The 144179-nt window shown below is 32.3% G+C and overlaps 8 protein-coding genes and 1 long non-coding RNA gene across 14 annotated transcripts; 5 read left to right on the top strand and 4 right to left on the bottom strand.

The window, feature by feature from the left end:
• Positions 1–30255: 30255 nt before the first annotated feature.
• LOC124932057 (probable histone-arginine methyltransferase 1.3) lies at positions 30256–35524 on the top strand. 2 transcript variants are annotated; one of them, XM_047472660.1, is made up of 16 exons: positions 30256–30633; positions 30723–30785; positions 30874–30976; positions 31046–31189; positions 31274–31377; positions 31633–31731; positions 31831–31900; positions 32015–32111; positions 32419–32473; positions 32917–33000; positions 33651–33728; positions 33802–33905; positions 33987–34159; positions 34350–34504; positions 34960–35034; positions 35225–35524. In XM_047472660.1, the coding sequence occupies exons 1-15, from the start codon at positions 30445–30447 to the stop codon at positions 35023–35025; spliced, it is 1584 nt and encodes a 527-aa protein (XP_047328616.1). In that variant the 5' UTR covers positions 30256–30444; the 3' UTR covers positions 35026–35034; positions 35225–35524. The 2 variants fall into 2 exon arrangements, with proteins under 2 accessions (XP_047328616.1, XP_047328615.1); XM_047472659.1 differs by having other exon boundaries at positions 35208–35524.
• Positions 35525–44546: 9022 nt separating this feature from the next.
• On the top strand, positions 44547–52575 carry LOC124929520 (condensin-2 complex subunit D3). Of its 5 annotated transcripts, none has more exons than XM_047469904.1 (11): positions 44547–44772; positions 44888–45018; positions 46588–48098; positions 48543–49256; positions 49917–50402; positions 50489–50580; positions 50652–50739; positions 50804–50918; positions 50989–51115; positions 51188–51362; positions 51828–52575. In XM_047469904.1, the coding sequence occupies exons 3-11, from the start codon at positions 46623–46625 to the stop codon at positions 52500–52502; spliced, it is 3948 nt and encodes a 1315-aa protein (XP_047325860.1). In that variant the 5' UTR covers positions 44547–44772; positions 44888–45018; positions 46588–46622; the 3' UTR covers positions 52503–52575. The 5 variants fall into 5 exon arrangements, with proteins under 5 accessions (XP_047325860.1, XP_047325862.1, XP_047325861.1 ...); XM_047469906.1 differs by having other exon boundaries at positions 44876–45018; XM_047469905.1 differs by having other exon boundaries at positions 44870–45018.
• A 4793-nt stretch (positions 52576–57368) lies between these two features.
• Positions 57369–61353, top strand: LOC124932234 (glutamate receptor 2.8-like). Its single transcript, XM_047472852.1, has 5 exons — positions 57369–57636; positions 57710–58968; positions 59351–59663; positions 59747–60153; positions 60811–61353. Exons 1-5 carry the CDS (start codon positions 57369–57371, stop codon positions 61351–61353), a joined length of 2790 nt encoding a protein of 929 aa, XP_047328808.1.
• Positions 59251–61980, bottom strand: LOC124932235. Its single transcript, XR_007098735.1, has 3 exons — positions 61914–61980; positions 60945–61327; positions 59251–59862 (listed from the first exon to the last, which is right to left on the bottom strand). It is a non-coding gene; the product is annotated as an uncharacterized LOC124932235 (long non-coding RNA).
• A 2466-nt stretch (positions 61981–64446) lies between these two features.
• Positions 64447–68856, bottom strand: LOC124932393 (cryptochrome DASH, chloroplastic/mitochondrial). The gene is made up of 13 exons (XM_047473011.1): positions 68396–68856; positions 67351–67490; positions 67055–67267; positions 66854–66979; positions 66621–66695; positions 66375–66491; positions 65969–66015; positions 65729–65805; positions 65569–65644; positions 65350–65419; positions 65128–65251; positions 64963–65012; positions 64447–64818 (listed from the first exon to the last, which is right to left on the bottom strand). Exons 1-13 carry the CDS (start codon positions 68829–68831, stop codon positions 64618–64620), a joined length of 1752 nt encoding a protein of 583 aa, XP_047328967.1. The 5' UTR covers positions 68832–68856; the 3' UTR covers positions 64447–64617.
• A 955-nt stretch (positions 68857–69811) lies between these two features.
• Positions 69812–77506, bottom strand: LOC124931239 (ubiquitin carboxyl-terminal hydrolase 18). Its single transcript, XM_047471664.1, has 11 exons — positions 76901–77506; positions 75335–75512; positions 75171–75259; positions 74502–74587; positions 74243–74405; positions 73753–73876; positions 72886–73043; positions 72681–72765; positions 72032–72244; positions 71485–71546; positions 69812–70883 (listed from the first exon to the last, which is right to left on the bottom strand). Exons 1-11 carry the CDS (start codon positions 77170–77172, stop codon positions 70268–70270), a joined length of 2046 nt encoding a protein of 681 aa, XP_047327620.1. The 5' UTR covers positions 77173–77506; the 3' UTR covers positions 69812–70267.
• Positions 77507–83119: 5613 nt separating this feature from the next.
• On the bottom strand, positions 83120–87896 carry LOC124929555 (probable cyclic nucleotide-gated ion channel 14). The gene is made up of 7 exons (XM_047469949.1): positions 87740–87896; positions 87115–87634; positions 85814–86026; positions 85432–85736; positions 85033–85144; positions 84708–84944; positions 83120–83966 (listed from the first exon to the last, which is right to left on the bottom strand). Exons 1-7 carry the CDS (start codon positions 87766–87768, stop codon positions 83235–83237), a joined length of 2148 nt encoding a protein of 715 aa, XP_047325905.1. The 5' UTR covers positions 87769–87896; the 3' UTR covers positions 83120–83234.
• A 44127-nt stretch (positions 87897–132023) lies between these two features.
• Positions 132024–134619, top strand: LOC124928608 (probable sarcosine oxidase). The gene is made up of 2 exons (XM_047468848.1): positions 132024–132617; positions 133720–134619. The coding sequence occupies exons 1-2, from the start codon at positions 132093–132095 to the stop codon at positions 134443–134445; spliced, it is 1251 nt and encodes a 416-aa protein (XP_047324804.1). The 5' UTR covers positions 132024–132092; the 3' UTR covers positions 134446–134619.
• A 960-nt stretch (positions 134620–135579) lies between these two features.
• On the top strand, positions 135580–136584 carry LOC124930552. Its single transcript, XM_047470885.1, has 2 exons — positions 135580–135993; positions 136096–136584. The coding sequence occupies exons 1-2, from the start codon at positions 135580–135582 to the stop codon at positions 136582–136584; spliced, it is 903 nt and encodes a 300-aa protein (XP_047326841.1).
• Positions 136585–144179: the final 7595 nt, after the last annotated feature.

The following is a 144179-nucleotide window of genomic DNA, read 5'->3' as shown; positions in this document are numbered from 1 at the left end:
AGAAAATACTCATCTTATTCCAATTTTCACCCCAATTTTGATGATTCGCAATATCATTTCAAGTGGGATCTTGAGTGAGAACTTTACCTTTCAAATCGCGTACTTGTCTAAGAATTTCACGTACCAATAACAATTGAGGCGCACTTCTCAATTCGATAGTTCCATCGAACAATTCTTTTGTCTACAAAATTTATGATTTGGTGGGAGAAATCGTCGATGACACGTGTAACAATCTTTCTTACCATTTTTCAATCTCATGGAGCAAGTGTTCTTATGGCAAGATGGGCATGCCAATTTTTTTTTGTACTCCATCCAGACAAGTTTGCATAAGCAGGAAAGTCGTTTATTGTCTATATTAAACTAGCACGCAAAATTAAGTTACGAGGAGTTGAGACGTCATAAGTTTCTATGTCGGTACTCCATAACTCACTTAATTCGTTAATTAACCGCCGTAAAAATACATCAATTGCATCTCCTGAATTCTCTACACCCGGAATTAACATGGAAAGTATAAAATTAAAAGAGTTCATGAAAAGTATCAGAGGAACGTTATAAGTAATGAGGATCATAGACCAAATTCTATACGATGTGTTTTCATTTGTAAACGGTTGAAATCCATCACTTGCGAGACTAAGTCTTACATTACGAGGCTCAATTGCAAAATAAGATAATTTTAATTGAATGATTTCCATGCCAAAGAAACAGTGGGATGTCGTAAAACTTCATCATCAACCTTGGTAGCTTTTTGCCACGTCATTAAATGAGCAGTTTTAGAACACATATGTAATCTTTGTAATCTCGGTATTAGTGGGAAGTAATGTAGCACCTTGTTGGGGACAATTTTTTCATTCACTTTCTTCTTAGATTCTACACTCGATTCTTCAGTTTTCCACCGAGAAACTCCATATAGTTTATAAGAATTCAAAATCTTGTCATTTTTCAATACAACATACCACTATTTTTACAAGTATCTATCTTTTCATAAAAAGACTAACATCTGTAAGAAACTTCGGACAATGAAAATATGAAGCGGGAAGATTGGAATTCATCAGCAATATTTCTTCCTTTAACAATTTTAACATCATAAATGAAGAATTTGTCCATTGCCCAACATTCTTGAGGTGGAGTAATTTTAATAATGTTGATGCCTTTGAAATTCAGGAGCCTTCATACAATGCTTCATTTGATTCGTTTAAGAGTCTATAGAATTTTTTAGCATCTTCATTTTCCCCATTCTCATTTGCCCCATCCTCATTTTATGCATCAACACCACGTGGATAAAAATTGTTATGATATTTCTCATACAAACATCCCCATCAAAATAATTGCGCTCCAAGTTTACATCCACTGTAGCATCAGTATGAAGTTGTCCCAAATTATCCTTTTCAGTTTGTACATTAGAACTACTATCAATCTGTGCAGCAATCCTATCATTGTGTCGTCGTTTTTCCCCATGACAATTCCAAAATGTATAACTCTTCCTTATTACATATAAAATCAAATGTTTCCTTACGCCTTGTTTGTCAAAATATTCTCTATTATCATATTTAACGCATGGACATGCAATGTTGGTAATTCGGCTAGAACTCACAACAAAACTAAGAAAAGAATCGACTCCTTGATTGTATTCCGGAAGATGTTGATCTTTTTATATATACATCATCCATTTTTATCAGGCATATCCATATCAAGAAAAAACTTCGGTCTCAAATGAAGAATAAGAACATAGGTCGCGCAAGGAAGAAGACGTCTTCAACAACTCCTCGATTTATCGCTCAACCAAAGAGACATATAATGAAAAAACCAAATCATCTACTAATAAAATTGAAGCTCAATTTGACTAGGTTTTTTACAATTAAATTAACATCGTCATTTTGAACACAATAAGTAATTAAATTGGCAAAATTGAAGCTCATTTCCTGAAGAGAAAAGAAGTTTGCACACAACCTAATCATAGTCTAGTTTAATTAAAGTGATTTCATATCAAAACCTAATTTCTATCCAAGCCTAATTTCTATTAAAACCTAAAAGCATATCATAGCACGGTGTTCGAAATCATCTAGATTTACAAAGTCAATATCATAACCTAAATCATTAACAAATCAACTTCATTTTTCAAGGTGAGGCTCTTAATCATTTCAACTACCCCAAATCATGAAACTACTTCAATTCAACTAAAAAATCATCATGCCTAAATCATTAAAGCACACAATAAAATCATATTTAAAGTTATAGACATTCATCAAATGCATTTAACCCACACCTTGTGAGTATCATTTAATTCAAAGTAATGCATTTAACCAAACACCTTGTGAGCATGCTTTCAAATGAAAATAATACACTAAATTCAATCATTGCGGCGAATAAGACTTACATGGAGACTTGAGGCGAAGATGTGCAGGAGATCGGAGGGCAGCGTTCTGCAGAAAAAACCTAAACTAAAAATGATGTGAAAAAGATGAATATTGGACGAATCTAAACGAAGAAGAAGGAAAATGATATAGGAAGGAGGAAGATCTTACTGATCGGATCTTGGATCTAGGAGGCAGATCTTGGATTGGATGAATCTCTCACGGGGGACGTCGGCACGTAGGCGAAGGAAGAAAGGAATAAAGGGATAGATCAGGAGTAGGGGAAGCTCTCGGGTTGTTTTTGCGTTTTTTTATAGGAATATAACTAATAGAATCACTGATTAGTACCCCCAACCAATCAGCATTAAGGGGTCTTTCACCGATTGTGTTTCAAACTAATCGGTACTGCCGCTTCTAAAACGCGACAAAACTTGGCATCTTTTTTCGCGATATTTTAGTGGGGTGTAACGATTGGTTTTGTAACCAATCAGCATTATATATGGTATAATAACGATTGGTTTAGTTTTCAAACCAATCGCTAATAATTTGATAATATCGGTTGGTCATTAAACCAATCGGTGGTAATGGTCGTTTTACCCTTTTTTACTGAATGATGTTTATTTTTTTATGTCACACAAATATTATATATAAGCATGTTTGGTTAGAATATATAGAATCATTTATTATTTTTAAATAAACATATTAATAATATTTTACACTTCTAAAATTAATTAATCTAAGATTATTGTAGAGTTAATTAATCTAAGATCATTAATCTAAGATCATTTATTGTTTGGTTAAATTATTGTACCCATAATAAATAATTTATGACAAAACAAACTTTGACAATGTAGTTTTAAAAAATTAAATATCATTTAAAGTTAATCTAAGATAATCTTAGAGCCGTATCGTATCAGGAAATGTTGTTTTAATTTAAATCATTTTCATTACAAAAAAAATATTTAAAATTTGTGTTTATTGACCAAAATACCCTTAAATTAATTTATTTTCTCTTAGATCAATTAATTTAAAATAATTAAATAAAAGATAATTTTAATATTTTATTAGATAAAAAGAGTGATTAAATAGATGAAACAATTGCTAAATTTTAAGTAATATTTAAAAAAAAAAACAAAAATCAAAAGCATTTAGTGGGATTATAACCAGCTAAACTAATATGGAAATATGAAAGAAAAAACGAGTTAAAGAAACATAATAATTTAATTTTGTTAAAAATATTAATTAACAATTTACTCACATGTGTTATTCGTAAACGGAACGCATCATGTTCATGCATTCAACATTTCTAAAAAGAAAAAAATTCTTGAAAATTTTAAAGTAACAAATTATAGATATTAATTTATTTTAATTGGGAAAAAATATGAAAAAAAGGACCATAGTTGGAGTAGAGCACTATTATTTGTTTCTGTTCAAACTGCAATTATTGTTACTTCTAGTTCTACTCTCTTATCAGTGCTTTATATTTAGAAGAGCTAAATGTAAATAAAATATGAATTCAAATTAAGGGGTGAATGTAATAATGGTGAAATTAAGTTGGTAAAAATATAAAAGATGGTAAGGGCTTGTTTTGAGAATAAAAATTTGATGACTAAATTATTTTATTTTTTGAAAGAGTACAAAATTGTGATATAAATATTATAATAAAAACATAAATTATATAAACGAAAATAAAAATAAATCAAGAATAAACTATTTAATTACAACAAGGTATCAAATGTGATTAGAGTGTTTCTCTTGCCATTTCCGACACACCTATTTAATAAGCATATTACATATAATGTCCAACTTTGATTATAGACTTTTACATAAAAAAAAAATGAGACATGCATATATCGTTAACATATCTTCTTTTCGAATATCGAGTAAGATGGGTAATAAAATATGACGGTTCGATCGTATGTCCTTTTGAGAAGTTTTGACTCTTAGAATCGTTTGACGATTTGTTAAAATAGAAATCGAGAAAGATAAAATAATATTTTTTAGAAAACGCAAATGAAAAAGCTTATTTATTTGGTTCGGTGATTGATGCCACTTAAAAATGGTATAATCGTTATAACTCTCGTGCCCGTATTTCGATGGTATCTACTCAAATTTTTTTTTATCATTTTTGTAAGAATAATACATTTACATTTTATTTGAATCCAAATCTAACATGTTTCTGGAGATTATTTTAGAACTATCATGCGTGATAGTTATAAAAAAAATCATATTCCTAGTCATACATTTGAGTTATAGTCTTGATGAATTAAATTAAATATAAAAAAAATGAAGTAACTAACTTCATATCAAAACAATCCCAAAATAATTAATTTAAATTTCAAAGACATAGAATTAGGAAAACAAACAAACTTAAAGAAAATCTTTTATATTTTAAGTTTTTTAAACTTCAATTTTAAACAATTTTATAGGACTTATTTGAACGTGATTTTGTATAATTTAAAAGTCGAACTGAAAAAAAAATGATCACATTACAAAACTTATGATCACATTACAAAACTTGTAAATAAATCATTACGAATTCTATACAAGAATCAAATCCAGTTACGAATTCTGTACAAGAATCAAGTCATTTGGAGCAAATTGTTATTGACTTTTACAAGAATATATATCACAAAATATTTATAGGTTTCTAGAATTTCAAATTACTTTATGAGCACCATAAATCCTACGTATATAGAATAATTAGAATATCCAATTCATTGTCGATGATTTTATTATTCAATGCATTATCGATGATCTATCGTCCGGTTGAATTAAGAAATTTGAATTCTTGAAACCTTATTTTTTGCCTCCATATGACATATTTAGGATTTAAAAAATTGTAAAAAATAAATAAAGACTAATCCAAAAACTCGAAATATAGAAACGACGATATGATGTAAAGATAATGAACACAATATAACGAGATTCTACCAATAAATGTCTACATCCTGGAAGAGTCATAAATTCTATAAATTTTTTATTAAATAATGGTTCAAGTAACTATATGTCACAATGTTTCTATTTATAAGAGGACATCAAAAGCCATCAAAATAAACTTTACACTTAAACCTATTTAAAGTTAAATAAACTTTACACTTAAACCTATTTAAAGCTTAAAGTCCATTATAATATATAAATTCAAATAAATATTAGTTCAAAATCCAATGAAATTGATAAAACATTTAGAACAATTGTATAACTCAAAATTACAGAGATATGAGTCATTTAAGTGATCATATAAAACATTTAGAGCAATTGGTATTGATACCAGTTCACAATTGAATACCCAAGCATGTATACTAAAAGACCAAAATTAGTTTTTACCAATGATATATTCTTGTAGCAACAATGATGATTGAAACAAAATTGTATAAAAGAGAATGGTCTAACACATATAAAAAAAAAATCAGAACAATTGGAGTTAGAGTTAGATTACAATTATTCATAAGAGTGCCAAATTTAATCAAAATCCATTTTTTTTAAAATGACTAAAACCAATTGCAAATACATTAAGGTTTTAAATAATGCCCTTAAAATACTTATGCTAGTGCTTCCTTATTTGCATCATTAGAACCAACCAACTGAAGTCCAACTTTAAACTTATTTGAAAATCAATTTAAGCAAAAGTTTTAGGACTATAAATTTTAAATTGATACATAGGATTGAACAAGATTCACCCTTTATTTTATTTTTTTAATAATATATTAATCAATTATTTATAATATATTAATCAATTATGAACATTCAATTCAAACCAATAATGTTTCAACAACATAAAATCTGAAATCAAATATTTTTTTGAAATTCAAATTTAATTTGGGATTTTTTTTGTTGGAACAATTTTCATTAATTTGAAAGAGGGGAGTTGATTAATAATATACATGCATGGTTTTGATCATCAATGGAAGTATGACAATGCAATACACAAATAAGATTAATAATCAAATCAATTTTTTATTAAATTAAAATATATTACATGAATAGAGATTAAAAGAAATTCTGAATAATTTTACATATAACTAAAACATCATATAATCATATAACTAACTTTGAAGGTTGAACTCATTCAAAATTTAAAATCCCCAATTTGATGTTTATTGAACTCCACAATGGAGAAGACTTTCTCTCTTCATTTCATGGTCTTAAACTCTACATATATACTCTATGAACTTAAAGGGATCTATAATCCAATAATATATATTGATAATTTTGATTTATCTCCTTTGTTCTTGAACTTCAAATGAAAATTTGTCTTATTAGCTTGATTAACTTAAATATTTTAAAAAAAAAATTATCTTTGTTGTTAAATTTGCAATCAACTCCAAACGGTTTTGAATTTTTTGGTGCAGATAAAAAGAACTTTTAATTAAATCTCTTGCCTCGCACCACTGCGTTCTACTAAGAAGAGATGACTTGATTCAAGCTTGGTTTAGGCCTATTTTAGTTGGATTTTGTTTTAACTTACAAAACCAATACAAAATAATATTTTTAATATTTTGTCCCAAATTATTTTATTTATTTATAATTATATCTAAATTAAAGTTTGTTCGACATTTAATAATTAATTTAAAATACGATTAATATTTAATTTAAATTAATTATTATTAATCACGTGCAAGTGCAATTATTCCTTATAAGAATATTTCTAGATAGTTTTGAGGCTTATTTTTATTTTTTAAAATATTATAAATTGGAAGTAACAAATAAATGTTTATATATATGTTAGATAAATTCATACCGGTTTGAATAAACCTAACTTAAACAAACTTCCCATGCAGGGACAATGAACCGGACCGGATAAACAGAAGAGAACCAACTGAAGAAACCGAACCGGTCAAGCTACCAAACCAATCAAGAGTATTCGGTACGTGGACCGCACAGAGGAAGGATCGGCCCAAAGCTCAAAACCGGAATCATCATACAGCCGATCAATCCACAAGGCAATCATAACCGGAAGAAGTCCGGTTACTTTACTATCAAAAGACATTCGGCCAAGTCAAGTGGCCAACCTAGGCCAAGTCAAGAGGCCGACTAGTACAAGAAGACACTTTGGGTATCTGTTGAGAATGATACCAAAGGAACAGACTGAATACTTCCATATCCATGCAAGTCTGAGGAAAGACTGTAGGCTGCAGAAAACAGTACTACCGGATCCTTCTACTTCGGGATAAGCCAGAAAGGAAATCTTCAAAGTACAGACAACTGTCCAAGCAGACAGTGCCTACATTGAGTAAAAGACAAACCCAACAGGTTTGTCGTACAGACCGGCAGGTCTGAAACAGGATGCCAGGTCTGAGATTGACCGTCAGGTCTGAGGAGAAGACCGCAGGTCTGAGACACTGAATCACTGCATCTCTGATCAGCCAATCAGATTCAAGGCTTCGAAATATGACCGTTGCATATTTCACCTATAAAAGGAGGCAGTTGCAGAAGAGTAAATGCGGGACAAACTTTGGGATAACAAGAGCTAAGTGCATTTACTACAAGTGATAACAGTGTGGTATTCTAAGAAAGCCTAAGTGCTAAATTCTAAGTGTGTGTGCTACAATTTCGGTGTGAATTGTAAGAGTGTTATCGAGCAGGAAATAAGTCTCGATCGGATTGTATTTGTATTCCTTAGTGAATATCCTTCTCGCGGTTTCGAGAGGAAGGGGTGACGTAGGAGTTTTATCTCCGAACATCCATAAAATCTGTTGTGTTATTTACTTTCTGTTGGCTTCATTACATAACCGACTAACTTAACCATACCGCTCGAAACCAACTCCCTACTGACCATACCGAATATCCAGATAACCGAAACCGACCCACCATTCTTCAAATCTCCATCATCCGAAACCGACTCCGCCTATCATACACGTGTACCGCTTCAACTTGAAAGCAAACCTCTTCCGCGCTTGAACCTAGTTCAAGGGTTTGTGACAGGTTGTGCAGTATTGAAACCCCGGTGTTAATCTCTAACCGGATTAACCACCACCCTACGAGTAAGAACCGCTAACCGGTCCAACCCCCGGTCCACCAGCGGCAACCTAGATCCTAACAATTGGTATCAGAGCAGTTAGTTTCAATACTCAAGCAAACATGTATCAGGATAGGCCTCCAATGCTAGAAGGTGAAGACTTCGCCAACTGGAAGGCACGGATGTATCTACATCTAATCACCTTGGACGATGAGATGGAGTCCATTCTGACCGAAGGACCGATAGTTATCAACAAGGAAAGAAAGGAATGGACGGCTGACGATAGAAGAAGAAACAATCTGGACAACCATGCAAGAAACCGGATCTCTAACAGCGTGGACAGAAACACATATTGCAAGATTAGAGACTGCAAAACCGGAAAGGAGACATGGGACACCGTTATCCAGATCTTTGAAGGGAATGAAAGAACAAAAGAAAACAAGATAATGGTGGCCACCCAGAAGTTTGAAAGTCTGAAAATGAAACCAGGAGAGACAATGAAGGAATACAGTGACCGGTTCACTGGTGTGTTAGATGAGCTTGCAACACTTGGAAAGAAGTACGACAACAAAGAGGTTATCATGAAAGCACTGAGATCTCTTCCAAGTGCGTGGGATATAAAGACAATGGTAATGAGGGAATCAAACTGCCTAAATAAGATGAAGCTGCACGATGTCTTCGAAGATCTAAAGGCATATGAGTTTGAAATGAGGTCCAGAACTGAAGAAGAAGTCTCGGCCTCAACCTCAACCAGAGCATTGATCACACCTATGGAACCGGTTGCTCCTGCTCCTGCACCCATCAGAACAGCCGAACAGTTTACTGAAGATGCCATGGCCATGCTCGCACAAAAGTTTGGAAGGTTCATGAAAAGGAACCAACCAACGAACTACAACTACGGCGACAAATCCAATGTAAGATGCTATAACTGTAACTGTATGGGACATTTTAAATGGGAATGCAGGAAACCAAAGAGGGACACTCGGAGACCGGATAACCAAGACAGCCGGAACAACTACCAACAAACCAGTGAAGGAAGTGAGGTACCGAAAGCATTAATAGCCGACGATGGAGGAAGTCTGTGGGCTCGCAGTGACAGCGACGATGAGCTCATGTGCCTCATGGCCAATGAGGAACAGGTATTCGACTCTCCCTATGATGAGTTTACTAAAGATGAGCTATATGAAGCGTTAAATGATATGGTCGAAGAATATAAGAACCTATTAACCATGTTACCTAAACACCTCAACATCAAGACCGATCCCATAGTACCGATCCCAATAGAACCAGAGGTATCTGTCATAACCGAACCAGAAGTCATACAACCTGATGATACTCACACCCTAGAAACCGAGTTAGATCCCAAGATCGAACAACCTAGTGAACCGACTAGAGAGCTAACCGAGGAAGAGAATGCCCGATTCCAATATACGATGGCCGCCTATAAGAGATCCAGTGATATAGTAAAGGATATGAATAAACACTATAGGCATCCTCGTTGTAAGCGTGGTCTAGGATACACAGGGAATAGCTCTAAAGACCGAAAATCTATAGAGAAATCGAGACTTACAAAAAGAAACCTCCCATTTATTAAATTCCTTAAGAGCACCTGGACAGCCGAAGAAGAGGAGACCGCATATTATAGGGAAGAAAAGACAAAGTATGATTATGTTGGCCCAACCGACTCATGGCTTGACCTTGAGAAAAGAAAAGCCGAAATCCTCAAATATAAGAAAGACTTTCCTGAACCACGTAGGTCAAACTACAGATCACCGAACCAAAGACGACCACCATTTAGGACATCTGATGGAAAACCGAAATACACCAGACCGAGTGCCAAAAGGACAGTTAAGACCCTAGCAAAGAAAACTGTCCGGTTCATCAAGATTTGGGTACCTAAGGGACTAATCGCATGTGGACCCAAGTAAATGTGGGTACCAAACACTTGTAAATATGTACATTTTGCAGGATCCAAAGAAACGGCTAGGAAACTCCGAATGGTTCTTGGACAGCGGTTGCTCCAGGCACATGACCGGGAATAACAATTTGCTAACCGACATCAGACCTGTAACCGGTGCTCTAATTACCTTCGGTGACAACTCGAAAGGTAAAACCGTGGGCAAGGGTAAGATTGTTCATGGTAACCTAACCATTGATAATGTACTTTTAGTTGAAAACCTAAAGTTCAATCTGCTTAGCATTAGTCAGATGTGTGATGCTGGATATACTGTAGAATTCCTTAAACATGCATGCTTAGTCAAGAACTCTCAAGGCATCACACTACTAACCGGAAATAGGATAGGTAACATATATAAGGTAGACTGGAAAACCAAAGTAGAACATCCTATATGCATGATAGCCAAGACCGATCAAACCTGGTTGTGGCACAAGAGACTAAATCATCTAAACATGAAAACCTTAAACTACATTCGCGGTAAAAAGCTAGTTGAAGGTATTCCTGATATGGTATTTAACCAGGATAAGGTTTGCTCGGCATGTCAAATGGGTAAACAGACTAGATCATCTTTTAAGAGTAAAGGAAATATTCAATCTAGTCGGTGTTTAGATCTTCTTCATATGGACCTATTTGGACCGATTCAGGTCGTCAGCCTAGGAGGCATGTTATATACCATGGTAGTTATAGATGATTATTCCAGATTTACATGGGTAATATTTCTACCATCTAAACGTGAAACCGCATCTAATTTGATCACACTTCTCAAACGTTTGCAAAATGAAAAATCTGTACGCATTAATAGTATTCGTAGTGATAGAGGTACCGAATTTACTAATAGTACCTTAACTGCTTATCTTGATGAATCCGGCATTAGACACGAGTTGTCTAGTGCTAGGACTCCTCAACAGAATGGCCTGGCCGAGAGAATAAACCGGACTCTCAAGGAAGCCGCACGGTCCATGATAGCCGACTCCGGCATTGCTCAGAAATTCTGGGCTGAGGCTATCAACACTGCATGCTATACGCAAAACCGCTCTTTGATAAACAAATTTCACAACAAAACACCATATGAGGTTTATTTCAACAGAGTTCCTAAACTTAAATACCTCAGGATTTTCGGTTGTAAATGCTACATTCATATAAACGGTAAAACCCAACTCACCGCTTTTGATGCAAAAACCGATACCGGCATCATGTTAGGTTACTCGGCAGTGAGTAAAGCGTATAGAGTGTATAATGACAGAACTGCAACCATGGAGGAAACACTTCACGTTGTTTTCGATGAATCGGTTGAAAGCAATTCTGCCTCGTGCTTTGATCTACACAACAGATTGGAAAATAATAATATCCATTCTGACAGTGAAGATGAGACTCCGGTCTTCAGGCGGTTTGTCCATGACCTAATGGGTAACATTGATACCCAGCCGGATCAAGCTGTTCCACAACAGGAAGCTGACACTTCGGTTCAATCCGAAGAAGTCGGTCGGTCTGACAATCTCGTTCAGCCTACCGACAAGTCTAGCCTTGATCAATCAAACGGCAACCTGGTAGACATCCCTGAGCTGAATCTCAGAAGAAACAGTAAACATCCTCCTGAGCAAATTATAGGTGACCCTTCAGAACCTGTTCGAACTAGGCGTCAACATCTGGAGGAATACTTTAATTCCGCCTTCATATCCCAGATTGAGCCGAAAAGAATAGATGAAGCATTGTCAGATCCGGACTGGATCTTGGGAATGCAAGAAGAGCTAAACCAGTTCGAGAGTAGTAAAGTCTGGTACCTAGTTCCCAGACCGAAAGATAAATCGGTCATAGGAACAAGATGGGTATTTAGAAATAAACTCAATGAGGACGGTCTGGTCACGAGGAACAAAGCCAGATTAGTGGCTCAAGGCTACAAACAGGAAGAAGGCATTGACTTTGAAGAGTCATTTGCTCCTGTAGCCAGAATAGAAGCTATTAGGATTTTTCTAGCTTTTGCGGCTTTCAAAAACTTCAAAGTTTTTCAAATGGATGTTAAAAGTGCATTTCTGAACGGTGATCTACGTGAAGAAGTGTACGTTGAACAACCACCCGGTTTCAAAAATGCTGCATTTCCAAATCATGTATACCGGCTAAACAAAGCTTTATACGGTGTGAAGCAAGCACTTAGAGCCTGGTATGATACATTAACCGCATTCTTATTAGAGCATGACTTTACCATTGGTTCGGTGGACAAAACCTTGTTTAAATTTGAAAAGAAGGAACATATCCTGCTTGTTCAAATTTATGTAGATGATATTATTTTCGGTTCCACCGACCCCAATCTTTGTGACAAATTTTCGAAAATGATGACTGACAAATTTGCAATGAGTATGATGGGAGAATTGAGTTTCTTCCTAGGTCTTCAGGTTAAACAATTCAAGGAAGGAACCTTCATCAGCCAACCGAAATATACCAAGGAGCTGCTAAAGAAATTCGGTATGGACACATGCTCCTCGGCGGCTACTCCAATGAGCTCTTCCATTAAACTAGACAGGGACGATGAAGGTCAATCTGTAGATTAGATTGCGTACCGAGGCATGATCGGTTCCCTACTATACCTGACAGCGAGTAGACCGGATATTCTATTTGCAGTTGGTGTGTGTGGGAGATTCCAGGCAAATCCAAAGCAATCCCACTACACGGCCGCAAAGAGGATACTGAAGTATCTGAAGGGCACTCCTGATGTCGGTCTGTGGTACCCAAAGGACTCGTCCTTTAATCTAACTAGTTATTCAGACGCAGATTATGCAGGGTGCAAGATTGATAGGAAAAGCACAAGCGGAACATGTCAGTTCCTAGGTGACCGAGTGGTGTCATGGCACAGCAAGAAACAGACATCGGTGGCTACATCAACCGCGGAAGCTGAATACTTGGCGGCCGGAAGCTGCTGCTCTCAACTCCTCTGGATCCAACAGCAGCTGAAGGACTTCGGTATTATAGCCGAAGAATCCCCGATATTCTGTGACAACACAAGTGCCATTGCAATCACCTACAACCCGGTTCTCCACTCCAGAACCAAGCACATCGACATCAGACATCACTTCATTCGAGAGCATGTCACACTGAAGCATATCCGGCTGGAATACGTATCGACCGATCAGCAAGTAGCCGATATCTTTACGAAGCCGCTGCAGGAAGCTAAGTTTTCTCAATTTAGACTTACTCTCGGATTAACCGATATTAGCCAAATCCTTCCAAAGGATACTTAAAGGAAAGTCGGTTCAGACAGACAAACCGGTAACTCTTCCTAAGATGTTGAACTTTGAATCTTCGGGGTGTCTGTGGAAGAACCACCCAGTTTATCAGATAGAGTAAACCGACCGGTTACTTGGTGCATGCACCACGTAACCGCATCGGGATGAACAACTGATAGCCGACCGGTTCGGAAGAAGGCTATCCCAGATTATTTGAAATTCAAACAAAAGAGGAATAATTATCAGAGGTTAAAGGTCTCTGTTCTGCATCATTACCTTTTAGAATAAACCTGGTCGTGCCTAAAAAGACGTGAAGATCTTTTGATATCTTTCACAGTCCAGGCCTATGACCGACACCTAGACCTGCAAAGTTACCTATTTTATGCAAAGACTCTTACCCTGCAGTTAATATACATCACCTCAATTAATGCCCGGACAATAGGCTAGCCCCAAACCAGTATTTAAAGAGAGCACTCTCTCACTCAAACACTCACAAAACAAAAACACCCTCTCTATCACTAAGGCAAAACACCCTTCTTCCTCTAAGGCAAAATGTCTATCTTCACAAACATCCTACAAGTGAACTTCGAATCATGCTCCAGTACAGATCACTATGATCTATACCGAATGATCAAGCAACTGGAGGATACCGGCCTCCAGTACTTTCTGGATGATAATCAACTCATCTATCCTCAGTCCGTCATTGAGTTCTTCAACAATGCCAGGGTGTACCGGGGGACACCCTACTTCAACACCCACATTCAATCAAAAGTTGGGGGTGCCATCTTTGACTTCACCGAGCAAGACTTTGCTCGGTGCTTCAATCTGCCCAAACAAGGGCTCACGGACCTCCATCCTCCAGCCGAGACCAAGGCTGAGGTCTCTCTCTCCCTCTCTCGGTCAGATGAGCCCGTCGATGATCATGGCTCCAAATATCCCTTAAGGGCTGAATACCAGCTCCTCAATGACATAATCGGGAGGAGCATCCTCGGAAAAGATGTAACCCACACATATTGCACGGTAACGTTCAATATGATGGCGGCAATCATAACAAGGACGCCGGTCAACTGGTCCAGGGTGCTGTTCGATGCCCTGATCTGGATAATCGGCACCAGGTCGGTGGCGTTCATCCCCCAGATCAGCCGGCTGTTTGAAGAGCTCGGGGTCCCAACCTGTCCAGGCGAAGGTTTGGACCGCAGCCAAGTGTTCACCAAGGAAATCATCGACTCGTTCTACGATCGGGTTGAAGAGAGGAGGAACCGTTAAGTCACTCCTTCTTGCATCCGGTCATTTTGCTTCACGCACCGGATGCATTATTGCTCAACTCGAATTCGATCATATCGGCTTTATCTATTTCGGTTCTATCTATGTTTTTCATGTTTCGGTCTTATCTCCACAACTTTCAGTCTCTATCATTTATGTATAACATGTTTCGGCTTTATCTAATCAATATCAATATCATTATATGTTAAACGCAATTAATGAAGATCATTCCAAATTAAATAAGAAAAACTCCCAACCACCTGAATATTTAATATCCAACCAAATCAGTTACTTTACAACCAACACTTACCTTGGGTTCTGCGATTTGCTCCTTCCCCATGTATCATTAAAAGTGAAAAGATTCTCTTTCTTAATAAGACAAAACTGAAAATCAATGCACAGATTTTCCCTCCAAAACCAATTCTATATAAAGAGCTAATCTCTCCTCATCTTATCACATCCAAAAGTGAAAAACACTTGTATTCATCTTGAACATCTCTTGAATCCCTCTCTCTCTATAACACAATCATGCCGAGTCGCACTCTGGGAAATTTTCTAAGCGTGGATTTCGGTTCATGTCTGGCCGAATGGGACTATGACCATCCAAAGAAACACATGTTTGAAAGTCTCATTGTTACCGGTCTTCAAGCCTTCCTTGACGAATCCGGTCCCATACTGACTGAGGATGTCAAGGAATTTTTCAGAAATGCCATCAACTGGGGAGATCGCATTGTAACCACTGTAAGGAATCATACCTTCCGGCTTGATGAAGCCGAATTTGCCTCCCTCTTCAGTCTGCCCAAAGAAGGGTTCTCTGATTTTCCGGCCATGGAGGGCGCTGATGAATACTACTATGGGCTCCGCTGCTTAGGAACCTTAGATACGGTGGAAACCCATGGGTTGAAAACCCGCCTCGGTCGTAGTACTCAGTTACTTCTTGAGATTGTCACTCGATCCATTCTGTGCCAATCTCCAAGTCAGCGGTATTCAAAGAATACCTACCACATGATGACCCACATCTACAACCACACGCCCATAAATTGGGCAGCGGTCCTTTTTCAAATCTTGAGAAAGATGGTGCGGACCAAGAAGGGTCTCGGCTTTGCACCCCACATCAGCAGGTTGATTCTCAAGCACCGGCCAGATTTTGGACCGGGCACACCGGCATCCCCCTCAAATATCCTCGATAGAGATGCCGTGGTGGAAAAGTATTCCAAAATGGTGCTTACCGCTTAAACATCTTTACTTAAATGTCTTTCTTTCGTCCTATCGGTTTCCATTCTAATAAAACATCGTTTCAGTTTTGATGATCGCTTCTCTTTACTCTTTGTATCTATCTAACATAACCGGCTTAATATCGTTCGTATCCGGTTTCATAAAATCTGCTTAAAACTGTTAAACACCGATCAATCAAAATATCTGAAACACTATTAGAAACCGATCTGCCATTCGGTCTCAAAGAAATGAAAGCGTCATCCATGACATAGGCTAAGTGTTTTGGAGGGAAAATTCCCGCCCAAAACAGCCGCCCACAGTTTTCGGTTTCCCGCCCACAGTCTGGCGTCTTTTCGTTTTGGAGGGAAAATTCCCGCCCATTCATGATGGGACGGTTGGATCCCCAAACCGTGACTATAAAAGGGGGTCTTCGGTCATTTATTTCATTCTCACGCGAATTCACTTTATCTCTCTAACTTCTCTAAATTCTTCGAAGCCGATTTCTATCATTTTCAAATTCCTCAAACATGGGTCGTGATTCGGCGTTGTTCAAACTATACTCTCAAGTGGACTTCGAGGAGATTCGGCAGAACGGAACGGCCGAAGCAAAAGAAGTAATTGACAGACTGATTAAAACCGGTTTGGAATATCTACTAGACGGTCCCCACGTAATATACAAGGACGCGGTCGAAGAGTTCTTCAAAACCGCAACCATCTCCTACGATAGAATCCTCGCAACGGTTTGCGGCTCCCAAATAGAGATCACCGAAGCGGTAGTGGCCGAGAGTCTACGTCTCCCAACTACCGGCATGGACGCAACAGCAGAGATGGACGATGACGTTTTTAAGATGGCTTGCCGCCGTTTATCAGCAACAAACAAGCCAGTTCCCACATCCGGAAAGAAACAACTGCTGAAACCGGAGCTCATCCCGGCGTGTGACGTTTTTGCCAGGGCGATACTGGCAAGGGGAGGAAATTTCAGCAATCTGACCAAAGACAAAATCAGAATGATTTTTCGTCTAATGGAAGGCACAGAGATCAACTGGGCAAGATCGGTCTTCAACAACCTTATGGAAATGGTGAGACCGGACTCAGACAGGTCTTGGGGGTATGTCGTACAACTCGGCAAGATCTTCTTACATCTGAAGATCAAAGTCGGTCCCGGTGTTGGAACACTAAAACGCAGCATCATCCGATCAAGGCATTTTCTTCCAAGAAAGCAATCGGCCTCAAGTTCCACAGGTGGCCGAAAGAAGAAAGCCGCAAAGAAAAATACCCCGGCAAAAGAAAACACCGGAGGGAAGAGAAAAGAAAAGGTAATTTTCGAAGACCCACCTCAACAAACAGAGGATGAGGAGTGGGCCGATGAGGAAGCCGACACAGAAGGAACCGAGTATAGAACGGACCATGAAGACGATCTTTCGGCTCGGAGTCCGACCGATGCCGAACAAAGCTTCAATCCTGAGACCACCGAGGGTGAGGATGGGGTTGATGAAGGAGACAATGATGAAAGAGCCGATGATGGGAACTTCAACAGAGAGGAGGCCGACGAAGCGGAGGCCGAAAGACTAGCCCAGAATATCTTTCAGGGCATTATCAGAAGAGACGAGGATGTCATAGACTTATATCTGGAGTGGCATGAGTACCGGTTTAATACAAAGTATAAAGACATCCTATCGGACTACTCGCAAGAACACTGCATCGCCAGATTGGAGGAAGTGGAGGACAATATCCTACGTCTCACCAAATCCAATACCATTCAGGAAATACAATGCCGAACTTGCCTACTGATACCGAGAAGCCATCTTCGACAGATAAGAAGGCGTATCAGAAAGATTAAGGAAGAATATGCCGAAGGGGGATCGGTGTCTACAGTAGCACCGCTAGTATTAGAAAAGCTTGAAAAGGGCAAATTGGAAATACGCCAAGAGATAGCGCGGTTAGAAGCTATATGCAATCAGAAACAAGTTCCGGTGTATACCGCTCCGGTCATCGAAGATTTTCAAACAGACTGGACAACAGAGGACACTGTGACACCAAGGGACATTGAGACACCACTGCCAGAAAATGATGAGGTACCGACTTCGAAGTCTGTTGAGGTCCAAACTTTGGAGGATGCGGTTCCAAACCCAGAAGATGCGGTTCAAGACTTGGAAGCTGAGATACCGACATTGGGAGTTGAGGCTCGGAAGTTAGATATTGAGGTAATAAACTTAGAGGATTCGGCTCAATTAGAACCTCCAAATGAAGAGGAGGCACCGATAAATCTTGACGAAAGAGCCGATCCAGATCCTACCGAGCTATCAACGCCTCCACCACCACCGGTAGTCACCGCTCCAGCGCCTCCTCAGGAATGGATTGATGACCTATTTCAAAAATTTGAAGTAGTTGTTTCGAAGCGGATTGAGGACCGACTCCGGCAGTTTGACACTTCAATATCAGAGAAGATTGATGACCGCATACTTGAACACAACGTCTCTAAACTTCAACCGCTCAAGGATAGATGCGAGAACATTTTCGATACGGCTATGAAGTTCGCCGATGTGACAAAACAGGTTGTGGATCATCATCAAACACGCCTGGAGCAACTCAGCACCGGACTATGGGAAGAGGCCGGTGAGCGAGAAAACTGTGCTCAGCATATTGTAGCTCTGGAGGGTCTCACTTCGGAATTAAAGAAGGATTTCGAACGGGTCGACCCAACAATTGAACGGGTCTCGGTGCTGGAAAAGACAAATGAGACTCTCGTGGCCGAGGTAAAGGCACTCACCGAGCAGATGGCCGAAATTCTGAAAGCTAAGGAAAACGCGGATGCCGCGGCTATAGAGGCCGATGCTCTGGTTGCTAAGAGAGTCCAGGAAAGGCTGGACGCCGAAGTCAGCAAAGACAAAGAGGCGCCGCGATCGTCTCAGCTGACCGAAGCCGAAGTAGAGGCCGAAAGAATAAGAAGGGCTGAGATCATGTATCCGGGATATGCTGAGAAATTGGCAAGACAGGTTGCAGCGGATGCCGAACGATTAGAAACGGAGCAACGAAGGCTGACGGGTTATGCAACCGAAAATGAGAAAAAGAAGAAGGCGGTCGCTTCCGCCTCAGCACCAAAGAAAAGAAAGAAGCCGGCTCCTAAGAAAGTTCGGATTGCGGAGATGCTCAATATAATTTCTGACCCGGTCGAGACGGGTACTTCGCAGCAAGACGACCAAGTCGAGGATGAACTCGAAGAACAGCTGCGGTACCGATCTAAAAGACCACGACACTCCACGCAACCGCAACCGCAACCGCCACCGCAATCAAAGAGAAAGAAGAGTGCCTACGAATTCACGGACTCAGAATAGGGACTATCCTTCTTTTTCTTACTTACCTTAGTATTTTTGCTTAAGTCTTTTCCGGTTATCTATGAATATATAAAGTTATTTTTGAATACCGGCCTTATTTTGCATTTCTACATGATTTTGATAATTTTAAATAAAATAATCAAAAAGGGAGAAATTGTTAGATAAAAGATAGAGATTCTTCCAAAACCCCTCCCCCAAAATTTTTCGAAAAATTCTCTAAGTCTTTTTCAAAATCGGCCAAACAAAACAACCGGCCTACGGTTGCAAACTTACATAATTTTGATAATTTTAAATAAAATAATCAAAAAGGGAGAAATTGTTAGATAAATTCATACCGGTTCGAATAAACCTAACTTAAACAAACTTCCCATGCAGGGACAATGAACCGGACCGGATAAACAGAAGAGAACCAACTGAAGAAACCGAACCGGTCAAGCTACCAAACCAATCAAGAGTATTCGGTACGTGACCGCACAGAGGAAGGATCGGCCAAAGCTCAAAACCGGAATCATCATACAGCCGATCAATCCACAAGGCAATCATAACCGGAAGAAGTCCGGTTACTTTACTATCAAAAGACATTCGGCCAAGTCAAGTGGCCAACCTAGGCCAAGTCAAGAGGCCGACTAGTACAAGAAGACACTTTGGGTATCTGTTGAGAATGATACCAAAGGAACAGACTGAATACTTCCATATCCATGCAAGTCTGAGGAAAGACTGTAGGCTGCAGAAAACAGTACTACCGGATCCTTCTACTTCGGGATAAGCCAGAAAGGAAATCTTCAAAGTACAGACAACTGTCCAAGCAGACAGTGCCTACATTGAGTAAAAGACAAACCCAGCAGGTTTGTCGTACAGACCGGCAGGTCTGAAACAGGATGCCAGGTCTGAGATTGACCGTCAGGTCTGAGGAGAAGACCGCAGGTCTGAGACACTGAATCACTGCATCTCTGATCAGCCAATCAGATTCAAGGCTTCGAAATATGACCGTTGGCATATTTCACCTATAAAAGGAGGCAGTTGCAGAAGAGTAAATGCGGGACAAACTTTGGGATAACAAGAGCTAAGTGCATTTACTACAAGTGATAACAGTGTGGTATTCTAAGAAAGCCTAAGTGCTAAATTCTAAGTGTGTGTGCTACAATTTCGGTGTGAATTGTAAGAGTGTTATCGAGCAGGAAATAAGTCTCGATCGGATTGTATTTGTATTCCTTAGTGAATATCCTTCTCGCGGTTTCGAGAGGAAGGGGTGACGTAGGAGTTTTATCTCCGAACATCCATAAAATTGTTGTGTTATTTACTTTCTGTTGGCTTCATTACATAACCGACTAACTTAACCATACCGCTCGAAACCAACTCCCTACTGACCATACCGAATATCCAGATAACCGAAACCGACCCACCATTCTTCAAATCTCCATCATCCGAAACCGACTCCGCCTATCATACACGTGTACCGCTTCAACTTGAAAGCAAACCTCTTCCGCGCTTGAACCTAGTTCAAGGGTTTGTGACAGGTTGTGCAGTATTGAAACCCCGGTGTTAATCTCTAACCGGATTAACCACCACCCTACGAGTAAGAACCGCTAACCGGTCCAACCCCCGGTCCACCAGCGGCAACCTAAATCCTAACAATATATATATATATATATATATATATATATATATATATATATATATATATATATATATATATATATCAGCTTGAAATTAGTCAACAATTTTTTTTTAAATTTTCTTTTTTAAAAAAAAAAATTAATTTTTTTTTTAAATTCGAATTTTTTTTTATTATTAAATTTGAATCTGAAAAAAATAATAAAAATAATAATAATACTAAAAAAATTAAAAATAAATATTGTTGTCAATTAATGATAAGTAAAATATATATTAAATTGAGATGAAATTTAATTTAAAGAAAATTAATTAAAAAATATTTTTTTATTTAAATAGTTTGAATAATTTGGATAATCCTAATCCAATCCGAACTCAATCCGATCCGATCTCAGTCCAATCCGAAATATCCAATCCGAATTAGTATTTAGAATTCGGATTGGATTGGATTTCGGATTAAACCACCCAATGCTCACCTCTAAAACCTCCTAAAAAATTATATATATGATATTTTATTTTAATATTTAATTTTATATTTCCTCTCCCCTCTGAAAAATGACAGCAAGTAGGATAGTCTCTTTGGACATTAAATCCTCACTCGTTCTTTCAAATACACGTTTAAAGATATAAATAAAATATTATATATATATATATAATAAAAATAATATTATTCAAATCTTTAATTTAAATTAAATTTATAAAATTAAATTTAATTCAAATTTAATGTTTATTTATTTTTTAAAATTCATCAAGTATATAAAATTTGAAAATATCTTTAAAAAATAGAGTGCATTAACAACATACATTAAGTTAGAAGAAAAATAATTTAGAAAAAATAACATTAAATATTAAATTTTGGATCAAATTATCAATTAAATTATATAAAGTTTTACTTGGAAAATATTAAAAAATTATTTAACTAATTCATTTAAGTTTTATTTTTATATTTATAATAATTTTAATTATTTAATAACCAAATTTAGTAAAAATTGACCAATTAAATTATATAAAATTTTACTTGGAAAATATTAAAAAATTATTTAACTAATTCATCTAAGTTTTTTTTATATTTTATATTTATAATAATTTTAATTATTTAATAAAAAAAATTAGTAAAAATTGAAATTTATAAAAAAAAAGTTAAAAAATTAAATATAATAAATTTTTAAAAATAAATAAATAAATATAATATATAATTGATCAAATAAAATATAAAAATATTTAAAATATTTAAAATTAATATATATATATATATATATATATATTTATATATAAATAACTAAATTGTTGTATATAGTGTCTTAATTTGTTTTAATAAAAATATGTGATAATAAAACTATTGTATATATTATAATAGATAATTAGATAAATATTAAAAAATAATTAAATTAATATAATAATTAAATTAAAAAATATGTATTCATAAAAGAATGGTTCAATGTATTATTTTTAATTTTTTTAATTTAAATATTTTTATTAATTTTTTTTACACATTTTATTTTTAACCAACATTTTTTTATTTCTTTTATTTTAGTCTATTTAATTAATAATATATTAAATATATAATGATATTTTTCTTTTAAAATTTTTAGTCAATTCTAAAATATTATATTAAGTATATATAATATCTTATTTTTTTAAAACACTCAAAATCTACTTATCAAATTAATAAAATTAAAATAATTATTTTGATTTATTATCAAATTAATAAAATCAAAAAAATTAGCTCAATACCAAAACCTAATTAAAACAATAAATTAGATTAATTATTACGATGATTAAAATCTAATTAATTAAGGAAATGGCAAAAATAAAAATAAAATTATTTGAAATAAATTGTGTACTCATTTTATCTTAAAATAATTTTAGAAAAATTAAAAGATTATAATAAATAATTTATGATGAAATGAGGTAAAAAAATGACAAAATAATTGTCATATTTATTTTAATATTTTGTGTATTAAAAATATCAAAATTAAAGTCAAAAGGGTGAAAGAAAAATCAATTTCAAACAAACCTTTAAGGTTTTAAAATAAAAATAAAATTGTAATCGGGTGTAGCCGAAATCCTAGAGAAAAGCTATAGTCGAGACCGCGCCCATTGAATCAATGCTGGATTTTCATCCAACGCTTCATACGCGCTCGCGTACCCGGTTGTAACCAAAGAAGTGTGCACATGTGCTTCACCAGATCGACTAACGCCCGTTAGCCGAGACGTAGACAGAACGCCCAAATGCCAACGACGCTTGACGGACCGTTGACGGAACGCCCTACGATCGCCAAACACGCTCGAAACGACATCGTTTTGGCCACTACGTCTTCTTCGTCGCGACGCCGGAGGGATAATGATGAAGTCACATCCTTGGATTTTACAAAAGTAGAACTTAGTCGTTAGTCCACTATTTAGGCTAATTTGAAAGCTGAAATGATCATCCTACCACGGTGATCATTTTTCCTACATCAATAGGGATGATTCATCCTTATTTCGACAAGTAGGATGAAGAACAACCAAAATACCATAATTGAATATTGGCTTATTCAATCCACTTGAGTCATCCAACCAACTTAGGAAAGCTATAAATAGATCAAGTCGCTAACCTCAAATTGCGAATTATAGAAAATTTGTCAATGAAGCTCCAAGCTTCTGGATTTTTCGAAAATCCTTGTAAGACCTTAAAGCTTTGATTTGAGCATCTCTAAAATTTCTTTAAGGTTTAAGAAGTGTTCTCAAGTACTTGGAATATTTTTGATCACTCTTTAATTCATACTTCAAGTTTTAATTTGAAATTTTTATATTTCAGTTTTCTTAAGCTTGTATGTTGTCTAATTATTGGATTTTTTTATTAAAAATTGATCTAATGATCATTTATAAGATTGTTGTGAAAGTTAAAATTGATGAATCAATCTTAAAAAGAAAAATCAAATTTGAATTTGGAAAATCAAAAAATTGGGTTTTCTATTGTTTAATTAATCCTCAAGAACAGCTGCCCAGAAAGTTTTCTAACATGATTGTAATGATATTGTGAAATTGTTTGAATCATGTTTGATCAAAATAAAAAAAAAATAAAAATAATTGAAAATTTTGAGTTCTTGAATTAGTCCAAATGAATAGCCAGTGTTGTTTTGATACCAATCAAATATATGGAGTATAAGGAAACTATTGACTGGCTTCTTACACTTCAAAACAGTTTTAAAACCAAAAATCATTTTTGGCTACAAAATGTATTGAACAAATTGATCATTGCCCAGGTCAATTGATACCATGGGGTGATATTCTAAATGTTCCTTGGAATTTTGTGAAGTTACCTAGGCCCTTGGATCGAATAATCCAAGTCTCCATCAAAATTACAAAACCTACAATTTTGATGTTCTTGAGGACCGAGATATTCGACCTAGGACCGAGAGGTCCGACCGAGGTTTTAGCCAGGACCGAGAGGTCCAACAGATGTTCTTCAGCTATGACCAAGAGGTCAGACATATGACCAATGAATCTCGACCCCGACCGAGAATTCTCAAACCTATGACCAATAGAGTTAGCCAAAGGCTAACCTAGGATCAGTGGTTTTTACACCCCGACCGATAATCCCAGCCAATGACCGAGAGTCCTTAGCACCTCGACTTAGGCTTTTTAGCTCGGATCGATGGTTCCGACAGAGGGTCTTGAACCCTGACCGATGAAAACGAACCAAAGGCTTAGGACCCCGGTCCTAAAGCTTCTTTGGTTCCCATTTTCAAAATCAAAAATTAATTTTGGAATTTTGGAATCTCAAATCATTTTTTTAAAAGTTCCTAAAAAAAAAAAAATTCAAAATATTTTTGATATTTCCAAAATAAAAAATTTGATCAGTAACAAGTATTAGTATTTAAATAATTGTTTTTACAGTTTTTAAAAAACGCACAAACCTTATGCATATTAAGACCGGAAGAATAATTTGTTAAAATAAAATTTTATATAACCAATTCTCAAAAGCCAAATTTATAATTAGAGATCATTTTCAAAACGGATACGGAGGATGAAGCGCAAAAGCCCTTTTCCGAGTATCATCAAACTAAGAACTAAAAGAAACTCTAGCAATACATTTGTACACGTACACAACTTTTATTGATTTTCAAAAATCAATTGGCGACTCTGTTTTAAATAAATAATCTTCTTTAAATTAATTTAAACAACGAATTTCTAAAAAATCAAATTGTCATTTGATTAAACGCAAATCCTTGGATTATTCAAATTTGAACAAAAATTAATTATTTTCATAATTAATTAAAAAAGATGTCAGAATTATCAAAATCTTTTAAAATAATATTATATTTTAAAAACATTAATGACACGTAAACCGAGGTTGAAGTTTTCGAATATCAAGCTTTTCTTCGGAAACAAAACTTAAGGATTTTTTCGGGGTTACAATTTAGTTTTTTTTATAATAATAAATAAATCAAAATAATAATTTGATCTTAACATATTTAGTTAAATATATTTTTAAATTTTTTTTTCTAATTTATATATATATATATGAACATTATAAATTAAAATAACAAATATTTATTATATTTTATGGATTTTTATAAATATATATAAATAATTAATAATTTTAATACTAAAAAAATGAATTATAAATTTATTTTGCACCCATATATATATCATCTAAATTATTTTTCAACGATGAATTATTAATCCTAACCATTTTCAATTACCATCATACTTATGCATTTGACTATCTCTTTTGGCTTTGGCTCACAATCTCTGAAAGAACTTTGCGGTCTTTAAGGGTGCATTCTTAAACATTCGATTACACATTTCGGCATAATCTTAGGACCTAAATTACCCTCCTTTGACAAATCCTTAAGTTTTCTCCCCAATGTTTCTTTTACTCAAGGCCAACATTTTCAACATTCGATTACACTTTTCGGCATTAACTTAGGCTCTTATGGATGAACCTTTATTTTTTCTCACTTATGTTTGCTTTACTCATCCCTCTGTGGACTGACTCTTATGTTTTCTCTTCAATATTTGCATTTCTCAAGCCGACATTATCGCTACCGCTTCATCTACCAATATTCGCGCACCCACATATAATAATTACTTTTAGAGGGATTCGAACACTTGTCTTAAGTATGAAATGTTAACCCTTCAACTGCTTGACCACTAATGATTGTTAAAATAATTTTATAATTTTGTGTATGTATATATATATTTTTGTAAGTTACATTTTGAATAACTATATATATATATATATGATATTAATTTTGTATACTCGTACAAAATAATATAATACTAAATAATTTTTTGTGTTTTATATTTTTTATATTTTTAGTTTATACATATATAATATTCTGATTAGGTTAAGATTTTATTTTTATATATATATATAATAAAAGAATAAAATATTTATATAAAATTAATGATGATAGAGATTATTATAAATATAGATTATATATATATATATATATATTGTTATAAATATTGTGCGTATTCATCATATTTTATGTCGAATTTAAAATATAAAATTTTATTAGTTTAGTTGATTGAAGAATTTTACTTGTTTTTGTTAGGTTCTAAGTTCGAAATATACTTATAGCATTTTTTATTTTATTTTTAACCGTTTCAAATTTATGGGCGGGTCAACTCACGATCCGATCCCAAGTATCCATTTACTCTCACATATATTCAAATTAACCACAGTTCTTGCCCAACAAACCAAGCAAATTCAAATTAAACATTATTATATATATATAGATATATTATATTATTATGAAAGTCGCGCGTTTATCAAATTTTGTGTAGAATTTAAAATATAAAGTTTATTAGCTTAGTTAGTTAAAGAGTTACTTGTTTTATTATGTTGCAAGTTCGAAACATACGTATAATATTTTTAACTGTTTCAAGTTAATAGACAGGTCAACCCACGATCCGACTCAATTATTCATTTACTCTCATATATATTTATATTCAAATTAACCACAACTCTCGATCCCGCACATCAAACAAATTTAAATTAAACATTATTATTATTATTATTATTATATATAAATTGGGTGAATTTCTTATATTTCATAAATTAAATCTTATAATTTATTTTTTAATTTTTAAATATTTTTTAAAGTAAAAATATATAAATATTCATAACTTAAAGATAATCTTTTAATTATTTTTTAGCTTCAATTCCTATTATATAAAGAGAAACATACATAACTGAAATTAGTTGTTTATATTAAATTTTTAACCTTCCGAATAAATATACAGGTTTATTTCACGACGTTATATTAAAATAAATAATTAATTTGAAAATAACGTCGTATCAACTTATTCCAAATTAAATAAATTCTGAATTATTTTAAAATAAACTAAATTGGCATAAATAAAATATATATATATATATCTGTATATATATGGGAGCGTCAGTTGACCGAAGATGATTTAACACCATTTTAGAGTGTAAAAATCGATTAAAGCCTATTGTTTTTTAGTAATCGAACGAACTTAAAGAAAATTTAAAAAATGTTCAACTCTTGAATTTTTTGAGAATCACGATAAATGACTAGCTTGAGGTCGATTTAATGATTCGAATATGTTGTTAGGGAAGGATTTAGAACATGTTGCAATCAGTTGTGAGTTCTGATTCACCGAAACACGTTTTGACGATTATCCTCTTCATTACATCGACAAACTCCGGCCAACTGCTAGAGGTTGAATGATGAATGTAGAAAAGTGTCAACTTATTCTAAATCTCCAAGGAAACTATTTTAACAAATTGTTCGCATTTTAACTTTTGACGTGCTAACTTGAATTTTTGAAATACTTTTAAGTTTGGTCCATTTTGCCCTACCATCTTACATGTATGTTGTCTATTTGAATGTCATTTTTTTACATATTCAAATGACATAACTTAAAAAGAATGCATATGAATAGAGTGAGAATTGATTCCCTAAATTCTAGATTAGACAAGGAACACATGTTGATATGTTGATGTTATTAGGATGGATGAAAAAGTTTTTATGAAAAAAAGTGTAAACATCACATTTTAAAAAATATCCAAGTAGACAATTCATTTTAGAAAAGACATTTGAGACATTAGCACTGACACATCTTTTGACAGGTAACTAATCACCTAACCAAAAATAACAAAATCTCAATTTTCTTTACTAGTTTTTTAGGGCGGCTCATAAAAGAAAAAACAAAACAGGTATTGGACGATAGTCTAAGAGATGAGTTCAATTTGAGTCTATCTCTTGACTTATTAATCCATTTGACATTCTTAAAAATGAAATTCGAATTTCACGATTATAACGCATTTTTTGGTATTACCAAAAGAACCAAACGCTTTAAAAAAGGTGTCACGAGTAGTTTCTTATTTACCATCTTAAATATTATTATTAAACTTCTACAAGTTGAAGTAATAATAATAATAATAATAATAATGAATTGAACTAAAAGCTTAAAATATATTTGACTTTTTACTACAAATACTTTGATTAAAGTGATGCATATGTTAGCTTTTACTCAAAATAAAATCTGATTTTGAAAAAGAAAAGTATCAATTTAAACTTTGTAAAAGTTATGGGAGCATCAAAATGCTTTCCATACTTCTATTTGTAAGTAATCACTTTACTTCCTCCATACTAACAATGAAAATTTTGAGAGTAAGATGTAATTTTTTTTATATTTAAACTCGATCGATCTATTCTTGTAAGCTTTATGTTCTCTAAATAAAATTGTGCTTGAATTTCTAATAGTGACATGATTGTAAAAGAAGTGAAATAAAAGTATATAAAATAGCAAGTGTTTTTATTATAGATAGAATGAAAATGTAAACATCTTTTATCTTCTACTTTGATATCTCATTAATTTTTCTGTTTCTTATCTAAGAATCCCATTTAAATCTTAAATGACATAAATATATATGTGAGTAAAAGTAAAATTATTCTATATATTCTATATTTGATAATGGACACAAACAAAGGGTTAACATGTGATCAAGTCTTCTTGTAGCAATGAAGATAATATATGTATTGATTTTGATAGGAAAAAGTTATTATTTAATAGGTTTTTGTTATAAAGTAGGTCAATTCCAAATTAAAGCCAACTTCTTTATTGAAAGCTAGCTAAATTGGTCCCCCAAAATTCATTGGTAGTGGTGGGAGAAAGTACAAAGTGCCATATACTATATTAATAGTGACAAAGAACTTTTTTTTATTTTTTATTTTCTTTTATAGAGCCTCACCTAATGTGTTTGTTATACTTAATATTCAAATTCTCATTTAAATCATTATAATTAAACAAGGGTTCTTTTAGAATGAATAAAAAGCTAACACAATATCTCATCGTTCATTTAAATAATAATAAAAAATTGGATGAGTAACTTTTAATTTTTTATACATAATTTTTAACACATGAACTATCCTAATTTACTAAAAACGAATTATTTATTCAAAGAGAATCACAAAAATAAATAACAAATTAAGTTATAGAGTTATTACAAATTCAATAGAAATATAATATTATTGAGCATTAAAACATTCAAACAAACGTGAAAATGATAACATAAATATGATCAAGTAAGAAGAGGACAATAACTACATGAACTAGGTTAAAAAATAAAATTAACTCAACATTAATTTGAATTACCCTTATTGCTCATATTTTGAAATTTTAGCTCTCCAATCATTTGTTTTCAACTTGATCATTGTCAACATTCTCTTCTACAACCTTATTAACTTAAACATCTTCATTGAACAACATCAATAATTTTTCATTATGTCTTGTTTCTCGCATCCAAAATCTCTTATGTTTCATGGTTCATCTCAAAATTAAAGTCAAAAGTGACCCGTTAATTGGAAATTTTGGTAGACAAGGGAAAATGTACTTATCAAATTAATTTTTATTTTTTAATATAAAAAACAATTATATAAACAACTTTCAAATATATATATATATATATATATATATATATATATATATATATATATATAAAGCCAAATTTAATATAGCATAGCAAACAAAAACATCAAATCTAAAAAAACAATTGTCATAAAAAAAAAACAAAATAAAAGACAACAAATAAAAATCAATGTCAAATCCGAGATTGGCCCAGCTGAAATAATGGAAATTGAACTGACATTTGTGAATGATCTATTATATAACAATATAATATATGTACATTTTTAAAATATTATAAAATTTTGAATATTCTTTTAGAAAAATATGAACTATAAATTATTTGATTAAACTTCTTGAAATGAAAAATTATTATTATTATTATTATTATTATTATTATTATTTTTTATTAGAGTATTTGAGGCAAAGAAGGAAGCCCTAACCTACTAACTAGTTTCAAGTTTCACCAAAAAAAAAAAAAGGTCGAAGCTTTAAATGGAGAGAAGACGAAACCAATCTCCAGTCGGTGGTCACTCTTCTTGAAACAGAAACCCTAATTTCACTCTCTTTCTCTCTCCTGTTTCTAATTCAGAAACCCTATTGAGGTCTGCTGGTATATGTTGATTGGTCATTCAGTGATTCTCTGTTCTTCAAGTGACCAATAATGGAGTACCCAGAAGGACAGAAGCAAGAAGAATTCGTTATAGCTTCTATCTCGTCTCTATCATCTTCTTCAGAGGTTTCTTCCTCTCCTGTAGCTCGTTTTAGTTCCGATTCTGGAGCTGCGCAGCTTCGGTTTCATCAGCTGTCGGAGTCCAGTGATTGTGTCCAAGTTGATCTTCAAACTTCTCAGGTATTTCTTTTGTTTTTGTTAACCCTTTAGTGAATCAGAATAGTGTAGATGAATTAACATGTGTTTTACTGATCATTTTGTATTTCTAGATTTTGAAGTTAAGCCCCATTCGATCCCTATGTTTATCTGAAGGTTCTGAAGAGGGGAAAAAGGTAAGTATATAATTTATCTTACTTCTTGCTCTAGTTATTTATATGGAAGTTGAATATACTTGATAACATTTCAATTTTCTTGAACAAGAATGCATATTCGACTGGTTTGCTTATTCAATTTGAGAAGGAAGAAGAGAGTGATGCTTTCCATTCTGCATTTGATCGATGGAAGAAGATGGCGGTTTCTCTAGGTACCATTTAGTTCAATTTCATTGGAAATTTCCTTCAGCTCAATTAACATGTGAACACTTTCCTTACAGAAACACATATACCAAATGGTCCTTTACAAGATGCTAAAAACAAGTTTGACTCCAAAATAGAAACATCTTCTTCTAAAATGTATTTCCATTACTATGGACAGCTGCTACATCAGCAGAACATGTTACAAGACTATGTGAGAACAGGTTTGTAGCTTCATCTTGTAATCGATATTCATAAGGAGCTATGAGTAACATACTAAATAATTGAATGATTTGTTGTCTGTACAGGGACATATTATGCTGCAGTCATTGAAAACCGTGAAGATTTTGTAGGCCGTGTTGTTGTGGATGTGGGTGCAGGAAGTGGTATACTATCTCTATTCGCTGCTCAGGTCTTTTACTCTCTTCTTAGTGCTATATCTTGATTATATTTTGTTTGATAAGAGTTATTCATTTATACATTAAGAAATGAAATGCTCAGACAATGTAACAAACACTATGGTATTACAAAATCTTATCACTTGTGCAGAATAGCAACAACCTGATAAGACTTAAGTTAAATAAATGGATATACCAAGTAATTTGAATATTATATCCTTAACTCTAAATCTCCTTGTCCAATTCTCTTTTTTCATTCTATTGGTTAGGCGGGTGCAAAGCATGTTTATGCTGTGGAAGCATCTGAGATGGCAGAATATGCACAAAAGCTTATTGCGGGGAACCCATCCTTGGCTGAACGAATTACGGTGAAAATCTGATTTATAATATATTCGAAAGTATAGATGTGGATATTCAAACAAGTTTGTCTAATTGTATTTAGTATGGGCTCGTCTATATTGATATAGGTAGTGAAGGGTAAAGTTGAAGAAGTAACATTGCCAGAAAAGGCAGATATTTTGATCTCCGAACCAATGGGTGAGCTTATTGAATATATTCTGTTATAGTGTCAAAGAACATAAGAGTGCTTAGGCATTGTTAATTGTTAGAATCCTAGTATCACTTATTGGTTGTTTGAGTTATTTAATGCAGGCACTTTATTGGTCAATGAAAGAATGCTAGAGACTTATGTCATTGCAAGGGATCGGTTTCTTAATCCCAATGGGAAAATGTTCCCTTCAATTGGAAGGTGATTATTTTAGGATATACCTTTGTTTTCTTTGACACCTTGTTTATTTTTTCATTTTTTTAAAAAATATATATATTTACTACATTAGCTCATGTTTGTTAATTATTATCTTGCATTTTGTTTCCTACGAAGCTTGTGATTCCTTTTCTGGAGATATTAACTTTTTATAATGCAATTCTTTGCCTTGGGCCTTTGTGATTCTTTACTAATTTTTTTGGGACTCCTCTTTGTGGGCTGTTTCTTGAGATACTATATTTATCTTTTATTTGCTACTATTCTGAAGATTTATATTTACTTGGTATTGTAGAATTCATATGGCACCCTTCAGCGATGAGTATTTGTTTATTGAAGTTGCAAATAAGGTACGCTGATTTATGATTGTGAAAAACTTTGTCAATTATGAATAGTAAGTCTTATGTAGCTGATTCTTTTGTTCTAATTTTTACAAACATAAAAACATGAGCTTTTATGTGTTATATAGTTCGCTTCTGAAATGAAAAAGCACATTGTTGCATACCATTGCACTAATCTACATGTTGTCATGTCTTTGATTCTGAGTTTTGAAAATATTCATTCATATTTTGACCAGTGATCTTAACGGCATGAAGTATGACCTTTATTGCACAATATGGACCCATTTGAAAACACCCTTGTTTTAGAATCCGGATTCCACCAATGAATTTTTAAATTTGTCAGACTTGCATCATATTTCTAAATATGATCCACACCAAGATGAGAAATATGACCCAAATAATGTGTTTCCAAATAAAATATTTGTCAATAAGCTTTTGCCTTTTTTATGCAGGCCCTTTTTTGGCAGCAACAAAATTATTATGGAGTTGATCTGACACCCTTGTATGGATCTGCATTTGAAGGATACTTCTCACAGGTTCATCTCGATCTGATATGCATGTGAAAATTGCATTATGCTATTCATAATGTTAACACAAGGAAATGTGATCTGTTAAAGTAGTACTATTAGATTGTATAATTCCTTAGTTAACTTTCCATTACGATCAATGAAAACCCAAAAATTTCAATATCTCAGACTGTTTGAACGATAATTGAATCAAATTGTAAATTGGGATGTGCAAAAGTGATTATTTCCTATAGAAGGAATGCCACTTGAAGATCCTAAGTTTATTAGTGTTTCAAAGTGGATGCTTTTAAGATTACATTCACATCTCTTTAGGAGGAATTTCTTAATTTATTAGTGAAGTTCTATAGTTTGAGTTTAGATAAATTTCCACCTGATGTTAATTTTAATGGTCTCTATAGTCAATTATTCTTGTTCCTTTTTCTATTGATTTCATATTCTTTTTGAAAAAATAAAACAAGTACATTAATCCATATTCATCCCAAGCCACCTACGGTGAACCATCCAAACAAAAAACATTCAATACAAGTCATGCCACGAAATAACTCAATATATTGCTTTCATTTTCGACTTGTAAATAATTGCGTTACTAACGCTTCCTTTTCTTGAGTGTTACCTTTTTTTTCCTCTTAAATTTGAATGGTTTATTATATATGCTGCAGCCTGTAGTTGATGCTTTTGATCCAAGACTTTTGGTTGCTCCTTCCATGACCCATGTTATTGATTTCGCTTCAATAAAGGTAAACGTAAATCGATCAAGTTAATCTAACTTTACTCAATGTCTTGTCTAAGTCTCTAGTTTCATGATTCCAGGAAGAATCGTTATACGAAATCGACGTCCCATTGAAATTCATAGCCTCCGTGGGAGCTAGAATTCACGGGTTGGCTTGTTGGTTCGATGTTCTATTTAACGGAAGGTGATTGACGCAGTCAATTCTCTTTCCTTTTCCACATTTGTTATTTACCACAAATCATTCTGAGCTTCTTTTACTACACAGTACTGTTCCAAGATGGCTGACCACAGCTCCTGGTGCACCAACTACCCATTGGTATCAACTACGATGTGTCCTCTCTCAGCCATTTTATGTAATGCCCGGTCAAGAAATTACTGGTCGGCTTCATTTGATTGCCCACAATGCTCAAAGTTATACTATCAATCTAACAATGTCAGGTTGGCCCTTTTCCACATTTGTTTTGAGAAAATATCAACTTTTTTATAAATTTGTAAAAGGATGGGTTACACAAGTAAGAACACAAAAACAGGAAAGTAAAAAAAGCAGAAATTTATTGGCCCTTTTTCAATTGTGTTTATATATAAAAGCTTGTTCATTCTTTTGATGGTGTCTATTTTAATTTTGTAGCCAAAATGTGGGGTCCTGGTGCAAGTAAAGGAGGAATTCTGCAAACCTCATCTTGTAAATTTGATCTGAAAGAGCCTTATTATCGCATGTCTCAGCCTCAAGCCTATCCTTTGTCTCAGGACAACCAATCATATCCTCTAATGAATAATATGCAGGTATTTTTTTCGTCCTGTTGTGAAAACGTCGCATAACTATAATGCCCCATTTGAAAACACTTGTTTTCTTCTACTTTGTTAGATGTCTCGCATGGTTGTTTTTGGTCACGTTTGGAAACAAAACTTAGGCCTTGTTCAGTTGAGGTTATAGAAAAGTGGGTTATTTGAGTAAAAAATGAAAAACAATTTTTTACAAAAAGAATTAGAAGGGTATTTTGGTATTTCCGGTTGATGATTTGAATGATGTGATTGATGAGAGGATGGATGAAAAGATGGCGGGTTATTCAAATAATCCAATCCGAACAAGACCTTTGTTGGACAAAGATATAGAAATTTGTTAGCGGTTTCTCCTCTAGATATGGATTTAGTTTAGATCCTGAAACAAAAAGTGTTCCAAATAGGCTTTGAGATGTTTATTTCTTACTTGGCTTGTAATTTCTTCTTCTACTGGGCAGGATATTCAAATACAATCTGAGGATGATGATGCTTCTAATTTGATGCAGCAACTAACACCAAATTGATCCAAGCTGGTAAGCTTTGGGAAAATGTATTGACTGTTTCTTTTGCGAAAACGAATTCAAACAGAGGATTTATCATCTGGCAGCAGTATTTACAGTAGTTTGAGTCTCTCCTTTGGCCTATTGATGGGTTTTGTGATTCACTAGTATAAGTTAATTCTCAAACTGCTGATGGCATAATGCAGAACTACAATTTTGCTAGGCTCACAAGCTAAAACTTGGAAGGTAATTCCATTGGAGAAGGAATAACACGACTACTTGAAGAGACGTGCACGATTGATGATTTTGGTATTTGAGTATCGGGTTTTAAAGAAAAAAAAATCAATTCTTTTCTCTCGTTTTATTCAATTTTGTTGTTCTTCCTGGAATTGCTAGTATTGATTGACAACTATTCTCTTGCTGCATGTAGTTTGAATTGTGGTGGTTACCATATTGAAATTCATGAATGATTTGATTCAAGGTAGTTTCAATTTTATCTTAAATGAAAGCCATTTGGTTTGAATTTGTTTACTTTTTAATTCTTAAAATGTTGAAAGTTAGCATCATTTATGTGGGGGAATCTAATATCCTTATAATCTGCCATATTTATCAAATTTGAATAGAACTTGAGTTCGACTTCACTTTCAATCTCAAGTCAAATTTGATTGAATTTTCAAGTTTTGAATTTGAATACTTCTTGAATATCAAATTTTTTATATTATTTGGTTTTGGGGTAAAATTAGATTTTTAAATTTTAAAAAAAAAATCTTGATTAAAAATCAATTTAAGAAGAATATGAAAATAATTAAATTTGTTGATAGAACTAATTCTTTAATGTAAATGTAACACCCTTTTTTTTTTAGTAAAATGATTTTATATCACAAAATTGGTCACAATATTAACTTCAAATAAATTGAATCTTTCATCATATAGATAATTATTAACAACTTCAAATAAATGGATCTTTCATCACAATTGTATTAGTAATGTTTTTCTTTACTGAAATCTTGAAAAAGTGGTGTAAATTAAAGAAAACTCTAGTTTTAAATAGGTATAGAGAGAATTTCTGTTTTTGTGATCTATATTTGTTTAACTAAATCACAGTATGATTATTTATTTGTATTTTAAGTGAAATGATCTGAAGACATAATAATATACTAATAACATCGAGAATAATGATATAAAAAATAAAGAAATTGATATGATGTCAAATTTTGAATTAAAGATATTGGCAATGCCAAATTCTTAAGGTCTTAAAATGTTCAAATGTTGTCAATCAAATAAAATATGTTCTAGATTTATTTAATTTATAACTTTATTATCAAGATTCTTCAAAGTGTATAGCTATTTTAATCAACAAGTTCGGTAAAACTCTCAAATCATATTGATTTTAGTTTTTACTATTATACTAGTTCAACTTTTGACTTAGACTTCAATTTTATGTAATTCTGATTAACTAAACTAGACAACTTAAGGTCATTTGTGGGGAGTGAAGTATTTATTCTTATTTTCGAATTCGATTTTAATTTTATTATTCGATTTCGAATCCAACTCCGACGAGTATCTCTATATCTATCATCATTTTCGTTTTCTCAGATACCCGATCTTATCTTTGAAGGATACCTCATTACCCCCGATTAAATATTTATAAGATTATAGATATGAAAGAATAAGATAAATAATTTTATTAAATAATAAATAATTTTAAAACTACTATAAAACTTCTATAAATTAATAATGTGAGGACCGAAATATTTTATTAATTTAGCGAGATATTATTATATCGATAAATTAATAGTTTTTAATTTAAAGATGTTTTACGCATAACCTTTAAATTTTCAAGTTCAATGTAAACTTAGAAACACATTATTGAGGGTAGTATGTGATAGTTTATTAAATGATGTTTCACCTAAACATCAATTATGTAAGCTGATGTTTGTACCTAATACAATGTGAATATTGAATTCTTTAATGTTAGCAGCGACCCTAAAATCTGGATCATCATCCCATATATGGGGTCTAACATTGTCTTGTTGGATTATGATATCCTTAGAGACACTTGGTCACTTAGCCCTTATAGTTGGTAAAACCTGTAATTATGTCACCAATAAGATATAAAATTTTAGTTTTATTTAGAAGATTCATTAGAGTACAAGTTAAGAAAAACTTGTAGAGTGTAATTTATGTTAGCTAATTAATCATGCAATCTTTTGTGACATGTCTTGTAATTGAATCCAAAGCTTTTTACCTATAAAATACATACTGCCCTTTGACTTTCTTTTTTCTGGAATGGAACTGTATGTGTAAAAAGGAAAATCCCAATTTTTCAATCAAAATAAACACTCACCATTTGATACATATATGGGCCTTACCAATGCACAAAGGAATATAACCTTAGTTATGAACATTTTGCTCAAACAACTCCTATATGGATCAGGCTCATTTGAACACAAATAATATCTCTGATTTGTTTTTGTAAGATTGAACCATTTTTTATTGATATGAATGGTATTCTCCATGCTTTTGAATTTGATTACATTTTGTGAGTAGTCAATTGATAATGATCAAGGCTAAACTTAATTATATTTATCATGTTTGCATATGTTAATGATGGTTTTATTGCATTTGAATGAGCCTTGATCGGTTTCTTTTTAAACCATCTCCCAACTGAAGATTTACTAACCTTCATTTCCTTAACAATGCTTCTATATGTTCCTCTTTTGACTAAATCAATGTGTTGTAGTTTACAAGCTTGCATGGTGCAAATCATCAAAACAAATGGTCATAACTACTGCAAGCTCCCACAAATAAAAAACATTCACAACTTAGGGAAGGAATGCTTCCACATGTCCTAGAAGTGGATCTACACTTAGTAATGAATGAATGAACTATTTGATGGAAGCAAATGAGATACACAACTATTGATTAGATAGAGGGTGCACCCTAGAGAGGGTAAATGTCAGTTTTTGTGAAGCTAAGTTAGTTTTTGTAAATGAAGGACATTAATAATGAAGGTAATTTAATTTTTATGAATGTAGGACAATTTTTGTATGTTTACAAGTACAAAAAATTTCCAAATAATTAAGTATGTTTTAGTTGTAAACATAACGATAATATAAATATTTTTATCACATATTTCAGTCATAAACTCATCAACCCAACATGTATAATTCATCCAAAAAATCTCACATATTTCATTATTAAATATGTCTAAGTCATCACAAATTTTACAATAAATAATTTCAATTAGATATCACCTGCGCATATTCTGGTATCAACAAAATGGTAGGGCAATAAATAGCCAAAATTTCCATAGTTGACCTACGTATCTACATTGCATCGATCAGTGTCTAGTACCCAAAAAGTTTAATTCAACCACCATCGACGAAGGAGTGTCCGGTTTAACGAATATCAGAGTCAAAATCTCTGATTCAACCACCATCGATGAAATACTTTCTATATCCGACGAATAAAGCGAGTTGAACCCATTAGGCGTCGAATCCGGCTAAGTAACCAAGACTCTGACATACTCTAAAGGACCCATGAATTGAGCAAGAAATCGACTGATTTTGACTCAATCTTAACATGCGAGCACGAGTCAATGTCGTTTATAGTGAGAATAATAGATAACCGGACTCCCCTCGATGATATATTTAAAGAAGATGTTGAGCACGAATAATATTTAGAGAAGAGAGACTTTTGATTGAGTAGAGAAAGAGGGGGAGTGGGGACGAGTAAGTTGGTGGGTTAAGTTTTTAATTGTGTATTAATTGTTATTTGAATACAATTGTTGTAATAAAAAGAAAAAGTATGGATAGTGTTAGGATCTAGATCGCCGATGGCGGACCGGAGTCCGACTAAAGTAGAATCTCTGACAACACTCAACGGTTGGTACTAATCCGGTTAGAAATTAACATCGGTTTCAATACTGCACAAACTGTTACAAACCCTTGAACCGAGTTCAAGTGCGGAAGTGGTTTGTTTCAGGTTAAATCAACACACACAAGATGAATAGAGATGCGGTTTGGAGAATATCGGTTGAGAATTAGAGAGGCGGTTAAAATAGTAGGAGTCAGTTAGAATATAGAACCGGTTAAAATATGGAGAGTCGGTTAGAATATGGAACCGTAAGAAGGTAAAGCACGAGACAAGTTTTTATGGATGTTCGGAGATAAAAACTCCTACGTCACCCCTTCTTCTCAAACCACGGGAAGGATATTCACTAAAGAATACACAAACACAATACACGATCGAGTCTTATTGACTGCTCGATAATCACTCTTACAATTCTCACAGAAATTGTAGCACACTCAAGCTTTGAATCTTAGAGAGATAAACACTTTGTAACTTGTTCTTGCTCTTTCTTTGCGTTTGTTCACTTGTTGTTCCGTATGTTTTTCAGCTTCCTCAACTTCTCCTTTTATAGGTGAAAATGTGCCAATGGTCACATTTCTTCAACGGATAACTTCAGAGGTTCAACATAGCATTAAATGCGGTTTAGGTTTCCAAGTCATGGACCAGACCGGCTCTGATTTGTCTTTGCTTGATTATGGCAACTGTCGGTTGGACAGTTGCATGCACCTGGGAGATTGCTCATTTGACTTGTACTAAAATGATAACTGTTTCTTCAGGCAATCTTCTGCAGCCTGTAACATATCATAAGACTTGTATAAATATGGCAATGTCACAGTCTGATCCTTTGATGTCATCTTCTGCATATACCCAAAGTGTCTGTTTGCACCAATTTGTAAATTGTTCTTTATTTAATGTCCTTGACTTCTTTCTATAAATGGTCTTCTCGTTGGATTTGTTTTTTGAATTTGAATTGAATACTTCATTCCAACTTATCAGGTTAGCCGGTTGTTCGGTTCAACCGGATATTTTCTGGTTTTGGATTTTGCTTCTTCTATCTGGCTTGACTCTTGACCGGTTGAGATTCTTGACCGGTTGAGATTCCTGACTGTTCCTGCACAATAAGTTTATTAAGTTAAGCTTTTTATTTAACCGGTCAATTTTATCTAACAATTTCTCCCTTTTTTATTATTTAATTTAAAATATTCAAAACCATGCGTCCGGTGGTCGTTTAAAGAGTTTGTTGTTGTGAAAAATATTTTGGAAAAGACTTTGAAAATTTTTTTATAAAATTTTATCAAAAATTTTATCTATCAATATCTCCCTTTTTGATTATTTAGAATAAATATTCAAAACTTGTAATGTTTGGCCGGTTTAAAAAGCTTATGTTTGATTGGTTGGTTTAAAAATCTTATGTTTGTTTGGCCGGTTTAAAAAGCTTATGTTTGTTTGGCCGGTTTAAAAATCTTATGTTTGTTTGGCCGGTTTAAAAAGCTTATGTTTGTTTGGCCGGTTTAAAAATCTTATGTTTGTTTGGCCGGTTTAAAAATCTCAGGGCTTTGTTTGGCCGATTTAAAAATCTTATGTTTGTTTGGCCGATTTTTAGAAAAACGGTTTGGTTTAAGGAGAACATTATTTGAAGAAGAATTTTGTATGAAAATTTTTGTAATCTAACAATTCTAAAATATTTCTTAAGGAAGAAAACTTAGACTCGAGAAGTGGCTTTGTGAGGATGTTAGCCACTTCATGCTTGTTCCCTTCATGTGATGTGTCTGTCAGCAGCCGGCTGTCCGGATGCAATGTTGTCTCTTCCAAGCTTTTGTCTTGATTTACCTACATTCATAGACAATAGAAAATTTGGTCCCCATTCTTCTTTGGATCCGTGGCTTATTAATCCCTTAGGAATCCATACTTTGATTATTTTGATGGACTTCCAGTTGTGTGTATGTATAGTATATCTATCTACTGATGATTTAACTTTAAAGGATGATTTTCGGTCAAGTTTTTCTTTGTCATACAAACTGGTTGTCCTTCTTTCAGGTTTCAGCCAGCTTGAAGTTGGCTTTACATAAATCATCTCATCCTTTGAAGTTATATCATTACAGCTTGTAATTTCTTCCTTGAACTTCTCATTCTTAGATGAGATCTCACTTATTGAAACATCAACCTCTTTGATTTGAGATGAACAACTTGAACTATTAGACTTGCTTTTTGAAATAGTTTGATTAAGAGATTTTGACAGTTTTATGTATTTAATGACCATGTCATTGAGTGCAGCAATTAGATCATATCGGGTAAAATCATCAAAGGAGAGATCAAATACCTCAGATTCTTTCTTAGCCGTGAAGCAGGTTTCAACTTTATCATCACTGTCGCTGGATGATGAGTCGTCCGAATCACTATCAGCCCATTTTCCCTTGCTTTCAGCAGCCATTAGAGTCTTCTGCTCTTTCTAGTTCTCCTTTATTTGGTCACTACCTTCAAACAATTCGATCAACTTTTCCCACACTTTTTTTGCAGTTTTGCATTCTCTGACTTTACTGAAAGTGTTTCTGTCTAGAGATTTGAAGATGTGACTTTTGCAGTGATTATCCAGATTGTTTCTCCTTTTATCATCAGCTGTCCATTCCTTTCTATCTTTCTCAATCTTTATTGGTTCATCAGACAGAATGAATGTCATCTCATCATCCATAGTCACTAGGTGCAGATGCATGCATATTTTCCAGTTAGCGAAATCGTCTTCTTCTAGCATTGGAGGTTTCTCCCCGAAAGTCATGCTTGCTTGCTTTGTGTTGCTTGAGTATTGAAACTGACCACTCTGATACCAATTGTTAGGATCTAGATCGCCGATGGCGGACCGGGGTCCGGCTAAAGTAGAATCTCTTACAACACTCAACGGTTGGCACTAATCCGGTTAGAAATTAACACCGGTTTCAATACTACATAAACTGTCACAAACCCTTGAACCGAGTTCAAGTGCGGAAGTGGTTTGTTTCAGGTTAAATCAACACACACAAGATGAATAGATATGCGGTTTGGAGAATATCGGTTGAGAATTAGAGAGGCGATTAAAATAGTAGGAGTCAGTTAGAATATATAACCGATTAAAATATGGAGAGTCGGTTAGAATATGGAACCGGAAGAAGGTAAAGCACAAGTCAAGTTTTTATGGATGTTCGGAGATAAAAACTTCTACGTCACCCCTTCTTCTCAAACCACGGGAAGGATATTTACTAAGGAATACACAAACACAATACACGATCAAGTCTTATTGACTGCTCGATAATCACTCTTACAATTCTCACAGAAATTGTAACACACTTTACAAGCACACTCAAGCTTTGAATTTTAGAGAGATAAACACTTTGTAACTTGTTCTTGCTCTTTCTTAGCGTTTGTTCACTTGTTGTTCCGTATGTTTTTCAGCTTCCTCAGCTTCTCCTTTTATAGGTGAAAATGTGCCAACGGTCACATTTCTTCAACGGATAACTTCAGAGGTTCAGCATAGCATTAAATGCGGTTTAGGTTTCCAAGGCATGAACCAGACCGGCTCTAATTTGTCTTTGCTTGATTATGGTAACTGTCGGTTGGACAGTTGCCTGCACCTGGGAGATTGCTCATTTGACTTGTACCAAAATGATAACTGTTTCTTCAGGCAATCTTCTGCAGCCTGCAGCATATCATCAGAATTGTATAAATATGGCAATGTCACAGTCTGATCCTTTGATGTCATCTTCTGCATATATACCCAAAGTGTCTGTTTACACCAATTTGTAAATTGTTCTTTATTTAATGTCCTTGACTTCTTTCTCTAAATGGTCTTCTCGTTTGATTTGTTCTTTGAATTTGAATTGAATACTTCATTCCAACTTATCAGGTTAGCCGGTTGTTCGGTTCAACCGGATATCTTCAGGTTTTGGATTTTGCTTCTTCTATCTGGCTTGACTCTTGACCGGTTGAGATTCTTGACCGGTTGAGATTCCTGACCGTTCCTGCACAATAAGTTTATTAAGTTAAGCTTTTTATTTAACCGGTCAATTTTATTTAATAGATAGTTATGTAGGGTATATATTGACAAAATTTACTAATAAAGCAAATGTAAAGTTATGGTGAGACAAAAAAAAAATGTAAACTTATGAAGGGACGGAGGGAGTATTAGTTAGAGATGAAAAATAAATTATAAAAACAAGTTTCAAGACACATTCTATAATGTACATTCACAAATTAATTCATGAATTTGTCAAGTTAATTATTTTTGAATAAATAAAAAATTAGTTTATGTTACCAAAAAGTTGGTACATGATACCAACGTAGTACATTAAATACAGTTAGAAATTGATCACTATAAAATGTCCATTGATTTTTTTTTTTTAAATCACACAACTATGATTTCTAAACTAAAAGGTTAAAAGGTGTTCAAAAATCAACTATGACCAATCAACAACGAAAAATATTATGCAAATATAAGAGAGATCACCAATGATGCACTCAACAAGATTTGGTGTAGTGGTTGACAAAACTTTCAATTTGAAAGCTAGTCAAAAACAATATCAAACACTCTAAAGCGATCATCAGAGTTCTATCAGCTGACTTTGACAAAGGTGGATGTTTTAAGCGTCACAAACCAGCCAAGTATCCGACATGAAGAAAGTTGTTTATGAATGTTTTCTCCAAATCAAGAGCGTGTGAATATAACATAAGAATTAATCATAGAGAAGGAGGTTGAGACGCTAAAATTTTTGCTTACATAAGATTCTTAGAGCATAAACTTTCACAAGGCTGACTTAAGAAATTCAAGTTAAAGCATAGTATCAAATTATATCACCGTTTCAGAGAAAGTGTCGATAGAGAAGAAATTTGAGTCTATAAGGAAAAAATTGATCAATTTCCTACGAAGTTGAGGATGATTCAATAGTTTTGGAACTAGTTACTTAGAGAGAAGCATTGCAAGCAACAACAACTCTTCAAAACTTTTTATTGCAATACAATAAGAGAATGTTCAAACTCTTAAATGTAATGAGGAGATTTAAAGATGAATTCAAAATATATTTAAAGTTAAAAAAAAAGGTGGCTATAGATTCATTTTTTACTAGATAATTTTACAACTTAGAATAGTAATTATTAATTTATAGTTTTGTTGAAATCAATATATACTGAGATTTCAAAAAAATTATTATCTTATTATTTTATTGGTTGGGTCAAATATTTTACTGCTTTTAAATTGAGACTGAACAAATTATTAATTTTATAGAGTATTAATTTATAAAAAATTTATTGTAGTAATATCAAATACTTAAAAAGAAAATGTAAACATTATTTACCTACATAATGTTGAAAAAATAATAATAAAGTTGTTTACTAATTGAAGTAAAAAAATAAATAAAATAAAGTTTGAAAAAAAATTGAAATAATAAAAGTTAAAATAATATATATTATTTTTCTTAAAAATAAAATGGTTTTATATATTTGGATAGATGGAGTGACCTAGAAGAAAATTCTTACACAAATATGAAATTGTGTTGTCTCCTTAGTTAAAAATAAAAACTTGTAATTATTTTTTATACATTTTTCATCCTAACTTTATTTTTTAAAATTATATATATGATATTCTTTAATTTTGATTCGATTAAAAATAGAATAAAATAAATAAATAAATGGACAAATTTTGAAATTTGCAATCCCGCTACCGCTCATTCTGATTCATTTCTCTTTCTCTCACACACACTCACACACACAAGTCTTCTCTTTGGTTCTATAGCTTTGCAGTAGACATCTCTATCCAGATCAATCACGATCTTAGAGCCTTTATCGATCTATCAATCTCTCGTATTATCGATCGATAGGCGACTCCGCTTCAGTTCTCTAATCGATATGCCTCAAGATCTTAGCTATCGGTTCGTCGCCTTTCTCTTCCATTAGGTATGTCCACTCATTCTTCAACTTCTTCATCGTCTTTTGGGAGAATTGTAAGGGATTCATACATTCCTCGAGTTTTCAGATGTATAAATAACTTCAGCTCCAGTTCGCCACACAGAACACGCAGGTAGCACCACCAGCAGCAGCTAAGGGTTTCTATTTTACTTTCCCCAAACCCTACCTCTCCAGACTGCTTTCCCTCGACTCTCCCGTGAACGAATCCCGACGACGCCTGCTTCTGGTACCTTGGTTAGTACACCTTTATTTTCATCATTTTAGTTAATATGTTTGATTAATTGCTCTAGAGATACATGAGAAATGATGATACGAGAGAAGATTTGGTTACAGTTTCAATATATATAAAAAAGGAAAAATTAGAAATCTAATGGAAACCAAATTTTATGCCAAATATGCATGTTTGGGAGTTGTGTTGAAAATAAGCATTGCGTTCTCTTAATTTGTTGTGTAACTTATAGAAATTAGTTTAAGATTACCTTAGGTTTTAATTGAATGTTTGCAGATTGAGTCTTGACATTATCTTGAGTCTCATCTCAATACAATTCACTGATGTAACTTGTATTTGTATTAGAATTATGTATAAACTTTGAAATTACAGGAATGAGAGGACTATATTTTGAGAACGAATAGAAGATAAGAACTCTTATCAAGCTAAAAGCAATTGAGGATGAATGGAAGATGATAGAACCCTAAATGTTAGGGAGAATTTAATGGAAAATAGAGAAATTCTAACCAGAGTACTCAACTATTTCATTTCATTACTACACATAACAACTACTATTCTATTTATACTAATTTATATAATTGCCACTTATTCTAACTGGTAGGCTTACCAACCACATACTTCTGTCATACCGTTAGGCTTCCCAATCGTACACTTCCACCATAGGGCATTAGTTACTTTAGTTTCTATGTTTTTCTTTAGCGAGAAAAATAAAAATTTCGCTTAGGGTAGCCCAATGCTTCCTTCCTTCTGCAGTTAGGAAGATTTAGGTATAATTCCAGAGAATAATTTGTAATTTAGATTCCTATAGAAATTTTGATCCTTCATCAAACATTCTGTAATTGTTTCTTTGAACTGATTAGTACTTGGAAGCTCCAGTAGCTAAATTGATTGATTGAAATATTGTCTGAGATGATGATATCCGTTAAGTTTTGGAAATGACCATGCAATTTTGAAGAAGATACTTATGTTCTGTTGGAAGAAGCCTTTGAAACTGTTGTAAACTCTCTTTTATTCCTGAACTACTTATGTTTTGAAGAAGATATTTATGTTTTGATGAATGAACATGGCCTGGTTTGGTTTTGATGAGAATGGCATTACTTCATTTGGCTAGAAACTGTTGGACTAAAGATTACATGGGACTTATTCTGATCGAGTTAATGAAGCATTGTTCCGAGCAGTCTCTAAAAATAAAAATTATTTTCTTACTTTAGGAAGAAACTAGGCGGGGCCTCTCGATAAATCATCAAGCTGTTTTAATAGGATGCCTTAATAAGAAATTTCACTCTCATGATAATTGATAAGTTTGCAGGCCTAAATTTTATAAATTGGCCTTTTCAATGAAACTATTGTATAATGTTAGTCATCAGAACTGATCAATAATCTTGGTTCATCTATCATTTGCAGATAAACTGTAACTATTGTTTAATTTGTATTTCCTTTCTTGAACAATTTATTCATATTATAAATTATTATTATACATGGTGAATTTGCTTACTTACTGTTGAGTTTCTGTTTATGCATCTTCTTCCTTCAAGAGTTAGGACCTTCCTGACTGCTCTTGGTTTTCATGGCAGAAAAGCACTTCAAATCTCAAGACAATTCAGCAGCCATGGATGATGCCATATACCGGATTGTCTCAGAGTTCGAAGCTCATAATGCACAAACACCCATCTCAGAATCGGCTTTACTGGACCTCCAAACCCTACTTGACAATGCCCTCAATACTGATGACCATCTGGACGTTGAGCGCCTCTACGATGAACTCTCATCAAAGAACATCTCTGCAAGCTCTCTCGTACCACCATTCATGACATCTATGGATTCCGGACCAATTCATATTTCTCTTCTGGCTACAAATGTGTATCTCTCTTTAATTCTTTCGCAGAATGCCCCTGTCTTTACATTGTTCACGCCCATGGCGTTTCTATCTCTTCTTCGTTCAATTCGTCGGTTTTTTAAAAACCCAAATCTTGGAAACGCGCCTCCTGCTTCGAGCTCTAGCCAAACCCGGAATAAAAGGGGTGGTGGACGTCGTGGTCCTTCCCGCAATAGGTCGCAGAATGTTGAAGACGATAGCGAGAGGAATGAAGAGAGACGAATTGACATTAGAACAATGTTTACCTTACTAGAAAAGTTAGAACTCGTTCTACGTTTGGTCCATCTAGATCGGTTTCCCGACAGCATGAAGTCTTTGATCCAAACTATTGCAGAAATACCACTGACTGCAATGGAAGTCAGTGGAGCTTCAGGAAACTACAATAAATTGTGTCAGTTTTGTTCAAAGATCTTGATTGAGCTGTTGAAGCCGGAGCATGGGGATCAATCGGTTTCTTCAGCCGAGGTGTTGAAGTCAATGTCGAACTCGATTCTGTTAGTCAAATCACCAGCTCGAACATTTGCACTTGGATTTGTTGTGAATCAGATGATGAGCTTATCAAAAGATTCAAATGAAATCAGGAAGGCAGTTGTGAATGTTCCAAAGTATTTGGTTCAAAAAGTGCATGAGAAGGCGGATGCTCGATCATTAGCAGTTGAATCAATCGTGGAGATCGTCAAGTCTATGGAATTCGATGATCAAGTTGGATTTACAGATTATGTTGTCAGATTGACCCAAAGCAAAACCAGGTTCAGGCTCTTGGCAGTAGATCTTATTCCAGCTCTAACAATGTCGCTGACAGATCCACTGGGATTGAATTCTGAAACAACCGATGAGAAATCTTGGGGAATTAGATGTGTCGAGGCTCTAATTGAGCGGTGTGTGGATTCAGCCGCGACAATTCGAGCACGGGCATTGTCAAATTTGGGACAATTGGTTGGATTCTTAACAAAGGATGATAGAAGTAAGGCCTTGTTGAAGGTTGCAATGGGTTGTTGCAATGAAGATGAAAACAGGATGAATAGTCTTCTAAGAAGAATGTGTGCAGATGAGAAGGCAGCGGTTAGAAAAGCTGCACTTACATTAATATCCAAATTGACATCTTCTTTAGGCGGCTCCCTCGATGAAACTATGGTTAAAACTATGGGGATGGCTTGTTCAGATTCACTTGTTAGTATCCGCAAAGCAGCTGTTTCTGCTCTCTCAGAGGTGAAAAATAGTCCATCTATTTGAATTGTCATTTAGTTTTTGTTTGTTTGTTTGATTATGCATAAAGTGGAGCCACTAATTTTTCTTAAAAAGCATAGACTTCACAATTTTTTGCCAATATGGTGTCTCCTGTAAGAACCAAAGTAGGAAGCCAATTAAGATGGGATTTGAGCTCATGCTTTATTTGGAAACTTTATTTTATTCAGTTTTCTCATTTAGGTGAGATGAGATTCCGTTTGGAAATGAAATGTGAAGTGTATCTAAAAATTATTTTTTTGGTTTAATATTCCTTAAGGTATCAATCATCAAACAACATGAGATGTTTAATATGCACTTGTTAAGAACAATATCTTGTTATACATGATCACTTTTCAAAAACAAAATATTGTTATTCATGACCTGCTTTCCTTAAGAACATTAACTTATGCATTTCTATGTTTGCAGACGTTTAGAAGATTCTCAGATGGCTTTGTAACTAGAGAATGGTTACATTCTGTTCCAAGGCTAATAACTGATAATGAAACCAGCATTCAAGAAGAATGTGAGAATTTGTTCTTAGAACTTGTATTGGATAAAATATCCGAATCCCACTCTAATAAGCTACAAAACAAGAGAACCATTTCGTTTGATCCTAACATCGAGTGCAAAGATGTTTTGAATATCTTGAGAGAGGTATGTGATGGGGAAGTGATGCCATGGGTGAGAAAGATATGCACAAATTTAGGAAAGAAGAAACGGTTGAAATCCAAATTAGTTATTGCACTTCAAGATATTGTCAAGGCATCTGAATCAGCATGGTTGAGCCAATCCATGTCAATAAAGAAATGGACAGCACCTCCAGGTGCTTGGTTTCTTTTATCTGAAACATCACTTTTCTTGCCTAAAGCTGTCGAGTGGGAATTCCTTCGCCATCATTGGGAGCTCTTTGATAAGCATGGTTTGGGCGGTGAGACGAATAATGATCCATTTCCCGATCCAATGGCTAATAATGAAAATAACGGCGGGGTTGAATCGAATAGTGTCGCGTGGGCGGGTGATAGAGTGTTTCTTCTTCAAACAATATCTAACGTCTCAGTTGAACTACCACCCGAACCTGCAGCAGATTTAGCTCATAGTTTCCTTCGACGAATTGAAGAATTTAGTATGCATCCAACTGAGGTATATATAATTTCGCCCATTTGTAAACACTTTCTTGATCTGAATCCTGATCTAGATGGTAACCGTTACTTAAGTTTTGTTTCTAAATGTGATTTTATCTGAATCCACATCGAAATGAGATACCCACAGAAAAGTGTTTCCAATTACATTATTCACGGGTTCTTATCTAGATCTGGATTCAGACGCATAAAGTGTTTCTATATAGGCTTTTGGATTCAGGCATAAAGTGTTTCAATATAGGCTTTTCTCAATTTTAGATGGAAACCAATAAAAATTCCTAAATCTGTATGATTCAATAGCCTTTTTGGAGCATCATTTTTAACTGCGCCAAAAAATCAAAATAAAATAAAATCCATTTGTCAAATAAAATGTCATCAATTTGATTTTTCTTTAGCATGATTTAAAATTTGTCAAAAATCTTTCATCAACTTTTCACTTCAATCACACTTTTCATACAAAATGCAAATAAAATCACAATTTTTACTTTGACAATTTTCAAAAGTGATTGAGACCTTGTCTGAATCCATATCGAAATGAGAATATGTATTTCCAAAGGCATTTATTCACGGTTTCTAATCTAGATTCAAATGCAGGCTTTTAGGTTCCATTTTCTGAATTTTAGTATGATGATCTTGACAAGTTTGTTTTCTATCTGTGCAGATTAATGCACATGTGAAAGCATTGAGAACCGTGTGTAAGCAGAAAGCTTTAAGTGTTGAAGAAGCAGACAGTCTAGTTATGAAATGGGTTAGCCAGCTTCTTACTAAAGCTTCTCAGATCCTGGACAAGTTTTTATCAAACGAATCCGAAACGAACAAAGAGAACAACTTTTTCACGCCAACCAAAACTGGCGGTAAGAAAGGAAAGAGAGCCGAAGCAGCAGAGTCAAGATCGATAACAGCGATTTATACTATCGGTTCCTTGATTACTATCTGCCCGTCAGCTGATTTGAAATCCATTGTTCCATTACTGCATAAAGTTATCACTTCAGGAAATTCTAATTCTAAAATTGCCAAACTTCCTGGCATCAATCTTTCAATTAAGAATACTGCCCCTTCCCTTTACATTCAAGCATGGCTAACAATGGGGAAGATCTGTTTGGCTGATGGGAAACTTGCTAAAAGCTACATTCCTTTGTTTATGCAGGTCAGTCAATCTTCGACTTTGTAACTTTTTTTTTCTTTTGATTTTCTAAAATTCCTCGGACTTGTCTTATATGAGTTTTGTTGCAGGAGCTTGAGAAGAGCGATCTTGCAGCACTACGAAACAATATTGTCGTAATGATGGCAGATTTTTGCGTTCGTTACACTGCTTTGGTCGACTGGTAAAACCATCATCTTTTGTTTGTTTTTGTTTTTGTGATGATACTTATTCGTGGGTTATAATTTTCAATAGTTACATGTCGAAGATCACAAAGTGTCTTCGCGATCCATGTGAACTTGTGCGAAGGCAGACATTTGTACTACTCTCTAGATTGTTGCAGGTAAAATAGAAAAGATTTGTTTATTAAATTTCAGATTATGAATTAATAATTGATCTTCATTTAGAGGGACTATGTGAAGTGGAGAGGAGTGCTCTTTCTCGGGTTTTTGTTATCTTTAGTCGACGAATCAGAAAAAATCAGACAACTTGCTGATTATCTTTTCAACAATATCTTGAAAGGTGGGAATTTCTTTCTCTTAAAACTCTGGCTTTCCTACCATGGTTTTAACAATCTGTTAAACATTTGCAGCCAAGGCGCCACTTTTAGCGTATAATGGTTTCGTGGAAGCAATCTATGTACTAAATGATTGCAATGCTCATACCGGGCAAGCTAATTCCAAGACTTCAAATGCTGAGACTCGAATTTTCGCCATTAAGTAAGCAAAACCGCAATCAAAATTATGGAAAGATTTCTGCTTTAATGCGTTTTTTTTTTTTTCATTTGACAGGGGTAACTATGAGAACCCGAGATCTAAGCGAATGCACATATATGTTTCTTTGCTGAAACAAATGGCTCCAGAACATCTTTTAGCTACTTTTGCTAAAGTTTGTGCTGAAGTATTAGTTTCTGCATCTGATGGAAAGCTGAATATCGAAGATTCTACAGGTCAATCGGTTCTTCAGGTCAGTTCCTTTTGCGTTTGTTTTCGATTCGGGTCATGTTATTTCAAACATGAACAACCAAACACAACTTTAGAAACTAACATTCATTTGAATACAAGCTATACATCATAAGATGATTGAAATAACGAAGGAAGGAGATTTCAAACAATTCAATCAAAATCTCCATGATCATGGAGTTATTTTCAAATTCTTGGCTAATAACATGTAACGCTCCAAATCCAAACACGGGTAACGATAAAATAGACTACAAATACTCCCGAGCACAAAGCCTAAGCTCAAAAGGTACCCTTACGAGTATTTATAGTCTGTTAGACTCACATTTACAAAGGGTACATATTTACTCTGATTCCCGACGTGAGACATTACAATCTCCCCCAACATAGTCACGCGATGTCCTTGTCGCGATCCCATTCTTAGTCCTAACTCCTCATTAGGACTCTAAATTCTGTTTTTATGATGATGCAGGATTGTTTCCAAATTCTTGCTTGTAAGGAGATAAAAATCATACCAAGCCGTGGATCGGCGGCGTTAGATTCAGGAGATATTGAAGAAGAAGTTGGCGGCGATAACGGAGCAGTTGCGGCGGCGGCAGCGAGAGGAAAGGCGATAACTCAGGCAGTGAAGAAAGGTCTGATTCAGAACGCAATACCGATCTTTATCGAATTGAAGAAGTTATTGGAGAGTAAAAACAGTCCCTTAATCGGATCGCTAATGGAATGTCTCCGGATAATTCTAAAAGATTACAAGAACGAAATCGACGAGATATTGATTGCCGATAAGCAACTTCAGAAAGAACTTATCTACGATATGCAGAAATACGAAACAACGAAAGTCAAATCAACAAGAGATGGCTGCGGCGGCGGTGGCGGTAATCAGTCTCCTACAGGGGAACCGGATTCGGCGGCTGCGGTGGCTGAGTCGGTTTTGAAGGAGGTGAACGGAGGAAAAGCGACGCCGCCGTTGAGTTCGATGAAGATGCCGAAATTGAAGACGGCAATGAGGGAGGGAGAGGCGGCGGCGGAGGCGGCGGCGGAGGCGGCGGCGGAGGCGGCGGGGGATTCTGGTGGAGGAAGGAAGTCTATGGTGTTGGAATCATTGAGGAAAAGACATTGTTTTGATTCTGATGATGAAGACAACTGAAAAAAATATTAAATGAATAAATCATCTGTTGTGATGTTTGTATTATTATGTGTGTTTTAATTTTAGATCATATAATGTTTATCTATAATTAATCAAATAATCAAAAGATTTACTTTAACGAGACCGTTTGATGCCATACAAATATAAATAAAATAAATTGAATAAAAATAATATTAATAATATATATTTAATATTTACAATTCTTAATAAATGACGAATAATATATTAAAATAAAACATTCTCATTTTATATTTTATTTATTTCGGTAAAATAATTTATTTATTATATATTTTTTTTGAATTAATCTTTAATCTCGTAATTTTACACTTTCACTCTTACATTTTCACTCGGGTAATTAAATATTTGATTCATATTTTTTAACATTTAGTTTAACTTGATCAATTAATTTATATTTTTTTTTAACAATTTTCAATTGATAGACCCGCCTATTATTCCTCGCAAACCACATCCTAATAACATTTGATTAAAATGATATATTTGTTTAATTAGATTGCAAGTTTAAAAACATACATATAATATTTTTTATTTTATTTTTAACAGTTTTAATTTTTATGAGCGGGTTAACTCACAATGCAACTCAAATATCCATTTACTTTCACATATATTTTCAAATTAACCACAGCTCTTTACTCGATAATCTAGACATTTTGAAATTAAGCATCATTATATATATATATATATATATTAGTTAGTTAAAAAAATTAAGCTTATATTGTTAAAATGTCACGTGTTTATCAAATTTTGTATTAAATTTAAAATATAAAATCTTATTATCCTAGTTGATTAAAAGATTGTATTTATTTTGTTATGTGGCAAGTTTGGAACATACCTATAATATTTTTAATTTTATAATTAACCGTTTTAAGTTTATTGGCGGATCACAAAATCCCACCCAAGTATCCATTATTTTCACATATATATCCAAATTAATCACAATTCTCTACTCGATAATCCGGACACTTTGAAATTAAGCATCATTTTATATATATATATATATAGATTCTAACCTAACCTAGCGACCAGGTCCTCAGAAAAGAGGTCTTGGGTTCGAGCAACAAATGAGTCAAGCTGCTCGTGAGTCGCTCGGTCAAAGTTTGATTTTGACCGAGTTTGAGTTGGCTCGTTTAATATTCGAGTCGAGCTCATATAATATTTGCTCGATAATTTATCGAGCTTTTTCGAGCCCGATAATAAATAATATATTTATTTTAATAATAAAATTTAAAATAAATATTTTTTCTTCACAAATTTTTGAAAATTTAATTTTAGTACAAGTTTTACGAATCGAGCCGAACTTGTAGGTAAATAGTTGAGTCGAGCCGAGCTCAAATTTGTAAACCTTTTCTAGTTCGAATTAATAAATAGTTAATCGAATCGAGTTCGAGCTGACTTGAGCTCGGTTTGACTAATTTGCAGCCCTAGTTCGGATCTGTCTGACGAAAAGTTTCGTTTGTTTGGCTAAATTTGTTAAGTAGATTTGCGAGTTATTTGACTAGTCGCATTCTAAAATAAAAGCGGAACCTAACATTCTAAAAAAATGTTATAATTAATAAAAAAAATATATAATTATTTAATTTAAGAAATAATAAATAAATGTTATATTTACAAAATCAATTAAATATGCTGATTTATTTAAATGACTAATAATACATTTTTCTTAATTTGTAAAAATAGATTTATTTTATTTTTATAAATTGTTACATCAAATCAATTTATAAAACTTCTAAATTATAAAATTTTACTTTAATCATAGTAGTTAGTATGCCAGAATATTTAATTAACTCTATATAATAAAGATAAAATAACATAGTAATGATTCTTAACAATATTGAGAGATTCCTCCCTTATATTTGTTGAATTATCACATTAAAAAAATAAATAAAATTACTATTGCTGGTTTTTTAAAACATGTTCATAATGATGTCTCTTGTTTAATAACTTTTGTTTAATCTATTGTAACAGCAATATAACTAGCAATTCCAAAATCTTAAATTTTTAATAAGTAAATTTTACCAATGATTGAATACTTTCCTTTGCACACTTTAGTACAATATTAGACTATAATAAAGTAACAACAAATATTTTTAAAATTGTAAAAAAAGGAAAATATCTTAAATAGAAAATTACAAGTTCAGTAAATTCGAGTTCTCCATAACCAACATTGTATTCTTCACCTCATTCAGAGTCATATGCTATGAGACATTACACATAATTTTGAATTTAATATCAGATGTATAGCAACAATTGAAAAATAAAAAACTATTAACCATCCTCTCAAATATATTTCAATCCAGTAAAACCTCTATAAAATAATTCTCGATAAATTAATAACTCGATAAAATTAATAATTTGACCATTCCCAATTTGGGATTATTACTAAAATAATAAGATAATAACTTTTTTGAAATCCAAATGTATATATATTAGTTTCAACGAAACTATAAATTAATAATTACTATAAAATTTCAAATTCTAAGATATTTATTAAAAAATTAATCTATACTCACTTTTTTTTTTTTGGTTAAACTTCATATCTATATTTAATTCATCTTTAAATCTCCTCATTGCATTGCACTCAAGAGTTGAGACATTGTCTTCTTGTATTGCAATAAAAGGTTGTGAAAATTTGTTGTCGTTTGCCATGCTTCTTTCCGAGTGACCGGTTTCAAAGCTATTGAATCATCCTCAACTTCGTCATCGATTAAATTTTGAATGGTATCTGCCACAATTTCTTCAATGCTTTGAATGTCGTAACATTCATTATTTTCACCAATATAATCTAGCAAGTGATTCATATTCATTTTGTATCAATAATGCATATCTGTAAACAAGTTCTCAAGCCCACAAATTACTCCTCTAGAATTTACATCATTTAAATCACTTAAGCCGATTGGATTCGCCGAACAAATTTTGCAGTGTCGAAAGCAATTTGCTTTGGCCTCTTGTTGAGAGGGCCATATTGATAACATATAAAATATTAATTTTTTCGAATAAAACTGTCCAACTCATATCTTTTCAAATTCTTACTGTAAAAACTTTTACACGATAGTACATTTTTAAAAGCTCTAATTATCACAGCATCACATGATTGAATTTTTTAAGTCATTTTTAACGGTAAAAAAAACAACTCAATGTTTTGCAACCCTTGTATATTATTTGAATGGCTGGACAATTATCCACTACCAAGAGAATTTTTTTACCGTGCATTTGTTTATCCTACTTCGAAAAGCAACCCAATCATCCATGCTTTTTACTGGCATGATATTCACAATTTAGGCTATTCATGTTGATATTCTTCAAACAACGAGACTTTACATACTTAACAATAATTCATAGAGGAATTTTTTTCTGAGTCATCCTCATTGCAACAAATAACAATTGTAAGTCTTTCTTTGTCATGTTTCCTATCTTCAAGTTGTTTTGTTGTAAGGGAATGGTCAACTTGTAAACCGTAAAATAAACCAATTTCATTCATATTGAAAATATATTTCATAGGAAATTGATCACTTTTTTCCCTTATAGACTCCAATTTTTTATCCATGTCATGTGTGTCGACTGAGGCATTTTCTCTTAAAAGACGATATGATTTGATACGATGCCTTAAAATCTTAACCATATTGGTACCATGTACCAACTTTTTGATATCATAAAGTAACTTTTTATTTATTCAAAAATAATGAACTTCACAACTTCAATTAATTTGTGAATGCACATTATGTGCCTTTAAACTTGTTTTTATAATTTATTTTTCATCTCTAATATACATTGTAACTAGTACATTATACTTGAAAATTTATATTTCTTATATCCTTTATATCTTTCATGAAATATTAATACTTTTAAAAAGTTTTTTCATATATCCAAACTAAATAAAGTTATGCAATTAGACCAAGATGTTGTTAGATTATGAATGTTATTATTTTAAATAATAATCAATTCAACAAGAAAATAAAATAATATTTCCTTGATACATAATCCCACTTTGACTCAACTGGAGAAAACCTTTTGCCATTTTAGAATACATTATATCAATACAAATTTCTATGTTCATCCCAATAATAGGGTGAATGCATTTGGATTGTTTTAACTAGACCATATATTCATTGAAATATCAATCTACATATTATCAAGATTCTATATCCAACCAATTCTCACCCTAAATGTCACACCAAAATGAGAATGAATAGTTACAAATAATATATCAAGACTTTTCTTTACTTTGTTCCAAACAACACGAAAAATGAAGACTTGGTTAAATAAATAGTCCAAATGTTGTCAACTTCAATATTAATGTTGGACAGACAGATATGGACCTTAACTAAATGCAATATTAATTCTACATGTTAATAATGAATTAATAATAATTTGTATATGAATTTCAATGACTTTTTTTTATACACAAATGGATTAATTAAGATCATGCCAAAGAAGGAATAGTGAATGGACATCCAAGTCAGCTAAGTGAATATTCATGCTAGGTTAGTCCGAAAGATGATTATCGGTTCACCCTACTTTTTCAGGGTAAAGAAAATTACTTTAACTGTCAAATGGAGTAAAAGAAAATAGCAATTGTCGACAGTATATGCTTACAGTTGTAAACAATTCAGTTGAGTCTTTTTTTTTCCACCATTGGTATCGATTTCTCAAAATCTTCGGTTTAGGGTGGGGTTAGATGTGAGCAGTTCAAAATTTGACCGAGTCAGATGTGTCACAATCTTTTAGTATGAAATTTAAAGGCTTGATTCACTTAATGTAGACCTTGTTTGATTAGATAGGACTAGGTATATAAAAATGGTGTAGCCAAACCAAGCCAACAACAACAACCATCATACCCAAAAGTTAACGATGATGAAGAAGCCATCTGGTGCATTAACTTTCTGTCTACTCATAATCTTCTTCTTCTTATCTCCAAAGATGATGATGATGGGCATGGCCCAGAACAATGTGAGTGTAGGTGTTGTTCTTGACATGGAAGAAGAAGTTGCCCAGATTGGTCTGAGCTGTATTTCCATGGCTCTTTCTGATTTCTACACTTCTAATCCCAACTATGCCACCAGGCTTATTCTCCACACCAAAGACTCCAAGGGTACTGTTCTTGGTGCTGCAGCTGCTGGTACAATTTTGGATTATTTTCTTTTAAGTTGTCAAGGTGAAGAAATCTAACCAAATTTCAAAAATGCATGTAGCTTTGGAACTGCTGAAGAATGTGGAAGTGAAAGCTATAATAGGACCATTTACATCCATGCAAGCCGAGTTTGTTTCTAACCTCGGGGACAAAGCTAGAGTACCCGTCATCTCATTTTCCGCTACAAGCCCGTCCCTAACATCCCTCAGAAGCCCATACTTCGTTCGTGCAGCCCTAAACGACTCATCTCAAGTAGAGGCTATATCCGCATTAGTAAAAGCCTTCGCTTGGAGACAAGTCGTCCCAATCTACGTAGACAATGAATTCGGCGCCTCCTTGATACCTTTTCTAGCCGACGCACTCGAGAAAGTCAACACCCGAATCCCCTATAGAAGTTCCATTCATCCAAATGCTACAAATGACCAAATTGTCCAAGAGCTTTACAAGTTAATGACGATGCAAACCCGGGTTTTCATCTTGCACATGGGCCCGTCGTTGGCCTCGAAGTTCTTTGATAAAGTTAAAGAGGTTGGGATGATGAGTGCAGGATACGTTTGGATAGTGACAAGTTCAGTTGCAAATCAACTTACTTCACTCGGTTCGATGGAGGGGGTTCTAGGAGTAAGGCCTCATCTTCAATCAGATTTCGATCGGATCAAGAACTTTACTGACCGTTGGATAAAAAACCGTCAAAAGCATAATCCCGATGTGATACATCCACACCTCAACATTTACGGACTTTGGGCATACGATGCCGCCACTGCACTAGCCATGGCAGTCGAGGAAGCGGGGGTTGTGAATGGAAGGTTCTGGACTATTTCACGGAACGCGGAGGATCTTGAAGCTTTTGGAGAATCTCGAGTTGGCCCGGGATTAATCAAATCAATCTTGAAAACTAAATTTAAAGGGCTCGGTGGGTATTTCAGGATCGTCGATAATCAGTTGGAATCGTCTGCTTTCGAGATCATCAATGGTGAGAAGATTATAGGGTTTTGGACTCGGAAAGATGGAATCATCAGGAAGCTGAACAAATCCACGAAGCCGAGCTCAATCCCTAAGGAGAATCTTGGCTCCATCATATGGCCTGGAGATAACATCCAGGCTCCAAAGGGTTGGGCGGTCACTACAAACGGAAAGAAGCTGATAATAGGGGTTCCGGTGAAGGAAGGTTTTAAAGAATTTGAAGGATACAGCAAGGAAGTCTTCGAAGCAGTCGTAGCAAAACTAAAGTACGATATCCCACGCGAATACGTTCCTTTTGGTTCAGATGGAAAGATGAATGGCTCTTACGACGACTTAGTGCAACAAGTGTATTTTGGGGTATGTTTTCTTCTTCTACAAACAATATAAATAAATATGATGGTTTCTTATGTAGCTAATTGTTTATCTAAGGGTCTCTAAAGACGGTTTGTTTACAGTAGATAGTGTCAACAATGACTCTTTAACGATGGCAGAAAAGTTTTTTTTACCATTAACAACTGTAGTTAATTCAACAACGATTCTTTAACGACGGTAGAAAATGTTTTTTAACCGTGGCTAATGAAACCGACCCTTTAACGATTTAGTTAACGACACTAAAATAACTATTGTTGTTGGTAATGATGATCAACGACGATAATAGATCCTTTAACGATTTCATATCTGTACAGCCCTTCTTTTGGTGGTGTTGCTTAATTGATATTTAGAACTATTTGATGAACAGAAATTTGATGCTGTTGTGGGAGATGTAACGATCAGAGGTAACAGATCGAACTACGTGGATTTTACGCTTCCTTACACCGAAAGCGGGGTAATCATGATTGTCCCTATTAATGATAAAACGAGGAAAAATACATGGATGTTTTTGAGACCACTTACTTGGGAGCTTTGGGTGACAAGTTTCTGCTTGTTTGCCTTCATTGGGTTTATTGTTTGGATTCTCGAACATCGAGTAAACGAAGAATTCAGAGGACCACCTTCTCATCAAGCTGGAACAATCTTTTGGTTCTCATTCTCAACCATGGTTTTTGCGCACAGTAATCTCTCCTTTACCTTCTCCTGCATAAGATTGAAAATATTAAAAATCACAAAATGCACATAATTTTCTCCTTTTATTCAGGGGAGAAGATAGTAAGTAATTTGGGAAGGTTCGTAGTGATCATATGGTGCTTCGTGTTCCTTATACTGGTTCAGAGCTTCACTGCTAGCTTAACTTCAATGTTAACAGTGCAAAAACTACAACCAAAGAATGATGATATCAATCAACTTATAAAGAACGGAGAGAATTTTGGGTATCAAAAAGGTTCTTTTGTTTTTGATCTCTTAAAGAAAAAGAAAATTGATAAATCCAAACTTAAACCATTTGGGACAGAAGAAGAATTATATGAGCTCTTTAAGAAGGGAAGCAGAAATGGTGGTATTTCAGCTGCTTTAGAGGAAGTCGCATATATAAAACTTTTCTTAGCAAGACACTGCTCCATGTTTACCAGTGTTGGACCCACATACAAGGCTGATGGCTTTGGCTTTGTGAGTTCTTCTCCACTCTTTAGTTTTAGTTTACTATCGAGTTATAAGATATTATTATAGTTTAACCTCATAATATAATATCTGATAGTTAAGTTTAAGTTTTAACGGTAGTAATCCCTTTGTCCCCTGGTTTGAATGCTCCGATCATTGTTTTCAACTCTATACACTGTCTCACTTCGTCTCTAGCAGATTTTTATTTACTTTGTTTTACCTCATTCATTTCAATGAGAACAATTGAAAAGCAACTTAATGAGAAACAAACTAATTAGATTATTGAAGCCCCTCGTCTAATAGCTACACCAGCCATTGGTTGAGGAAGCAGAAGACCCTAAAGCTCTGATAACATGTTGAAAACTAAAGAGAATTTATTCTTGAGATTGTTTATTTATAGGATACATCTAAGATAAGGTAATAATGGGCCCATTTGAAAACACCATTTTAGTCTGAACTTAGATTGGAAAACTTCACTAAATTTTGCAAAACGTTATCTCATCTAAATCTACATCCGGATAAGATACTTGACAAGAAAGAAAATGTTTCCAAAGAAATATATCTATAATTTCTCATCTAAACTCAGACCTAGTCACAAAAAGTGTTTCTACATGGTCACAACATGTTACTATTATGTCTTAACAGCTTTGGTAATAAAACGTGCAGGTTTTTCCAATAAATTCACCGTTAGTGAACGATATTTCAAAAGGCATTCTAAGTGTGGCAGAAGAAGATGAAATGATGGAAATAGAAAACAAATGGTTCAACAAAGGAAATGGAGATTGTAAAGATTCAAGTACCTCACTGTCTTCCAACAGTCTAGGACTGGACAGTTTCAGGGGATTGTTTTTAATAGCTTTAACAGCCTCGTTTCTAGCTCTGCTAGTCTATATTATTATCTTCATATATGAGCAAAGGCACTTCTTCAGCAGCAGCTATGAAGGATCTCTTTGGAACAAGATTGTACTGCTTATAAGACATTTCGACAAGAAAGACTATCATTCTTACACAGTTAGAAAAAGTGAATTCGGAGATGGAAAAAGAGAGATACGCACACCTGAGACTGAATTCAACCTCCATTTTCATGGTGCTTCGGCTTCTACTTGTCCCCCAAGCGCAACAAGCTCACCGAAACATACATATTATGATAACGAAAGCGACTTTTCTTTCGAACAAGGTTCTCCTTCTCCGAATCACACAGGTAAATGAAGATCTTTAATCTTCTAAACATAATATTCTGTAATAAAACATTGACAAACTCATGCTATTAGTTCAATTCATGTAATATTGAGTTTATACCAAACCCTAGGGACTTTGCATCTATCAATCAATAAAGGAAGTGACTTTTCTTTTGAACAAGGTTCTCATTCTCTGAATCACACAGGTAAATGAAGATCTTTAATCTTCTAAACATAATATTCTGTAATAAAACATTGACAAACTCATGTTATCAGTTCAATTCATGTAATATTGAATTTATGTTTCTACCAAACCCTAGGGAGTTTGCATCTATCAATCAATAACGATGAAACAGGCATTAATGAAAACATATTGTTAAGAACTATAACTATCTATCTTCATCAACTGATCGTTCTATATATATATATTTCGATGAAAACCAGTAATGAGATCGGAAAGGCTGAAAAATGTATAGAATTAATGAGAATTCCGGCGGTGAATCTAGTCGGAAACTAGTCAAGGAAGGAATCACAAGTTGACATTGTTAGTGTTGTAATGAATGAAGAATTGTAGCAATTTCCATGACGAACCTGTGTTATGATTATGGAGATATGAACCCTAGAAACTAAAACGAAGATATCATTCGACTATCTCAGTGTGGATTCGACTTCTATTGTACATAAACATTTCTTAATTAAATCTATTTATTTTAGTTTTCATTTAAATTCTATTAACAAAATAAACACTATTATTTATTGTTTAGTTTTTTAAGTTTTAACTTCATACTCATATTAATGATATATATCACGATTTAAATTGGTACTCGCACAAAAATGGACCTCGTCGACTCAAGGTCCTCTTTGTATAACAACGATGTCCTTTTTTATAACAACGAGATTTATTCGTTGTGCGAGTCGCGATTTGTAGAGTCTTGATATGTATAATTTCTCATTAAATATATATATATAGGTTAATAATTTTTATTTATTTAGTTTTAAGCTAATTGTTATTTGAAAATTCGAATTTGGGGCGTTTTATTGAATAAGGTTCGAATTTTGAGTCGAGCTATTTCAGATTTTTTCTCAAATTGACGTTTAAGTCTGCTCGATTCATGAATTTCAGTTTCGTTACTTTAATTTATCAGTTCAATGTTGTTAGGGTTTGATTTAAGGTTAACCCAAATTTAGGGTTTAATTTGGCATCTTACGATAAAACAAATAATATCATCCTGACTTAAGATTTATAGCCTATTCCACTTATTTGAATAACATACCTATTCAAAAAACAAGTGTATTCCGATTTTAGTAATTTGGCTAAAACATTAAAATGGATGTTTTTTATATTAAGTTATTCAAATAAGGGGAAAGAGACTACGAACTCTAAACGAGGATGGGATTTAAATTAACCCCTATATCAAATCATAACACATTGAACTGATAAATTATTTAATGAAATCAAAATATATATGAATTGAGTCGTCGTCGATTGGGAAAGCAGTGGTCGAGCTAGGTTGATAGGAGTCCAAGGTCGCGGACAAGAATTCGCCGCTGATTGAAAGAGATAGAAGGTAGTACTAAATGTTTAATAATTTGAGCCATAAATAGCTCAGGTCAAAGTTCGAATCTTATATAATAAGAGGCTTAAAATTCGAGTTTTAAATAATAATTGAATTTTCACTTTTTCATAAATAACTAAAGATTCGATTCTATTTTGAAACATTTTGAGTTGAAACGGGTTATTTATATGGAGTGTTATTAAGGGTTGGAAAAATTACCGACGTTATAAGTATATCAAAAATATTGTACCGAAATATATCGAAAATATCGATTTTTAAGGTATACCAAAAAAAGGTAAGGTATAGTACCGATACCGAAATTATTGGTACGGTAAAAGTATAAGATTTTTAAAATTTTGGTATATCAAGATATACCTAAATACCGAAATAGTATTTATAAATTAAAATATATATAATACTTATAAGAAAATAATTAAATAGATTTGATATTAATTTAATTATAAAAATAATTTTTTTTTAATAATATCAAAATATAATTATACTCAAATATTATTTAATTTGGTAAGATAATTTTTTTAAAATTAATATGTTTTTTAGGTATCAAATGTATAATACCGATACCGTACCGAAATTAAGGTATACCGAAATAAAGGTAAAGTAAATGTATGCTTTTTTTGTATACCGAAATTAAGGTATATTGAAGTCAAGGTATACCGAAATCAAGGTAAGGTAAAGGTATGAATTTTTTGTATACCGAAATTTTCAATAAAGTATAAGGTATGAATAAAACATTAAATATACCGTATCAACCCACCCCTAAGTATTATGTTAGTTATTCTTAATTCAAAAAATAATAAAAATAATAATAATAATATTTTTTAAACTAAATATTGCTTTAATATATTTTAATTAAAAAGTTTATTCAATATTTAATTTAATAATATTTTTAAATAATATTAAACTTTTTATTATACAATAATATTATAAATAAAAATAATAAATGTTTATGAATCATTTAAAACATATTAAAAATACTAAATAAATTATTTAACAAGTATTTAAAATAAAATGCTAACATATTTAACACCATTTTTTTCTTTTTTTTTTTTGTTATTATTTTAAAACTGTTAATTAATCCTATAAATATATATATATATATATATATATATATATTCATAAAATATAATAAATACATAATAATTAATATATATTTTAAATAATTCATAAATAATAATTATTTAAATTTATAATATAATTGTATAACAAAACAAAAATGTTTATATTATTTAAAAAATCTATATTATAAATTAAATATTAAATAAAAAAACTAAAAAAAGTTTATTCAAAATATATTAAAAAAATATTAAAAAATTGAAAACAAAATTTAAATTAAAAATATATTTAACTTTAACTGTTTTAACTTTTAAAGTTATTTCCCATTTATTTGAGAGTAAATGAGCAAAATCAGACTATGAAAATTGAGCCAAAATTCTGAGAGGAGAAAAATAAATACTCAAATACAATATAAAGGTTTGATGATACTTAATAAACTTATCTTTCCAACCCTTTTGTTTTTGTAAGTTTTCTCACTTTCAACTAAACTAAAATGAGTGTAACCAATCTTAAGTTAACTGCCATATAAACAATTATTCATTCAGGCTAATAAATAATAACTCAATTCTTCCTAACTTACAACAACAAATTCATCGATAATAATAACAAACAAGGAAAGGATACGAGTTTCTAGCTGCAAACCAGGCTTACCGACGAAACTATTCTCAATATCGATGATTTCTTTCTGGCTTAAATCCTGAGGAAGTGCCTTGATTTGGGCTTCTGTTATTCATACCATATTTGAGTGGTACTACTTGCTTGATATATGAAGAAGATCCAGGGAAATGCCTCTTATCTTTTGGAAGTAAACTTAAAACAGGTAACCAATATGCTACGTATTCCCCATCGCGATCATAAGTTGTAGCCTACAATTGGACGAGTAATATTATATTAAACAAATGAGATTATCTGGTTATGTTTTCCAAATGAAGCATATATTAGAGTTTCTAAACTAAACAAGCAGACTTATTTGTGTAGTATTGAAATTCTATAATTTTGGGATTTAATACCTGTTTTGGTATGCTGAAGTACCTGTCCTCTCTTGGATCATTTCCCACACCTAGAAATCATGATGATAAATGATAGTTATCTCAACAACGAGCAAATCCAAACCACTAATTGGCATGATCAAGATTCAATCTCGGTTTCTGACACTAATTGAAGCAAAATTATACCTGCTCCGTATGTCCAATTACCATAATTGGAGCAAGGATCATAATCTAATAGACATGTCTCAAACCACTCAGCTCCCATTCGCCAGTCCAGTCCCATGTCCCGGACAAGAAACGAACAAACAATCTGAACAACTTTTCAATTCATCAATCACTTCTTATTTTATTCTCTATTACATTATATCAAACCTCAAATAATCCAAATAAACCACTTTCTTAGCGTACCTGTCTACCTCGATTCGACATAAAACCCGTGTTCGAGAGTTCCAACATATTTGCATCTACAAGGGGATACCTAGAATTTACCAAATTTTCATAACAATAGAGTTTTAATAGAAGCTAAATCCAAGCTCAAAAGGAAAAGAACAGAAAAGAACGAAGAAAACCTCACATTTCTTTCTAAGTTTCTAACCTATAACTATATAATTAGAAGTTAGAACATACCCTGTTTGACCATCTTTCCAACACTTGAATAAGAGTTGGTCTTGACTCCAAGACAACTTGAGTTTTCTTGGACCACCTGAAAATTTATACACCAGTGTGACTATATATAGAGAGAGTAATTCATTTTAAATGCAACAAATACAAGAATTTTCTATTTCACCTTCATGGAAAATAGAATTTCCATATTTGAGTGATAGAAACCTGAAGTAATCCCTCCATATGAGTTCGAACAAAACCCTACAACATTGATTATTGCTTCAGAGACCAGTCTTGTACTTCAGCATAGGATATCAAATTGCTATCAATATGGATGGAATATGCAAAATATCATTTGTTTCCACTCATTTATGCCCATGAACACACAAAACACGTGGAGAGATTTAAAATGTGGAAGAATTACCAGTATGTGGAGTCATTGGACAGCCTTTCTTTTTCATATCTTCTTACCTGAATGGACCCATATGGATTGTCCCAATTAGAAGCTAGATTTTCACTTTATTTTCAATATAATGTTGCATGTCATAAAAAAACTGTCCATCTTGGACTTAAATATATGTTCCAGATTTATTATCATTGGAAAAAATCAGCAATATCAAACAGAGTATAATGGGGAGCAAAATCTGACTTAACTGAAAATTCAAAGAGAAAAACACTCAAATATCAAATGAATGTTCTGGGACAACTCTTATGCAGACAGAACAAATATTGAATTCACATCACTATTTTCGAATCCGATCACCTAAGGAAATAAAAATATCTTCTAGACTTAAGGTCACCAAAAACCAAAAGTAACTAATTCCACATACCTCTTCAAGTATATAACGAGGAGAGAGGCTTCCTGAAGCCAGCCACATAGAGAGTTTTGTGGAATAGTCAGGTCCAAGCATTCCATTTCGTGTTTCTTTGTAGATCTTCAGCAAATCCTATATGTTAATTCATATATAAATGAAGGAAAGTACATATGTCAGCATGCAGTATCCTCATATTTCCTAACCAAGAGATCATCAAGTATGAAGAAGATGGATTTCTATATATGTAATGAGCTAAGTTACCTTTTTCCAGAAATATTCATGCACTCGGCTTAAAGCTGCACTTTCTCCACCAACAAATATCATGCCTTTAGTAACCTACAATTTAAACAATAACATTTCAAAGAAGTAATCTGCAGTTAAGTCCAATTGTAGTTCATGAACGACTGAACTAGAAAATTAAGAATAACTGCAGCTAATAACTGAAGTCTTCTAGAAGAATCGCAATTATTCTTGATTTATTACAACTGACTTGCCTTTTGAGGTTCGATTCCCAGCTCATCAACAGTAGGAATACATCCCCAGTCCATAACATTGGGAGAAGGACCAATTGATGCAGGAATCTCTATGCACTTTCGAACTTTAGACTTGGATTCAACAGCCTAAAGAATAAGCAACACTATAAGAGACACACAATATCATGCACATAGCTTGATATCTTTGATGCGGAATCAGACCTTACGAAATTGGGTATAGACATCTGGTAAAGAGTTAATATCAAAAGGGATGTCATCAATATGGTACATTGTACTTCCCCAAATAAGCTGCAATCTAGGAAATCTAGATGAATTTGAAGATTTCCCTGATGGTAGAATCACTTGTTGCAATCTGTTAGAAACTAATCTCTCAACTTTCACCTCCTCACTACAAGTTTCTTTATGAGCAAAGATCTGCAGAAATTGTTATTACATTACTTATATAATCTTTTAAGAAATGCTTAGAAATTAAACACATGAAAAAATAAATCATTAACTGTATGAACTCCAAACTCTCCAGCAATTGAGGGCAGAATTTCTTCAGGTTTACCAAATCGAATGAGCAAGTTAGAACCTAGTTTCATCAAATTCTTCCTCAAGTCTTGCAAACATTCAATTAGAAATTGTGCTCTCAAAGCTGCTGACAAAAAAAAAACAACATTCGATCCTAAGAACTCAAGCTTCCAATGTTTAATCGGAGATTATAAACTGATCAGGACTGAAACGAATTTAGCTGTAAATAGAAAATTTCATCCAATATGAAAGAATTTAATACAGAGAACTCAAGATCTGTATAACAAACGTCTCACTAGATAGAAGAACAGATGCATCCAACGTTTAATGGGAGATTATAAACTAATCAGGAGTGAAACAAACTATGCTCGATTAGCTGAAAATACGAAATTTCATCCAATATGAAAGAAAATAATACAGAGAACTCAAGATCTGTATAAAAAACGTCTCACAAGATAGAACAGATGCATTCAACGTTTAATTGGAGATTATAAACTGATCAGGACTGAAACGAATTTAGCTGTAAATAGGAAATTTCATCCAATATGAAAGAAAATAACACAGAGAACTCAAGATCTGTATAAAAAAGTCTCACAAGATAGAACAGATGCATCCAACGTTTAATCGGAGATTATAAACTGATCAGGAGTGAAACAAACTACGCTCGTTTAGCTGTAAATATGAAATTTCATCCAATATGAAAGAAAATAATACGGAGAACTCAAGATCTGTATATCAAATGTCTAACTAGATAGAACAGATGCATCCAACGATTTAATCGGAGATTATAAACTGATCAGGAGTGAAACAAACTGCGCTAGTTTAGCTGTAAATAATAAATTTCATCAAATATGAAAGAAAATAATACAGAGAACTCAAGATCTGCATAACAAATTTCTCACTAGATAGAAGAACAGATGCATCCAATGTTTAATCGGAGATTATAAACTGATCAGGAGTGAAACGAACTACGCTCGTTTAGCAATAAGTAGAAAATTTCATAAAATGCGAAAGAAAACAGTACTTAACCTCCGGTTTTAGGAAATCCAAAGTAATGAGTGACACCAAAAAGCCTAGGATCAATACAATATACAGGAAGTAGAGTTTCTGACGAAAACCAGGCCTTAACCAAAGCCTCATTATCCAACAGTCTCAAGTCATTTCTAAACCAAACAATGGCGATTCCTTTTCCGGTTCTCTTAGTGGAAGAGATAGACAATGAGTATTTTCTGATAGTATCGTCAGCGATCCGATCCATTTGATCGGAGGATAGAGTGGGAACCTGTTGTGTCGTAGATGAAATTGAACGGCCGGAGGAGCTAGAAGCCATTGGTGACGAAGAAAAGAGAGGAAGTTGAATTTGAGATGAATGGCGAATCAAAGAATTGGAGGATTTTTTGAAAATGGTTCTGGAAGAGAAGAAATTCAAATGTAGTGAAGATTGAATTCGTATTGCGAAAGTCATCGTTTCTTTCACTTTGGGAGTGAGAAATGGAGGGAGGGAGTTTTATTGGTTAAGAATGTGACACGTCATGTCTGTTTATATGTTGACGTGGCTTCGCGGCGTCTCTTTATTTTTTTTGTTGGTAGTTAGTAAAGTTAGGTATTTTAGTTTATTTTATATATATTTGAATTTTAGAGCTTTTATCTTAGAGTTTTTGTAAAAAAAAATATATATTTGTTAGATAAAAAATATATATATAGGTTATTTAGATTTTTAATTAATTAAATTATTATAATATATTTTGTATTTAAAAATATTTTGATTAATAAATTGAAAAGATATATAAGGAAATATTGTTAAATTTTTAATAAAAAGAAAATAAAAAAAACGAAGATGATATTATTATTGTTAAATATATTTATACCTTAATTAGTTTATATATTCAAATGGTGCGGATACTAGAAAATTTGGTATTTTTGGGTCGCGGTCGAATGCGAGTAGTTGTTACTATGCATGTATAAATTCTTACAAAATCATTCATTTCACATAATATGAAAGTGGGAATTTACATTTTATCTTCATACAAATATAGAAGATCTTGAATATGTGTAAATTAGAACTCGAAACATTAAGAACTATCATTGATTGTGAAGAGTTTTTCAATCTGCTTTAATTTCTTAGTGTATTTAACATTTAGAACTCAGAAAAAGACAAATTATGAGAACATATTTCACTTTTGATTTACTATGAAAAATACATTTAATATTAGTTTTAGGAATAATTGACATTGATTTTTGTTTTAAACTAAAATTTATCAACGAACAATAACAATTCGTGTCCTTTGTAATCCGAGTGTTTTTAACTTTTAGTTCGAACATGAGACATTTAATTCCTTTACCCTTTTTGACTATCTTCTGAGTTATCTCTACACTTCTATATTAGATTCAAATCGAAGAACTTAAAAGTGTTCCAAAATTGGGAAAGATTAAAAATCGCAAAGAAATCCATAAGAGGAAATTCTCGTAAATAAAGATTGAGACCATTCAACAACAACCGAAAGAACAAATACAAAAAAAAAACGACAAAAAATCTCTAGATTGAACATATGATCATCATCATCACCCATTATTTAGGATTTGGAAAATCTGCAACTCCAACAATCAAATAACCTAAAACTAAGCCAACCAATCATAAATCAATCCTTCCTTCTTCCTCCACAAGATTTTCTGCTCTCTTTTACTGTTTTCTACTCATAAATAATATCATCTGAATATGTTAAAAGGAGGGATGAAGACTTCATTCATTCAACATCCCATCAAATTAAATTTAAAAAAAAGAAGCTCAAAGATATGTTCCGTTCCACCTAATAATTCAACCAATTCATTTATTCATCTATTAGAAGCAAAAATTACCCGGTTTCTGGACGAGTCCCTTCTATTTTTGATGTCTAAAATCTTTTACATTCTCGGACGCTCCCCAAAAAAACCAGAAGCAATCAGAGGCTTCAATTTTGCTCCTAGTAATTTCTCTTCTGTTTCGTTAATCCTTGCTAATAAACTCTTTCCAGATCTGTTACTATTCCCGAGCGGTTGGTCAGCAAAGTTCTTTCCGTGTTGGACTTCATCCGAAATTATTAGATCCTCGTTTGGAACACTGCAAGATGTTTCGCCATTTTGTCCACACACGATCTCGTCAATGCTTTTCACACCTCTAGTTAAGTTAGAAACCAAATCATGACACTCGGGTTTAAGTTTAACTTCTCCGTTTAAGGAAACCGGCTCATATAAACTATTTGACAGGTTAATGGAAGCATTTTGTTCAATTTGAGAAGCATCCACGATTGGCTCATCAGAATCAAACATCTCTGTGTTTTCTTGCACATTTTCTATAGATCTGCAACCCGAAGAAGTTGAGGAAACCATATCAAGAACATCATCTATAGACTCAAACTGAGCAAATTCTTGAATTGAGTTTTCTGAAGAGATGGCTTTTTCTATTTCAACAACTTTCTCATGTTGCTCCTCAGAGCCTAGAAACTCGGTATGCCTTAGACATTCTGGTTGAACACAAACCCTGAGAGATACATACAAACAATGAAACATTTAGAGTGAATTTATAAAACTGAAAATTAGATGTTGAATGCTAAATTGCATGTAAGATGATTCAATAAAATGTAGAACTAATGCCAGGAAAGTATTTAAAGTTGCTCATTAGATTTCAGGGATAAAGTTGTTTTATGGATGCTCTAGACTTAATATTTTTAGCCTAATTTGAACTGAATCTAAATAATTAAGTGATTTTATGTAACAGTTATCAAATCAACTTAATTCAACTAAGTACTTAAGAATTTAGATTAAGTGATAAAGTTTTGTTATCAAACACCGCTTTAGAATTCAACTTAAACGACACACTCCCGTACATGAACTTAGTTGCTTCTTCAATAAGTAAGTATTGGCCGAAAATAATTTCATTCGATTAATACTCATAGCACCTCATTTATTATTTATTTCACTAATATTTTAGAGTAACCATATACCTTTCTTTTACATATGCAAATTTTAAACAAAGCATCCACCATCTTTATAGTGTCAGCACTTTAGAACAAGTCACTGTAGTGCAACTTCAAAGAAGAAATTTGCAAAGAGATAAAATATAGACAAAATAATATGATTACCTGCTATACAAAAGCATATAAGCTCCTTGCGAGAGAACCTCCTCTAAATCAACCTTAGAAACCTACAGGGAACAATATCATAAGTCTCCGATTTTCAAAGACAAACTAGATAATTGAAGAGAACAATTTGGCTGTGTTCTAACATGCTGGTTCGAGCTGGAAATAAATTTTGTTATGCCAAAATCAGGAAACCAAGTACAGAAGGTATGATGCCAACACTTATGATGGATGTCTGGAAAACAATATGATTTTGAATATGCAATGTTTTTCCTCTAAGATAAGAATTGTATACACAATAACACTATGGATTCATTTAAACACCATCTCTGTCAGATTTATCATCCGGATGTACATTCAGATGAGATCACATTTAGAAACTGAACTTAGTTTAACACTTGTTCAGAAATTTATTGGCAAATTCTCATCCAGATCCGGATGGAGGATACAAAGACAAAAAGTGTTTCCACATATAAGGATAAACTAGGACTATTGGCAATGACAGCACACAAGGAGAGAAACAGGAAGAGAGAGAGAGAGAGTCGTGTACCTTGGAATCATCAATCAAGTACCAGGATCCTGACAAATCTTTCGTATAGCAAATGTAGTGGCCGAAAAAAGAAGCATTCAGCATGTCCACATGTACTACAACAGCATAAAGCTTGTATAGGTCAGTACCATCTCCAGACTCACTCATGTAAGGGCTAAGATCTAATGTCTCAGGGAAAGTTATCCTCTTGTTGAGTTTTCCAAACCTACCACTCTGCACACCCACAAAAAGAGAAAAAGGAATAAAAAGTTGTCAAATAATTGAGAAATAAGACAGACAGAAATAAAGGTGTGGAAGCTTTCTACATGCAAGTCTTAACGAGTAGGCCATACAAAGTTTGGTGGCTGTCTGAGCCTTTGTAGAAAGTGGTATTTGTCAAAATTACCGTCACAATAACTTTTGAAAATTGCCAAAGTACAAATTGAAAGTGATTCTGTTTGCATTTGATATGGAAAAGGGTGAATAAAATTTTCAGTGTAAAATGTAGAAAGTTGTAGAAAATTTAGATTGAGATTGTTTTTTAGATCACACCTTTTAGACAAATGCATTTTGGATTTTTGTTAAAGTGACAAAAATATAATACCAAAAAGGCTCAATAACCGAGACAAGGACTTCACTTATAGAGGTGAACTAACAACATGGCACAAACCTGAAACCTCTTCAGAGCTATTGTTAAAATATTTGGAGCTCGTCGAATAGTAAGACGCTTCCATGCCATTACATATTCATTGCACCTGTCAAAAGTTCCCAGATAGATCATTACACGAGCACTTCAACCAAAATGTTACCCTAATATTGCAAAATATGTTCAGTTGCTAAAACAAATATGATTGAAGAAAGCAGGAGTAGTTTACCCGTCGCATTTATACATATTGTCCCCATGAAGCCACTCTTTGGCTGTGAATTGGTCCAAACATTCCTCCAAAGAAGCAGAATCCCCATGAATTTCTACCGTTAAATCCATCATATTTTCGTACTGATCTGAAACGTTGTTACATTTTGTGCAAATCACCTGGCCAGGATTGGAAAGGAGAACAATAAAGAATAAACACATCTTCAATTTCCATCTACCAAGCTAAATATTAAAAATAAACAGACGAACAGACCGGTAGAACATGCTTAGAAAAATGAAAGCAGAAAATTTTCAATGTCATCATGTTTTTCGTGCAAAATAAGAAATGAAACAAATAGTTCTAGATGACAATGAAAATAAAATCATGCCTACATTTGTTATGTTTGCCAAAAATCACAAAAATTAAGAAATAATCTAAACATGATCTATAAAAAATCTATATACCAAATGAAGGAAAGAAATAAACTATAATTTGGATCAGGATCCAAAAACTAAAAAGGAAAGCTTACATCAAACGAGAAAACACTAACAATTTTAACTTTGGAGATTTTTCAGAAAGATCGTGATTGTGACAGAATACTAATTCCCAAATAAACTCTATGATGTTTTCACCAAGGTTTCACCCAAAAGCTATAATAAGCAATAAAATAAATAATAGAAAATCAATGGATAAAGTAATATGATTAAAACTATTACTCCATTATTAAGCTAGCATCTAACAGATACGGACATAAAATTTGTATAACCAGATATTCCAATGAGCGTCTCAGCGTGTTTAGAAATACAAAATCTAGGGTACCATAAAAAAATAGAACATCTCATAAGTGACAAGTGAGATTGGAGATCATAGATCTACGTCAACACAAACCTGAGATTGGAGATGACCTCCAAATATATGCTGAATAAGTGTGGTTTCTTGGGAGCTAGGATGAAGAGCCTTTTCACCACCAAACTCGTCCAAGCACACTGATTGCATTCTATCAATTGCAAACCTGCAAAACTAAACTTACTTCAAAACAACGATCTAGTTTGTTGTGAACATAAATGCCTTTTCGGACATTGTTATCTTGTCACAATCACTTTTGACAATTGATGGTGTTGGCAATTAGTATGAAAAGTGTGAATGAATTAGATGAAACTTTTTAGGTGAGAAGCGGATGAAAAAAGTGATTTTTTGACAAACTTTTAGATCATGCTACAGAAATTTTTGTTGATGACAATTTTCACCAAAATTTTTTTCGCTAAGTTGAAAATTGGGCTATCAAAAAGGCTAAATTATTTAATCAATGATTTTAACAACCACTGATTACCCAGAAGCTAAATAGGATTATCCAAAGGAAAACAAAATTTGAGAGAACCTGAGAAACTCGTGAGCATCCTCTTGTTTTCCATAACCAAGATTGCCACCAATATTAGGCAAACGTGAAAGAATATTTATTGGTGAAAAAGGTTGTGAGCTCCTGCTGGCTCTTTCAATGTGGGTTTGGAATTCACATAAGAAGCACCAATCATTACGCCTGCCTGAGGAATTAAACAACAATAAGGAATATGTGAGGATCGCACAACAACCATTAGGATAGTTGAATGGGGAAAAGGGGAGATCATATATGAATGTACATTCTCGTTGATGGCCTTTCTCCAACAAAAAGGCAACAAGTGGCCTAGTGGAAGCAAGGCACTGCAGAACCGCATTAGCAAAGCAACTGCACACAAATAAATAAACAATGAAAAACAGAAGATCCCAAATGATGGTCAATACATGTTCCTGTTTCTGTATTAGGAAACATTTTAGATAAGCAAAAACAAATTTTTGTTTTTGTGTCTGACAAATACAGTGTTTGATAACACAACTTATCAGTTATGAAAAATTAAGTGCTTATTTGATATAAGATCATTTGATAAGTGTTACTTAAAACCACTTAATTAGTTAGATTCAGCTCAAATTAAGCTAGAATGTTAGCTTTATTCGGTAAGCTATGAATGATTTACCGAGTTAGTATAGTTTGAGCATAAAAAGACAACTTTTAACTCTTGAAAATTAATTAAATTACATCACTATAAGGGTAAAATAGTCTTTAAATACTTTCCCAGCACTAGTTTCACATTTTACCAAATCAACTTGCATACCATATACTTAAAATTCAGTTATTTTCATTTGATTTATTCAACATTTATTTGTCAGACACTTGTCTAACTCGGCAACTAAATTTCGTTTCCAAACGTTTTTGTAAATGGAAACGGTTCCACAAACAGAAACAAAGGGAAAACCAGAATTAACTAGCTTACCTGTTACCACAATTTAATAGTCCACATGGAGGAAAACCAGTTTTTGTCCAATTAAAAAGTCCCAGAAATTCTTCATAAGGAAAGAGAATCTGCAAGACAACTTAATGTAAGTGTTGGGCCTCCATAGGAAGATTAGGAAAGAAATATAATGATAAGTTACTTACCTTTTTGACCTGCTTGACAATATCTTTGTTTCCATTGACAGCAAACGTTGCAGCTCCAGTGGTACTGCTACAACTTTGGGGAGAAGACATTGATCCTGCCTTAAAAGAAGATGTTTTGAGTTTGTTGCAATTTTTCTTATGACCAGATTCCCAGTGAGATTTTTGGCAAGCTGACGAGCTATAAAGTTAGGAATGGAACATTAGTAAACTCTATCAGCGAATGGAAAAGCAGAAACTGACCAATATAATTGAGAATGAAAGCCAGACTAACACAAAATTATCCAGATAAATAATAATATGAGCCAATAAAAATAGGCAATCTTAACGCACAACAATGGATGATAAGTAGGAGAGAACCATATTGTTGTCTGTGTAACAAAGAGTCAACTGTTACTCATAACTGATACAGTTTGGTTCCTCTTAGAATGGACAAAAATGATAATATCCAATATTCTAGGTATATTTATAATTTTGAATGGAGGAATATAAAGATCTTTTCTTTCAAGCAACCATCACTTTTTCAGCATATAGATACATCTCTCATCATGAAAGAAACAGTAATTTCAAATTTAACTAAAAGCACAAACATGATATTGGAAATCCAATGGTCATAAGCAACAAAAGGGATACATTTGACACTAGGCAAACAAAACAACTAAACACAAAAGACATGCATATTAGGCTTTGTGACTGAAAATATACAGAAAACTTCCCTTCTAGGACTGTTGTTTCAAGAATCTGTCAAATCAGTCCCATAGTGTCTATCGAGAAGCAAAGGTGCACTTTAATGACTAAACAATTAAATATATCTTATAACTTTCTACTTTCTTTTCACTGTCTTGTTTTACCACTCACTTTTGATTATTACAATATTCTTTCGAAAATTCACTTCATTTATCCATTTCGCACTTATGACTAGTTCTCAGTGATTTTTTTCTTAGAGATTCAATCAACTCTATGTTTGGAGCACTAGCCAATAATGTCGTCGTGTGCTACATCATAAGCATATTGGGAGTGTGCTACATCATAAGCATATTGGGAACGTGGATAATTGTAAAAAAAATGACAGCAATTGAAAGCAATAATCCCCAAATCTTTGATTTGGCTAGAAACAAAAGAAAAGTAAATCGGCTCTCTTAGGTCTAAGACCTTGTTCATTCACCAAGAGACTTCAACATTATCTCACCAGAATTAGTTAATTGCTAACCAGCAATAACCCAATTAAGATTGGACTCGTGGAAGCATTATTGAAACAACACTTATCTATACAGATGCAGGTAAAGATTTTATTTTCCCTCAAGAACCCCACAAAGAAAATTCGCCGAATTTGGTTTAACTCTCAAGTTATTTAAAGTATAAAGCACAGAATCCAGAAAAAGATTGATATAAACTACAGAAAGAAAGTACACATAATAAATAACCACTAACCCAACATACAATCATGGCTAAAAAAAGGATAAGATGAAGTACTAACTAATTTATACAGTAAAAAGTTAAACTACAGTTGCAATTACTAATTATTCATTCGTATGATAACTTTAAAGCAAAAAAATTGATTTTACCCACCAGTATTTGACAAGTTTACATCCAGCGCATTGTTTCGTCGTCAATTGGCCACAAACCACGCAAGATGTCCCATTCAAGGCGGCAGTTTCCACCATCTTGGTAGCGTTGACGTCTGGCAACGCCGGTTCAGGAGAATCGAAATTGGCGTCGACCATGAAGTACTTCGATGCAGTACTCTTCAAAAGCTGGAGTAATCCAACGCCAATGAGAAGAGCTGTGACCAAGATTTGGAGATACCAATATAGATCGAGAGGGAATCCGGAGACATGCATCGACAGCTCCGCTGAGTTTCAGATACCTGATTAGGGTTTTTCATTGATCAAAAAACTCAGTATACGTTGATACGCCATTAATGCATTCGAATTCCTCTTTAAGTTTTCAGCTTTACAGTAGTAGTTCTTCCCCCGATTCAAACCTCTGCTTCTCTCTGTTTCTAAACTTGTCTTTTACAGAAATCTGAACATCTTCTTCGTCTTCTCCTTCTCTTTCTCTTCCCCCACAATCTACGATCAATAAAGGAGAGATACCAGAGCGAATTCCTAATCAAAATCCTCAATGAATTTGGAATTTGGAATTTCGATTATGGACCTAGGGTTATCGTTCTTGTATGATCTCTCTCTCTATATATATAAATATATATATGTATATATTTATTTATATTTTTTTTTTTCCACTTACAATCAAAGTAAATCAAATACTTAAACTTAAGTGCTTTGCTGTTCTTTTTAGGTAGCAATAAATTAAACTTTTAATTCTATATACCCATGTGAGAAATTATTTTTTTAATTTTTTCAAAATTAATATTCATTAAAAACATAACACAAAAATCGGTTACAAATTAAATACAATTAAATACAAATTATGATGCAAATAATGTAGCAATAATGAGTAGGTCAAAAGTTGTAGGTATGTATGATAAATGATTGTATTTTTTTTACATAAATTAACATTTTACTAAATTCTCTAATTAAATAAAATAATTAACTACATTAAATAAAATAAAATATTATCAAAAAAATAATAATTTTAAATATATTCTCTAATTAAATAAAATATTAATGAATTATATTTTAATTAAACAGTTATAAATACTCTACTAAGAAAAGTGGCGAGAGTGATTCACATGCTAACACTATCACAATTTCGATTATAAATTTAGTAGAAAGTTTAAAAAAAAATTGAATATATTATTATTATTGTCCTTTCAATGAGTTGACTTCATATTCGATAATATTCAATATTTGAATAGGTGTTTTTAAAAAAAATACTAGTTATTTAAAAAGTAATAATGATAGATAATTTTTAGAAAGTAAAGATTTGTTTTTAGTAAAAATAAAATTAAAAAAATAATATATAGTTATAAAATATAAAATAATAATTTAAAATAAATTATATTTTAATATTTGATTAGAAAATTAGGTGTAGTGATAAATAAGAAAACAGTTAGAGGATGTATTTTGAAAAGGGTTATTTAAATAATTTAAACTGAAAAAATCTTTGAAAAGATGAATAATAATTAAAAATAAATGGAAGTAAAGAGAAGACTATTTTTTTAGAAATTTTAAGTTTAATCACAAGAATGACGTTGTTCTTAAGAGTAGCGGTTTGGGTCGATTATGCGCGGTTAAGCTCAAAATTTGAATTATTTTATGACAAAACTATTAAGTTCCTGATTTATTTTAATTATAATCTATTCAATTCAATATTTTTTTTATATGTTCCAATTGGCAAAATGGGTAAACAGAGTGAGTTAGTTTCTTGTTTCATAAATGGGTACCCATAATATATATAAAGGTTAATTTAATGATACCATTCCAGTATTTTAAATTGGAATTAGGATTGAAAATAGAAAGAAAAAAAAATGTTGCGAAGTTTTTTATATTTAAGTAAAAATAATAAATATATATAAATTTAAGCATTTTGAAAATAAGAAACTGGATATTAAATATGTGGGATGAATATTCGAATAATAAGGATCCTACATGTGACAGCGAGGACAATCATAATTATGTTAACACCTTGCAGCGGATAACAAACAATTCAATTGTCAAAAAGAATTTATTGCAAATATTTTGAGTCATAATAACATAATAAACAACCCTATTGAAAAACATTATGTTAAATGATAACTTATTATTTATGCATGGTTAAAAAAATTGAAAAACTCATTCAAAATAATGAGGAAATACTTATAAGAAAATTTAAAATTTCGTTTAAGTGACTCTTTATTGGAAAGATTAAAAACAATTTTAGATTAAGTCTCATTTGTTTCTAAGAAAAAAAAGGAACACAACTCGAGAAATTCAGTAAGTAGAGGGTACAAGCAGCCAACGACTCACCAAGTGTTAAGAATATTATTCAGATTATAAAATTTCGGAATGAAAAATCCGATCGAGCTAAACAAAATACCGCATAAACAAAACATAACACCAACTCGATTTGAGTAGTGGAAATAAAATATTTGTATTTGTCCACTTTTTAAGCAAATGAAATAAAATTATCGAATTTGTAAGTGTTGTTTTTTTTCAATGAGTCACTTAAACAAATTTTTTAGTTGGAGGCACTCATTATTTTATGGGTTTCTCACATTTTTTTTTTATTATATATATATATGTAGAAAGTCATAAATTTTTTAACGTTACATACCAACTCTCGGTAAGGACAATGTTCACTGTCGCTAAGAATTTTTGATAGAAAATTTTTCGATATTGTTTAATTGACTTGTTCGATTTGCTTTACTTCATTATTCATCATTAAAAAATTTTGGAGTCACCCTAAATAAATTAAGGTATAATTTAATATTTTTAATTATTGTAAATATGTCTAATTATTTAACACCTAAATTTTTATTTTGTTGACATTATTTTTTAATTTAATTTTCAATACATAACTCTTTATTTGAATTAATAAAAATAATTTATATATATAACTCATTTGATTGTTTAGTGAATTATTTAGTTAAAAATAAAGAAAATTATTTTTAATAAGAGAAATTATACATTTATATTTTTAAAAAGTTAAATGTTCGATTTTATATAATAAATTTATTCTTAAACAAATATATAAAGTTTCTCTTCTTTGTAGATTGAGTTAACTAGTACTTGTTTGTAGAATTTTTTCTAATTAATATATATGTTCTTTGATAAAGAAAATATTGGAGTTTTTCATAAAGAAAATATTTATTTAAACAAAATTTATTTATTAATAAGTTTTTAATTATAATCAGTCTTATACAAAATAAAAGTGCAAATATTTTTTTTTAAAAATTATTATGTTCCAGCCTAATTTAGAACTTATTTGGTTGAGATTATTTAAATAAATTTTGATTTATTTAAAAAATATTAAGGAGCGTTGATCTGAAAATATTGATATTTTTATAAGAAATTTAAAAGTTATTAATAGAGAAATGATTGGGGAGAGAATTTGAAGGAGAGAATGATGTGGCGCAATTTGATTAGCCAAAAACATAACAAAATTTCTCTCTCCTCATCTTTTATCATTTTTCCAACCAGTGACAATTAAAATAAAAAGTGTTTAAGTAGAACGATAAAATATATTATATAAAAAAAGTTCAAAATAAAAATACGATTAATTGACTTGAAAATTCTCAAGAATAGTGGTGAGGTTTTCAAACAAATCAATAAGTTTTCAGATCTAATATTTGACATCGTCATGATAATTATAATGTGCATGATCTTTAGTTTGATTGTTAAATATTTTTCGATTTATTTCCAATCAAATAGTTTACCAGAAAATTATATAGACAAATATTCATCTTATAAATCTCATTTTTTAACCGTCTCAATCCATGCATCTTAATACTCTCGACAGTCTCCGGCATAACCCATTAAATTCTAGTCAAATTTTAAAAAAACTTTCAAATTATACCGATGATAATTTTGTTAAATATAACAATATAAAAGCAGATTATGAGTCATTTTCACTTCCTTATAATATATACGACAACGACTCACAACAATTATATCGATGATAATTTTGTCATTAATATAACTATAAAAAAATGAGATCTTGATAAGCATCTTGACTCTCAGTACCATTATTAATAACAAAGATTAATAGGGACTGATATTATTTAATAAAGTATAATAATATATTGCATTTAAATTATTCAGATTATATCACAGCTTAAAATACTGAGAAAATGATTTATCCCTTTATTTCTTATTTTTGGTAATGCAAAATAGTTAGTTTTAGATAATTGTCTTTCTCAATTCAAGGCTTGTTTGGTGTGACTTATAATTATTAAATAATCTTATTTCATATTGAATCATTCAATTAAAATATAATTATTAATGTATTTTCTACATTCTTTAAGTGATCTCAATTAAGACAATACAAAAATATGGTTAGAACTTTCCAAAATTAATAATATTGAACTATTAAATTCTAATTTATTAATGTCACATATGACATAACCCATAATAACCGAACTAAACACATAATTTTCCACATTTTAATACATATAACATATTGAATAGGGTGTCTGTATTTTTTATTTTATTTTTCATGTTTTGTGATTTATTTTTTCATGACATATTTTGTTGTTTTGCTTAAACAATTTTTATCATTTTTAATATACTTCAATCATTTTCAAATATATTTTTTTTCACCTTTCAAGTAAAAACATAACATTTTATTTGGTAGCAGATGACATTGATTAAAATGTAAACAATTATTAAAAAATTTGGGTAACTTTATTTTATTTTTTAATTTTGTCAGAAGTAAAACCAAATATAGTGTGAAAAATGGTTATTATTCAATTTTTATTGCGTGATTTTAAAAAAATATTAAATTAATTGAACTTTTTTATACTAAATACAAATAATATTATTTTCACTTTATTTTAATAATTTTTAAAAATAATTATTATAAAAAATGATTATGACAAAATAACACTTTCAAACAATATTTTATAATTTAATGATCATTTATAAACTTTTGATTATGTTATACTCTAAAAACTCAGACATCCTTCTTCCAATTATGTGAATATTTAACTGATTAATATTTAGGTTTGGGTATGAATCAATTTTTATATAATCAACAGAATTATCCCAAAACAGATTAAATTATTATTATTATTATTTTAAAATTCTATCTAAATAATCGTATTATTTTCAAATGATTCAATCTTTAATCACTTCTAAAAATTCATTACCAAAGAAACAACCATAAAAGCTCAATCATTTGACTTCTTCACTAAAGCTGTTTTCATTTTTTTTTACTATTTAAATGGTAGAGAATACAACGAAGTTTCACCAGTCGAGCCAAAACTGATACTGTCGATTTTTCGATCGTTTCGTCGATACTTTGAATATATAACTCTTACTTTTGTTTATGTTTTCTCTTTATCTTTTTCTTTCTTCTTATTGTATATTTATAGTTGTCATCCTTTCTAAACACATATTTATTTATAAAACTTTTATTTTACTTTTCCTGGCCGACATCGACTACTTCAACCATGGATAGAGGCCGCATAATTATCTCTCAAATTTGTAACTTTAATATCAGGTAAAAATCTTGAAAAAGAAGTTGAATAAGTTTGAGTATGGATCACTTTTATATAATATAGATCTAGTATTCTAGTCTAACTTTTTTTCAATTATGTACACATTAAATATAGGTTTGAGTATGTATCAATCTTTATATAATCAACCCAATTATTAGAATCCCAAACCAAGAAAAACCGATCCTGTCTAAATAATCATATTATTTTCAAATGATTCAATTTAGTCACTTCCAATAATTCATTACCAAACAAACAAGTATAATATTTTAGACATAAATTCTTAATTTTTAAAAATTATTTTACTTCTCTCGTTTATGAAAGAGCTAGTTCGATATTTTAAATCCTAAATTCCAAAAAAATATTATTGATTGAAAACTTTAACCGTTAAGTTATTTTGTTTAAAAATACATAAAAAAAAATAAAATTTAGAATTATAATTCCGACCTAAAAAGAATAGAATTGAGAACTATAAAATTACACTAGATTAAATACCCCTACCCAACCCACCATAGTATTTAAACACACCCTTCATTTTTTTTGTTACATCAAAATTTAAATAGACTCGAATTAAAAAAAAAAATTGTTAATGTTTTATCAAACTCAAAACAATGTTCTAAATGGGCATGTGGAATGTATAATTCCTCCTTATTTACTTTTCTTTTCCATATTAACACTCTTAATTTAAATTAAAAAAACATGATCAAGCTTCATCACAATATTATCATAATCCACTCTACAAGAAAAAGGAACATCACATCAAATCAAATTCATTTACACTGATGGTCTGTTAAACTATGAGAAGCTTTAGTCTTCATCTGGTTCGACCGAAAAGTCGGGCTCTTCCGGTTTCTTCAACTTCGGTAAGCCAACATCCTTAGCCTTTAGAGCTCCTTTTCTCGTATTAGCAGCGAACCGCGATGCCAATATTCCTATGTTCTGCTTAGCTTGCGAAGAATTATTCGCTATTACATTTTGAGTATCCTCGAGAATTGTCGCTACTTCCTCTTCCTCATCATCGGGATTCATGTAACTAAACGATTCTCTCAAACTTAAGGAATGAGCCGTCTTTCTCTTCTTATGTCTTCGCCAAGCTGCCTGAATGAAACAAGCAGCCCATGCCCTCCAATGATGAGAATAATATCTAAATGTGTGTTGTAACTTTTTGGAATGGAGACGTCTAAATTGATTCGCGACGAACTTTAGATCTTCGGCTAGCAAAACGAAAGCCTCAACTTCAACTAGAGCCCTCACGGTTCTAGTTGAAGATGGTAAGTTGACACCCGGTTTGGGAAGTAATGCCCACGAGAGTAGTTCTTCACCACAAAAATCTCCTTGTCTTAAAGTGGTTGAATTGAAGAAACCGGTTCTTCCACCGTTTGTAGTCGAACTCTCTAACCTACCTCGGATAATGAATTGCATTTCATTCACGGGATCGCCTTCTCGTACAATACATGTTCCTTGGGTACTTAAGGATGATCCGAGACGCTCGCATATCGCGTCGAGAAGTTGATCATCCATTTGGGAGAAAAATGGAACCTACAAAACCAAGTTATAAAATATGTTCACCATGAATGTAAAAATAAAAATTGGGGATGAATAGTAAATTGGAGATTAAATTAAAATAGCATGCAAACAATGCATATTGAGTTATCTAATTATTTTAGAAAAATCATTTATCACATTACTTATCATTTTCATCATCAAATCACTTCTTTAATCACCGAAAGTACTCTTTATTTATTTATTTTTTAATTCAAATTTGACATTTTAGTAATTTAAATGAAACAATCTACTTTTTTTTTTTATCAAACAAAATTTTGAATTAATAATTCTTTTTCTTTAAATAATCCAAGATCAAACAAACTTAAGAGCATTTTTTAAATTTATATTGAGTCACTTATACCATCACAATCCCTTTTAAAAATTAACAAAAATAAAAAGAGAAAGATTTTTGTTTATGAAAGAAAAAACTTTTAAGTAAAAAGTTGATGGAAAATTTTTTAAAAAAAATTAGATCAATTTAAGAAAAAAAAAGCTTTTTGACAAATGATTTTGATTCTTTTTGTTAAAAGTAAAACATTGAGCTTATAAAAATATCTAATTTATCAATAAAATCATTTAAATAATAAAAAATACTATTACTTTAATTTTTTTATTTAAATATTAAAAACATATAAGTCATTTAACTCAAATAATCAACATTTTATTCTATTAAAAAAATTCTTTCAAATAACCCTACAATTAAACTCGTTCATAAATTAACAAACGATAACTTACCCGTTTAATGAGGTCCAAACAAAGGTGGCGTTGGATGTCTCGACGTAAATCGGTAGGCAAGCCATGTAAAATAGTTTCTTCGTGAACTCCCCTCGTGGCAAGCCACTTGTATTGGATAAATCGTCGTACTCGTTCTTGTAAATCGGGAGGGAGTTGTCGATGTCTCATCCATTCTTCGGTATCTCGTCTCCTTAACCTCCACTCTTCAAGTCTCACCGTAATAGATTGCAAGTAAGTCTACAACAACAATGTTCGAAAACATAAGAAATTACACTATAGACAACATCATAAAACATAATCTCATAAGAGAACGATCAGACTATACCTGCATATTTCCAATCAAGTGCGCGAATAAAACCAAACCTAGGATCGCAATAAGTATGGCAAACACGGTTTCCCCGATAAACGTGCTTGTTTGCAGAGATTGTCCATACGAACTGCAATATAAAGAAACATTGAGACCACATTAGTTGTAACAAATATATTTTCTAATGCCCATTTGAAAACACTTTCTAATCGTTTTGAAATACCTTTTTTTTTATGTGAAGTATCTCATCGAAATGTGTTTCCATTTGAGTTCATATATAAAAATAGAACTAAATTAAACACATATCCTACACTACCTCAACTTAAATTTAGTAGGAATCGAATATGAGATATTTTATGTTTTTCAAAATGAAAGAGGATTTTGAAAGGACCATATAAAATGTTTTTATTAATGTACCTTAAATTTTGCAAACCCCACCACAAGCAATAGAAATATTTTTCAAGAAACTTAGTCGAGACGACCCCATTCGTAACCGCATTCCCAAATATCCCGAACTTGAAACTAATATTATCGTTACTCGGATCGCAGTTTCCAAATACCGCGGTCACATTTGCCCACGCCACACGGCTTGCATCATTAAGAGAACCACAATCCAAGAAACCGAGAGAGCATTTGGTCGGGCTTGATTCATGTCTACAAGCCGATTTCCAGCACGAAGCTTGTCGCTCGATCGATAACAAATACCAAGACGCCCCTAAGATCTGCATTAAGATATCGTTTATCGCATTTTTTTAATAGAAAAAAATCAAACAAGGCTGGAAATTATTAACTAACATACATGACTAGCTAACATGTATAGCATAAGATTATAAGCAGCACCAGCCCATGCAGTCTTTGTGACTACTCCGGCAGCTTTGATGATCTCGGAACTCAATGGAAATACCAAATATAACCTCGGAATATACTGGAGAAGTACGATAAGAACAATCGCGTTATTTGTATGATCGGCGTGAGAGCTTTTAATCGCGGGAATGATGAACCATATGACAATCTGCCAACATCAAACCGAACCAAACTTGAATTAGTCTCAAATTTAACAACTTATGGTCATATCTCGAAGTGAACTGTTTTCTTTGTATGGTTTTTCACCGTTAAGTTGCAATCTTCGCGAGAAACTAGTATTTGGTTAAGTCTCGTACAAAATCAAGATCTAATTTGAAAATTGAAAGTGATTTTAATCTCTGAAATAATGAACTATATAACAATCTTCCAACATTAAACCAAAACAATCTCCCATTATTCTCAAAATTCAACGTTCCACAATCAAACTAACGCAACGAGAAAACAAGGAAACTATTATTTTATCACAATCTCGAAGTGAACTGTTTTTCTAATAAGTTTTCATCGTTAAGTTGCAATCTTCGCGATGTAATGAAATGGGTTTTATCCTTTAAAAAACCAACATATCAAGGGAACTAGTATTTTGTGAGATTCTCATACAAAATCAAGATCTAATTTGAAAATTGAAAATGATTTTAATAGCTAGAATAATGAACTATATGACAATCTGCCTATATTAAATCAAAACAATACTCTCAAAATTCAACGTGTAAATTAAGCAAACTAATATTTTATCACAACATCGAACTGAACTATTTTTTTTTATAGGTTTTCACCGTTAAGTTGCAATCTTCGCGATTCAATGAAAAGGGTTTTATCCCTTAAAATAAATTAACATAAGCAATTGAAACTAGTATTTTGTCATAATCTTGTACAAAATCAAGATCTAATTTGAAAATTATGTGATTTTAAGAGCTGAAATAATTAACTATATGAACAATCTCCATTATTCTCAAAATTCAACATGTGACAATGAAACTAACATATCGAAGGAAACTAGTATTTTGTTACAATCTCGTATCTAATTTGAAAATTCAAAAACTTAAAATTGAAAGTGATTTTAATCGCAGGGATAATGAACCATGTAACAATCTGCCAACATTAACCAAAACAAACTCCATTATTCTCAAATTCAACAACACATAACAATCAAACCATAAAAACTTGTATTTTGTCACAATTTTTCACTTTCATGATTTGGTATAGACTTATTTTGCTAGTAAACCATAACAAATGTACCTGAGGAAGCGGAAGCGTAGCGATGGCATCAACGAAGAAATCAGACTTCAAATACCTTAAAGCAATCATCTTAGGATCCTTAACAAGTTCACCTCTTCCAAAAACCCTAGTTTTAGGAGAAACATAAGCTGTCCTGAATTTGACAATAACATGTAGAAGATAGAAGAGATCGGCCAATGTTCGAAAACAAGTAACAGTTATGCCAAGATTCAGATCAGTAGTCATACAAGATGATTTTCCATCTCCACCATTAATTACAGAAGGAAGATAGAAGAACAGTGGATCAACAAAGAGAGCCATCAAACAAGAGAACATAAAGATTCTATTCCATTTCAGAAAAACCTCACTTCCTGGATCAAGAATCGTGTATCTCCAACCCTCATGATTTCCTGTCGGTAAAACCTTACTTTTCCCAAATTCAACATTCCCATTTCCAATCGCTTCAGATTTAAAAACAGGCAATTGTTTCTCATTGTTTACCCATGAATTTTCAGGGTGTAATTTCCCATCTTTGTAAAACCTATCAAATAGAAGCCAGACATTGAAAAGAAACCTTTTTCCTCAAAACCCATTTCAAATAATCAACAAAATGAACAGAAAGAAGGTTTAAAAATACAACAGTTACCTCACAAGCTTCTGTTTCTTCATTTCCATGGATGGGATAGTGAAGCTCTGAACTGATTAGCATATTTTGAAACGAAATCGACCCATTTTTTGAAATCCAAGTTTTGTGAGATCGCAGAGACGGCGCGAAGGAAGGAAGGAAGGAAAGGGGGAAGGTGAAATGGTAATGAAAACAAATCTGAGAAGGAAGGAAAGGGCCAAATGAACGACAGTTGACTTCAGGGGAAATGGGAACAGAGGAGGGCTAAAGAACAAATTTTGGACCTCAATCTCATGTTTATTATTTAAATCAAATCTAATACTTTAAAATATGCAATGTTTCTCCACTTTTTTGGTCTTGTTTGGAACCATTTATTTTAATGCTAACAAGAATCAATCATAAAGAAATGTGGAGAAAAGGGGATTAGTGATATGGGTTTATTTGGATTTAGGGTTTGTTTGTTTGTTTGATTTGATCTAATTTATTTTTTTTTGGTATAGTTATTTTTAGAAGAGTTTAATGTGCCTCTGTGATAAATTTCGAATTGTCATTAAAAATCTTATTATTTTACATTATTATTTGGGTTATATTGTGAAAAAATAATGTATTTAATATTTAAATTTTATATAAAAATATTAAAATTTAGTATTTTAATTAATAAATAATTGAGAATGAAAATGATATTATATAATATTATTTTTTAATTAATCATTTTATCTATTAACTTTTTTATTTGTCAAAATTGTTGAGACATATTCGATTTAACTTACTTGTAATAGTTTATTTATCTAAATTAATATAATATTATATATAATTGTGATGTGAAAGATATTTTTTAGTCGAAGAATTTAATCTTCAAAACGTCCAAAAATTAGGTTGTCACTATTATTCCGCTTATAAGGGTCAACTCAATTCTACATTTAGATCATTATTTAATTTTCGATCAAAAATACGTTTTAAGTTGAAGTGAAGTTAATGACTATTCAAGATCTTGCTAATTTTCTACGATCAAATAAAAAAAATGTACCAAATAAAAGGTTAAATCTTTCAATTTAGTTATACATATTATTAATGAAAAATAAATAATCAACTTCAAAGAATTCTCAAAGAATTGGCTGTCCTAGACTCCTAGCAATAAACTCATAGAGTTTTTTAAATTTATACTAATATTATTTTAATTATTAAATTATTTAATTCATTAATTAAAACATAAAAAATAATTTTAATTTATTTTAATTCATTTAAATATAAAATAATATTTTAATAATTTATCTTAAAAACTATCAAATTATTCATTTTTTTATCCAACAAAGTTTTTTTTAAACAAATCCTAAAAACCCAAAATCAAACAAGCCTCTACATGTCTTTTGAAAATGAATAATGTAATAAATGAATATTGGATTATATCATTCATGGTGGGCATTACTTCAATAAAATATAGATAAATTAGATCCCTTCTCATATATATAGCTCATTGGGAAAGAGAAATCGTCAATGGCCAGGGTGAAATTTTGTAAGTATAGAAATATATAGGTCAATATATTAATATTGTAAAACTTTGAGGGTCAAATTATTATTATATTCGGAAGAGAGAGAAAGAGAGTGGAGATTTCAATGCAGCTGAATCTGCGGTTGTCTTTTGTCATATTTGAGTGTTGACTTTAATGTGTGCCGTTAAAGCCGGCAAAGTTACTATTATTTTATTTCACTTTTAAACTTTATTTAATTTCATTATTTATTAAAGTCATTAAAACAAAAATACAAAACTACTATTTATTCAAAAAAGAATTGTTACAGCAAAAAATATTTGTTTTAAAATAATATAAATTATTTAACTAAAACTTTATAATCTATTTTTTTTTAGATAAGTTTAAATGCTTTACAACTTTTTTTAGTAAAAAAATTAATCTTACAGTGTATCCACGACCTCGACCCCGAACCTGATTTAAAATATCCGAACTTGATCATCGGGTACTTACATGTATCGGGTATACGAATACCCATTGCCATCTCTAATAACACTATTATATTAAATATAGATAATTATTTTTATTGTTAACTTTTAAAATATTAATTTATAAAAACTTATTCCAGATTACAATTATGGGTGATAATTTAGAGAAAGTAATAATTTTTTTTTTCAAGTAAAAGACTTAAAATATTAATATATAATAATAAAATAAAAATAAAAATTTAAAATAGAATTATATTTTAATATTTTGATTAATAATTTGAGTGATGTAATTACCTATGTCAATGTGTACCTGTATATAGATATTCGTGGATACCCAATGGTCGGGGTCGATATTTTAAATCGGTGTCGGGTTTAGGTATAAAAATGATAGAAGGTTATCCGGATCGAGTTCAGGGTCGAGGATAGGAAGTGTGTCAACCCCAAACTCAAAACTCGATACCCGACTATATTAATATTATATATATACATATATTTTAAAAGTGTTACTTTTCAAAATTTTAATCTTTATAATATATATATATATAATTTATATATATAATTTATTATACTCATCTAATATTTATTATTCATTTCATATATTTTAATAACAAAATGTTATTTCTTTTCATTTTAATCTTCAACATAATGTTATTTCTCTTTTCTTATTCTTAATCTTTAACATCATTCTATTATTTTCTCTATGAAATGTTCTTTCTCCTCATTCTTAATCTTTAACATCATTCTATTATTTTCTCTATGAAATGTTCTTTCTCCTCATTCTTAATTTTTAACATTATTCTCTCTAATTTTTTAAATATTATTTTCTTTAGTTTAATTTTTAACATTATTCTCTCTAATTTTTTAAATATTATTTTCTTTAGTTTAATTTTTAATTATAATAACAATAATGTTGTTATATTTTTCGAATCCTACGACATAACTATAAGTAAGTAATGTTCTATATTTTTATATCATTATTATTAAAGTTATATTTCTTAATTTTTAACATCTAAAATTTTATAAATATTTAATCGGGTAACGTGGTACCCGTTAGAGATCGAGTACCGATAAATCGGAGATGAAGACACAAATAAAGATACTTATCAGGTTTGGGTAGTATAATGATAATTGGAGGATGAGTATCTCACTAATGACATATAGGGTAATCGTTGCCTATCCTTAGATGTGATGAGAGAGGGTGAAATGATATTGATTTTGTTAGATAAAATCAGACCGGTTCAAATAAACCTAACTTAAATAAACCTTCCATGCAGGAACAAGGAACCGGACCGGACAAACAAAACAACCGGCTAAAGAAAACTAGCCAGTCAAACTAGTAAACCGACAAAGAATACTTGGAACATGACCGCACAAAGAAAGGATCGGCCAAAGCTTAAAACCGGAAACATCAGACAGCCGACCGGCCACAAGGCAAAGGAATAACCGGAAGAAGTCCGGTTAAGTCGAATGACCGACCAGTACAAGAAGACAATTCGGGTATCTGTTGAGAATGATACCAAAAGAACAGACTGAACACTTCCATATCCATACAAGTTTGAGGAAAGCCTACAGGCTGCAGAAGACAGTCCTACAGGATCTTTCCACTTCGGGATAAGTCAGAAAGGAGATCTTCCAAGTACAGACAACTGTCTAACAGACAGTGTTTACATTGAGTAAAAGACAAACCTAGCAGGTTTGTCTTACACACCGGAAGAACAGACCGCCAGGTCTGAGACAGACCGCCAGGTCTAAGGTTGACCGTCAGGTCTGAAAAGATGACCGCAGGGTCTGAAACACTGAATCACTGCACCTCTGCTCAGCCAATCAGATTCAAGGAAGTGAAATATGACCGTTGGCATATTTCACCTATAAAAGGGGCAGTTGAAGAAGAGTAAATGCGGGACAAGTGAAATAAAGTGAGACAAGTGAGAAATTCTAAGAGCATTTATTCTACAAGTGATAAGACTGTGCTGTTCTAGAAAGCCTAAGTGCTAAAGTAAAAGTGTGTGTTTTACAATTTCGGTGTAAATTGTAAGAGTGTTATCGAGCAGGAAATAAGTCTCGATCGGATTGTACTTGTATTCCTTAGTGAATATCCTTCTCGCGGTTTCGAGAGGAAGGGGTGACGTAGGAGTTTTATCTCCGAACATCCATAAAATCTGTCCTGTTATTTACTGTCTGCCGGTTTCATTATCTAACCGATCCGTACCGCTATAACTGACTTAACTCTATCCAAGCTGAATCTCCAAATTACCGAAACCGACCCATCAAATCTCAAACCTTCATCATCTAAAACCGATTCTGCCTATCATACAAGTGTGCCGCTTCAACCTGAAAGCAAACCTCTTCCGCGCTTGAACCTAGTTCAAGGGTTTGTGACAGGTTGTGTAGTATTGAAACCCCGGTGTTAATCTCTAACCGGATTAACCACCACCCTTCGAGTGAGAACCGCTAACCGGTCCAACCCCCGGTCCTCCAGCGGCTACCTAGATCCTAACAGATTTAGTTTTGATTATTTAAATAATTCATAACGAAACAAGTCCTTACTTTTTTTTTAAATTAAAAAGTTAGTTAGACTTGGGGCTTGTTTTATTCAGCATTTAATTCGAGCATTTAGCTTCTGCATAATAATATGATACAATAATTTTGCGTAATAAGCGAACACAAAAATTTATAATCAAACACATTTTGCGTTTAAACGCAGTCTTCTTCTTGTTATTTAATGGAACCATTTTAGATGGCATATATATTCAATAAATGAAAAAACCTATTCTAGGACCTCTTTTGAATCTCGTTAAAAGACAAGCATAGGTACAATATATGTGGGAGCATTCGAAATAACCTTTTAAGGCGTCAAATGTTTCACTTCTTGTAGGCGAATTCTATCTCATCCCTTTAACTATTGAATTCTATAAACGTATCCCTTTAACTATTGAATTCTATAAACGTATGTGAGTATAAGCTGAATCAAATTTACTCTTTTTTTTTTTTATATTTTAAAATTATCTTAACGAGTTAAAAATATTTAATAAATTTTGTAAATACATTAAATTATTTTTCTGTTAACAATAAGAATACTTAGTAATATCTAGAGTTTGTTTGACGTTGGTTATCTGAGATTTTTTTTTCAAAAGTGTTTTATATAATGTAGATGTAAGTATGAAAATTTGACTTACCTTATTTTCAAATAATATTAAAATAGTATTTTGAATTTTTATATTTAAAATAACTTAAAAAAGAATTAAAACCTAATTAATGGTTAATTATTGTGATAATTAAACCTTAATTAAGCAATTTTCCAAAATGCCAAAAATAATTTGAGGATAAAATATTGTATATATTTTACTCAAAATAGATCGAAGAAGGGGTTAAAAATATTTAACTATGATTTATTCATGATTTATGTTTAATTCATGACTCTAACCAATTAAATAAAATATATTAAAATTCTCAAAAATTTCCAAAAAATAAAATATGATCATAATTGTTATTATGATTCCAGAAATATTTTTTGTGGAATTTTTTATTAAAAAATGGATTTAAAAGGGATTAAAAACCGATTTTTAATAACCTTTTAAATAAAAATATTATTGTATAATCTTATGTAGCTGAAATTATGTTTAATCTATGCAGTAGGATTTTGGACCATTAGATGAGCGCCCAGATCTCACACAACAGTCCAGACGATCCCACGCAGCCGGATTTAATAGAGCCACGCGTGCGTGCCCGCACTAAATCAACTAACGGGACAGACTAATCCCGTTATATGAAACAATGTCGTTTCCTTCGTCTTCTTCGTCGGAATCGCGACCTCGCCGGAATCGCGATCTCACCGGCGTCCAACCTTCCAGAAGCTCTAGCTTCCTCCATAAATGATCAAATCTCTTGATTTTTTTGGCCACGTGACACTCTCGTCCGTGCCTACGTTTCCCCTTATCCTTCAGCCTTATCCCGTTGTAGATAAGGCTTTCAGCTACCGGATATAATTTTAGGGATAAGATCACCGGAGGTTAATTTCGTCTCAAATTAACCCTCCTTAACTGACCTATCTACCATATAAATACCCTCCTACCCTTCCACTACCAGATCAACAAACAATATCCCTGGATGAAGATCTGTAAATTTCAGCCAAGAATAATTTTTGTAAAAACTTTCTCCGATGATCCAAGCTTCGATCCAGGCTTCTTGATCACTTCCAACACCTCTCAGGAGTGTTCTCCAGCTGTTGGTATGAATCCAGAAGCCTTAAATTTTGATTTGTAATTGAAAATTTTGAATTTCTTCAAATTTTCTTGTTTGATTAGTTTAATCTTGTTCTTATGCTTGATCATGTGTTTTCTTTGTTGAGAATCATTATGTATATCATGTATAAGCTTTCTATAGAAAGAAACAAGATCAAATCCGCAAAAAACAAAATTTTGAAAAATTTGGTTTGAAAATTGATATTTTTTAAATGTTTGTGTTCTTAGTTTAAATATGGATTTTTTGATCCAGATAGTTGCTATACATGTTTGTAAACATGTTTGGATGATATCCAAATAACTGTAATCACATTTTGATCATGTTTGATCAAACTGAAATTTTAGAAAAAAACTTGAAAATATGAAATTTTAAAATTTCATGTTATTGCTTTTAATCTGGATTTGTTGATCAAATTAGTTGTTATACATGTTTGTTAACATGTTAGGATGAATTCTAAGTAACTATTTCATCACTTTGATCATGTTTGATCAAATTGAGTTTTTGAAAATAAAAGTTAGATTTTGATTCAATCTTGAAAACTATTTTAATGATGTTCTTGTTTTGGTTTAAATCAAATATATTCATCATTTTAAATTAATGGAACAAAAATTAGGCATTGAAATGGCCTAATTTAAAAGATCTCAAAATTTGACCTAGAAATGGTATTTTAAAATTAATCACTGTAAGGGATTTAAAATCGTGATTTATGTTAGGACTTTTGTTCTTCATAATCATATGAACTCACTGTAGCTTACGGATCTTGATTTTATCATCCCAATCAAAAGTTATGGACTTTTGAAAATTTGGTCCAAAATAAGAACACCCGGTCCTATGGTTTTAGCCTAGGACCGAGAAAAATATCCAGGACTGGTGATTTTCTGCTAGGACCGTGGAAGTAGGACCGGTGTTCTTTATCCAAGACCGTGGAGTAAGACTAGTGTTCTTCAGCTAGGACCGTGGAGTAGGACCGACGTTCTTCAGCCAAGACCGAGGGCCAAGACCAAGCACTCTAACCTTAGGACTGAGGGCTAAGATCGAGCACTCTAACCATATGACCGAGCCTCCACTTAACCTAGGACTGAGAAATCTAACCTTAGGATCGAGCCTCCACTTAACCTAGGACCGACAAACCTAACCTTAACCTTTAACCTAGGACATATGGCTACCTAACTATTGGACCAAGCACCTAGACCGACAAACTTGACTTGGGACTAAGCCTCCCTGATCTTCAACTAAGCCATCCGAGTTTGGGACCGAGCCTCCCGAGCTCAGGACTGAGCTCTTCAGTCATTTGACCCATACGACCGAGCCATGGTCTGGAACCACCCCGGTCTTAACTAAGCCCGACCAAGCCCACATCGGCCAAACCGAACCCAGACCCTAGGACTCCGGTCCTAAGGTCTGTTTGGTTCTACTTTTCAAAATTCAAAATTATTTTTGTAATTTTAAATCTCAAACCCATTTTCAAATAATCCCAAAAGGCCAGAAAATGACATTTTTTCATATTTTTGGGATATCGCCTAAACCAATGTTTTGGATAAGGGCTGATTCGGAATTTTAAATTCTGACATTCTCCTCTAGTATTTTCAGGTTTTGTTAAATTTGAACAACGACGCAACATGTACACACCTCTTCTTTGAATAATTTTGTACAAATATTTAAAGCCTATCCTCATTTAGGACCCATGAACTACTAAGTAAAGATAAGGAATGCTATAATTAGATTTATAGAAGCCAAACTTTGTTTATTTTAGAAGGATTTTGAAAACCGTTATTAGGAGGGCATAAAGGACATAACGTGAAAGCTCTTTCCCAAGCGTAAATAGACAACGAACCACCTTTTTTAGAAACTCTAGTATAAATACGTTTGTACACGTATTATTTTATTGATTTTTATAAAATCTCTTGACGACTTTGATTTTCAAATAAATAATCTTTAAATTGATTATGTTTAATTAATTAAAACCGGGTTTAGGTTAAATTGTTATTTAGCCTCCCAGATTATTAAAGTTTGAATAAAAGATTATTTATTTTTACATAATTAATTTCTTACCACTCCAGATATTTTCAAAATATTTTAAAAACTAAATGTTTCATTTTAAAAGATGTCTTGCACGCAAACTAAGGTAGAAACGTATCGAACCTCAAGTTTCCTCGCGGTAGTTCTTCCATATTGTCACGTGTCTCACAAACACGTGCTAAGATATGGAACGGGTCATAAACCGAGGTACCCTTACAGTAAGTTATTTGAATTTTAAATGGTTGAATTATTCTGTGTTTTTTATTTAAAATTTAAATTTTATAAAAATAAAGTAAGAGTATTTTAGTTTGTGAAATAGATAATTTATTGATTAAAATGATTATGATATGATAAAAAGATAATTTATAAAAAATTTAATTAAAATCTAAAAACATAAAAAAAAAAACTCACATAAAACTAGTCCTAAGAGAATTATTTAAATGGAGAGTATGTAACGATGAGTTATATTTCTCATATTTTATTTAATTTTTATAGACTAATAACTTAAATTTATTGACAAACAATCTATTAAAAATTGAAATTAAAAGAAAATTGTACACTCTTAAATTATTTTAAAATTTTGATATATGTTCTCAACCATCTTTTTATATAGGTTCTTTAATTTTTTTTTTGAACAATGACCATTTTATAAAAGGTGGTTGTCAAGACAACTTAAAAAAACAGTTTTAACATTTTAAAATAATAATTTCTAATACATCACAATAATTATTATTTTTTTAATTAAGGAGATACACATCATTTTTTTAAAATATAACTAAAATCATTTAGTAGAGTTTGACAATAATATTTAGTTTATTGATAACAGTTTTGTCGAATAAAAAATTCTTAAATTCAATTCTTACTTAAAAATATTTTAAGTTAAAACGAAAATAATAAGGAGTAGAGCTGGTCCGAAGTTTGGGTACCCTAGGCGAAATATTTTTTATTTTATATTTAATTTGTATTTTATATTAAAGACATATAATAATATATACTAAATTTATAGTTAGATTAATAAAAATAATATAATTTAGTTGATTAAATGTTATAATAATAGTGTTAATGTTGTGTCTTCAAGGTGGAGGTGTAACTAGGAGTGTTTTATCCAATTTTAAATTATTAAATATGTTTGATTTTAAAACTATGCAACAAGTTATTAAATAATTGCTATTCACTTATAATTATATATCAAACTAGATTGAATACATGCCTTATTCTTATTCGGATTTGAAATCGAAAAATTTAAAGATTAATTAAAAAAAGGATTTAAAGAATATTAATATAAAGTGATAAAATAAAAAATAATAATTTAAAATAAAAAATATTTTAGTATTTTAATTAAAGAGGTGAAATATGAATTTGGTTGTATATTTTAAAGTGGGATAATTTAGTCACATTGTGTATTACATCATCTATGACGACATGACCATGGTTTTTCAACTATAATGGATGAAGAGTGGATCACATGATACATATGATATTTTGATTTGGAAATATTCCACATTTGTCTTAGTCAACACGACTTTGATCGGGATGTTTAAACAATTTATAAGAAAAAAAACTACACATTTATGTATACTAATTGGTTTATTTAATTATTTATTTATGACATGTGGGTGCCATATTAAATAAAATAAGGACATGGTCACTAAGAATTGAGCATAAATGATTAACTCAATTATATATAAATGTCTAGATGGCTGAAAAAAATCATAGAATATGTCAAAAAGATGTGAAATTAAAGAGATATCAATCTATTTTGGCAAGTTTTGATAGATTGTCAATCAATATGTTTTAAAACATTGTTTTAGAACGTAAGAACATTCCAAGTATTCGAGTTAAGAGATATTTATGATGGACAATGATATAAGGTCTTACGATGTATCATCGTTCGCGTTCAATTAATTGTTCTTTGTGACGCGAAACGCGATATTCAAAACTGTAAAATTGAAGAGGGGATAAATTCTGTTCCCGCAAAGCTTAAGATCTATTTTGATCTCACGGACAAATTGTTGACTGACATAATGTAGCGTGGTCTCTCAAAATCGCATCAAGACACCGTTTTATCTTTTGGCTTGCGTACTGTAAAAGACTCATGACAAAAACCAACATTAACACGTTCACAACTTTATTAGATGCATACTGTATTCTATGCACAATAGATATGGATACAATTGTTCATCTCCTTGAAAATTGTCACAATTATGACACTACAAAAGCGAGGAGTAACTTGTTTGTAGTTAATGCCTTTTAAGAGTATATTTGGATCTATAATATAGAAAATATGATGAGAAAAGAATGTAAGAATATTTCGAGGGGTTAGATGAACAAACAAATAAAATTAGTGAGATATTTGAATCGATGTGCACAATATCATTTACGTGAGTGTGGAAAAAAGTCACGATCACTCAACAAAGCTGAGAAACATGTCAAAAACATGAATATTAATTATTTCGAAGTTACAAAAATTACTTAATATAACACAAAATAGTTAGATTCACTTTATATATTATTCTTAACATTCTAATCTAATTGCTTTAACTCCATTTAAAAATATTAAATATATTGAAGAAATAGTCTATTTTGTTAAAAGAAAATAATTATTTAGTTTCCTATTTTAAAACATTTGTAATAAAAGAAATATAAATCACTTCGGTTGAACTTTAATAAAGAAATCAAAACAAGAATAATGAAAGAAAGATGAAGAATAATGGTGTATATTGATCAATGAAAACCAAATGTCTTTTTTACATTACTCGGGACATATCCTAATCCACATATTATGAAAATACAAATTAATCATTGAACTAATATTACAACTTAAAAAGTGAATAAATTTTATAAAGTCTTGTTTGAAATGGTAAGTGTTAAACCTGTAATTATAAGAAAATAAAGATCATTAGTATAAACTAATAAGTAATTAAATAAATGTACTTATCTCAATACTCCTCTCTCAAGATGGATATCTTAAAGAAATAAACATGATCGAAGATTTTGAAATTGAGCAAAATTCAATGCTTTTGTGAAAATATCTGCAACTTATTTCTTTGTTTGCACATAAAAAAGTTGAATAAGACCAGTCAATTAATGATTTCTAACTACATGACAATATAAATTAATATGCTTCGTTCTTTCGTGAAAAACTGGATTCTTAGACATGTGCATGACAATTTTATTATCACAATATAAAGATATTGATAACTGTAATTTAAAATTCAGGTCATTAAGAATATAAGAAATCCATTTAAGTTCACAAACTATAGCAACAAAGTTACAATATTCAAATTCTACAAAAAGATCTGAAAATAATTGCTTGTTTCTTGGCTTTTCAAGATATGATTGCTTTACCAAAACATATACAATAATATGTTATAGATTTTCTTGTTTCAACACAAGAATCCCAATCAGAATTAGAATATGCAATTATGGAAGAATCATTTTCATATGGATAAAAAAATACCCAATGATGTTGTACATTTTAGGTATTTAAATAAGTATAAATCTGCATTCCAACGACATAAGAGAGTTTCTTTTGCATGAATTGAGATAATTATTGAACAACATATGCAATATCTGGTCTAGTGTAGTTTAAATATAGAAGTCTCCTTTCCCCCCCCCTAAAAAAAATATAGAAGTCTCCCAATTATCCTTCTATACTTAGAATGATCACGTAATATATTTTGAGTTTCATCTTCAAATTTTATACTTTTAATCATTGGCGTGTTTGTGAGTTTATAACCCATTAGACCCGTATTACGTAATAAATATAGAATATATTTCCTTTGGTTTACATAAATACCAAGATCATTTTTTACAATTTCAAGATAAAAAAAAACTTTGTATTTCCAAGATCTTTGATATGAAATTTAGTAGCAATCATATGTTTGATCTTTTTGATCTCTTCATAGTCATTCTCTGTTATTAACAAGTCATCAACATATAATACTAGACCAATCATATTTACACCATTTTGTTTAAAATATATAAAATGATCATGTTGTGATTTTGTGAAGCAATATCAATAAAAAAAAATAAGATATTTCATTATATCATTGTCTTGATGCTTGTTTCAAACCATACATATTTTTTCTTAATTTGCAGACCATGTTTGTGTTATCAACATTGTTTAGACCTTGCAGAAGTTTCATAAAAATATATTTTTCTAAGTTTCCATGAAGAAATACATTATTTATGTCAATGTGATTCAAGATCCACCTATTTGAGGATGTTAAGGAAATTAACAATCTTACAGTTACACTCTTAGCCAATTGTGCAAGACGATGATGAAAATCGATACCATCCTTTTTATTAAAACCTTTTGCAACTACACGCGCTTTGTATTTGTTTAAAGTACCATCAAAATTAAGTTTTCTTTTATAGACCCATTTACAACCAATAACTTTCATGCATTTTGGTAATTTAGTTATTTTCCATGTTTGATTCAATTCAAGTGCATTTAGTTCATCATTCATTGTTTTTATCTACTTTGAATCTTGATATGCCTATTTGAAATTAAGTGGATTTGTGGTTAGATCAAAGTTAGATAAGAGTTTTCCCAAAAAAAAGTTAGATAAGAGTTTATATACTCTTGATCTTTGTACAAAGAATGTAAAGGATAAGTTTGTGGAGAGTAATCTAGATCAGATTTTTCTTTTGATTTAACATGATTTACAATAAAGTCTTGCATCCAATTTGGAGCATATTTAGTTATTGTACTTTTCCTTTGAATTGTTTCAGATAAATCATTATTTTGAAATTTTTGTCAAGGTTAATATATGTTCTTGTAATTTTTATAATATTATTGAATTTTGGTTGATCATTGATATCTTCTTTGAAAGGTAGAATATTCTCAAAGAAAACAACATCTCTTGAAACTACAATTTCTTTTGATTCGATTTGATAAAGAATATATCCTTTCCGATTTACAGGATATCCAATAAAGACGCATTTTATGTCTTTATCTTCAATTTTGATTTTTGTGGAAAAGTATTTGTCATGTAACATAAGGAACCAAAAACTTTCAAATCATCATATTTAGCTTCACGCTCATTATGAATGAAGAATGGTGATTTCCAATGCAAAACTTTTGTTGACATTCTATTTATTAGATATGTTGTATTAATGATAGAAAAAGGCCAAAATTTGATCGGTAAGTTGGAATATTTTAAAAGAGATCTTGCTACTTCAATTAGATGTATATGCTTTCTTTCTACAACTCCATTTTGTTGTGGAGAATATACACAAGTCTTTTGATGTATTATACAAATTTCTTCAAAGAACATATTGCATTTTAAATTCACAAATTCAGTTCCATTATCACTTCTAATGATTTTAATATTTTTTGAATATTGAGTTTTGACCATTAAATAAAAATTTCAAATTTTGTAAAAAATAACAGTTTTATCAGAAATTAAAAAAGTCCAAATCTATCTAGAGTAGTCATCTACAATTATAAGCATAAACGTTGTTTTAGTGTATGATTCTTCTTTACTAGGTCCCCAAATATCAATACGAACAAGATCAAATTTATCTTTATAAGATGAAGTGCTATTATAAAAAGTTAAAAATGTGATTCACAAATTTGACAAATTTCATAGTAATCCATATTATTGATAAGAAAAGGAAATAGTATTTAAGAACTTCATTAGAAGGGTGTCCACATTTATAATGTACAATTTTACAATCTAAGATAAAAAATGAAGTTTCATCATTACTATTAGAATCTTTACTAAGGAAATCAGTAACTATGGAATAGAAATATAAGTTTCTTACACGTTTTTCAAGCTTAATGATATCATCTAATTCAGGGTCTTGCATAAAACATCCATTTTCAGAAAATATACATTTAACTTTTCATCTACAATTAATCTTGTAATTGATATTAGATTATACTTGAAATCTGGTATAAATAACACATTCTTAAGAATCAATCTATCATTTAATTTGAGATTATCAGATTCATTTATTATCTTCTTAGATCCATCAGCTAAAAATAAAATATTTTTTTGTTCTGTTTTCTTAATATCAAAAAATATTTCATTATTATTGCAAATATGTGTACTAGCCCTTGAATCTATTAACCATAATTGTTTTGAATTGTTTAAACTATTCATGCTCATTGTAAATTCTATATTAGTTATAAAATAAAGATTGAGTCAAGAAAACTTACCTTCTTCGAAGTTGATTTCTTTATTTTTGCATTCAGGTTAGCTTCAGGTCTAGTGTTCCCTTCAATTAAAGTTTTCATCATGTCCTGCATTATCTTCATTTGATCTTGTAAGGAGGCTGTTTTGTCATTGTTGTCAGATGATACTGAATTCACAACATTCTTCATTTTGTTGTTATCCCACTAATCTGGAAAACCAAGTAGGCTATAACATTCCTCTTTAGAATGACCCTTCATATTGTAGTGAGTACATGAGAGATTTCTTCTTTTGTCATTGTTGTAGGCCCTACCATCATTTCCTTTGAATCTCTTAGTGTCATGGCAGATTGTAAGCTGGATTTTTTTATTTTATCGATTTATCTGATTATTTGATTCAACATTCAAAAACATCGTGAAAGCCTTATATACACTCGGTAAAGGATCCATAACTAGAATACTATCCTTTAGATTCTCATAAGAATCATCCAGACCCATCAAGAACAACAATAAATTATGTTTTTCATACATAGTTAAAACTTGTTTTTCCAGTTTGCATCCCACACAATTTTCAATTTGGGGTTTATCACAAGAGCATACCTGATACGGTTCAAGATGTAACAATTCATCCCAATTTAGATGTACCTTATAATAATATTCTTCTAAATCAATATTGTTCTTCTTTGCTGTACATATATTGTTACCTTCATACCTCACATTCACTTCATTACATAACTCTAAAGAGGTAGTTGTGTTCTGAAAATGAATTCTCTTCTTTTTATCGATTGTGTTCATTATCCATGATCGGACCATTGCATCAATCATTTTCTAATGAATAACATCTTGAGGTACAGTCGGAAATATGAATGATCCATCAATGTAATAGATCTTCATTTTCGTAGTAAGTGCCAATTACATGCTGGTAGACCATTCAAAGTAGTTCTGGCATGTCAGAATTGTGTGAGCCAATATTGCTTCTAGAATGTCGCCAGGATGAACATAAAGTGGATATGTACAATCTCGCTTCAATGATGCCATTGGTGGAAAAACTTGAACATGAAATTGAACCAAATCAATTGTTCAATTGTGCGTTCTTGACGAGCTTTGAAATTAGAGTTCAGAGAACGCACTAGCTCATCAAGAAGATCGTTGTTGTCAAAATCAAATGGACCATCACTTATTGAAGGTTATTAAGGGTGCAAGATCGCCCCCTGCTCTGATACCATGTTGATTTTAATTAATAAATTAAAACAAGAATCCGAAAAAGAAAGATGAAGAACGGTTGTGTATATTGATCAATGAAAACCAAATGTCTTCTTTACCTTACTAATTTGAGAAATGGAGATGGGTACATATTCTGATCTCATATTTTAAAAATATAAATTGGTCCTTAAACTAATATTACAACTTAAAAAAGTAAATAAATTTTATAAAATTTTGTTTGAAACGGTAAACGTTAAATATGTAATTATAAGAAAATAAAGATCATTAGTATAAACTTATAATTAATTAAATAAATGTACTTATCTCAATAATTTCTTCCATTTTTTAATTATATATAACTATTAGTAAGTGGATTTTAAGTTCAAAAGAAGTCTTTGTTGACTTCTTCGGGCTAAGAGTGGTAGTCTTCTGATGGGTTGGTGTCTCCAAAACGAAAATAGTAATCAAAAGTTCAAATATTTAGTTTAGGGAAAATAACAAGTAAGAATAAAATTAACTATTTGAATTCAAGTGTTATACTTTTATTCAAATAGTTATAATAAAATGAAATCTAATAGTTATAACTAAAACACCTAATTAGCTTCTCTATGAACAAAGACTATCTTGATTTGTAAATGATTTGATTTGTAAATGATGATGATGTTGAAATTTGATATTATGTACCATTTTACGAAATCGGGATTCTCAATGGAGCATATAACATCGATCACATGATTGACATCATACTCCAACTCGACCCGACTCCATCCTTGTTCAACGACAAAATAGATTGCCTTAAAATATATGAAGTTGATATGCTAATGCATCTAAAATCTCTAATCGCCAAGGAGATCCCAAGTGATTCCTTGCGATCAGTTCAATTGTAACATTCATAAACTCATAATCAAATCCAGCATCAAGGTTGATTTTAATAACCTCAACTGTTGGGCATTTCCAAATGGCATGGGTTCTTTCAACTTGTTTATTAAAACTAATATTGTCCCTGTAATTGAAAAAAAAATCATGTATCAATTAGATCATGTTTAGAAACAATGCGAGCATGGAGATAATGACTTTTGTAAATGCGAGAGTATCATTTTCCAAACATGCTAAATTAGATCTACAAAGAGGCTACAATTAAAACTATCTTGGGGCGTCGCACCATTTTTTGAAAATAAGTTGAAAATCCATGTTTCAAAATGTGTAACTAATAAAGCATTCGGGATAGGAAGAAGTTCAGAAAATTTGCAAATTTCGAGACTATCTTCGCACAACAATAAGGCATACTCGATAGTTTCAACATGACTTTTACATCTAAGGCAACCTAGAGAAGTAATAATTTTTTTTATGAAAATAGTTTTCAGATGATGAAACAACATTATTACAAGCCTTCCATATAAAATTTCTTACTTTTGGAGTTACTTGAATCCTCCACAATTTTGGGTTCACTAAGTGTGATGAAGAGAAATACCCCAAAGTAGATTGAATGTTTTTCTTAAGAAAGAAGCTTTGATGGATCGGGAGATAGGCTCATTTGGAATGGAACATCAAATGGAAATTATACTGTTAGTCATCCGCCAACTTTATTTTACAAGAAGAGCAAGATTCCAATTAGAAAATCTCTAAAATAAAAAATGTCTTCAATTTTTATAGTACTAAGTTTTTTATTTTTATTTTCCACAAAAAGTTAGAAATTAGACTTTGACCTTTTTTTAGTAAAATCAGTAGGATATTAAAACCGACATAAAGTAAACAAGTATGTATTGCACCCCATTTTTACTGATAATCTATTTTCTAGGTTGGCTGAGGTTTTATTGTTTCCATCCAGATATCTTATAGTTAATTCCAAGGTTGAAAAAAAAATTAATCAGAAATCGGAAAAAAAACGTCCCGTTTTTTTGTTAATTGGTAACCAAAAATTGGTCAACGGTCAACTGGGCCTGGTCAACGGTCAACCCGGGTTGAACCCGGTTAACTCGGGTCAAACTCGATCTAATTTTTTATTAACATGTAAAAATTATATTCTAAAGAATATAAATAATTTTCTCCCAATTTTATTTTTTCACTTCTGTTCATATTACCCCCTCTCTCTTACTCAAGCCGCTGGTAATCTCGTCCAAGGAACCTGAAACCGGCGTCACCATTGTTGATCTTCCATTACAAATCGTGTTCTCACTGGTAAATATTTCTCTCTTAAGTCTTTCATGTCTACTCTTTCATGCATAATTTTAGTAACTTTGTATAAATTTGGGTGTGTTTTTAACTTTTTATGAATGAATTTAATATTATTCTTCAAAAATAATGTGTTTAGGCTAAAAACGATTAATTTCGATTAATCCTAATTAATCCAATTAATCATTAATTCGTATGTGTCGATTAATGTCCGATTACCGATTACTACAACCTTGGTTAATTCTATCCTTAATGATTTCAACCCATTCTTTTTTTGATGCTACTTAATTGAGAGGCAATCCAACGTAGTTTCCCTTATTATTACTAGGTGTGATTCTAATGAGAAATTTAAAGCCGTGATTAGGACACTTCGTAGAAAAGTGGATCAATGAATTGCTATAACTGATCTTTTAGACCTGAAACATACTCATATTTGTTAAGAATATCAAGGATAGCATGAGCATTAGTATTCGTTGCCTTAGTCTATAGAAACAAATCGTCTGTTTTCATGAGTAATTTGATTTCTAGACAATTTCTAAAAAGTTTGATGTTCTAATTAAAGGAGGCCTATAGTTCATGTATCATAAAAGAGACCAGGAAGACAATTTGATATAGAATCAAAGAGATATAGCGATAATGGATCTCTTTGTCTCAACCCTTGCTGTGAATTAAATTTGGAGATCACTCTACCATTAAGACAAATATTATAAGTTATTGAAGTCACACATTGCATAACAAGACTTACAAAATAAGGACTAAAACCCTAATTGGACAACATTGCTTTTAGAAAGTGTCATTCCATGCGATCATAAGATTTTAAAATATCAAATTTTATGGCACAATCATAAAAATTCCTCTTTTTTCTTTTTTAAATTTTTTTAAAATCTCTTGAGCAATAAAAATGTTATATTGAATTTGTTAGTTTTTGACAAAAGCCCTTGCTCGGGTCAAATAATGTCATTCAAAAAAGGTTGCATACTCATCGCAAAAATTTTCGCATGTAAAATTACATAATCTAATGGGCCTGAATTGAGATAATTTTACAGGGTTAATCATTTTTTTTTTGTATAGGAATGAGATTTGTATCACTAAGACATGTTAGAAAGGTACCAAATCTAAAAAACAAGTCAATCATATTAAAATTATCGAGTTTAATAACTTCCCAACTTTTATGATAGAAAATACCCAAAATCGTTAGGTCTTAATTAGTGCTTTAAAAGCACATAGACATTTGGCTGCTCTTTCAATTTCAACCATGGTGATAAATTCCAAGAGTACTGGTTCATATAAAATGACATACAAAGTACTATAATATTTGTTACTAGTGAACAATTCACTTGTCCTTCACTAGAGTAAAGATTTAAAAAATGAACTATCGATTGTGAGTTGATCATCAATCCAAAAGTTTCCATCAGTTTTAAGACGAGCAACCTTGTTTATTTGTCTCTGTTGATCACGTTGAGAGGTGGAAAAATTAAGAATTATTGTCTTCATATTTTAAATAGTTGACGTGTGCCCTTGTTCCCCCAAATTTTTTCATCATATTTCCTCAATTCTGCCAAATCATTTTTAACTTAGACAATTTCAACTCTAAGAGAATCATGTCTATTATTTGTCATAAGATAAGTGAGTTTCTTAGTGAAAAAATTAATTTTGTACTTCAAGTTTCTACAAGTTAGTCATTCCATTTGGTTAGAAAATTTGATAACGTTTGTTATTTTGAGGGGATATTATTTCATTAGGATTTGGTTGGGTCCATGAGGATGTAACAATGTTGTTAAATGTTAGATTATCTGAATTAAATCCTAATAACATATATGAGAAAAGAATACTACGATTAACATTAGCGGAAGCGTACCTGTACTCGTCATCTCTTTCCTTATATTTGAAAGATTCTTTAGTTTTCTCTTCCTTTAGAAGTGGAATGGATCTTCCAATTGATGAGTACGTCAAATTTGTTTTTCTCTCTCTGTTGATGGGGACGCAAAGAGGAAATTGAATCGTACATCAATTGGGGACCATACCGTTACAAAATAACCATAATGTTAGTTATTTTGGTTTAAACATTTCTAATTTAGCCCCTTCATAAAATTAGAAAGTTCACTTAGGTATCCTCACTTTATATTCATGACAAATACACCCATAAGCCTATAAACTTGATTTCTAATTAGATCACATTAAAAGATGACATTTGCACAATTATTTATTATAATAGTGACTCATAAATTCCAACAATCTCCCACTGGATCACGTATTACAAAAAATAAATGTAACAATCATAATGCGCCCGAAGTTTTGTGTCATCTCATTCATATGTTGTATAAACAATTTTATCAATTAACTATATCAATATAGGACCAAAGAGCTCGTCGTTGTATTTATTCACAACTAGACCCAACAATGATCACATAAATCAATACAATTAACTAACAAATCATATCATGAATGTGAGGAATGAAAATTCCATGCACGATGATCTTTTCATGTCAATTTTCAATTGGTCCTACTTAAGTGAGATCAAACTTTTAACATTATTGTACAAAATATCTTTAAACATTATCATAACTGAAAAATAAAACATAAGTGTATACACAAATACTTTAAAGTCATAAAACAACAATGTAATATAAACTCCCACTTAAACTAAAGATCCTCAAATACTAAAATACCCATGTGAGCAGTGTACTCATGAAAGACCTTGGGTACCAAGCCTTTTGTAAGAGGATCTGCTAACATGGAGTTTGTTCCTATATGTTCTATGCTTAATTGTCTATTTTGTACCCTTTCTTTAACAACAAGGAATTTAATGTCAATAAATTTTGACTTTGTTGTACTCCTGTTGTTATTAGAATATAATACGGCCGATCTGTTGTCACAGTACAGTTTTAGTGGTCTTTCAATTCCTTCCATAATACGCAGCCCTGTGACAAAATTTCTTAGCCATAAACCATGATTTGATGCCTCATAACATGCTATGAATTCAGCTGCCATGGTAGAAGAAGCTACAAGAGTTTGTTTAGCACTCTTCCAGGATATAGCTCCTCCAGCTAATAGATAAACATAGCCTGAAGTCGATCTTCTACTATCTTGGCATCCCGCAAAATCAGAATCAGAATACCCAATGATCTCAAAATTATTTGACATCTGATATATGAGCATGCAATCTCTTGTTTTCTTTAAGTATCTCATAACCCTTTTGGCTGCTTTCCAATGATCTAATCCCGCGTTACTAAGATATCTGCCTAAAACTCCAACAATATACGCAATATCAGGACGCGTACATACTTGAGCATACATCAAACTCCCAATAACCGAAGCATAGGGAATTGATTTCATTTCTTCAATTTGAAGATTTCCTTTTGGGCATTGATTGAGACTAAATTTGTCTCCTTTAGCGACAGGGGTATCTAAAGGTTTACTATCAAACATTCCATACCTTTTAAGCACTGTATCAATATAGTTTCTTTGAGATAACCCAAGGATACCTCGAGAACGGTCTCGATGTATTTGGATTCCTAATACAAAAGAAGTTTCGCCAAGATCTTTCATCTCAAAATTCTTTGATAAAAAACTCTTGGTTTCATACAATATGCTTAAATCATTTGTGGCAAGTAGTATGTCATCAACATACAAAATCAAAAAAATATGCTTACTCCCAACAAATTTCTGATACACACATTCATCAACGACATTTACCTCGAAACCGAATGAGATAATAATTTGATGAAATTTTTGATACCATTGACGAGAAGCTTGTTTGAGTCCATAAATGGATTTTCTCAATTTACATACCATATTCTTTGAGTCTTCCGACACAAAGTTTTCTGGTTGCACCATATATATTGTTTCTTCAATGTCTCCATTGAGAAACGTTGTCTTGACATCCATTTGGTGAAGCTCCATATCAAACTGTGCAACAAATGCCATGATTGTCCTAAAAGAGTCCTTCGATGAAACTGGAGAAAAGGTCTCTTTAAAGTCAATCCCTTCCTTCTGAGAATAACCTTTTGCTACAAGACGAGCCTTATATTTGTCAACATTACCCTTTGAATCCCGTTTGGTTTTAAAAATCCATTTACAACCAATAGGTTTCTTTCCTTCTGGTAACGTGACAAGTTCCCAAACTTTATTGTCTTGCATAGATTTATACTTTTCGTTCATTGCACAAATTCACTTTTCAGAATTAGTATCCTTCATAGCATGTTGGAAGCTGATAGGGTCATCTTCCATTATACTACCACTATCCTCATTTTCTTGAAGAAAAACTATATAATCATTTGATATAGCAGTTCTCCTTTCTCTAGTGGATCGTCTTAAAAGCACTTGATCTTGAGGTTGTTGAGTTTGTTCTTCATGAGTTTGTTCAACAATTTCTTGTTGCTCTTGATTTTGAACTTGATCATTAATATGAATAATATCCATATCAATGTCAAAATCATTTGGGATATGAATCAAGTCTTCCTCAATAGGAATTGTTGAATCCAAATTATCTTCAAAGACAAAGTTATTTCTCCCATCAAACTCAATATCCTAAAAAAATATTGCAGTTCCCGTCTCAAAAATTGTTTTTAACTTGGGATCATAAAATTTATATCCCCTTGATCGTTCAGAGTACCCAATAAAATAACTGCTAACTGTTTTGGGATCAAATTTTCTTTCATTCGGCCTATAAGGCCTTGCCTCAGTAGGACATCCCCAAACATGAAAATGTTTTAAACTAGGTTTACGACTAGTCCAAAGTTCATAAGGTGTTTTAGCAGTTGCTTTACTTGGTACTCTATTTAAAATGTAGGCTGCAGTCTTTAGTGCCTCTCCCCATAGGGATTCTGGTAAAGTCGAACGACTAATCATACTCCTTACCATGTCCTTAAGAGTGCGATTACGTCTTTCAGCCACACCATTCATTCTAGGTGAACCAGTCATGGTGTATTGTGGGACAATCCCACGCTCCTCTAGGTATCTGGCAAAACGTCATGGACGTTGTTCACCTGAACCGTCATATCTACCGTAATATTCACCACCACGGTCAGATTTGACTTTCTTTATTCTTTTATTGAGTTGGTTTTCAACTTCAATTTTAAATGATTTGAACACATCCAATACTTGTGATTTTTCATGAATTAGAAATATGTATGCATATCTTGAGTAGTCATCTATAAATGATACAAAGTATTGTTGACCATTCCAAGAAGATGTAGGAAATGGCCCACAAATGTCCGTATGTATCAACTCTAAGACGTCATTTGCCCTTATTGCACATAATTTCTTCCTTTTAGTTTGTTTTCCTTTAATGCATTCAATACATACATTAAAGTCTGAAAAATCAATTTTATCCAAAATTCCTTCGGAAACAAGTCTTTCAACTCTATTTCTACAGATATGTCCTAATCGCTTGTGCCATAAGGAACTTGAATTTTCATTATTTATTTTTCGCTTAGTACCATGTGATTCCACATTCAAGGTTTCATTATAAGAAGCAACTGTTTCAAGCAAATAAAGATTATCATAAGCTATAAGTGAACCAGTTCCAACAACTTTAGAATTAATAGATAAAGTTAAATTTCCATTTCCAAATGAACAATGATATCCCAATTTTTCCATACAAACAACATAAATTAAATTACGTCTAAATGACGGTACAACAAAAGTATCCATTAAATCCAAATAGTAACCAGTACTTAATAACAATCTAAAATGCCCTATTGCTTCCACTTCTACCGATTTCCCATCTCCCACATAAATGCGTCTTTCAGCATCAATTGGTCTTCGGTAATTCAGATAACCCTGCAATGAAACACTTATATTAGCAGTAGCACCAGAGTCTAACCACCAAGTGTTTCTTGGTACTGAAGCTAAATTAACTTCAGAACAAACTAAATTATGAAATGTACCTTTCTTAGCACGCCAAATACGGTACTTAGGACAATCTTTCTTTTGATGTCCTTCCTTCTTACAAAAGAAACAACTCTTATCAATTTTAACTTGAGATTGAGATTGAGTTCGTTTCTTTTGTGCTGGAAATTTATCATTAGCAGCCTCATTTTTCCTCTTTATACCTCTTTCTTTAGAGGTGCTTGCCAAATGAGCACTTTCAGTCTTGTTTTGCTTCAATCTCTCTTCCTCTTGTACACAAAATGAAATGAGCTCATTAAGAGACCATTTCTCCCTTTGACAGTTATAACTGACCTGAAATTGACTGAATTGAACAGGAAGAGATATAAGCACCAAGTGCACGAGTAAGTCTTCAGACATCTCGAGTTTGAGTGCTTTCAACTTAGAAGCAACATTAGACATCTCCATGATGTACTCCCTTATGTTTTCCTTACCTTTAAACTTCATAGAAATTAGTCTCTTTAAAAGAGTGCTAGTTTCTGCTTTATCACTTTTCTCAAAGTACTTTTCGATTTTGGCAAGGAAATCTTTGGCATTGGTTATCTCATCACATACCGCACCCCTAAAAGCCTCAGGTATGCCACGTTTTATGATCATAAGACTCAAACGATTAGAATGTTCCCACTTCTCATATATTCTCTTATCATGAGAGTTACTATCATCCGTAGTAGGAGTGGGCTCATCCATTCTAAACGAAAAGTCGATATCCATGCATCCGAGAACAATAAGAATGCTCTCTTTCCAATCCTTAAAATTACTTCCATTAAGGATCGGAATTGAATTAGCATTAGCAGATACAGTAGCAACAGCTGTACTCATAAAAAAAATAAAATAATAAATTACATTAATAACATGCTCATGACTATAATATTAAGTAACAATTAAATTCAAATTATGATTTATCCCATCTCAAAATACTTAACACAACATTAATATCAAGTCTTTGGACAGTAATATTAATTGATAATAGTATTTTGTTGTAATGATCAAACATTAATAATAAGACATGTCAAATAATAAAATCTATCTTTGGATAGATTAATTATTCACATAAATATGACTTTATAATTATTACATGTTTATCATCACAAGTATTTATGTAATTCGGTTAATTAATTATTAATCTTTGGATCAAATAATATAATCACATGAATTACACAATACTTACATTCAAAATTTTATTGAATCAATTTCAACAAACATTGTCACTTTGGTGATTATTTGTATCAATGAATACAATTCAATTAATGAACTATAATATCATTAATTTTGAATTTAAATGTCATATATATTATTGTATATAACTAAAATCAATAATATATTATTTTCTGAATAAACATATTATTTTGTTTTGATAAATGACATGTAGTTTAATTTAATTTTATTGTGAAATAAAATAAATTATACCTAATAAATTATATATATATATATATAATTATATATTCCTCAATTCTCTCTTAAAATTTATAATATATTATATATTATATCAATCAATAATCTAAATAGTCGACTTAGGAGAGAATCTTAATATTCCTAAATTTTATCAACAAACAATTCCTCTATTTAACCATAAATCTTTATATTTTCACCAAATTTATTTATATATATATATATATATATATATATATATATATATATTCCTAATAACATGCTTTTATTATCAGTATGCATATTAATTTCATGCATATAATTTCATATTAATCAGCATGCATATAAATCTGCTTATATCTACACCCGATATAATTTTTTCCTCACATAATTAAATCTTAATATGTTATGTACAACGATATAATTTATCATATAATTAAATCAGTATATTATATCTACATCGATATAATTTCTCACATAATTAAATATGCATATATATCTATCCCCATATAATTTCTCACATAATTAAATTAGGATGACTATGATACCAATTGTTAGATTATCTGAATTAAATCCTAATAAATTATATGAGAAAAGAATACTACGATTAACATTAGCATACTCGTCATCTCTTTCCTTATATTTGAAAGATTCTTTAGTTTTCTCTTCCTTTAGAAGTGGAATGGATCTTCCAATTGATGAGTACGTCAAATTTGCATCTCTTTCCTTATATTTGAAAGATTCTTTAGTTTTCTCTTCCTTTAGAAGTGGAATGGATCTTCCAATTGATGAGTACGTCAAATTTGTTTTTCTCTCTCTGTTGATGGGGACGCAAAGAGGAAATTGAATCGTACATTAATTGGGGACCATACCGTTACAAAATAACCATAATGTTAGTTATTTTGGTTTAAACATTTCTAATTTAGCCCCTTCATAAAATTAGAAAGTTCACTTAGGTATCCTCACTTTATATTCATGACAAATACACCCATAAGCCTATAAACTTGATTTCTAATTAGATCACATTATTTTGGCTTAATTAAAAGATGACATTTGCACAATTATTTATTATAATAGTGACTCATAAATTCCAACATTAAATTCTTCATGATCAGGCCAGTAATGTTCGAATCGAAAAGATTTTTGTCCATTTCGATTTTTGGGGTTTAGACAAATTAAGACCGATGAATGTCAGACCCTTCGATAGGGAGAATTTGCACTGATACATTAGGGAAACGAAGACGTCAACTACTAGTTGTGAGAACTCTATCCATTTTTACACGGACAAGGTCGGTCCCTAGTGCATTGTTTGTTGTTCAACCATGAGTACATGCATCCCTTAGAATCCAAATTACAAAAAGCACAAATATTGGTTAAAGTTAGTAAAATTAGTTGAAAAGTTTGTAGGAGTATTTGAGAGATTATATTTCTCATGGTGACTAGTAGAAAAAATGCTTTCTGTAACGAATAGTAACGATTGTACACAGCAGTTACTAATATGAATATATCTATAACGGCTGTATACTAATATATAGTATAGATAATGGTTTTAAGAAGAAAAAAAAGCCGTTAAAGATACCACACTTTAATGATTTAAAAAAAAAAAAGTTATAAATATAATAAGATATTATTAATACAGCGGGGAGAGAAGATTATGTTTTTCCTCTTTCTGATAACTTATTTTCAGTTCGAACTCTATTTCAAAAGGTGTTTGAGACTAGAAAATCAAAGTGCGTGTGCATCGATTAGGTTTTGTACAACATGTATTTGACTTGAAATGTCGACAAACTCTGTAAGAGGACCGAATTTTCATATTTCAGATGAGGTACTGACAATAATTCCTACCGATCCATAAAAAAAAGGTGAAGGAACGTAGTCGAAGAAGCAGGAGCAGGTCGAAGTCCTCTAGGGTGCTTAAGAGTGAGCGTGGAGGAAGAGAGAGGGAATCTTTGAGAGAGCGTGGACGGAAACTGGAAGTAAGAAAGAGCAGGTGAAGTAATCTTTCTCTTCCCTGTCATGCTTTCCATTCAAGTCTTTCTTTTTGTGCTTGTTTTTGCTGTTTAGCCAGGGGCTTAAATGCAATTAGATCTCTGCTTAGTTATATTGTTTGTAGAGCAGCTCTAAATCCTTGCTGTCTTGCTTGCTGGTTCGGGCATATCTTGGCTAATCATGCCTTGTGGACTCTTCTGTAGTAGGACAATAATTGTATTCATTTGTCCTTAATTATTCCTAACTAGTTCTTTATCTTCTTTTGCGTGGAGACTTTTGAGAACCCATGTGTGCATAACAATTGGTACTTAAATGATAAAAGTCTCTTCTTTGGTTAGTTGGATACGATCAACGGTCAAAATACTTCTTGTAAGTTTTAAGAAAATGTATCAAAAATACATTTATAAAGTATCAGTCTTCTGTGAAATGTAATTTCATTCTTAACACTGAATAGGGTTTGTGTAGAGTATATATATACATGAACATTCTATAACCAAATGAGCCGTATCTCCGACTCATTTAATCATATATAATAATAGAATATCAACTAATATAACATAGTCTAACACCCCTCCTCAAGTTGGAGCATGCAAGTCACAGATGCCCAACTTGGATCTAAAATGGACGAATAATTGTTTCCCAATAGGCTTAGTGAGAATATCAGCCAATTGAGAAGTCGTGGGAACATGGGAAGCAACAATAGTCCCATCCTGAATATGATCCCGTAAAAATGTAATTTCACTTCAATGTGCTTGCTACGCTCATGAAACACTGAATTATGAGCCATATGAAGAGCTGATTGACTGTCTGAGTACACATACATACCCGATTGAGGTACTCCAAGGAACACTATGACCCCTTGTAGCCACTTCAACTCACCAATCAAAGCTGCTAAAGATCGATACTTAGCCTCAGCGAAAGATAAGGCCAGAGTTGGCTGTTTCTTGGACTTTCAAGTCACGAGAGAAGAGCCAAGAAACACCAACCACCTAGTAACTGATCTGCGAGATTTGGGACAGGATGCCTAGTCCGAATCACACCATCCAGATAACCGAAGATCACAATCACTCCTCAAGTGTATACCCTGTCCTGAAACATTATTCAGATATCTCACAGCCTGTAATGCTGCCTGATAGTGATCCTGTAATGGGTCATGCATAAACTGAGATAATATATGTACAGAGTAAGCTATATCAGGTCTTGTGAAAGACAAATATATCAATCTCCTCAACAACCGTCGATAGCTCTCCGGATCCTTCATCTACGCACTCACTGACTCCCCCAACTTATGATTCTGCTTCATAGGAAAACCAACAGGCTTAGCACTCAGAAAACCACACTCGGAAATAATATCTAGAATGTATTTCCGTTGACACAAAGAAATGCCCTCAACACTCTTGGCAACCTCAACCCCTCGAAAGTACTTCAGATCCCCCAAGTCCTTCATATGAAAACATGATGATAAATATTGCTTGAAACCTCTAGTATCCCCAAATCACTCCTTGATACTATCATGTCATCCACATATATCAAGACATGTAAGAAAACATCACTACTTAAAAAGGAAAACAGAGAATGATCCGAACGAGACTGAATAAAACCATAAGAAAGCAAGGTAGTTGAAAGTTTAGCAAACCAACAACGAGGCGCCTGTTTCAGTCAATAGAGAGACTTATGCAGGCGACACTTTGTTGGTATGACCAAACTCAAAACCTGGTGGTAGGCGCATGTATATTTCCTCTATCAGATCACCATGAAGAAAGGCATTATGCACATCCATCTGGTGCAAGTGCCAACCCCGAACAACAACAATTGCAAGGAAGGCCCGAACCGTACTCATTTTGATAACTGGAGTAAAGGTCTTAGAGTAGTCAATCCCCTCAAGCTGATGATTGCCAAAGACAACCAGACGTGCCTTCAAGCGCTCAATTGACCCATCAGAATTGTGCTTGATCTTGTAGACTCAGCGACTGCCCAATGCCTGCTTCCCTTGAGGTAAATCCTCCAAACTCCATGTTCCATTGTCCTCCAAGGCTCGTATCTCACTTTGCATGGCTGCGCGCCATATAGGATCACAAGAGGTTTGTCTGTAAGATTTAGGCTCAACGCCTATTGAAATGGCAGCCAAAAAATTTCAATGTCTCATAGAGAATAAATCATAACTCAAATGATGTGCAAGAGGATACCGAGTACCTGAGGAAGGGTCGGAGTCAGATGAATGATGTCGAAGGGGGTAATATAATTAGTCAGCCAAGAAGAAGGAGTCTGAGTCCTCATACATCTGCCCAATTGTGGCTGCTTGATGCTCGACTGCGGTTGTTCAACGCTAGACTCGCTCGCCTGATGCACAACCGGTGAACCAGGCTCCTTAATAGAGCCATGCGCATTAGTCTCCTTCATCGAATCCTACGCACCAGCCTTTTCGCCCAAAGCCCTTTCTGGCTCATCAGACACCATGAACTCTCCTACCGAAACCTGGTCTGGTGCCTCCTCCACAACACTAATGGGAGGAACAGAGACAGGACAATCCACAGAGGTAAAAGGAAACTCATTTTCATAGAAAACAAAATCACGAGACACAAAAACCTCCTTAGTTTCCCAATCCAATAATCTCCACCCCTTCTTATCAAGGGGATAACCCAAAAATACACACTTACGACTGCGACTAGCAAACTTGTCACAACGAGAGTGTAAATCAAAGACATAACAAAGGCAACCAAAAACACGCAAGTTAGACAAAGTGAGAGCAGTACCATATAACACCTTATAAGGATTATGAAAGCCCAAAACACGAGAAGGAGTCCTATTTATTATTTATTAAGTAGCATGTAGTAAGAACACATTCCCCCCAATACTCAATAGGAATAGAACTCTGGAACATGACAGCCCGTGCAACGTTCAAGATATGTCGATGTTTCCTTTCTACTCTACCATTTTGTTGAGGAGTATGCACACAAGAAGTTTGAAATAATACACCAGCCTCAGAAAAATAAGATTTCAAACAATTAAATTATGTTCCATTGTCAGTTTCTTACATGTCTAATATCAACTCCAAATTGTCTTTTGACCATAGCAATAAACTTGATAAAGACATTGAAAACTTCAGTTTTAGTAGATAAAAGAACTACCCACACAGCTCGACTAAAATCATCAACCAAAGTAAGAAAATAACGTGCTCCATTTGAGGAGAGAACAACATAAGGACCCCAAAGGTCACAGTGTACTAAATCAAAAATACTCCTAGCATATGAATCACTGTCATAAAAAATACTCCTAGACTGTTTGGCCTGATGACAGATATCATAAGGACTAACACTAGGAGAACGACGACTAACACTAACACTAGGTAAATACTACAGCACACTGTCTGAAGGATGCCCCATCCTACTGTGCCAAATCCCCAGACTCTCAACTGAGCAAACAAAAAGTGACGCCGGAACACTGCACTAGTAGTAGAGACCCCCCCCTTCGTTCACCTGCTCCAATCACCTTCCTAGTACTGCAGTCTTGAAAAGTACATAAATCAGATGAGAATGAGATATCACCATGATAATCATCAATCAACTAAGTAACAAAAATCAAGTTACAGGTCAAAGATGGGACAAATAAAACATTTTTCAGAGTAATCTTAGGAGATAAGTACACAGAACCTCGTATATGAGCAGTAACAATGCTATCATCGGGTAGAGAAATGGGACACTCCGTCCCCACAAAGCAATCAACTAAACAGTCTTGGACCCCACTGGCATGTAAGGCAGCCCCTGAATCAATAATCTAAAATAAATGATACTTAGTCGGGCCGCCGGAAGACTGCAACTCCGCGTCGAAGACGCCGGAAATATCATCATCGTTTGACATATCGGCGATGATTGGATAAAATATTGGGTAGGGTTTAATATTTAGATAGGCTCTGATACCATGTCAAATGTAATTTCATTAATAACATTGAATATGGTTTGTGTAGAGTATATATATACATGAACATTCTATAACCTAATGGGCCGTATCTCCAGCCCATTTAATCATATATAATAATAGAATATCAACTAATATAACATAGTCTAACACAGCCTATTCCTAATCTAATGTCTATCAGCCAGAATCTAACGAATAACCAAATCAAGTCGACTCACAACAGCAATGAAACAACAAAAAAACTTAACAAAAAGATTCTAAAGTATAAATGGCATCGGTGTACATAACCTATGCCTCAATCAACATTATGATCTACATTGGATTAGTGAGTACCTGAATCAACAAAACGTAATGGAATGATAGAAGATTGTGAATTAGTCAGGAAGTTGCAGGAATTTCAGCCAATTATTTCTATTGTTCTTTTTTCAGTTCTGCTGCAACTATCTTTCTTTGTTTCTTCTCCGATTGAATCATTCTTTATACTCCCTTCAATGTAATTAACCCTAGCTATTAGCTTTCCAGAACGCCCGTGAAGAATCTGTTAGGAATTTAAAGTTGAATAATACTTTCCTATTGAAATCAATTGATCTGATTAATTTCACAAGTCAACCAAATCATACTAGCAGATCAGCAAAGTAATAAAGAACATCAGATTTACGTGGAAAACCCTCTCAACACGGAGGGTAAAAAACCACGGGGCAAAACCAACAGATTTCACTAATCAGTAAGAAACCGATACAATTGTTCTTCTCAACTTTAAACCTAAAGTTAAGGTATACATACAGAGAAACTAATTTCATTCAAACCCAAACAAATCTAGGTTTGAGAAAACATGAAATTCCCTTTACAAGTAAGAGAGAAATGAACCTGAGGGTAATCAAGACAAAGAAGGTGATACTCTGTTCTCCTTTTCTTCTTCTTCCTCTATATCTTCTTCTCTTCTTCTTCCTCTGTATTTTCTTCACTCTGTTTCTCTTGATCTCTTCACAGAACTCTCACTGAAAATTGTGGTAGAGAGAGAAACAAATTAGGGTTTATTTGGTTTTTATATTGCCTAATTGGGCTGGACCCATAAGGCCTAACAATCTCCCCCTCCATCCCACGGAGAGAGGCACACCGATCTTCAAGTCATCACTTGGTATTCACGCCGACAAGCCGACAACAAAGCTCAAACTTGTCTTTTGGAACTATCTTCGTAAACATGTCTGATGGATTCTTATCAGTGTGAATTTTCTTCAGCTTCATCTGCTGGCTTTCTATTGCATCTCTTAACCAATGAAATCTCACATCAATATGCTTAGTTCTGGAATGATATGTAGCATTCTTGCTCAAATCTATAGCACTCTGGCTATCACAGAAAACAACTGCATCTTCTTGTTGCATACCAAGCTCCAAGAGAAATTTAATCAACCACAATAGCTCTTTACCAGCTTCAGTGGCTGCAATGTATTCTGCTTCTGTGGTTGACAAAGCCACACATTTCTGCAATTTGGATTGCCATGACACGGCTCCCCCTGCAAAAGTAAACACATAACCTGAAGTGGATTTTCTGTGATCCAGATCTCCAGCCATATCAGAATCAGTGTAACCTTCTAGCACATGTCCACCATTTCCAAAACTCAAACACAAATTGGAAGTGCCTCTTAGATATCTAAGAATCCATTTCACTGCTTCCCAATGTTGTTTTCCTGGATTAGAAAGGAATCTGCTTACCACACCGACTGCATAAGCTATATCTGGCCTAGTGCAAACCATTACATACATCAAACTCCCTACAGCTGAGGAGTATGGCACACTTGACATTTCATCCTTTTCTTTTTCTGTTGATGGACACAACTTCTTGCTCAATTTCAAATGACTAGGAAGTGGACAACTTACTTTCTTTGCTCTTTGCATGTTGAATCTTTCAAGCACCCTTTTAATGTACTTCTCTTGTGACAACCAAAGTCTCTTAGCTTTTCTGTCACGAGTAATCTTCATGCCCAATATCTGGCGTGCTTGACCCATGTCTTTCATTTCAAATGTCTTGGACATCTCTTTCTTCAACATAGCTATAAACAGAGTATCATGTCCTGCAATCAACATATCATCAACATAAAGTAAAAGGATTATAAATTTTCCATTAGGAAATCTTTTGAAGAAAACACATGGATCTGCCTTGGTTTTCTAGTACCCATGACTCATCATAAAGGAGTCAAATTTCTTGTACCACTGTCTCGGGGCTTGTTTCAAACCATATAGACTCTTCTTCAATTTGCAAACCATGTTCTCTTTTTCTTTCACTTCAAATCCTTCTGGTTGCACCATATAAATCTCTTCTTCAAGGTTACCATGAAGGAATGCAGTTTTTACATCAAGTTGTTCAAGTTCAAGATCTAGGCCAGATACTAGACCTAACACTGCATGAATGGAAGTCATCTTTACCACTAGTGAGAAAATTTCCTCAAAGTCGATGCCCTGTTTCTGTCCAAAACCCTTTACAACCAGTCGGGCTTTGTACTTCATAAGTTCTCCATTTTCATCTCTCTTTAGCTTGAACACCCATTTATTTCTTAAGGCCTTTCTGCCCTTAGGAAGCTCCACAAGCTCATATGTGTCATTTTCTTGCAATGATTTCATCTCGTCTTTCATTGCATCATGCCACTTAACTTTGTCTTTATGAACTTGTGCCTCCTGAAAACTTTCTGGCTCTCCTTCTTCTGTCAACAGGATATACTCTGAAGAAGGGTATCTTTTAGAAGGTTTGTGCTCTCTTTCTGACCTTCTTACTTGGGGCTCTTCTGGCTCCACTTGATGATGTTGCTCCCCCTGCGTAGAAGCATCATTAACAACATCATCATCATTACTACCATTCATGTCAGAGGTTTCTTCAGTAACTTCTTCATCATGTTCATCTTCATTTGTTACTGCTGACTGTACATATGAAGGAACTGGTATGAGTTCTATGAACTCATCAACCCTCTCTGAATTCTCGTTGATTTCTGAACTTATCCCTGTCTGACCTTCAAAGAACACAACATCTCTGCACCTGACAATTCTCTTCTTTTCTGAGTCCCATAACCTGTACCCAAATTCTTCATTTCCATATCCAAGGAAAATACATGGAGTTGCTTTATCATCCAACTTGGATCTTTGTTCCTTTGGAATATGCACATATGCTTTGCATCCAAACACCCTTAGATGTGAGTATGAAACATTCTTCTTAGACCATACTGTTTCTGGTATCTCGAATTTCAAAGGAACAGATGGCGACCTATTTATGAGATAGCAGGCTGTACGAACTGCTTCTCCCCAAAACTGTTTTGGCAACTTTGCCATCTTCAGCATGCATCTCACCTTTTCTACAATGGTGCGATTCATTCTCTCAGCCACACCATTGTGCTGCGGAGTTCCAGGCACTGTCTTCTCATGTCGAATACCATATTTGGTATAGTATGCTTTAAATTCCTTGGAGGTATATACTCTCCCCCGTTATCAGAGCGAAGACATTTCAACTTACTGTCTGTCTCTCTTTCTACCATGACATGGAACTCTTGAAAGTAATTGAATACCTGGTCTTTTGTTCTCATAAAATAAACCCACACCTTTCTAGACACATCATCAATAAATGTTAAAAAATATCGATTGCCACCCAATGACTCCACTTCAAAAGGACCACACACATCAGAATAAATCAAGTCTAACACATTATGTTTTCTTTCTGATGTCTGACTAAAAGAGACTCGATGTTGCTTACCAAATGGGCAGTAGTCACATAGATCCAGAACCTCATCTTTGGTTGAGGGGATGTGCAGCTTCCTCACCAGAATTCGCAGCCCTTTCTCACTCATGTGGCCAAGGCGTTGATGCCACAGATTTAGAGAGCTTTCAACTTGTACTGCATTCAGATCATCTTTGAGTACCTTCACATGTGTTCTGTACAATGAGTGCCACGACTTCCCTTTTGCTACAATCATTGATCCTTTACTGAGTTTCCATTCATCACCACCAAGATAATGCTTGAATCCATCTTTGTCCAATGCATCACCTGATATCAAATTTAGACGCAAATCAGGAATATGCCGCACATCTTTCAGTGTTAACCGATGCCCCTGTTCTGTATGCAAATAAATGTCACCAATACCCACAATGCTTGAGTGACTAGTATTACCCATCTTCACTGTACCAAGATCTCCAGCCTTGTACGTGGTGAAGAACTCTTTATTCGGTGTAGCATGATAGCAAGCACCTGTATCAACTATCCACTCAACTCCTTGGTGATCTTCTACATGTAGATATTGTTCCTTTTCACAAGAAAGAATAACTACATCCTCTACAGTTACTGTGGCTGTGGTATTTCTGTTTTCATCATCTTTCTTCTGATTTTTGCCTTCATTCTGTAGTCTTTTCCAGGCTCTACAATTTTTCTTCATGTGACCTTCTTTACCACAGTGATAACATTCTCTTCCCTTAGATTTTGATCTGCCTCTTGACTTGCTATGGCCTCTTGATTGTTGTCGGTGTTCAGCTCTTCCCCTGTTCTCTGTGACTAGGGCCTGTGCACTATTTGTATTAGTTGACTTCCTTCTTGTCTCCTCATTGAACAAGCTGCTAGTAACTATACTCATAGTAAGCACACCATTCGGAGTTGCATTACTAACTGTCACAACCAATGTCTCCCAACTGTCAGGCAATGATCCCAATAGCAATAAGGCTTGTAGCTCATCTTCTAAGGTCATCTCCATCACTTATAATTGATTAATCAAGCTCTGGAACTCGTTTAAATGCTCAGCAACACCTGTGCCTTCTCTGAATTTCAGATTTACCAACTTTCGGATCAGAAACGCTTTGTTACCTGCCGTTTTCTGCTCATACAATGACTCTAGCTTCTTCCATAGCTCATGAGCACTTTTCTCACTTGCTACATGGTGATAAACACTATCATCAAGTCATTGTCTGATTGTGCCGACTGCTTTCCGGTTCAGTTTTATCCAATCAGCTTCAGCCATCTCTTTTGGCTTTGCACTATCTCCTTCAACTGGCTCATACAGATCCTTACAATAAAGGATGTCCTCCATTTTGGATTTCCAAATCTGCTAGTTATTGTTTGTCAGTCTGATCATAGTGCTATTGCCTTCCATTTGAACCTGAGAAAAGCACTCTTCAATAGAAAGTAAACCTAACAGCTCTGATACCACTTGTTAGGAATTTAAAGTTGAATAATACTTTCCTATTGAAATCAATTGATCTGATTAATTTCACAAGTCAATCAAATCATACTAGCAGATCAAAAAAGTAATAAAGAACACCAGATTTACGTGGAAAACCCTCTCAACACGGAGGGTAAAAAACCACGGGGCAAAACCAACAGATTTCACTAATCAGTAAGAAACCGATACAATTGTTCTTCTCAACTTTAAACCTAAAGTTGAGGTATACATACAGAGAAACTAATTTCATTCAAACCCAAACAAATCTAGGTTTGAGAAAACATGAAATTCCCTTTACAAGTAAGAGAGAAATGAACCTGAGGGTAATCAAGACAAAGAAGGTGATACTATGTTCTCCTTTTCTTCTTCTTCCTCTATATCTTCTTCTCTTCTTCTTCCTCTGTATTTTCTTCACTCTGTTTCTCTTGATCTCTTCACAGAACTCTCACTGAAAATTGTGGTAGAGAGAGAAACAAATTAGGGTTTATTTGGTTTTTATATTGCCTAATTGGGCTGGACCCATAAGGCCTAACAGAATCTCTCTTATGTGTTTCGTCGTCTAGTTGCAATTTTCCTGACTGTCTTCCCGCAGCATCAACATAACAGAGTCTATCTTCAAGAACGAGATTCGTATACTTCAGCTCTCCAATGTAACCAACCGCTCTCTGGATTTTGTAACTGCTCTTTTCTCTCTCCAGAACCTCCCTTCTATTTTTTTCAACCCATCTCCCGAACTGACTTCGAACCCCTTTTTGTCCTTTGATTACAGGGGTCAATTTGTAATTTAGAGAAAAGTTTAAGGGCACTCTTAGGATTAAAACAACAACAACAATATATATATATATATATATTTATTTACGGCCTTTTTTTATTTCCCGTTTTTTCTATCCTTTATTTGCACCGTCATGCCAAATAAATCACCCAGGCCTCTTTTTTGCTTCAATAATCTCGAAATTTTTATTCTAGATTCGGGACACCATAACAGTAAATTTCTTTTTCGAATCAACCCAAACGGACCTTCCTAGCCCAAGTTACGATTTTTCAAAGTTTTCCTTCCATTTCAAAACTTTTCACCCCGCGGTTTTCACATTTATGGCTTTGTTAGCCTATAACTTTATTCACAGGGAGTCCCTCACAATGAGGTTGGTACCATTGGAAATTTAGAGCTCTTATCTTCATTCCCATGCTCTCCTTTTCTCACGACGTGGTCCGTGTTGGTCAAGTGACTACACGCACCGAAACGTGCCAGTTCATGCATTACCTTCACTGCAAGAGACCTATACTGAGTTATAGGGCGAACTGGGAGAACTACCTGGTGTCTTTAGAAATAAAATTTGAAGATCTTTCCAATGGTAGCTCGTACACTCGAAATGGATCAGTGGCTTAAAAGATATGGATTTTAGAAGTGTCGCATAGCTCCAGTTAGCTCCCAAGATTTGGATTTGTAATCTTTCTTCTCTTGTTCTGATCGAGAGAGGGCCTTAAAGTTATAATCACGGTTCGGGGCCGGTTCCATAGTAAATATACGTGAGTCAGATTTCCATCCCAACTTGAATCACCCAAAACCATCAATCACAGCTCAAGTTACGATTTTTAAAGTGAAGGGGTGTTTGATTTAAACATTTCAGGAACATCTTCCACTCATGACCGGATTTAGTGTAGGTAGAAGGAACCAACGGAATATTGGGCTACACCTTATGAAATTGGACTCATTTCTATTTTCAAAACATCCAAGATCATCGAATTTCATCTAGTATTGAAGCCGAAATAAATTCATGAAGTCTAGGGTTCCAATGGATTCAAACTTAAGGATTCTTGTTTTTTTTTTCAAATAATCCTTTTCAAATAACCCATTTTCCAAATGATCCGATTTTCCCTCTTCTTGAAGACTAGTCAACTCTTTCCCATTTCCACTTGTCACATGTTTGGTCCCTTGTTGACCCGGGTTGACTCGTTGGTTGGCAGGTTGACTCGAGTTGACTTGGGTTGACTCGTTTTTTTTGCTTTCCCCTTTATGAGTATTTTCTACACAAATTTGCAAACAGTAATATTACACTCAAAATTTGAGATATTTCAAAACGTACAACATGAACGTTTCACGGGTTCTGGGAATTGAGTTAAGGTGAAAAACGATGATTCAACTCATAAAAGGGCTTTGAAACAACTCTTTGACATGTTTTCTCCCATAACAATATTGTACTTGAAATTCATGATTTCTCACACCGGTTATTCTGAAAGTACCCTAGACTTAAGTACTTTTGTAACTTGTCACTCGAAACCTCGCCTTTCAAGCTTTTCAAAGTCGGTTTTCCAAGAGGTGTCTCTATTTTTATTTTTTCGATTCAATAAACAAACATGAGTATTATTTCGGACCGGATCTTTTATTAGGTATCTAGGGTGTAAAAATGGGGTGTCTACACACGTTTTTGATATATTTAACACGTTTAACATGTTTTTCACATGTTTAACACATTTTTCACATGTTTAACATGTTTTTCACGTTTTTGGCACGTTTAACACGTTTTTGGCATGTTTAACACTTTTTCAAATGTTTTACATATTTTTGGCATGTTTAACACGTTTTAAACATGTTTAACACATTTTTAACATGTCTAACACATTTTGACATGTTTAATACATTTTGGGACGTTTAACATATTTTTAGCACATTAAACAAGTTTTGGCACATTTAGCACGTTTTTCATTATTTGGCACGTTTAACACATTTTTGATATTTAAACACGTTTAACACGTTTTGGCATATTTAACACGTTTTGGCCCATTTAACATACTTGTGAAAGATTTAAAATTTTCGGTTTGTTTAATTTATTTTTTGCTCCGTCTAATATTTCTTTGACATTATTATACGTTTTTTAATTCGTTTAACATAATTTTGATTTTTTGATATTATTTTAACATTTTAATTACTAAATTAGTTGAAGAAATAATATGTGAGATTAATATGAATTATTTAAATAATATATAAATCATTCATACTAAATAAAATCTTGAATATGGTAAACCCTATTAATTTTCAAAAATAAATTAATTCATTAAACAGACCGAAAATATTAAATATGTCACAAGTGTGTTAAACGTGTCAAACACGTGTTAAACATTTCAAAATGTGTTAAACGTGCCCAAAACGTGAAAAACATGTTAAATGTATTAAAACGTGTTAAACATGTAAAAAAAGGTATTAAATGTGCCAAAAACGTGATAAATATTAAATGTGTGAAAACGTGTTAAACGTGTCAAAATGTGATAACCGTGCCAAAAACATGATAAACGTGTTTAATGTGTGAAAAACGTGTTAAACATGTCAAAAACGTGAAAACGTGTTAAACGTGTCAAACGTGCTAAATATGGGGAAAACGTGTTAAACATGCAAAAAATGTGTCAAAACGTGTTAAACATTCAAAAATGAGTCAAAACGTGTTTAATGTGTGAAATATATGTTAAACATGTCAAAAATGTGAAAACGTGTTAAACATATCAAAAACATGTTAAATGTGCCAAATATGTGAAAAATTTGTTAAACAAGCAAAAAAATGTGTCAAAACGTGAAAAACGTGTTAAACGTGCCAAAAACATAAAAATGTGTTAAGCGTGTTAAAAATGTGTTTTATATGTCAAAAACATGAAAAATGCGTTAAACGTGTAAAAATACGTATTAAGCGTGTCAAAAACATGAAAAACGTGTCAAAAATGTGTTAAACGTGTAAAAAACATGTTAAACGTGCCAAAAACGTGAAAACATGTTAAACATGTTAAAAACGTGTTAAACATGTCAAAAAAACATGAAAAATTGTTAAACGTGTTAAACTTATTCAACTAAAAAAATATCGATTCAATATTTTAACATCATAAATTCCAAAAACAAATATTATCGATTAAAAATTTTAATCGTATTTTAAATAATAAAAAAATAAATTATTTTGTTGAAAAAATATATAAAAAAAATTTGGAATTACAATCCCGACTTAAAAAGATTGAAATTGAGAATTATAAAATTACACTATATTGTTTTATTTTATCGTTATATATTAATACAATTTAAATATTTTATAAAAAAAATATTTACATTTTCAAAATTATTACTAATATTTATTTTTAAATCATTTTGAATTCGAACATGGCCTAAATTGAATCCACCAACCCGAATGAACGATGGTTTTATATATAATTGTCAAATTGACTGATAATTATTAAAAAAAAAACATTTGGTAACAACTTATCCTTGATAATTAAATATGTTTTTTTAGTAATTAAATTTGTAACCATTCAACTATAATATATTAAGTTATTTAATTTTTTAAATAAATATTCATAGCTTATAAGATTATCTCCAACCCACCTGCAAACTCATCTCCATAATAGGTTTTAGCTCTCCAACCCACCTGCAAACTCAACAGCATTTTGAGTTTTTCTGCAAATTCTCTCTCCTCCATACCTAAATTTGCAGGGACACTGTTCACATACTCAAAACTTTTTAAAACTTTCATTTTAGTCATTTTAGTTTGTTTTTAATTAATTTACATAATTTATTTATATTTTAATTTGTTTACCTATTTTATTTATTTATATTTTATTTATTTATATAATTTATTTATATTTTACTTTATTTATATTTTAATTCATGATAATTTTAATATGTTTACATGATTAATTTATATTTAAATTTGTTTATATTTATATTTTATATTTTTTAAGTATTATAAATTTATAATAATAAACAATATTGTATAAATAATTGATTTATAATTAGAATTTAAAAGTGATTAATAAGTTGTCATAAAGTTATGAGTTCAATTTGTAATTTTAGATAAATATATAAATAATATTGAAAAAATTAAAAATTATTATAAAAAGAAATATTTTGAGAATATTCTTTTAAGTTTAAGTTTGAATTTTTGGGTTGGAAATGAATTACTGTTTGATAGAATATTTACTGCATTTTAGGTTTGAAAATAAGTATTTGAGTTGGAGATGGACTAAGCAAATTTGAGCATTTATTTTGCATTTAGGTGTGTCAACAGAAACACTTTTGTGTGTGTCAGGTATGGACCACACATATATTTTGCTAATTGCTCCAAGTTACAATGTTTTGGGTATAAATTTAAAATTTTATTTAAGTTAAATTATTATAATTTTATTTAATATTTTATTTTTATAAAAAAAATAAACATATTTTAATATTTTAATTAATAAATTAAATAATTTAAAAATATATAATAATTTAAAATAGTTATTATGGTCTAATCAATTATTTTGTATTTTTTTTTTTTTTTTGAGAAGTTTGGATTAATTCATGATACATACGTAAAGACAATCATTTTGATTAATTTATAATAAAACATCTAACTAAAATTAAATTGTAAATTGTCGAACTTTCAATCACATATTCGTCTTAGGTGTATAATTAATAATGATATTATATTTTCTAAGATTTGTTCTAAAAAACTTATGAAATTAATCACGAAGTTAATAAATGGACACATTTTTTTTGTTGTTTTTGTTTTTTCTATATTAGGTTGAAGTAGATCTGTTTAAACAATTTAAAATATATATAATAATAATCGATCAAATAAAATAAAGATAATCCCTGGATACGTCATTTTGAGTTTGTATTTATCACCCCAAATTGAATATTTCGATGAAAAAGTTCAACTTGTTCTATACGTTCTTATCATGCATGTCATCCACATCATAATAAGTCATCTTTACTCATTAATTTACAATATTAATATTATCCAATTTGGATACTTCAAATGAAAAAATAGTTTTTTTATTACTAAGTCTTTGATTCTTATTAAAATAACATATGGGAATGAATTTGTTGATAGTAACTTTGAGTGCAGGTTCAACCAATATCTTTGTATCAAATGTGTTTTATTTTAAATGAAAATCAAACTTTACAAATCTCATAAGATAAGGTAAGGCCATCTCCCATCTTATATGACAACCCCTCAAATTAAAAAAAAAAAAAAAAAAAAAAGACACTTGTATTTGAATTAGTTGAGTAAATACTCATAGTCATAAATTCATAATATGTACTTTAATTTATGAGTTTGTAGTATATTTAAGATCTCAATCTGGTGACAATTTAGGTTGAGTTTGAGTTTGCGGGTTTAACAGATTTACATGGGTGGAGCGATACTAACGTCAACCTAATATATTTTGTAATTTATATTTGACTCAAACTTGGCCCGACTCGACTCAACTCGAACTTAACCCGATTAATTAATATCATATATCTTTATTTCAGATTAAAATTACATAAACACAAAACAAAATAAAAATGAAGCTAAATCACAAACACCTATAAAAAAAACATTACAAAATAAATGATTGAATGAATAGAAAAGAGAAAACCCAAAACTTTACAAAAACAAATTATAAACGGATTGACTGATATAATTTGGGTCATTTAAGATCGACCCAATTTTAACAGGTCTATTAATCGAATTAAAAAGTCGACTTTATTTTAAACCGGAACCCAAAAATACATGACACTAACCTTTTTTTTCAATTCGGTAGTCTAAAATTAAAAAATAAATAAATACTGGTATGTAAACTTTTAGTCTAAGTTTAGGCCCACCACCACCATAGGGCATAGAGTAAGACTACATAAAAGGTCTATCCAAACAAAGTTTCTACTCTTAAGCAAATTGTTTTTTTAATAAGCTCTATTTATTTTTTAATTATGATTATTTGATTAAAATTAAAATCAATCATATTATTTATAAAATAAATTAATCAAATTTTCTTATAACTTGATCTAACAATAATTTTTTCATCTAAAAATCATTTAACATAATTCAATCATATATTTTTTATCAAATATAAACAAAATCACTAACACTTATAATAATTTTTAAAATTGATAGTTATAATTATGAATAATATTAATTAGCTTATTAGTTTTAATTTGTTTTTCAAAAATTAAAATTAATCATGTTTGTTGTAAAAAATTGATCTAAAAATTTATAAACATATCAACTTTTTATCTAAAATAAATTGTGTATCATGATGATTCTTAAATTCAATTTTTTTTATAAAGTGTAGAAAATTAAGAATATTTTAAGTTTAACTACAATTTTATACTCCAATGCATTGGATGAAATAATCTATTAGTTTTTATACTTTATAATATTCACACACTCCAAAATCAGTTTAGCTTACTCTTCTTCTATATTATATGTGTTCTTCCAAAGAAATTATTAAATAAAAATAAAATTATTCTCCCTTCATAACAATGGTCAAGAATGACATTAATTTCGACAAAATATTAAATTATAGCTTATTTGCTTGAATTTGTTTTTAAAAAATCAAAATATGTTTGTTGATAAAAAGTTAATTAATTTTTAATTTATTTAATTTGATCTAAAAACTTATAAACAATTCAATTTTTTTCATCCACCTTTTACCTAAGTATTTCATTTAATTCAATCATTTTATTTATATCAAATTTAAACAAAATCTTCTATACTTTTTACTTTGACAATTTAAAAGTAATTATTATTGTAAAAATGATTATCACATAATACTAATTTCTAAATAATCTTAACAATTGCGATCTATTTATCACCGTCTCTAACTCTAACAACACCACTAAATAAATTTTATTTTTTTAAAATTAAGGAGAACTAGCAAAAACATCAAAGTTACGACCTCGCTTTCATTTGAAATCGAATCCGGAATATTTTGACATCTTTAAGTCAACTCTTACCAATGAATTACATTTGTGAAATTAAAAAATTAAGAATATTTTAACTACAACCCCATCCAATCTAAGTTTTTAGGGAAATTTGATAAGTTGACTTTACAAAGGGACTAAAATGAGTTGGTGACTAGCACATAATTTTAAATGCGCTGGTGACTATTTTTTGACAAAATTGTCCCTATCGCGATACGCAACCGGATGTCCTGTGAAAAGTCCACAATCGCGAGACGCAATTTTTTTATAAAAAAAAATCACGTCTCGCGATTGTGGACTTTTCACATGGCATTCGGTTGCGTTGCAACCGACGATTACGTCTCGCTACAAGGATAATCTTGTTAAAAAAATATGAAGTGATCACCAACGCATTTAAAATTATGCGTCTATGACCAACTCATTTACCCCTATTATTATGATAGTTTTTATACTTTATAATAATGACACTCTCCAAAATCAATTTTTTTACTCCTCCATATATGTGTTCTTGCCATTATTAAACCACAAGTTGTACTTTGTTATATCCCTTGAGAGAGAAAGTAATACAAACACAGAAAACTCCGTCGAGAATGGAAAACTCCGGCGAGAAATTCGACATAATCGTGGTCGGAGCCGGAGTAATGGGTAGCGCCACCGCATACGCAGCATCTAAACGTGGCTTAAAGGTACTCCTTTTAGAACAATTTGATTTACTCCACTTCCGCGGTTCATCTCACGGCGAATCTAGAACCATACGAGCTTCCTACCCAGAAAACTACTATCCTCCGATGGTAATCGAAGCTGCAAAACTATGGGAAGAAGCTGAATTAGAAGCTGGTTATAATGTCTATTTCAAGACATCTCATTTGGATTTTGGTCCTTCTGATAACCCTAGTCTTCTTCATGTGATATCTAGCTGCGAAATCAATAAAATTGATCATCGGATCTTGGATGCACACCAGGTGTTTGATGAAATGTCGGGAAGAATTAAGATTCCTGATGATTGGATTGGGGTTGCTACTGAACTTGGTGGGATAATTAAACCGACTAAAGCTGTTTCTATGTTTCAATCATTGGCTATGAAACATGGAGCTGTTATCAGAGACAGGATTGAGGTGATGTTCACTTCTTTGTTTTTTGCTTAAATACTATAGATTTGGATAAGAAAATCATGATTAAACCCTTAAAAACAAAATAATTTGGTCTTTTAAGAACATTTTTATGATCATGATCTGGATCTTAGTTTACTCTAGGGATTGTTCCATATTGGTTTGAGGCTTTCATACTCAATTTTGTATAAAAAAAAAGAAAAAAAAAGTTATTTGAGTTTTTAAGTTATTAAATTAGTATAATGTATTTTGTATTTAAATTTTTTAAAAACAAAATAGAAATAATTTAGTGATTTAATGACATGACATGACCCATATTAAACAAGTATAAAGTTTGTTAGTTGAGATTTATTTGGATTGTGTTTTTTTTTTTATTAATATATAATGATAAAATATTTTGTTTTTAAATAGAGAATATTTTTAACATAATTTTGTTAGTGAAATTGAGTGATTTAATTATGATAAAGTCATGGAAATTATTCTTAAAAGTTTAAAATTGTCAATAAATTTTTCTATGTTTATATTTTGTTTGCTATTTTAAAACAAAATTTAATTAAATATAAATTTTATAAATGATTTTTCATTCCAAACACATGTTAAGTATTTTCAAAGGGTCTCATTCTAAAAGACAACTTCTAAGATCATATGATTTTTTTTTGGCAAAGAGTTATTTGAATAAATATGGATTATTTTGGAAAAAAGAATTGATTGTGGTTAATTTTGATAAAGTAAATTATTATTATTATTTTTTTTAGCAAAAAATTAAAAAGTATTAATATATATTGATAATTTAGAAGAAAAATAAGTATTAATTATTTTTTTAATATTATGGATGATGAATTGAATAAGAATGTGATGATATTTGATTATATAAAAAAAAAAAAAATTCTGTTAAGCAAGGTCCATATAAGATTATGTTTATTCTTAATGATAAATTTAAATTTGGTTTTATTACATAGGTTATAAACTCTCAATATCCTATAATTGGATTTGATGTATTAAATATTTGTTGGATTTATATTTTTCAACTCCAATAATTCATACATAAGTTAGGATATAATAACAATTTCAAATAATTTATTCTCTTCTCTATTGTTCTCTTAAATAGGTAAAAGGTATAGAACCAATTGATGAACAAGAAGGTGGTGGAATCTTAATCTCCACCACCTGCGGAAACCAATTCCGATCATCGAAATGCGCCATAACAGCAGGAGCATGGATGAAGAATCTGGTGAAGAAAGTGACAGGAAAACACCTCCCAATCCAACCAGTAGAAACATCAGTATTCTACTGGCGAATCAAACAAGGTCACGAATCAGATTTCACAATCTCCCCCGGAAAATTCCCAACATTCGCAAGTTATGGCAATCCCTACATATATGGAACACCTTCACTAGAATTCCCAGGTTTAATCAAGATACCAATCCACGGAGGTCTTGAATGTAATCCTGACGAGAGGAAATGGAAGGCGGCGAAGGAGGTAATAATTGAGGAGATTCGAGAATGGATTCGTGGTCGATTTGGTGATTTAGTTGATGCTGATGGTGGACCGGTGATTACTCAATCGTGTTTGTATTCAATGACTCCGGATGAAGATTATGTGATTGATTTTCTTGGTGGGGAGTTTGGGAAGAATTTGGTGGTGGCTGGAGGGTTTTCTGGACATGGTTTTAAGATGTCGCCGGTTATTGGGAAGATTGTGGTGGAGATGTTGTTGGATGGGGAAGTTGGAGGAGGAGTTGATATGAAGTATTTTAAGATTGAGAGGTTTGATGGTGGGTTGAATGGAAATGCTAAAAGTTTTGCTGATCAAGTTTGCTTTTCTTCTTCTTGAATGATTGATTGGAGATGATGAAGTTTTTGGGTTCTTGGTTAAGTTGTGGGTTTTATTGATTCTAGTTTGCTTGTTGTTTAGAACTTTAAATTGGTTTAAATTAAATAAATGGTAAGTTCTTATTTGGAGTTTGAACTTGGTAGTTTTTAATAAATGAGAGTTACTTTGAATGGTTCAACAAAGAGTTAATTAATTGATATTTTCTTGGTTATTCATATATAAAATATAATGTTATAATCACTGAATTGAGATGTTGATCCGAGTAATGGGTTAGATTCTTTTAAAATAGTTTCATCATTTTCCGTTTGTGTTGAAGTTTATCGTAGATATAACGAATCTAGTAGTGATTCTGCATTACGCACCGAACATGACAAAGTTACCGGGTTTCAAGATATATATAGATGAGTCAAGAACCTGAAAATACTCACAAAGATAAGGAAATAATTTTTGGAATTCTAGAGTGAAAATGAATAGAAGTACGTAGCTTAATCAATTAGATTGAAGTAATATATATAGTTGAAAATTAAATCTTAAATCATTCGTCAATACTTTAATACAACACTTTAATACAACGATCCCTAATTAATCCATCTAATGTAATAGTCTTACTTGTCTTTTCATTGTATTGACATTTCTTTCTCGTTAAGAGAATGCAAGTTAAGGTAGGTTCAATATACCAGCACTTAATAACAATTAATAACAATTGATATCAATAAATTTAACCATTAATAAATTCACCCATTATAACCTTATAGAAAGGCTTTCAATCCATGCATGAAATTTTCATATGCATGACATTTAAATAATATATATTTGTATTTTCTAAATTTGGATTCAATGATTCTATCCTTTGTGGCATACCCTAATTCACGGTAACATACAATATTTTACCCCCCAAAATCATTCCAAGTAAAAATCTTTTCTCCTTCTCCTATCTTTCTTTCATTTCATCTTCTCCAAAGACATCTTTTTTCTCATTCTCTATCTCTTTTCTCATCAATGGAGGAATAACCTGTTCTCTGGAGATAGCTTTGCTACCTTCCCATTGCCAGGTTCTCTCAATTAATCTCCCTCTCATTCCTTAAACATATCTTAACATTTCAAACATTCTTAATCAACCTACAACTATCATCAATGGCGACACAAGGCAAGCAAAGAAGCATTTGGAAGGAAAAAACAGGGCCATCTCTTTCCTCTCCTCGCCATACCCGAAAACCACAACCCACCGGTAATAAGTCTGTTCCTAAATCACAAAACAATGCCAAGCATCGACCAGGGATTGTTCTTCTTGGTACGAAATCATCTCCGACAATCAACAACAATAGTAGTATGAGATATGCCGATGTATTAAAGGGCTCTAGTTCTACGTTTTCGTTGCCTAAAACAGAGGAAACAACCCCGGTCAAGGAACTCTTTCTTCCATCTGATTTTCCGGTTATTAGCGCTGAAAAAAAGAATCCTAATCATCTTAAGAGATTTAAAGAAGAAAAGAATGAGAAAGGAATTGAAGATATTAGAGTTGAGTCTACTAAACAGCACAAAGAAGAAGTTATACATGAAAAGAAAGACACAAACATTATGGAAGATAAAAGAAATGATAATGAGATTGCAAATGATGAAAATGAAGAGAAAATTATTGATGATTGGGAGCTTGTAGATGAAAATATTGATGAGAATCATACCTTTGTAATCGTTGATTCTAATGAACAACGAGAAAGAGACAAAGAAGAAGAATCGGTTATGGATGAGAATGTAATCAATGAAGAAGAACAAAGTATTATGATTGATGGGGAGGGATACTCTGGACAAGAACAACAACAACAAAACCATGATAATGAAGAGGAGAAGTTCTTGAAACCAACGGAAATATTGAAATTAATGAAAGCGAAATCAATAGAGAAGGATGTTGCATTGACGCCGACAATAAAACAGGTGATTCGTTGCAGCAACAGCACGACCAACAACAATAACCGACCCGTGGTTAAGAAGGAAGCTGCGACATCAGTTGCGGCATACAATGAAGTGATTGAGGAAACTGCTAGCAAGTTGATAGCAGAGGAGAATAGGAATAAGGTTTTGGCATTGGTTGGGGCTTTTGAAACTGTTATATCTCTTGAGAATGAAGGAATTAATGAATAGAGATTGAGAGGGAGATTTTTATGTAGAAAAGATATCAAATTTGTATATATTTCTAAGTGGGAGAGGATGGTATTTTATCTAATTTATGTACACAAGCAAAATTTGAAAGGAGATGACTAATTATATTTGAAAAACTCAAATGACAAGAATATGTGTATAAGAGAGAAAAGTTCATTCACGGGAAATTTGACGAAATGACCTTACAAACCGGGTTATTTGACCTGGTGGAAATTTATAATTTTTTTTGCGCTCGTGGTGCTCTATTTTTTTTTATACGATTTTGCCCTTGTCGCGAAACGCTAAGTCACTTAGCGTTTCGTGAAGTGGATTAGGGGTTTGTATAAATACCCAAATAATTTCATTTCCCTAAATTTCTTTCTCTCTCTTCTCCAATTCTCTCCTTCACTCACGGTGGCCGGCGACGACGGCGGCCGACGGCGACGACGGCTTCGTTTCCTCCAATATCCATACAAATCTATACCGATCAGAGCTCTTCTAACCTAACTAATTCATTTATGTTTATCTATTGCCGATTTCTAACCCTAAATCTATTTTGCATGCAGGTTTGTTATACTAGGGTTTATGTGAGGTCTCCGATTCTAACTATTTGAAGGTCGTCGAGGTAGATCTTCATTCTAACAGTTATGTTCTTGTTTACATTTTCTTCATTTCAAAAACCTTTTCATATTTCCTTTATGTCCATCATTTTCTCCGTTTTGTTGATTCTTATTTCTTATATGGTTCATATTGGTTCATGTTTGAGCATTTCGTTAGGTTATTATTTGTTATTCGTTCATCTTTGCAGAAAATCTCTATCTGATAAGAGCGTATGTGTTTCCGTTTCAGATCTGCTTACCGTTTCGCTACGGACTTACCGTTTCGCTACGGACTTACCGTTTCGCTAAGTAGTACCTCGCGATTCGCTAAGTAGTACCTCGCGATTCGCTAAGTATCAAGATTTTTTGTTATTTATAGTTAATCATGAACTTCATTTGACAAGGTATTTACATCACTTCATGGTTATGAAGAGAACCTGTGTTAACAAAACAAACATTCTAATTTTACATTGGAAACATTTAGATTCTTCAGAAAATGCCTTTGAAGAATCTATCATTGCCCTCCAGATAAGCAAAGATTGGCTGACTTTGATTTCGTTAGTCGTTAAGCTAAAGAAATAAATTTCAAACAATTTTCTCTTATCTGGAGTTCAACGATCGCTTCTTCAAAGACTTTTTCTGAAGAATCTAAATGTTTCCATGTAAAATTATAGGGTTTGTTTTGCTAACACATGTTCTTTTCAAAACCATGACTTTGTTGTTGATACCTTGTCAAACGAGATAGATTACCTATGAAACCAACAAAAAAATTTTTACTTGACGATTCGCTAAGTACTACGAGCTCCAGCTAGGAGAATGGTTTGAATTCGATTTCGTTATTAAACAATATAGTAGCGAAAACGTATTCAAACCATCTTCTCTTAGCTGGAGCTCGTTGAACTCTCGTTTCGCTAAGTCCTTCCCGATTCGTTAAGTCCCTCCCGATTCGCTAAGTCCCTCCCGATTCGCTAAGTCCCTCTCGACTCGCTCCGGAAGTTGAAGAGACGCGCGTACTCACACGCGCTAGACCTTATATATTCAAAAATTTCAGAACATTTCATTTCAACCGCCCGACTCTCTCTCTCTAACCCATTTTCTCTTCAATGAATCTTGTCAAGCCCGATCATTTCTGCTTTCTTCTCGTTCGTCATTAAGGTTTGTTCATTATCATTTTCTGCTTTTTTGTTCATTGGTGGTTTTTGCATGTTAGTGTAATGTTAAATGTTTCTGTTCAGTATATATTTTTTGCCAATAGGGTTTCTGTTCAGTATATTTTTGTTGCCATTAGGGTTTCGCTAAGTACCTTCTGATTCGGTAAGTACCTTCCGATTCGGTAAGTACCTAGCGATTCGCTAAATACCTAGTTGTGGCCGATCATTTTCTGGTTTTTTGTTTATGGATTTTGGTCTTTGCATGTTAAGTTTAAGTGTTTGTTTCAGATTTTTTGTTTAGGGTTTTTGCATGTTAAGTTTATTGTTTGTTTCTGATTAGTTTCGTATTGTTTCCGATTCGGTAATGCTGTCTTATGTTCAGTTAACGGTTTCGCTCGGTACCTCTCGATTCGCTAAATGCCTCCCGTTTCGCTAAGTACCTAGCGATTCGCTAAGTACCTCCCGATTCGCTAAGTACTTAGCGAATCGGGAGGCACTTAGCGAATCGCTAGGTACCTCCCGATTCGCTAAGTTCTTACGTTGTATGTGTTTGTTCTAACATTTTTGATGATGTTGTTTCCTTTTGTAGATGGCAGAAACAACTGTTACTGAGTTTCCCGGTCGGATTTCGTGGAAAAGTGCCCTCACCCTGAAGAAGATTGTGAATAAGTTCGAGGAAATGGATCTTCTGGAGAGTGTGTACAATACCCACTTCAGATCATTATTCACAGCCCCCCTCTTGCAGTTCTCAGGAAGTATTGTACATCAAATATTGTTGAGGAGGTTAAGCTCAAACTCCAAGGAGATAACATTGCAGTTCATAAAGCATGACAATGCAATTAAGAAAATAACAGGACAGTGCATTTAAGATAACATGACATTGTTGTTCACCTAACATAACAAAATAGTTCAAGTAACATTACATTGCAATTCGTGAAACATGACATTGCAGATCATGTAGCATGACATTGCAGTTCATTACAGTTCATTGCAGTTCATAAGCATGACATTGCATAAATGAAACATAATGCATTTAACAGAGTTAATAGGACAATACAGTTAACAGAAATAACAGGACAAAATAATTCATATAACATTACATTGCAATTCATGAAACATGACATTGCAGCTCATGTAGCATGATATTGGAGTTCATTACAGTTCATTACAGAATGCATTTAACAGAGTTAATAGGACAATACAGTTAACAGAAATAACATGACAAAATAATTCATATAACATTACATTGCAATTCATGAAACATGACATTGGAGTTTATTATAGTTCATTACAGTTCATAAACATGAAATTGCATAAATAAAACATAATGTAGTTAACAAAATCAACTAGACAATGCAGTTAATTGTTGTTCGTTTGTTACCTTCGTTCTTCTTCCTCATTCTGTTTATTCTTCTTCTTCACTTCGTTCTTCTTCTTCACTGTTTTCATCTCAATCATTGTATTCGTCTTTTTTGCTTCGTTCTTCTTAGAAGCATCATATATAACCACTTGTTTATTTGATTCCTAAACATTACAAAAATGTCGCAAGTTAGATTATATAACCGAATGTACTAAAGTAAAAAATGATGAAGAAGTTACCATTTTGTGTTGAACGAAGACCGCGAGCAGATGATGGATTTTCTCTGATGATTAATGTTAGGGTTTTCTCTGAAGAACGCGAGCAGACGATGGAAATTGCTAGGATTCGAAAGCAGATGGATTTGAGAAAGAGAGAGAAATATGTGAATGTCTTGGAAGATGTTGAAGATGGTTGAGTTAATCAATTGCGTTTGTAAATCGCTAGAATTGCAGATGAACTTGAGAGAGAGAGAAAACCTAAAATGTTTGGGAAGATGAAAATGGCAAATGGAAGATGAAAGGGCGGGCTTCTTGGTTTTTAGATTTTTTTTTTATTGGGCCTACCACGTAGACAGTCGCTGGGAGAATCGCTCTCCCAGTAGCTGTCTGTATCATTTCTCTAGTTCTAAATACTCATTAGAGTCATGTTGAGCTACTTTCATCAAACGGGGAGGCTAAATCTAGAACGCCTAAATTTAAAATTGGACAGTTTATTTTATTGATTTCTCAGATGGAGTCATCTGGGCTCATCCCAGTGGCCTGACCACGTCCCAAAAGCTTCATAAAAGCTAATAGGGAGTGAAGGGACGACTGATTGAGAACCTCTAGCCATTAAAATTGAAACTTGCACTTCATCTTTTTCAACTATTATTTTTAAAGTTTCTATTATTGGATATTATAATGATGTTAGGATAGTTTACATATTTCTTTAGTTTCTTGGTAGTTTAGTTCCTACCTGCATAGGTCGTCAGGATCCAGAAACGGGAGGATGCAATCAGTTTTGGGTAAGTTATAGGTCAACCTGTAAACCGATCGAGAACTAAGAATATAGTCGGGTATCCGACCAAGGAAGTCTAGATCCTTGCTCCTTTTCGATCAAGAGCCAAACTTCTGGCCTGTTTCCCAACTGAATTTGCAACTGAGAATCTTATGGCCGGTCTCATTCATCCGACAGAATCGAAGATCATGACCGATGAAATAGGGTCGCGGTCGAAGGCCCGACCGAAGTCTCGACCGAGGGTCACATTTAAAAACTTCGGCCCTGTGATTGAGAATTTCAGCCACACGATCGAGAGCATTAACCACTAGATCAATTCTTGTAAGATTGCTATTCAAGCTATCCAATCAAATTCCCACAACCGACTCTCAACATTATGCATTTGGCTTGATCGCGATAAATCCATTTGAAATTTTAGTTTTTTTTTATTTATTTTAGCATTTTAAAAATAAAAATAAAAAAAATAAAGATTTTTTAAAGAAATGGTTTATCTGAAAACTAACATTTCTTTTATTTCTTTTATTGTTTTTAGGTATCTTGTCTTTTATATTTTCCACAATAGGTAATTTCTTTTGGTCTATTTCGTTTTCGTTTCCCATATTATGAGGTAGCGTTTGTTACGTGGTACAAATTATATAGGGTATAAGTTGTATAGAGGTATAAATTGTAACGAGTTATAAATAATATAGGGTAATATAAATTGTATAGGTTATTAATGTTTGGTATGAATTATAAGAAATGATATAAGTTGTATATGGTTTATAACTTTGTGTTTGGTATATAATATAAGAATGTAGTATAAGTTGTATAGATATTAATTTAAAATTTTAATTATTTTAATTATTTTATATTATAAATAATATTATTTATTATTATAAATTATTGTACTATTATTTAATAATTAATGTAAATTTAATTAACATATAAAAAATTGATTATAATATAAACAATAAATTATGTTTATTTAATTTAAATATTATTAATAATTGTAATAAAATAAAATTATTATTTATAATATAAATGAATATATAAATTAATAATTAATAAAATTATCATTATAAAAATAAATAAATATTTTTTTAATTAAAATATTGAACTATTTAAAAATATATAATAAAAATAATTAATTATAATAATAATATTAAAACTAAATAAAATATATTTAATATATTATATAATAATAAGTTATATATAATATTAATAAAAATTATAATGAGAAATTAAAAATTAAGTGATATAAGAAAAGTGTTGTACCTATCGGGACTAGTTACAATTTTATACCAAATATGAGGTATGAGTTATATAGAGGTATAATTTATACCAATGGTAAAATCCTAACAAAACACAATATTAAAACACTATTAGTATAGTTTATACTATACCAATAGTGTTATACCCCTTATACCTCATACCAAACACACCCTGACTATATACCTAAATGCATGATTAAGAACATATTATTACAAAACTAAGTGTATGTTTAGGAAGGGATTAACCTTTAGACACACGTCTAAAATCGGAAAAAATAATTAATTAATAAAACAAATGTAAAAATTACATCTTTAAATATGGACAAGGATTTTGAATAAAAATCGTTCATTTGGACGGGCAAGAAGGACAAAGTGACAATTCCCTTTTCAGAGTGTCACCAAGTACTGAACCAAAAAAGAACTTTTTTTTAAATAAAAGTGTTTTTTAACACAATTATTTTCCCCTAATTTTATATAAATTGGGTGATGACTCTTATAAGTCAAAGCTAGTCTAAGTCGATGATCATATAAGTAAGCCAGACCATAGACTACCATTTTGGTTTCTCATTTGACTCGGGATTCAAGATAAATGTAAGTTATGAGCTAACTATGATTCGAGTTTATTTCTCGACTAGTCTCAGTTGTAACGTCTAAAAATAAGTCTATTTATTTTTAGATGTTATAGTTGAGAAGTCGAGAAATAAAGTCAAAACACAATTAGCCCCATAATTTACATTTTCTTTCGAATCCCAAGTAGAATGAGGAACCAAAATGGTAGGCTAGATTCAACATACTTTTAAGATCATCGACATAGACTAACTTTGACTTATGTGAGTTGCCACACTAAAATTATGAAAAGAAAAGTTGCATTGAATAACTCTTTTGTTTTTAAAGAGGTTTTCCTTTTGGTTCGGTGTTTGGTGTCACTTAAAAAAAGGGCTTTCACGTCCCTCGTGCCCGTCCAAATAAAAATTCTATATTCAAAATCCTTTATCAGCTTTAAAGATGTGATTTTTACATTATAAATTAATTATTTTCCCGATCATAGACATGTGTCTAAAGGTTGATCATGTTCTAGACATACACCTACTTTTGTAACAATCTATTCTTAATAATGCGTCTAGGCATAGTCATGGTGTGAAAAACAAAATAGAAAGGAAAATACTTATTATAGAGAAGACAAAAGGCAAGATTCCTAAAAAAAGTACTAAAAAAGTAAAAGCAAATGTTAGTTTTCAAATAAACTATTTCTTTGTAAAATCTTTATTTTTTTTATGATTTTTATAAAGTTAAAATAAATTAAAATGAACTAAAATGTGAAAGGGTCAAAAATATGCAAATCAAATTGGTCCTTAAGGGCACTCGATCGAATGTAGCTAAGGGGATTTGTTACGACCGAGCCAAATGTAGAATGGAGAGAGTCGGTCGTAGGCGAGTAGAAGATTGATTACAGGCGTCGACTATCGATCATGTGGATCAAATTCTTGGTCACATAACTAAAGTTTTTAGTTTCGGCCTTCAGTCGGATGAATGTAATGACCTTATGATTCTATTATGAATGTTAATTACAAGATGATCGGACGAGAATGATATAGCCACATGGACTTGGACGGATGAAAGCAATGTATGAAGTTTCATTTATCTTATTTAGTTTTTAGTTATTTTATTTGTGTATTTTTTTAGTCCCTGAACTCTTTTATTTTGTTACTTGACCCTTGAGTTGTTAGGTCCCCACACATTAGTGTGTACCAACTCTAGTCTTTCTTTCTTGAGCTCTTTTCCAATTTTTAAGAAACTCACCCGTTTCTGTTTTCCAAAAATACAATTTTCACATAACTGATGTTCAACATACTTTAGTTCTGGAATCTGACAATTCTTTAAAAGAATTTTCATCATTTTTTTGCTCATATGGCCTAACCTGCAATGTCATAGCTCACTGTTCTTCGAGTCATCAACTACAACAATAATTGTTTCTCTACATGTTGAAGTCGTGTATAACGTTTTAGATTTATGATCTCGAGCAACAACTATTTCTCCTTTAGTCACCTTTCACACACCATTTCCACAAATAAAATTGTGACCTTCTTCATCAAGTTGTATAACAGAAATCAGATTGCGCATTAAACTTGGATGTGTCTCACCTTATTAATCTTCCAAATAGGTTTTTTGTCATCTTAAATTTGATGTCCCCAATGTCAATAATATCCAGTGACTCACCATCTACGAGATAAACTTTCCCACA

This window comes from Impatiens glandulifera, chromosome 3 (assembly GCF_907164915.1).
Source record: "Impatiens glandulifera chromosome 3, dImpGla2.1, whole genome shotgun sequence".
Classification (NCBI taxonomy): domain Eukaryota; kingdom Viridiplantae; phylum Streptophyta; class Magnoliopsida; order Ericales; family Balsaminaceae; genus Impatiens; species Impatiens glandulifera.
The sequence above is the reverse complement of the archived record's forward strand: the minus strand, read 5'-3'. Positions and strand labels throughout refer to the sequence as shown.

Coding starts and splice junctions, on each gene's coding strand:
- LOC124932057 (XM_047472660.1), top strand. CDS start 30,445: ATGGAGTACCCAGAAGGACAGAAGCAAGAAGAATTCGTTATAGCTTCT. Junction 32,112..32,418: donor ATGTTCCCTTCAATTGGAAG/GTGATTATTTTA, acceptor TTGGTATTGTAG/AATTCATATGGCACCCTTCA. Junction 32,474..32,916: donor TTATTGAAGTTGCAAATAAG/GTACGCTGATTT, acceptor TTTTTTATGCAG/GCCCTTTTTTGGCAGCAACA.
- LOC124929520 (XM_047469901.1), top strand. CDS start 46,581: ATGGCAGAAAAGCACTTCAAATCTCAAGACAATTCAGCAGCCATGGAT. Junction 50,581..50,651: donor TACACTGCTTTGGTCGACTG/GTAAAACCATCA, acceptor AATTTTCAATAG/TTACATGTCGAAGATCACAA. Junction 50,919..50,988: donor TTTCAACAATATCTTGAAAG/GTGGGAATTTCT, acceptor AAACATTTGCAG/CCAAGGCGCCACTTTTAGCG.
- LOC124928608 (XM_047468848.1), top strand. CDS start 132,093: ATGGAAAACTCCGGCGAGAAATTCGACATAATCGTGGTCGGAGCCGGA. Junction 132,618..133,719: donor TTATCAGAGACAGGATTGAG/GTGATGTTCACT, acceptor TCTCTTAAATAG/GTAAAAGGTATAGAACCAAT.
- LOC124931239 (XM_047471664.1), bottom strand. CDS start 77,172: ATGCATGTCTCCGGATTCCCTCTCGATCTATATTGGTATCTCCAAATC. Junction 75,260..75,334: donor TTGTCAAGCAGGTCAAAAAG/GTAAGTAACTTA, acceptor GTTGTCTTGCAG/ATTCTCTTTCCTTATGAAGA. Junction 73,044..73,752: donor GAGGTCATCTCCAATCTCAG/GTTTGTGTTGAC, acceptor AATCCTGGCCAG/GTGATTTGCACAAAATGTAA.
- LOC124932234 (XM_047472852.1), top strand. CDS start 57,369: ATGATGAAGAAGCCATCTGGTGCATTAACTTTCTGTCTACTCATAATC. Junction 57,637..57,709: donor TCTTGGTGCTGCAGCTGCTG/GTACAATTTTGG, acceptor AAATGCATGTAG/CTTTGGAACTGCTGAAGAAT. Junction 59,664..59,746: donor AACCATGGTTTTTGCGCACA/GTAATCTCTCCT, acceptor CCTTTTATTCAG/GGGAGAAGATAGTAAGTAAT.
- LOC124930552 (XM_047470885.1), top strand. CDS start 135,580: ATGGCGACACAAGGCAAGCAAAGAAGCATTTGGAAGGAAAAAACAGGG. Junction 135,994..136,095: donor CTAAACAGCACAAAGAAGAA/GTTATACATGAA, acceptor GATGATTGGGAG/CTTGTAGATGAAAATATTGA.
- LOC124932393 (XM_047473011.1), bottom strand. CDS start 68,831: ATGACTTTCGCAATACGAATTCAATCTTCACTACATTTGAATTTCTTC. Junction 67,268..67,350: donor GAGAGTTTGGAGTTCATACA/GTTAATGATTTA, acceptor CAATTTCTGCAG/ATCTTTGCTCATAAAGAAAC. Junction 65,420..65,568: donor TGGAAAGATGGTCAAACAGG/GTATGTTCTAAC, acceptor GGTAAATTCTAG/GTATCCCCTTGTAGATGCAA.
- LOC124929555 (XM_047469949.1), bottom strand. CDS start 87,768: ATGGAAATGAAGAAACAGAAGCTTGTGAG. Junction 85,737..85,813: donor TATACATGTTAGCTAGTCAT/GTATGTTAGTTA, acceptor ATCTTAATGCAG/ATCTTAGGGGCGTCTTGGTA. Junction 83,967..84,707: donor GTTTGGACCTCATTAAACGG/GTAAGTTATCGT, acceptor TTGGTTTTGTAG/GTTCCATTTTTCTCCCAAAT.